The 144179-nt window shown below is 42.0% G+C and overlaps 1 protein-coding gene across 2 annotated transcripts; it reads left to right on the forward strand.

The window, feature by feature from the left end:
• Positions 1 to 6966: 6966 nt before the first annotated feature.
• On the forward strand, positions 6967 to 106430 carry ALDH1A2 (aldehyde dehydrogenase 1 family member A2). Of its 2 annotated transcripts, XM_032593631.1 has the most exons (14): positions 6967 to 7218; positions 43632 to 43736; positions 43919 to 44059; positions 47018 to 47147; positions 59357 to 59418; positions 61433 to 61561; positions 61688 to 61801; positions 92818 to 92920; positions 94630 to 94814; positions 96176 to 96340; positions 97025 to 97182; positions 97527 to 97601; positions 104328 to 104495; positions 104589 to 106430. In XM_032593631.1, the coding sequence occupies exons 1-14, from the start codon at positions 7102 to 7104 to the stop codon at positions 104659 to 104661; spliced, it is 1725 nt and encodes a 574-aa protein (XP_032449522.1). In that variant the 5' UTR covers positions 6967 to 7101; the 3' UTR covers positions 104662 to 106430. The 2 variants fall into 2 exon arrangements, with proteins under 2 accessions (XP_032449522.1, XP_032449523.1); XM_032593632.1 differs by lacking the exon at positions 104328 to 104495 and having other exon boundaries at positions 6971 to 7218.
• The last annotated feature ends 37749 nt before the right edge of the window (positions 106431 to 144179 follow it).

Genomic DNA, 144179 nt, shown 5'->3' on the forward strand with positions numbered 1-144179 from the left:
TAAGGGCAGAAAGACTTGGGGAAGGAGCTTATGTTTAAGAATGGGAGAGCCCTAGGAAGGGCTAGGAAGTCATAGCAGTTAAGAGTTATGCATAGATGTGAGGAATTTTTTTTATATATATGAAATTTATTGACAAATTGGTTTCCATACAACACCCAGTGCTCATCCCAAAAGGTGCCCTCCTCAATACCCATCACCCACCCTCCCCTCCCTCCCACCCCCCATCAACCCTCAGTTTGTTCTCAGTTTTTAACAGTCTCTTATGCTTTGGCTCTCTCCCACTCTAACGTCCTTTTTTTTTTTTTTTCCTTCCCCTCCCCCATGGGTTCCTGTTAAGTTTCTCAGGATCCACATAAGAGTGAAACCATATGGTATCTGTCTTTCTCTGTATGGCTTATTTCACTTAGCATCACACTCTCCAGTTCCATCCACGTTGCTACAAAAGGCCATATTTCATTTTTTCTCATTGCCACGTAGTATTCCATTGTGTATATAAACCACAATTTCTTTATCCATTCATCAGTTGATGGACATTTAGGCTCTTTCCATAATTTAGCTATTGTTGAGAGTGCTGCTATGAACAATGGGGTACAAGTGCCCCTATGCATCAGTACTCCTGTATCCCTTGGATAAATTCCTAGCAGTGCTATTGCTGGGTCATAGGGTAGGTCTATTTTTAATTTTCTGAGGAACCTCCACACTGCTTTCCAGAGCGGCTGCACCAATTTGCATTCCCACCAACAGTGCAAGAGGGTTCCCGTTTCTCCACGTAGATGTGAGGAATTTTAAAAGTAAAAGCAAAACCGCAAATTACGGAACATGAAAGGAAAACAGAAAAGCCAACTTAACTTAATTACAAAGTAAGCACTTAATGTGGGCAAGAAAAAAAATTCTGGAGCGTGCAACCCTGAGCAACCCTTTCTCACTCCTCATGATAAAATAGCTGCTTCCAATCTGAGACACACCCATATGACTTGCTGTGGTATACTGCATGCTCTGGACTACTCCGTGAGCAGGACGGTAGGGGTCTAAGTACTTCACTTTCTGTGGTAAACTTGGTTAATAAACACTACCATTCTTTTCCTAAAAGTCAAAAGCTTTTTTAATGAAAGTCCCTCTCCTAAATTAACTGCAGCTTGAAATTTTTCTGCATTCTGAGATTCATCCCCCTCCAACCTAATTCAAATTAAAACTGTAACATCTCCAAACATATCTCATCAGTAGCAGATAAAATACACTAAAGCCAAACTATTGCTTTTTGACATTTCACATTCATTTGCACATACATGCCATCAACTGCAGAGGGCGCTAATGCCCTTTTCCTCCGGCCCTGCAGAGAAGGCTGCATAGCTGGGATTTTAATTTCTCCCTGTGCCTGTTAAGTTTGATTATTGATAAAGTGCTGAGCTCATCCCTGCCCCTAGATTGAAGTCTCTAAAACATATATGAGGTAGAACTGGGCTTTACAACAAAGACGAATCTAGTTTCCACTTTTAAAATAGTCTCTCGAGGCTCCCAAAAGGTGGAGGATATATTTTAAAGGGAAAGAAGTGTGTTTTGTATCAAAATATTATTTTTGGAGTCATAATCAATTAGGAATCTAATCCCTGCAACCATAAATACCCCTTTTCATAGAATACAGTGACCAGAGGCCACACTGGGGTATGAAGGACTTAATATGTAGAGAATTTTTATGGTTAATAAATGCCACAATCTCAGCCTCTTTTCTTCTAAATGTTGGAAGGAACAGGATAATTAAATGAGTGTTTAGATCCTAAATAAAAAGTTAATATTCATGTTAAATAAAAATATAAGTGAATTTGTTTTACAGAAGTATTTATAATGGGTCTAAAATACTTCATTAAGCATTTCTGGATAAAAACATGTAAAGTTCTTTAGAAGATTTTTTTAAATAAATTAAATACCATTTCTCTATAAATATACTTTGCATTAAGCTTTCCTGTTAGAGTTTTCAGGAAACATTTTAAATAAAGTAGCTGAGCATATATCCCGTTTGAGATGAATGAGATCATTAGGAAACACTTATATCTGAAATAAGCACTGAGATCATTCTGCATACAACCCAAGGCCCCTAATTTTTAAAATATTTCAAACAATGTGCTCCTTTTAAATCATTAGACTTAGAGACATTTAAGGAACTGATTCAATTAACCCGGAAGAGAGAAATGCTATAATGTGTGATTTATTTTTGCAGATAAATTAAAATGCGAGTATATCTGTTAGAAAAGGTAGGCTGTCATCATGGTTAGTAATGGGAACAGGAAGGCAATTAAGCAAGGCCACCTGAGGCTGCGATAGCCCCTGAATGTGGAAGCTCGAAGTTCAAGCTGGACATTGTTATTGTCAAAACCAAAAGTGTTCCTTGGTTGGGAGGAATCTTTGTGTTCCATTTGGTTTCCTTCACTGATTTTCTAAAGCATGTTTTTCAATTTGTTCCTGCATAACTGCAAAAAAAAAAAAAAAAAATCCTAAATTGCTCTGGTTTCATACCTTAAAAAAAAAAAATCAAAGCTCACATAAGGCAAATACCTTAAAATTACAACTTTGCATTCTATTATTTAGGTGAGGAAATATGAGGCAAGAATTTATTTTTCTCCTCTACAACTCCAGGATATTGGCTCCACCAGGCCTAATAAATTGTTTTCACAAGGAAATAGATCATGCTGTAGCCTGTGTTCCGTTGTGCAAGGGGTTTTATAAACAACATGTATCCTAAACAATAAATAATTACAGATGGGAGCGGGTGGGAGAAGGAAACATTATAAGGGTGGGAAAAAATGTTTCTTAACCAAATCATGGAAAAGACTGAAATTCAAAATGCTAGATATCAAAAGGTAGTGGTGGGGAAGATCGCCACTTTAACCATTGTGAAATCCAAAGAGAAAATGAGAAAATAAGAAGATAGTGAAGGAAAGAGAAGAAAAGGGAAGACTTAGAATGTGAGAAGAGAGGTTAAAGCAGCCTTACAAGGGAGTTAAAGCAGAGTAAGTCCTACGAACAGGAACAAAGAAAACGTATGCTGAAAAAGTAATTATAATTCACTGTTCTTTTCTGCTGAATCTTGTCCCCCATCTTGAATTGGATAAAAATGCACTAGACCTTTTGGAACTGTTTATGAGGAAAAGCTTAAAGATCCCTTTCCTGCCTGGAGAAGAGGGATCTCTTTTTTATTTTTTTAAATTTATTTTTTAAAATTTACATCCAAATTGGTGCAACAGTGATTTCAGGAGTAGATTCCTTAATGCCCCTTGCCCATTTAGCCCTTCCACCCTCCCACACCCCCTCCAGTAACCCTCTGTTTGTTCCCCATATTTAAGAGTCTCTTCTGTTTTGTCCCCCTCCCTGTTTTTATATTATTTTTGTTTCCCTTCCTTTAGGTTCATCTGTTTTGTCTCTTAAAGTCCTCATATGAGTGAAGTCATATGATATTTGTCTTTCTTTGACTAATTTCACTAAGCATAATACCCTCCAGTTCCAGCCACACAGTTGCAAATGGCAAGATTTCATTCTTTTTGATTCCCAAGTAATACTCCATTGTATATATATATACCACATCTTCTTTATCCACTCATCCACCGATGGACATTTGGGTTCTTTCCATATTTTAGCTATTGTTGCTAGTGCTGCTATAAACATGGGGGTGCATGTGTCCCTTCAAAACAGCACACCTGTATCCCGTGGCTAAATGCCTAGTAGTGCAATTGCTGGGTCATAGGATAGTTTTATTTTTAGTTTTTTTTTTTTTTTAATTTTTTTTTTCAATGTTTATTTATTTTTGGGACAGAGAGAGACAGAGCATGAACGGGGGAGGGGCAGAGAGAGGGAGACACAGAATCGGAAACAGGCTCCAGGCTCCGAGCCATCAGCCCGGAGCCCGACGCGGGGCTCGAACTCACGGACCGCGAGATCGTGACCTGGCTGAAGTCGGACGCTTAACCGACTGCGCCACCCAGGCGCCCCTATTTTTAGTTTTTTGAGGAGCCTCCATACTGTTTTCCAGAGTGGCTGCACCAGCTTGCATTCCCACCAACAACGCAAAAGAGATCCTCTTTCTCTGCATCCTCACCAACATCTGTTGTTGTTTCCTGAGTTGTTAATGTTAGCCATTCTGACAGTTGTAAGGTGATATCTCATTGTGGTTTTGATATGTATTTCCAGGAAGAGGGATCTATTTACTTGCTCTACCTCACTGTGTAATTAATGCTAATACTTCCATCATACTGTTTCTTCCCTGGGAGAGCTTTTCCAGCCACAGTGCTAGAACTAGAGTCCACAAGCAAGAGATGCCTCAGGGATGAACAAGTCTGTCTCATGCTTTGAGAAGAATATACCTCAACTATTTCTACTTTGTGAGTCTTTCCTGACAGTATTCATTTATCTGTTTAAATTATACAGATTCCCCTTTTCTCATGCTCAACATCTTTTGAGGTTTTTTTAAATGTGTATTTGTTTTTGAGAGAGAGAGAGAGAGAGAGAGAGCGAGAGAGCGCTCGAGCAGGTGAGAGGCAGAGAGAGAGGGAGACACAGTATCCAAAGTAGGCTCCAGGCTCTGAGCTGTCAGCACAGAGCCTGATGCAGGGCTCGAACCCACGAACCTCAAGATCATGACCTGAGCCAAAGACGGACACTTAACTGACTGAGCCACCCACGTGCCCCTCTTTTGATGGTTTCTTAGCATCTCAAGAATTAAGGTCCTTACAACCTTGAGTCAACTGCCTTGCCAGCCTCATCTGCTGCTGCTCCAGCCACATTGATGCCTCTCTCTCCACCTCCCATCAAAGCATTCTCCAATTTTTATGCCTTTGCTCTTGTGGACCCTCCTACCTATTCTGTACTCTCCTCCCCTGTGGAAGGAAGCTCCACCTTATTTATTTATTTATTTATTTATTTATTTATTTATTTATTTATTTATGAGAGAGAGAGAGAGAGAGCATGAGTAGGGGAGGGACAGACAGAGAAGGAGAGAGAGAATCCCAAGCAGGCTCCGTGCTGTCAGCACAGAGCCCGAAGTGGGCCTTGAACTTTCAAACAGTGACATCATGACCTGAACCGAAATCAAGAGTGGGATGCTCAACTGACTGAGCCAGCCAGGCGCTCTCCACCTCTTCCTTTAAGGCCCAGCTCCAAGGTCAGCATTCCCAGAGAGCTGACCTCTTCCTTAGTAGAGTCCCAGATCATACGGTTGTAACTTTTTCCCACAGTCCCTCATAGTGATCTACCTCCCTGTGGGGAAGGGTTCCTGCTCACTGATGGCAAAGGCTATCCATTTTGTTTGTAACCCAAACTCTAGTAAGGCACCTTGCAAAACATGTTTGCAGAATTGTTCCACAAGCACCATTGATTCCCCTTGCTAGTATCTTCTCCCCCTCTCTCCAACTAACTCCTGGACTTCGTTTATTTATTTATGTATTTATTTATTTCCTCAATTGTATCTCCAACTCTCCAAGCCTAAAAAAAAAAAAAAAAACTATAGCTCACGAAGATATACTGTCAACTAAAATACAATTTTTGGCCATAGCGATCCTCTGTGAATTGAGATCTACCTATTGCTTAGGCTGAGGTAATTCACTCACGTAAACTTGGGTAGATACTTTGGGTTCTGAGAGGCTGGAATTTATTTCTATAGACCTAATACTAAAGTGAAATATTTTTGTCTATTTTCTACTGTTGGTTAGCATTCAGGCACTGAGTGTTAGGCACTTTTAATTAGGAAAAGTATCCAAGGGGAAATTTCTTCAGGCTGACCCTTAACAGCCAAAGAAATGAGGTTCTAAGGGCTTTGAAAATGGCATTTAAGATAAGAATCAGTAGGCCCCTGTCAAGCTTGCACTGGGAGCGAGGAGCAGACATGACCTATAAAGGTCTTTTTATCTGAAGCCCAGATTTGGCCCACGTAGCCCAAAGCCCATTCTGGGATGGAATCTCTGGATTCTTGACGTACACCTATATGCTGACCTCTAGGATCCCACAAACTAAAAGAAGGCCTGTTGGAGCTAGGTAAACATCTACATTAAAGGGGTATAAATACAGAAGCTCAAACCCAAAGGGGCAGTAGAGCGAGGAACCCAATGTCTGGAGGGACATTCACCTGTTGGCGTGAAAAACAACAGAAAAACAAAACAAGTATATCCTTGAGTTATTTGGGGGCGAGGAGAACGAGGGCTAGAAGGGGGCATCCCAGAAGAAAGACAGAGGGGCCAAGGAAACACGCCAACTCCCTCAGAGGACCGACACCCTCATCCTGGGGCGCAGCGCGGACCGCCCGGGGCCGTCCCGGCCGGCAGAGGGCAGCAGCTGGGCGGAAAAAGCTGGGCGAGGGCCGCGCGGAGTCGACTGCCTGGCGGGGATACTTAATTTTAAGTGTGGGGCGAGGAACTCGCACTCATCACTGCCTGACCAGGACCCTGCGGCCGCGGTGCACCTCCGGCTCCGTTGAGGGGAGTGGGTGTGTGCTAGGCCACCTGCCCGAAGAAAGAGAGCGGAGGGCGCCCCCGGGGTCTCCGGGAGAGAAGGGCCCCGGGACGCGAGAGGGAGGGGCCCCTGACGCACCCCCTCCTCTGCCGAGCCCGCTTGGCGCCCCAAGAGCCGCCCTTTGAGCTCCGAGAGCTAACTCCAACGCACCGCGTCAGCCCCCGCCGGTGCGGCTCCTGGGGTTACGACCCACGCCCGACATCCGCTAAGGTGCGCCCCCCACCGCCGCCGCCCGGACCGGAGCGAGGCCGGTCCCGCTCTCGGAGCCCCGAGCGGCCGCAGCGCGGTTCGGGCTCTGGCCGTCGAGGCCGGCGGTGGCGGCGGCTTGGGCCTGTCCCCGCGGCCGAGGTAGTCGCCAGGCGCACTTGACCGTGGGCGCGGAGCGAACGGATCGCGCAACGCGGGCGGCGGGCTTTATGTAAATCGGGGCTGCGCCCGGGCGTCCTAGGTAGGATGGACCAGCCCCCCGCGCCTCGGCCCTCACGTCCAATAAGAAGAGCCCCAGCTTGACACCTGCCTATATACAGGCGAGCGCGCCCCCGGCCCGCCGACCGCGCGCACAGCCCGCACAGCCCACGCCGCGGGCGAGCGAGACCTCGGCCCGCCACCATGACTTCCAGTAAGATCGAGATGCCCGGCGAGGTGAAGGCCGACCCCGCCGCCCTCATGGCGTCCCTGCACCTCTTGCCGTCGCCCACGCCCAACCTCGAAATCAAGTACACCAAGGTAAGCGCCCGGCGAGGACCTGCCGTCCACCGAGGCTTTCTAGAACCTTCCTTCCTGTCCCTGATCTGTTAGGGGAGTAGGGCGGCGTGACGGGGTCAGGGGCCGGGGCGTCCGGGGCCAGCCTCTCATCCCCGCGCAGCAGAGGGACGCCCCGTCCTCGGGATTAGGGCTTCCGAAAGCCTGTCGGGGACTCGGGAAGCCTCGGGGACTCAACCCCAACCTGAACGCGGCGCTGGGGGTCGCGGTCAACGGCTCTTCACCCACGCCGCGTCTGCCGCTGCCTCCTGATCCGATTCTCGGGGTCCGGACTGTCGCGGGGGAGGCGTCGGCACCGCTTCGACTCATGGGGGTTAGAAGGGTTCCCGCCAGGTGGGCCACGCAACCCGGCCGCTTTTCCCAGAGGCCCTGCGCCTTCAGGGGCCGCTGGGCTGCTAGTCCCCGCTCGGTCCTCGGAAGCCCGCGGTGCGGAGCGGCTTTTCGGGAGGGGCCGACAGGGCGCGCGAAGCTCGGGCCGCCCTTAACGCATCGCGCGGAAACCTGGACGCTGCCTCCCGGCGCCTCCGGCTTGGGCATTTCGTTCGGCATTTGTAGGCAGTGGCAGTTCTGGACAACGCAGAAACTCTCGAAATTGGTGTGCATTAACGGGCTCGCTCTCGGACTGAAAAGAAATCATTTTTTATAACGAACCCTGACATTTTGGGTTTGCCAAGCAGGTTTTGTTGCTGGGCCATATAAAAAAGGATACGCATGCGCTACCTTCATTAATGGGAATTGAATTCACTTTCTACGAATTCCACATGGAAAAAAATATATTGATTAGATACACGGGGTGATTATAAAGTTATAACATGGTGGGGGGAGAAAGATGGGATTTAATGTCATGTTCCTTGGAGCTCATTTTACAGTTCTCTTGTTTTTCTATTACTTTCAATTGATTTCTACCCCAAATTGTTCCCGATAAACCAAAGCGCGTTTCCCAGACACACAATACGGTTAAAGTTGTTTTCCATCATTCTTACTACAGGATAAACTAAATTTGTTGAGAAGTGTATTGTTTGGTTCTGGCGTAATGGTTGAAAGAGAAATTTTTTAAATATCCGAATTTTGAAATTTTACTTGCATTGAGTTTTAGGATGCAAATCAAGGTGATTCGTGTTCTAAGTGCCCGATTCATGATGGATTTGATGTACCTGTTAGCTTTTTTAGATGGTGTGACAAATTTTTGAAAGCCATTTTAATGGGAGGTCGTTAGTGGTTACAGCCATTTAGGCATTGTTTGCATAACAATAGTGCCAGTGCGTGGCACATCTCTGGGTTTGGGAACGAGCAGGGAAATACAAAGCATAAACGCTTTGTTTTATGAGGGTCGCTAACCTCTCCAGCCCCTCTTTAAAGATCTTAAGATTCAGGATCTCCCTGTGAGACAGGACCCTACTCTCATACTTTGGAAGGTTCGATTTTAGTCTTAGCTTTTCATTGGGATTTTCCTCACAGCCCCGGAAAGGAGTTTTAGGTATGCAGTAGGTATTTCGGAATTTAATTTGGAAGCTCTTCCAGTTCTCTTTTTTCTCCAGCTACCCCCGCTCCCTTTTTCTCTTGTTCTCCCCCAGTAGGAAAGACAACTGATTTATAGCTAAATGAAGCCTTTAATGTGGAGTCTTTTAGCTCAGAGGAGACTTTTATCCAGTATCCACTTTCCCACTTATTGCAAAGAAAAACAATCAGAAATGAAATAATGGATCGAAACTTGACTCTTTTAATTTGTGGGGAGGAGGCGCCTTATTTTTGGCTTGACAAACAACCCTCATAAACACTGAGTAATGCTAATCTAAAGGCAAGCTCTTTTCACAAAACCTTGTTAAATCAGGTATCTGTGAAGATTCCCAGCAGCTTACTCCCCACCCCCCAGCTTTTTAGTGAGACTTCTAAATTTTCTGACACAAGCGTCTTTGGTGAGCAGCTTTTTTAATGTGAAGAGCAGAATCTGTTCTTTTGGTAGCTGAGGCTAATGGTTTTTTTACTTAAAAGGAAAAATAAGATCCATGGAAAGGTTTTTAAAAACTCACTTATGATCAGAAGTGAGGGATATTATCTTGGTAATTTCAAGCAGAAGAATGAACAAGGTAGAATGACAGTTCGTCCTTTAGAACAGTAGTACCACATTCATGAGAGGGATTTTTGAAAGAGTAATGGTTAAAGAACTACTATGCTGGAGGGCTTGTTGAAGAACACATAGGAAACAAATCCCATGTTTGTGTCACAAAGCCGTGCAGGATAAACAAGATGGATCCTTCATCATTTTTGCCTTGTTGAACGAATGCATCTTTAAGGGTATCACGATAAGATTTGTAAATGTGATTTGGGGACCAACATAAAGCCACTGCCTACGTGTAAATGTCAGATTATGAGAATTTCAAGTTGCATGCATTTAGAAAACTTCGCATTTATGATCTTGCATTTAAGATCTATGATCTTATGTATTTTTCATTTTTTATGAAGGGGGAAGTGGGGGAGATTATTAGAAATAAAACTTACATCTTTGTCTGTCAAAGGTCCAGTGAAAATACTCCAGAATTACAGTTCAGTCCCCATAGATACTGAAAGGGCTTAACTTGTGCTCTTGTAGTGATTTTACATTTAGTTCTTAAAATAAGCCTACTTGTCTGAAGTTCCAGTACCCGATTTAGACTAATGATCAGTGGCAATACCATCATTGGTATAGATCTAGTTTTATTTCCTTAATGCAGCAATCTAGATCCCAGGTTTTAAAAATGATTCCTTATTAAGGAATATGGGGGGGGTGTTGTTGTTGTTGTTGTTGTTGTTGTTGTTGTTGTTGTTTTAAAGAAAAGACTGCATTAGTCAAGAAAGCGTTAAGTTTACCAACAAGAAGTAGCGAGGTGACCACTTTAAGGCCAAGACAGCGTATACTCTCCTGCTCGGATCCTCAGAAGACTGCTTACCAGCTATTGCAGGAATCTGATTGGTTTTAGGTGTGTTTCTATGAATTAAAACTTTTCTGAGTTGTTTCTGTTTCATCAGTCTGGTTTTTCAAACTTTGTATGGCTGAATATATTATCAGAGTTCACACGTTGTAAAATTAAGGCTAGCACTACCGACTGCCCTTAACTGCAGGGGAGATTTCTTCCAGATTCCCAGAAGGTCTTTGGAATCTTTCTGTCTTTATCCCACCCCTACCTTGTCTGTTGTCTCTGTCGTCTCTTCTGTCTTTACTAGTTTCTTTCTACTGCCACATCCCCATTATACACACGTGCACACACGCAGAGGCATTGTGCTGTCTCTGTGTTGAGCGTTTTTTCAGTGACAGTTTATGCCTATAATTGACAGTAACATAAAGGGTTGTGTTTTCTTCCAGCATCTGATTCTGTGAGGAGCTAGAACAGAGGGAAGAAAGGAACATTAATGGAGTACTAACCTACTAAACTACTAAACTAGAAGAGAAAAAATAAAAGACAACTGAAAATCAGAGCAAATGTGCATTGGGTAACTTCTACTTATTTATTTGTTTATTTAAAATCTTATTATTGAACATTTTCTATTTTCTGCTGTCAATTTCAATTCTGTCCAAAGGATGTTTGGGTGACCACTGAGTGTTGTTAGTATTCCTAACAACAGTGTTCCCTGTTAAGCTAATTGGGCATCTCCCTTCCAGGAGCTTAGGATCTTATTAGAAAGATTGATCGCCAAAAATTGTCAGCATGGCAGTAGTTCGGTTGATCAATGTAGTAACAAATAATGATAAAAAATACATAATGCCACTTACATTGGTTATAGGGTCTAATAGTTTACCTAGCACTTTAACGTGTACCATATCTGATCCTTGCAAAACCTTTTGAAGGAGAGCGAATAGGAAGAAGTAGAAATACTTGATAAGAAAGACCTTGGCCTTGACTTTTAAAAAACTGATGGATCTTTCCTGACCATAATACACTTCGCTTTTCCTAACAGTAACATACTTTTTTTTTTTTTTTGAGAGAGAGAGAGAGAGTTTACATCTTTATTTTTTTGTGTTCTTTCTGTTGCAAACATGGGGAGAATATGTGCTGGTCTACTCTTCTTAGGAAGAAGCTACATCATGTGGCTTTTGATTCCCTGACTTTAAATTAACTACTTTTTATGTTCTACTTTTTTTTTTTTTAATTTTTTTTTTCAACGTTTATTTATTTTTGGGACAGAGAGAGAGACAGAGCATGAACGGGCGAGGGGCAGAGAGAGAGGGAGACACAGAATCGGAAACAGGCTCCAGGCTCTGAGCCATCAGCCCAGAGCCTTGACGTGGGGCTCGAACTCACGGAACGCGAGATCGTGACCTGGCTGAAGTCGGACGCTTAACCGACTGCGCCACCCAGGCGCCCCATATGTTCTACTTTTTTTTAAAATCAGATTCTTGCCTATTTCAGAGATTTTTTTTTTTTTTTTTTTTAAATGAGAGAGAGCACGCAAGCACTCAAGCGGGGCAGGGGCAGAGAGAAACTGGGAGACAGAATCTGAAGCAGGCTCCAGGCTCTGAGCTGACAGCTCAGACTTGAGGCTCGAACCTATGAACTGTGAGATCGTGACCTGAGCCATTGGATGCTTAACAACTGATCCACCCAGGTGCCTTGCAGAGATTATTTCTTAAAACACGGTGTGGGTCTAATTGTTTCCAAATCTCTAATCAAGATTGTTTTTATCATAAATTATGAATAACACCTCATGTTTATAGGAACCTCAGATTTGCAAAAGAACTGTATTGCTAAACAACTTTATTGTAGGGCTTGAAATAGATAATTCTCTTGGAGTCCTGCCCTGATGCCTTCTGTACAGGATTCTGCTACCATATGGAATCATCATTTGCTGAGGCAATTCTGTCGTCTATTTCTATAAAATGAGGAATAATAGATTTTCTATTTGAGGGTAGAAGATACTCTGAGAAGCCTGTTCTGTGTGTGAGGTCTGATTTCCTTGCAGCAAGGCTTAAGAGAAGCCAGGCATGCATAATATAAGTTCTCTGTTGCATTACACAAGCACAGTGATCAAATACATCTCAAATATGAGCAGACCAAAAACATCTCAAATACCAACATATGCACTTCTGTCTCTAGTCTTTCGCAGTAGGATAATGAAATAGAAATACTGGTGTATATTTTTGTCTGCTTTAATTATCTCAGTGACAGCTTGTGGTAGTCCACAAACTACAGACTATCTGTGTGATGTTGTAAATAAAACTTTATTGGAACACAGACACACCCATTCAGTTATATATTGTCTGGAGCTACTTTTAGACTGCAATGCTAGAGTCTAGCAGTTGCAACCGAGACTATATGGCCTATATTTTACAAAAAGTTTGTAAGTTCTTGATTTGGAAAAAGAAAGGCTCTGAGTTAAAGTAGGTCTTTGTTCAAACCTTGGTCATATATGTACTTACTAGGGGTTGTTGTGAGGGCTAAATGAAAAACTGTGTGAAAGTACATATAACGATAGTTAGCCAAGAGCTAATTCCATTTCATTTTTACATTTGTAGTTACGAATAAATGCAGGCCCATTTTAAGAAAGATCAGAATTGTATGGTCAGTAAGGTTTTTACAAGACAGGCCATTGTTTACTATTTTAATTAGCCATGAGAGTTTAATATTCTGGGTAGCTGTGGGTCCCTTATATGTTTTCCCTACATTTCCATCAAATGAGATCCCTGGGCGGTTTCTCTACTAAGGTCTTCTCTTTACTAAAAGTCACTAAATCAAACAATTTCCCAGCCGGTTTTTAAAGAATCAAATTAGATATCTGACACTGTGGCGAAATCTGGCATTAATATGCCTCAGTACACCCAGGTGGCTTGCCCTAATTGTCAGATGGCAGACAACCGTTTCTGGCATTTTAAGTAGTTTGGGCAAAGGTGTTGCCAAGTCTTTGGCACATAAATCTGGGAGGTATGGCAGCATTTGAGTACATTCTCAGATAGTATATATACCTTTTAGAAATGGGAAGGTATCTTTGTTCCTATAATTTAAAGCTAAAGAGACTTTTCATTGGTTCTGACTGCCCAGTTTGGCAGCTTCCAGAAAGTGAAATGCAGTGACTATTTTGAAAGCCCTTCTAGCATTTCATTAATTTCTTTATTTGCTGCAACAAATCATTTCAAAACCAGTCATTTCCCCTCAAACACCAAATCTGATGCATATAGAAGTGATTGCCATAATGTCACTTTGGATAATTTTTTAAAAAAATTTTTTTTAACGTTTATTTATTTTTGAGACACAGAGAGACAGAGCATGAACAGGGGAGGGTCAGAGAGAGGGAGACAGAGAATCTGAAACAGGCTCCAGGCTCCGAGCTGTCAGCACAGAGCCCGACGCGGGGCTCGAACTCACGGACCGCGAGATCATGACCTGAGTCGAAGTCGGCCGCTTAACCGACTGAGCCACCCAGGCGCCCCGACTTTGGATAATTTTTAATTGCTTTTTCAGATCTATCTTTGAGCTCCATTCCATTTTACCTTTCAGATATATGAGATTATCCAAATTAGGGATTTCTTACCTCTGGCATTTCTCCATTGCTTGTTTGTTGGCCTTTAAGATGAAGCTATGTTTGGGGCACCTGAGTGACCCAGTGGGTTAAGTGTCCATCTTCAGCTCTGGTCATGATCTCATGGTTCGTGGGTTTGAGCCCTGAGTCAGGCTCTGTGCTGACAGCTCAGAGCCTGGAGCCTGCTTCAGACTCTGTGTCCCCCTCTTTCTCTGCCCCCCCCCCCATGCACACACGTGCGCTCACTCTCTCCCTCTCTATCTCTCTCTCTCTCAAAATAAACATTAAAAAAAATTAAAGGGGCACCTAGGTGGCTCAGTTGAGTAGGGGTCTGACTTCAGCTCAGGTCATGATCTCATAGTTTGTGAATTCTAACCCCACGTCAGGCTCTGTGCTGACAGCTCAGAACCTGGAGCCTGCTTCAGATTCTGTGTCTCCCTCTCTCTCTGCCCCTCCCCCACTTGCACTCTGTCTCTGTCTCTCTCTCAAAAATAAACATTAAAAAAATAAAAAAGATGAAGCCAGGTTTACATTGTTTCCCTTCAAAATCTTAACTCTCAGTGAGTTTATTTACAGCACAGCTCTGTTGTGTCACATGATTTGGAAATACTTCCAGCCTTTGAAAATTCCAGTTGGAATAATAATTGGATGCTTCACCACCTAGACTTTTGCTAGGCTCTCAACAAAATTTCCCTGGGGCTAAACACGGGGGGTTATTGACCTCTGTAGAATGTGGTTAAAAATTAGAATGTCTGTGAGTGAACATTTTAATTTTTATTGTAGAAAGAACTTTTCTTCTCACTTCAGCTCAGCCTTGGTACCTCCAGAAGCAGTTATCTGCTCTGTTTCCTTTCCTCATCACAATCTGACCTTTGGAGAGCCGGAGTCACAGTTGCTTTACTCCTAGATCTCTGGAAAGATGAAACCTCTTGTCCAGTTAAAAACTAGACATACCTGTCTCTTATTTACAAAGAATTTAGGATATCATGAGTACCCAAACACTTTCCAATCTTCATTGATTATAAAATATAAGGAGGAAATTTCCAAATAATTAAAGATTATATTTTTATACATTTTCTTGTACATACTTTTCATTCCTCTAGCCTATGTCTTCTGATTTCAAGTCCACTGACTCTTAGGGATTGTTTTTTTGCCCCAGGTCATTTTTAGGGACTTCTTAAACTTAGTCAAACAAAAAGTGGTATAAGTGGGTGGCTCTTCCCACACGTATGATGGAATCTACCTCCGGGTAAGTGGATCTTGCAAAATATTGTGGTTTTAAGTAAACCTAGTAACAGGCAGATGTAACCTGGTTCCCTCTTTCCCCAGTGCCCACAAACAATACACACACCAGATCTCTGGGCTGATGTGTGTGTATTGATGGAGTGTTGAGGGTGGGAAGGGAAAGGGGAAATAAGAACTTGCCTGATAAGATAAAATTAGGAAATATCTATAGAAATCTACAGAGGATAACTTAAAGTCTTACTTCCCTAGGTGTAGAAATTGACTTTTACACTGAATCCTTTTTTGGGAGATCAGGAATCAGTATGACTGGTTAAATTCCCTAGCAAAACCTGAAACTAGTGACTTGCAATGCTCATCTATATTTTACAGTCTGATCCCCAACATACCAATGTAACTTGATTTTCACAGGGAAGGGTATCTAACTCTGTTATTTCGAGGTCATTTTTAACTATAGCCAGAGCTACCCTTTTGCTTGTCTGAATTTATTAATTTGTTTATTCATTTGACATTTATTTAGGACTGCTTGTGTACAAAGCATTGTTAGTCACTGTCTGGCATGAAACACCACATAGATCGTGGGGCCTGCCCTGAAGAGGCTGGAGAGGATTCCCACTTGGGTATGGGGTGAGAACATACACACATGGTGCATAATAGAAGGTGCAAATGCTTGAGATGAATGTCCTGAAGGCACCATGAGTATTCAGAAGGTAAAGAGATGTTTCAGGTTCTGCAGACCAATAGCTCTGTTTCGTAGGACATACTTGACAATGAAATGTTTCAGCCTGTAGAAAATTACAGACAATAATATCACAAACATGTATAACTATACCCAGATTTGTTAGCTCTTAACATTTGGCAGTATTTGCTTCTGTTCTTTTTGAAAGAAATACTGCATTGAAACTCCACCTGTGGCTTTCCTCCATTCCCTTCTTTACTTCCCCCTTCCTTCCTCAGAGGCATGTATCTTCCTCATAGGTGTTCGTAGGTGTTCGTATCTATGCACCTGCATGTACTCATAAACAATATGTACTGTTGTTTTGCATGCTAAATTTTTTTACACAAAGGGTACTGTGCTGCAGTTTGCTTTGTTTTCATAGCATGCTATTTTCAAGATTCCTCCGTGTTACTGGATGTACTTGCAATGCTTACATTGTCATTCGTTCATTGTTAGAGTATTCCATTCCTTGAATATATTACAATTTTTCATTCATTCTTCTAATTGACATTTAAGATACTTCCAGCATTTTGCTATTACAGTGATGTTGCACTAAATGTTCCTAAGCATATCTCCTTACTTGCCTGGGTGAGAGACGTTTCTAGGATGTATGCTTAGAAGTGATATTATTGCTGGCTTAAGGGGTATGTGGATCTGCATCTTAATTAGGGATTGCCAAATTTCTGTCCAACACAGTTACACTAGTTGCCACTACCCCCAGCAGGTATCAAAGTACCTGCTACTCTCTATCGTCACCTCACTTCCATTCAGAAATACGGAGTTCTCATACTTCTGAAATTTTGCCAGTCTGTGTGAAATGGTATCTCATTGCTATTTGAATTTGCATTGCATTGATTTCTTGTGAGGTTGAGTATCTTTTCATATGTGTATTGGCCATTTGGCTGTCCTCCTTTGTGAGTTGGCTAGTATATCATTTGCTCATTTCTGTTTGCATATGTATGTTTTTTTTAATGATTTGTAGCCTTTTATTATGTACTTGGGATTATAATTCTTTGACAGTTATATACAGTGTGAAAAATTTCTGCCCCCTTGTGCTTTTTCTTTCTCTTATTTAGTGTAATTGTCATGTAGTTTTAAATGCAAATAGGAATATTTCTTTTTTTTTTTTTAGTTTATTTCTTTAACTTGAGAGAGCACACACCTACACACACACACACACACACACACACACACACACACACACACAGGGGAGGGGCAGAGAGAGAGAGAGAGAGAGAATCCCAAGCAGGCTCTGCACTGTTAGTGCAGCCCCAACAGGAGGCTCGAACTCACGAACTGTGAGATCATGACCTGAGCCGAAGTCGGACACGTAACCGACTGAGGCACCCAGGAACTCTGAGGAATATTTGTATCTTTTCTTTATGGTTAGTGCTTTTGGTGTCTTTTTTAAAGAAATCCATTCTTATTCCAAGTTTTTCAAGGTATTCTTTTACATAGTCTTCTGAAGTTTACTTTTATTATTAAAAAATTTACCTTTCTCATTTGTGCCTTAATCTACCTGTAATTAATCCCATTTGTATTTGTTTATGTATAAGGACACAGGTAAATCTTAAGGACAAATGATGTAACATATAAGAAAAGCAAATGATATTAATGTGTAAAGAATTTTTCAGAATTATATTCTGTGCAATTCTGGAATAATATTAGGAGGTTCAGAATGTGTGGTTTTTCTCTAAGCCTGATCTTCTCTGTAATGGGAAAATATCAGAAATTAGTCCTACTTTGGTGGATGATTTTAGTACTTGTTGGTTTCCCTAAACTAACAACAGTAGGGCATTCTGTAAACCTACCTTTAAGGAGTCATTGTATAAAATGAGATATGATCATTGTAAGTTTTCCATGTCAAGAGTTACTTCCCTACCTTTCTTATACTCCCTAGAACAGAAGAAGTGCTCAAATGTTGGTTATTGTTGTTCCCCTCCCCTCACACACACACTTACACACACACCACTCATTTTTTGAAGGGGCATTACCAGGTTCACTGTGTGCTATTTGTTTATAGGACTGGAGAAAACTGGAGGGATGACAGCTAACATAATGTGAGAAAGAATTTCTGATGGACCTTTCCCTTGAATGACTAATTCCATACTGTGCTTCATTGTGTTAGCTTAGAGAATTTCAGTCATTCCTTAGCACCAGGCTTGAAAATAACATTGCTTTATATTTCGTTAATGTTTTAACTCATTGTGTTTTAAACTCAAAGCTGGTGTTACACATTCACTTTTGTGTTTGGATTTCTAAGTTATTGATCTCTAACTCTAAAGAAGCTACCTGAGGAGGAATGAAATTCTCCAATCTTAAAACTGGAGCTAGCCCTCTTGTGCCTTTTGGTTACATAGTACCTGACATTGTCGGTCCCACACTTACTTTGAGGGGATGAGCCTACATTCTCTGAATGCCCATATTACTTGTTTACACTACTCCTGAATGGTACAGTTTTAGCCTTGTATGCTTATATTTTTTGGTGTAACTCCCTGCTCCTACACTGTATTAGATTATAAACTCTTATTCATCTTAGTATTTCTGAAGCATCTAGCTCAATGCCTTATAGTGAAATGCTTAGGAAATGTTTGTTGAATGAATACTTGTTAGATTTTATTATCATTACTGGCTACTGATAGTTCCTTTTATTATTAATAGTATAATTTCCAGAGTGCTTTTCCCATATGATTACATTTAATAATTGCAACAACCTATGATACCGATACTATATTAATATTCCCACTATGTAAGTGAGAAAGTCAAGCATATTAAAGTTAAACAAATTTTTCAGGCTCAAGAGTTAGTAGGTTTCAATTCCAAGACTTGGCTCTCTTCCTTCTCTGTTCATAACAACAGTAACAAGCTTAAGAACCACGACGACAAAGACAGTAAAATTTGAACTCAGCCTAATGCTCTGCTGAGTGTTGTATAGGATAATCCCAAGCCCAGTTCTATGACTGTGGATCCCCAACTTAGTCACAGTAGGTATGGGAGCTACCATTAGTAACAATTTCAACTTGACATAAAAGTGAAAGTGTTCATTAAAAAAAAAGAAAAACAGAGAATTGATATAATCAATACTTAGGTGTGATTCTTCAGGCTGTGGTAAAGAACTGTGTTTTTGGATTCCCACTGGTTGGGCAGTTATATACTGCCCTTAATAACACTTGCTTATTTGTATTTTTTTTTTCAGTTCAAAAAGTGCTTTTCTTTGTTATGGTTCTTCAGATTTACTTGGCAGTGAGTACGGATGAGACTGTTGAAAACGAATATATTTCATATGCTTTCTAATGCTTCCTCTTTATTTATTTTATTTTTTTAATGTTTATTTATTTTTTGAGAGAGAGCGGTATGCAAGTGGGGGAGGGGCAGACACAGACAGAGATACAGAATTTGAAGCCAGGCTCCAGGCTCTGAGCTGTCAGCACAGAGCCCGACGTGGGGCTCAAACGCATGAACCGTGAGATCATGACCTGAGCCGAAGTTGGATGCTTTATCCGACTAAGCCACTCAGGCGCTCCAAATGCTTTTTGTCTTTCCATGGGCCATCATTTTGTGTAACTTGACTATAACCTATGTGGTAGAGACACTTGCCAGAACGACTTAGGTGGATGTGTTCCACCTTGCCTTTTATGGGCAATCATTTCCACTTAAAGCTTCCAACTTGAATCTTACTCCGATTAGATTTGTCAATTGTATGTAGCCTCAGCGGGGATGCAGAATAGAGAAATAGACAGTAGACCCCAGAAATTCATGCAGTGTTTATACTGTAACAGAACTTCAGTGCCCAGAGGGTGGTGGTTGGAATGCACGATTAATGTTTTATCGTAAATGGCTCAAAAATCCCATCTAAAGAATCTCCTGACAGGTTGTCTCCTTTAAGCCAAACCCAGTAGTCTTCCGATTTCTCTGTCTTCACTTTTAGAGAGAACGCGTTTCCCTTTCTCCTCTACTTCTCAGAGTTACCCCTTCTCACCTTTTCCATCTTTTTCTCTTTTCTTCTGCTTGTCTTCTGCCTCCCTAAGTATTTCTGTCAGGCAAGCCTTTGATGACCCTCATTCCTTGGTCAGATTCATTTACCTGTTTTCGTAAAATGTCTAGTTATGCCTGGGAACCTTTGTAGTCAGCTCTTCCAGCTGTTGGCCCGAATGGTCCTCGGGGACACCAGAAGCAATGAACCTGGAATAACCACATTTGACTTCTGTGAGCCCTCCTGAGAATTTAGTAATTACTTAATGGATTGAATTGGTGACACACACTATTCCAGATAACAGCCTGGGTTGCATTAAATTAACCTTCACAAATGGGTATTTATTGGTGTACTCTTAAAAGACTACATGTGTTGGCCGTAATTGCTCTTCCGTGTTCCTCCGTGCCGATAGGTATTTGTACTGAGTGAAAAATTTCTCAGATTAGAGCCTGGGTGGTAGTTGGAGCCATTTAGTGATGTGTGTCCTTGTGTTCAGCACATTGAGCATAAATCCTGTCTTGTAAACAGCAGGGAGACTAATGAGGTTTGCCCACATTCTGGTATCGTTACCAGGAATTCCAACAGAGAAAAAGAGAAGGCTTGGAAAAGAAGTACACTAAACAGTGATTTTTGGAACTCTTGATGATCTGACTTAAGGAGAGAGATTACTGCTCAACACTTAGTAACAGACGTGCACGTACAAACACGGGTACATAAACTACATTTAGCTAAAAAATAAACCAAACATTCTGCTTTGAATGAACACTTGCAGAGTCACCAACTTCGTTCTCCAGAGAGCTAATGAGGGGCTTATTTATGAGTGTCTCTAATTGTGAGTGGTGTAAAGGGGGCGGCTATTGAGATAATGCAGCTGTTAAAGTGATAGCGCACTGCTTTCTCAGCGTTCTTCATCACTTCAGCCAACTAAAGTTTTATACTAATTTTAGTCTTACCATTCTTGGAATGAGTGTGTAGTTATTTTTACAATAACAAATAGCTTCTGAACTTGTTGCAAGAAGTCTTTCAAATGTGGTTTTTTAAGGCTTGTTTCAGATCTTCATTTTTATTATTACTGTTAAATAACTTGTGTATTTGACAATGCCAAAGTAAGGGATCCAGTTTTTGCTTGATGTGTAGACTAGTTTCCTTCCTGGATTTGAATCTTCATAAAAGCTGGTTATCATGGTGGTCTTGACACAAAGTGTGGTTCACATATTTTTGTGTTTGAGTGAATTAATAAGTGAATGAGTACTAGAAAATAAAATTGTGATTTCATTTGCATGGTGACTAATAGACAAAATACCACAGCTAGAAAGTGAATTCCAGGTAAAGTGTTTTGAAATGAATAACTTTCTAGTGAGAGCAACATACATATATATACACACGCGCGCGCATGTACACACACACACATACTTTAGGTTGAAAAACTTCCCTCCTTCAGTCCCACTCACCTACCCCTTTCTTTGAAACAGAAGATCTTTAGGGTGCATTGTGGAGTAATGAACAAGGAAGCAGAATGAGCCCAATTCTGCCACTAATGTATGCTTTTTAACAGTTCCTTGTATACGTAGGCACATGATAAAGATTCATGGAATTAACAAATAACAGATTACTGGATAGCTTATTGAGTACTCTCTTCTATATTAGGCTCTGGGAATAGGAAAATGCTTTGTGATACTGGGTTAGTTACTTAAATTCCTTGGACATCAGTTTTATTACTTATAAAATCATAGGGTAGAATGAGATGTGTATTATTAATCCACCTACTTATGAAAAGAACTGGAGGAAAAGAGCTGTAAGAGTTCCTTACCCCACCCTGACCCTTCAGAATTCTTTCATTTCCTGGGCCCGGACCTGGGATTATGAGGATCAGAAGGAAAATACTGAACTTGTTTGTACGTCTATTTGCAAACCCCTATTCTTGGACCCCAAATTTTCACTCGAAGCAATGTTTAAAATATTTTCCCAAGGATTTCCTTATAATTACCGGAAAGCAGTCCACAGAAATCTGTTCATGATTCTTCATATATGAATGATTTCACAGTGTCATAAAGAGCCACCGGAAATTAAAAAAAACATTGTGTTCGTTAAAGACTTAGAGTACTAGAAATCAGACCAGTGACTCCCAAGAGAATTCCTTCTTCAAATCTTAGAGAAGATTGATTTTAATACTAGGTAATAGTGGTAGAAAGAAAAGGTTTGTTGGCATTTCCTCCCAGCCATCTCGGCAGCTCTTCTGTCAGGCTGAGCTCTTGAAAACCACGGTGGGTCGAGTAAAGTCTGTGGCGAGGGAGCTTGTCAGAAGCCTATGGCTTTTCACTTGAGTCTAATAGAGACTTAGCACTTTGCAGGTCAGTGCCACTGCTATTTGTCTCTGACCTAAGAGATCTGGAGTTCTTCACATCAAAACCACATCTTGCTGAGCAGAGATCAAACGTAGGAAGGTAAGGATTCTGCCAGTGATTTATCATGCCAGGGAGAGCGATCAGGCCATATGGGGCCACTGCAAATGAAGTTGACATTCTGGCAGTTTCTCATACAAGGTCCCACATGTAGTTATGGCTAGTTTTTCTTGGAGAGGAATTCTGGGTCAAGTGGCGGCTTTTGGTGGCATTTCTTAGCAATTTCAAGTGTTAGCAAGACTTACCTCCAACGCGAGCTGATTTCAAAATTAAGTCCTAGCAAGATTTTTCTAATATCTTGTTTAAGTGGCAAATAGGGATTTCTTGATTAGATATTTGAAGGTTAATTTGAGCTTTTCATTTGACATCTCCTTTCCTTTTTTCCTTTGTCAAGAAGGTGCCTATTTTAAAAAGAAAGACAAAAAGGAAAGAAAAATTAAGGCGATTTGAGGTCTGCAAAAAAAAAATCTTTCTTCCTAAATATTAGATGTGGCTTTAGGGTAATGAAATTGACTCTATAAGCTATGCACAGTTAGGTTTATTAGTTCATTATCACATTTTATTAACTCGGGTTTTAGGAATTAATTACTGTAAATATTACAATAAATTCCTGGGGTAGAGGAAGGTGTCACACAGATCTTTTCGCATATTTGTAAGGGTGGAGAGCAATAAGGAAGAATTTAATCATATACAACATAGATGTAATTATATTTGAGAGTATTTGCTAAGATTTGAGTCAAGGGCAATAATTATAATTTTAATTGAAAGAAAAAATTCAGTAATTGCTCTCTTCTTTTAACTGCATCAACAGATACACGAAAATGATTGTGCTATATAAAATTCAGCTTGCTTTTTGTTTACTGTCACAAGCAAATGTTTAGTGTGGAGAAATCACTCATTTATTGTTTCAAAGGCCTCTTCAACTTTAGGATGGGCGCTGGGGTGTTTCAGCCTCTCTCTGCTTAGGATGTTTGCTTTGTAACATGAATGAAAGATGACATTGGCATTTAAATGTAGTAGTTCATGACATTAAGTTCTAATTTAGCTAAAGATACCAGTTGTCCCTTTTGTGGTTCACTTTTTCACAATGAGAAAATTACCATAAATGAATGGCCTTTGGTGGTTAGAACTCAGTCCCATCCTGTAGTCACAATTCACTTGATTTCCCAAGGTATCCGTTTATTTGTTCGCATACTGGGGAGTATTATTCTGACTGATGAAGTTGAGCTCTGCAAGAAGCGAGTTTAAGTATAATAATAAAGTAATGAAATGGAGTTTCTCCTAGTTTCCACTTGGCATTTGTGGAGCTTGTACAATTTCCATGAAAACCTGGTAGGGTTGCCAGATAAAATATACAGCGTCTAGTTAAATTTGAATTTTAGGTAAATAACAAATACTTTTTAAATATAAGAATGCACCATGATTTCCCTGTGATTTGGGGACATACTTATACTGAAATTTAATGGTTTTTCTGAAATTGATATTTTACTGGGCATCCTGTATTTAATTTGCTAAAACTGTCAATCCTAAACTGTTATTATACATATGGTTTGTGATTTTTATTGGCGACCAGCAATGAACATCATTTTAATGTAAAATTAATTGGCATTAAAAATCAAAGACTCAAGGAATCTTTAAAAATTGTTGCACTAATGAAGAGCGTAGTAGAAAACCTTTTTTAAAAACCGTAAGGATACTAGTGAATAAATAGGGCCGCTAGGCTCATTGTAAAGACAGCTTAATCTCCTAAATGAATTGCTCCAACCTTTTAATTCAAAATCATACAAACAAAAACATTGAGATAAGCTGGGTGCTTTTTCAAATGGGGACCCCTGTGGCTTTGAAAATAAACACTTCAGCCTCCTTCCCCCCCAACACCTACACTCATAGTCACTAGCCTTTCTGATGTCTGCCATTTGCAAATGAACAGGCTGATTTCTGAGAAAGACAGAAGACTAATTAAACCTAGAGAAGATAGGCAAAGGAACATTTGTTTCCAAGCACAAGACAAAAGAAATCATGTTACATTCCTGCTTTCTCAAGACTGACAGGACGGCATGAAAGCCCTTTGCTGAGTTTCCTCTTCTGAAAGAACATTCCCACACCACCGTTCAGACCCTCTCCCGCCCAGGAAACCCTGGGATGTGTGAACCAGCCTGCACTGACCTGTCTTTATGGTAGTCAGAAGAGAGACCAGTTAATACGTCGGATGGCCTTCACCATCATTACCTTCTTCCACCTATCCTTTCGCCCTGTTTGTTTCTGATGGTTTCTCGAAGAGGTCTTAGTTACTAGCAATGGAGAGAAGAGTAAATGAATGAGTAAACACAGAACAATCAGTGACTAGCTTTTTAAGAGCACTAATAAATTGTCTTGAATTGGTTGTTTACATTCAGAATCTGAATCAGTTAGAAGTTCTGAGTACACACTATTCCAGACTTTTCAGTAATCTAGTTAATTCTTACATCCACTGGATGAGGAGGTTTTATTTTATTTTATTTTATTTTATTTTATTTTATTTTATTTTATTTTTTTATTTTTTTTATTTTAATATTTTGAGTAGGCTCCACGCCTAATGTGGAATTTGAACTCACAACCCAGAGATCAAGAGTAGCATGCTCTACCCACTGAACCAGCCAGGTATCCCAAGGTGGTTTTATGATCTTATTTTACAGATGAGAAAATTGAGCCACAGAAAATTTAAATGCCATACCCAAGTCACGCCATCTAGGAATCTTTATACACATGGGAATTATACCCATTATGAAATGGCAGGAGAGAAATGAGGAGGCAGAACGTGATTTTAGGATACCTTTGCCCATTTTTGTGATTAAAGAAGACTAAAAAGGACCTTCATGAGATTCAACCTGGGTGCTAGTCAAACCAGTCATATGATAACAGTTTGTTATCTGCCACAATTTAGTCTGTGGTAGAAATATCCTGCCCTTGGAATATGACCCTTGGAATCCTGAGTCAAATGGAACCCTATGCCTTCCCTAATCTGTATCACAGGTAACCCCAGAGCTCTTTAATCTGAATGATCCAATCAGCCTCCTTTGGAGAAAGAGGCCAGCCTCCTTCCCCACCTCTTCCCTCACGTTTCAGTTCATTCAGATCTAGCCTTGTTCCTGGAAGGCTGCCCCATACTGAACTGTCCTCTGGGGAACATGACTAATGAATGACCTTTTGTCTCTGGGCTCTCATCAGTGTCCTTTCACTTTCAGAAACAGACCTTGAGATTAGATGGATATTTGAAAAGCTAGGTGGATCTCTGCTACCTCACTGCTCATGTTATAATTTATTTGTTTCCAGGATTAACACAATTCATGTAATTATTGCACATTAGTGTAATGTGTTGGGCATACAACCTTCATTTTAAAATACTCTGGTACAATCGCTTTAGATTAATATTTTAAAGCTGTTTTAAAATGTTGCCTCTCATTTCTCATTTCTTTTGACCTTGTGCTGTCTGCATACTTTGAAAGTCAAGATTGCAGTCTTTCCTAGTGAAGACTTTTCCTTTTTCCTGCCTTTCAGCCTGGGACTCAGGGTAAGTGGGGTTCAGAGAATACAAATTGGGTCAGTTATTAAAAAACAGTTAATTACTTTAAAATTAGAACTGGTAAGTTAGTCCTTGTCAAAGCTTTATGAAACCATGCTTTTGCCTGTAAGAGATTACACCTATTGAACCAAGGCCATGTCTCTATAATATCAAAACACTGACTTTAAAGTGCAAAATGCAATCAGTCATCTAGGTGTTTTCCTATACAATGCCATTTGGGTGTTTTTTCACTTTTTAGCCAGATGTTTTGGCGTGAAGCAGAGCAAAAAATGGAAGTCAACAGAACCACTTTTGCTCTACCTACCTAAATGTTTCAACAGGAAGGTTCTGAATATTTGCTTCATTATTTTACTTTATATAGGTAGCCTCTTAATTAGAAGTAAAAGAAGATGGGGATGTTTTTCATTGAAGTTAAAAATAACCTTTTTTACCTTTGATTATAATGTTCAAAAGCCTACTAGCTTTGTAGAGTAGCATACTGAAGTGGTCATCAGTACAGTTTTTCATTACAACAGAAATTTAATTTTGTACAGTTAAATGATCATGCTGTGTGTTCTTTGTTGTACACAAATCTCTTTGAAATACAGTATATCCGTAGAAACAATGGAATAGTCGTGTAAAAGGAGATAACCAACATATGACAAGTCCTTAAACTACTTCCTTATGCTGCTCAATTAAAAGTAATTGAACTTTTTTCTATAGATACATCATTCTGGTTATTGATTTGTTATCTGGTACTCTCCTTTGATGAACCAAAAGCAGTTTAGTGGCAAGCCGAGTAAAATTCAACTCTCCAAGGCACCATCTACTGCAGGGTTTAAATACAAATCATTTGAAGCATTTACTATTAAAAAAACAAAACATTTTATTACTGAAATAAAACATGACAGCTTTATGTCAAAGATTCATCGAGGATAGGAAATTATTTACACCTAACTCCTATTAAAGCCTGCTGCTTCAGAATTCCTCAGGGGGTCAGATTCCCCAATTAGAAAATTCATGGCAGCATCTCTGTGTTGTCACAGCCACTTTGCTGTGGGCTGCAAAGTGTGGCAAGCCTGATTTGTCTTCTGTTATCTTCCTGGTGCAAAAGTGGCCAAGTGATGTGGTTTGGCTTGTGTTGTTAAGTTCCCTGTTTTGGGTCTTTCTCCACGTAACTACTGAGATTTAGAAAACCACGTAAAGCCACTGTTAGATGGGTCGGATCCCTGTAGACAGCCAATCCGAAGTCCGTCTTCACTTCTGTCCCAGGAGTATGATCCATTATGTCTTTTGAACACTGACTGCATGTTAAGTGCTCTATTAGAGTACGGAGAAAACCAAATGAAGCCAAGAGAGCTCTTTTCAAGGATCTTCGAGAGGGAAGAAAGTTCATCCTAGCCAGTTAAGCCTCAAGCATAGTCACATTTTATCTCACTTAATTGTACAACAGCCCTGCAAGGTGGACGAGCCTTATTTCTGTTTCTACAGAGAAGGAAACAAAGCTCAAAGAGTTTGAGAGTCTATTTAAAGATGGCTCAGGATTGCATAAGTGGTAAAAGGCAGAGTGGTATTTACATGGAGATCTTTTGGCTCTTAGCACCTCCGCTCTGGTTGTTCTATAAGGCAAATAAAGGAATATGTGCAAAATTAATCACCTCAGTCCTCAGTGAATTTCCTCATATCTCTATTTCATTTTGCATATAGACACAACCTTCATGACATTTAATCATTATGATTGAATACGTTAAGCAACTTCAGTCTCTATACCTGTCTTGAGGAGAGAACAGACTTGCATGTTGCTATCCTGATGGTCTTATTTGGAAAACAACAACAACAACAAACAAACAACAACGAAAAGTATAAACCAGCCCAGTCATATTGAATTGGCTTTCAGAAAGCCTGTCGTTATGGTCCTTACTGTCTTAATCCAGAGACACAACCATATACTCCACTCATATTTCAGACCTCCCTTCTAGGACACTGAGATACCTGTTCCTTTCAGATTTGGGAAAGAACACTTTTTTTTTTTTTTAACGTTTATTTCTTTTGAGAGAGTGTGCATGCGCTGGGGACGGGCAGAGAGAGAGGGGTGGGAGAGAGAATCTCAAGCAGGCTCAGTACTGTCAGTGCAGAACCAGATGCAGGGTTTGAACTCACAAACCATGAGATCATGACCTGAGCAGAAATCAAGAGTCAGAAGCTTAACCGAGCCACCCAGGTGCCCTGGAAAAGGACACTAATGTTTGGCAGAAGACTTTGTTGTAGTACTGTACTTGTTAGAGTTTTTAAATACATTCCTTCAGGAAGGGGATAAAATTTCTGAGGTGGGGAAATAAATGACATTTCTTGCCCAGAATCTAGGATGTTATGAAATATTTACAGGAGGGAATTACACTTAGAGATTCTTTTTCCCCAAATGCTTGTGTGTAGTGTCCCTAACAAAGTGCCATCATGAATTTTTACTTTAATTCCCTTAGCTAGGAGAAGTGACTGTGAATCAAACAGCTGTGACCATTTTATGAAGATTTTGACATTTGATGCCCTTTTCTTATTCAGCCGTGGATACCTAGATTCTATGGAGAAAGGAAAGTATGAAAAAGGAATCACTTTGATGCAGTGAAATTGTAACCAGCTCCTAAATCAGTCAAGGCTGGCCATTCCCTTTCTTTTCTTATCCAAGACCTACTGGCCTGTGGGAAGTCATTAGGATGATTTTGAAGTATCCTTCCTGCACCCTCAAATATAGCCCTGTTGTTGTAAGAGCACAAAGCTGTTCTTTAATAAGCCCAAGAAATAATTTATTATCTGAAGATCACAATAGTCAGGTTGCTGTCTGTTCTCTGCCAGAAGTTCCTGCTTCTGCACCTCAGGAGGCTGCAGAAAATATCCCAGGACCTCATCTCTAAGCAGAATCACATTAGGAATGTAAATCACCCCTGTTTCCCTAACATGTTTTGCTTTCAAGAAAGGAAATTAAAAATTATTTCGCTATCATCTGCATTGATTGTATTGAAGAAAAAAGGGACTTGAGCAAAATTCCTTGTGCAGAGTAATGTTTAAGAGACCTTGTGGAAGAAATGCAGTGAGGGTTGCTCTGATTCTCTGGTCAACCATCAAATTTGCTTTCCAAAGAAACATTAGCAAAGATTATATTTAGAAAAAGCACTAGAATGGGAATCAGGACATGGGGGTTCCAGTCCCTATTATTCTACCACTAGTGGGGTATGTGGCCTTGTGCAAGTCATTGGCTGCTTTTGAGAAATTTATTTAGTAACATTTTTCATTTGCATACATTATATCTAGGGCCCCTTCCAGCATTGTGAATCTCTCTCTTCCTAACCCAAGCAGCCTCCACTAACTATATTTAGAGCAAGAAAAAGATACTCACTTGTTAGTTCTTTTTTTTTTTTTTTTTTTAAAATTAATGTTTATTTTTGAGAGAGAGAGAGAGCGCGCAGGCTGGGGAGGGACAGAGAGAGAGGGGGACACAGAATCTGAAGCAGGCTGTGTGCTGTCAGCACAGAGCCTGATGCGGGGCTCAGACTCACAAACCGCGATCTTGACCTGAACTGAAACCAAGAATGGGATGCTTAACCAACTGAGCCACCCAGGTGCCCCCCATTAGTGTCTTTTAAAGTGATCCTTTAGTAAGATTTGGCTGGTAAAGTATGATCGTGTCGAACCTCATAGTTTCATAACAAGCATTAAGACTGTTTGGGGGGTAGGTGGGCAGTTACCAATTGTGCTTGGTGATGAGCTTGCCTAAGTTTTAAAATGTTTGTTGCAGGATTTTTTTCCACCCAAATCGTGCTTTTTCAAAATGGTATCTTTCTAGTTCATCAGTTACATGTTCAAGTGCTAGACATAATTGGAAAAGGAGACCGCCACTTTTGAACCCAGAGGATGGACTCTGCCCTGGACATAGAGAGGTGTTGTTGAAATGGTTATAGAAATGTCAACATGCACTTGGAGAAGCAAGACAAACCTACGGTGTCCCAGAACTTCTGATAAACTTTCCTATTGAGCGCCCACTGGTGGCCATATGTGTTCTGTAGCCAGTACGTCAGATTCACAGAGTTAGAACTTTTACATCCTCAGGGACATCTTCCATTCAGTTGGCAGTAGCTTTCTAAAATGCCATGTTGAAAAGTTTTCAGAAATTCAGCTGGAAGATATTGTGATTGATTATCAATATCTGTCAAGGGGCTGGACAGAAGTTTTATCACAAGTGCCATAGATTAGCCTATCTTCAGTTACCAAGTTTCACTTATTATAGATAAATCATCATTCTTTATCATAGATAAAGAAACTGAGGGTTGGGGAGGCTAGGAGACTAGCTGAACATTTAGTTTGAAACCAAGAACAGAACGCAAGCACTCTTCCTCCCCCTCCTCCTTTTGCTGTAATAGAAAATAAGACCACGAAAGTGATGTCCCTTTATAAACAAGCCCCTAAGGATAGTTAAATAATGAACCACACTACTGGCAGTGGTGAGATGAAGGGACTGCAGTTCTGGGTTTCAGATTCCTCCCGAGAACTCCGGTGTCATTATCTAGTGCTCCCAGAGAAAAAGGGTTCCTTTTGAACCACCTTTATCCTAAAGAGTTTTAGCAAGGTGCATGGTTCTGCAATCTTCTTAGGTAAGTAAATAACTCCATTATCTTGGTGTCACAGTGTCTATCCAAAGCCATGTTCTAGAGGAAAACTGATTGTTGCGTAGCCTCAATCCAGACAAGAAAAAGTAGGAAGCATCCAGTATTAGGTAGTATTCAGTGATGACTGGGGACCTGCTTCTCTGGATAGATAGAAACGGTTCTAGGATTCCAAGGATCTGATTCGTGGAATTAAAACATACATTGTTTTGGTTTTTGTTGACAAAAAGAATTTGCTTCTTGGGTAATACAAATGCATATAAATATTTACTGAGCATCTACCATTTCACTATTCTTTTTCTAGGTCCTGGAGATCAAAAAACAATGATGACATAGTGACATGGTGTTTATCCTTAAGGAGCCCGCAATCTAAGTGGGGGACATATGTAAAGTATTACAGATCGATGTGATACACAGGCAGAAGTCAGAGAATGATCAGACAACTCTGAAGAGTTTGGGACAGCTTTATCAAGTATTTGAACTGAGGGTTTTTTTGTGATTTTTAAAATATTTATTTATTTTTGAGAGAGAGAGGGAGAGAGAGCACGAGTCGGGGAAGGGGCGGAGAGAAAGGGAGAGACAGAATCCGAAGCAGGCTCTAGGCTCTGAGCTGTCAGCACAGAGCCCAACACAGGGCTCGAACCCATGAACTGTGAGATCATGACCTGAGCCCAAGTCGGGCACTTAACCAACTGAGCCACCCAGGCGCCCCTTGAACTGAGTTTTGAAAGATGACTAAAATTCTAATGTTGTGTCAGGTAAAGAAGGGAGGAAACAGCAGGCTCAGAGATCCTCATTCATAACAATTCGTAGCATTTTTGGTGTGATTTAAGTATAGGGGGGCAAAGGGAGGAACTTAGATCCACAGATTTTGAATGCTTGTGCTCCTCAGTTTATGGTGCACTATAAGACACTGGTCTATGCAAGACCAGTCTGGTTTTCTCCACAGGCACACACTCCATTCTATATTTAGATAGGGACATATCCTTGATGGGAAACATGGTGTTATTTTGTCACTGCTTGTTTCTCATGAATGATACTGTCCTATAGATGTTATTCCTGCTTAGATACATGGTGAGGGATGGCCGGAGAGGAGACCAGAAGTGTTGGTTGGGACCAGATTATGAAGAAACCTACCCCTTGGGGAAGAAGCATGTTTATTTCTTTTGGAGCAGTGCAGATGGCCACTTGAAGGTTATGTAGCAATGCAGGAAGTGACATCAGAGTGCCAGTCTGTTATAGATACCAGTGTCCAGGGCTGAGGGTGAAGGTGCCAGACTGTGTGGGTTTTGAGTCCCAGTTCTGCCACATGCCTGGCTGTGGGTGAGCTCCTCTATATCTCTGAGCTTCAGCTTTGTCATCTGTAAAACAGGGATAATAATAGTATTGACTTCAGATGATAATTTTGAGTATTAAATGAGTTAATATATGTAAAGTGTCTAGAACAGTGCTGGGAACATAGTAAGCCTTATATGTTAACTTTTGTTATTATTCGCTTGATTGGTTGGGTTTTCAATTCTGACTTTACAGGAAAAGTCCTAATTATATTCTTTTGCTGCTTTTGGCCTAACTGAACATAGATCTTTCACTTAAAGTTGTAGTCTAGTAGAGTTGGGGACAGTGGGAGGTGGGAACCGGTAATGTTACGAGGAATGGAAAAGCTCTGTACTTAGCATTTAGAGACCTACGTTCAAGTTTTTGCCTTGTACATTATTTGCAGTATAAACTTGCATTTGTAACATGAGCCTTCATTTACACATCTAGAAGGAAAATACCTACATCACAGGTATGTTACACAGATTAAATGAAATAGTAAAAATGCTTGGTATACAGTGGTCATCTAATAATGTTATTAAATCTGAATTACTCATCGAATATGTGTTATCCATGTACTTTGGGTTAAAACAAATTCCTCTCCCAGGCTCACTCTCTGTACGTGGTTTTCATATTTACTGTGTGGGGAGGCATGTGTAGATGGGCTGTGTTAGCACAGCTCTTGAAGGACTTACTCATCAGACAATCCTGTCTTTTCAGCTGTGGGTTCACAGAGCCATTGCTTTGTTTCTTCTGCTTTTTTTTTTTTTTTTTATGAAGCCCAAGTCCTGTTCTCAGAAGGATGTTCTCCTGGCTTCTGTCAGGCAGGTGTAGCTCTTTGGTTGGGTTTCCTGGAGGCACACAGATTACCGGGCTAGTGTTTTATAAAGTTGGAACATAAAGTATAGTATCTTTGAAGCATATTCCTAGTGGGTGTTCCATAAATCCTTTTGAATGTTGTTGTCATGTCCTATTATTAGAGCCGTTGCTGTGACAGTCCTGCCCTCTGCCATGCCGAACGCTCACTTGAAGGGCGGGCGCTGGTTCTTACCTATTTCTGTCACCCCCAGTGCCTAGCGCAGAGCCTGATGAATGGTAGGTGGGTAATGGATGATTGTGACTAGAGGGAGAGCCCACGACTTCAAGGGAGGTAAAGATGCCAGCTGCCCTGCACCATGCAGCTCTCCTTCCTGTTCTTCTCTTCTCTCTCTCTTTCCAGCGCCTCCTCCCAATAACCAGTGTCATGAGTCACTTACCAGCCTTATTCACCATTTTAGAAGATAATACAGTATTTCTTTCATGCTCTCCCCTTACGAAAATGAAAGGTGACGTGTTTTTATTATAAAGAAATGGCCCCAGCCACTTCTGGAAAAACTCTAGTGGTTAATCAGTTACTTTTAATTTAAATATATATGCTTAATGCTGAATTACATTGTAAAACTCCCAGGCTGATTTATGGTCTCAGTCCGCCTTAATTAACATCGATTCTAGGAGAATAGTAAATGGGAACGGCCTTCACAATTGAGGCTGAACAATGAACTCTCTGGGTGTTGTCCAATTTGTAACATGATTTACATGGAACAAGCCCTTCCTTTCCCAGGGTTATCCCTTTTTCATCTGGTGTGTAGGACGGGTTATATATAATCCATAGATAGGAGCATTTGCTGTCAAATACTTTTGCTGATTTAGAGCCGGGCCACAAAATGGTCACTATTAATAAAGAAGGAGAAAAAACCCTAATCTGAGGCTTTGCAGGGATTCCAGGTTCTTGCTATGTGTCATCGCTTGTCCAGTCTGTGGCATTTTTACGAAGTGGCCATAATGTAAGTCAGATTAAATGCACAGGATATATACATTTAATCAACAGCCATTGGAGTCTATGGTGCTGGAAGAGTTATAAGAGCCCTGTGAATGCAAATTTATTGCAAAAGAATTCAAGGGGTGGGGGAATGAACGTCTGCTGAATGGTACTACCTGACACGGGACACCAAAAAACTTTCCAGAGTGAGTGATTTAAGTGTAAGGTTTGGCTTGTAAAGCTGCCAGCTGCTTGGTTTCAAAACTTGAAACATTTCCAAAACATTGGATGAGGCACTTTATATGTGCACTAGAGTAAATAGTCTGGTTTTACTGCCAATTTAAATGTGCTCAGTTTACAGTAATGAGCTTGTATAGGCATTACCTTGTTTATAGAAAGTGGAACAGGAAGAAATGAACATTAACCATTACCAGTAGCAATTCCCATTGCCTTCTACCACAACACTGATGGCAAGTATAGTTTCTTCCGATTTGGGAATATGTCACAACTGACATTGGTGTGTACTTGCCTTTAATGCCATGTTGCTTCAACAGAGTAACAAATGCTGTAATTCAATGTGACTCTGATAAGGCGGCTCAGACCAGTTGGCTGTTTCTTACTCTTTTCTTAAAACAGATGTCAAGAGCATTCTCAGATATGGGGATCATGGGGCAGTGGGGTAGGTAGGATTGATGGTATATAGTTGAGTTTGTTTTAGCCAGGTCTGTTCTCTACAAGTGAGTCAGTCATTGGAATGATTTATTTTCTCTTTAAAGAATTATTTGGTGGTTGACGTGCTACATGGAAGCAGTGGCCTTTGTCTTTTGGGATGTCTGGCGCAAGTACCCCTTTAGCCCTCTTGTACTCTTGGGATCATATACTGGAGATAGACAGGTATATTTAACCTGAAAGATGTAATTTGCTCATCCTGGAAAAGAAAGAAAATCGGGAAATCTAAGGAGACACTAGCAGGCACTAAGCACCTACTTAGTACAAACTTTTGAGGAAGATAAGGGAAGGGAAGATGGGATGGGAGGGTGTTAACAGGAAGAGTCCATGGAAACCTGCATCTTAAGAGACTCATCCTCTTGAGTTCAGCTGTGTTTAGACTAGACTTTTTATAACAAAATTGTCCTTACTGATTGCCTGGGACTCCTTGTCTTTATCTCTGCAATCGTTTGCTTGGCTTTTGAGAACCTTTTGGCCCAAGTACACATACTTAGGATTCCGGATTATGCTACCCAAGAATACCACGATTCCCCTACAGTGTAATCCCTTCTCCACTCCGTGGGCTACTAGCGAAATTCAGGTATTGACCAAAACCACGAACACAAGACGTGTCTGCAAATAGCAGGATTGTGATGACACAAGTCCATGGCTGGGTCTCAAATTGTTCTCCGCCACGGGCTCTGTATGTGTTCTGGCTGGTCTTGCTTTAATGCTTTTTTCTAACTGTATTTTCATGTGAAAAAAGGAAAGAAATCTAGTTATCCAGTCTTGAACAGTTCAAAATATTGAACACCTGAATGTTCATAGGAGATGAGTTCCAGCTCTTTCTATTTTCCCTATCTCAACGTTTTCTTTTCCCACTACCCCCACTTCTCTTCATCATGGTTCCCTTTTCGATTCATTGTTTCTCAGTGGGAAATCTGTAAGGCTTATTTTTCTCAGACTCTTCAATTCTAACAACTACATTTTTTAAAAATATTTGTTTTCTAACACTACTTTTTTCAGTATTTATTTTCCATATCTTTTCAAAGTTTCTTCTTCCTGTATCCTCTGCCATATTTTTCACTCCTTTTAGGCACAGCTCTCTCTAAATGTATCAATTCACAACATTGGAAAGAATCTTTTCTCATGTCTCCCTTCTTTCTGTGAGTGTGACCGGCTTTCTGACCTATGTCCTCTCTGGATTTTCGTGGTTTGGAGGACCTGCGTGCTGGAAGGCACCCTGCTTACTCTGAAGCCAGTGCCGCGGTAGAGGCTGGGGCTAGGTTTCCAGGGCGCTCAACCCCTGGAGCTGCTTCTAGGGTCTGGGGACTCCTGGAGGGAAGGAGAGCAGCTAAACTTGGATTTCTTCCTTCTCTGTCACACTTCCTAAACCAGTGTATCAGATAATCTTCAGAGAGGAGCTGAAGTCGAGGAGGAGGGGTAGATCGGGCCAGCTGAATCATCTTATTAGGGATAGAATTTCTTTCCTTTACCTTATCCTTTCCCTACCCTGGGTCATACTCCCTCATTATTTCTTGTTTTCCTGAAGTGTTCTTCTAACATGTCAGCCCACACCGCTATCTCCCTTCTCTGAGGTACACTCCTGCAGTGGTTATCTCTACCATTCATCTTGGCACTAAATCATAGAATGCCTTACATTATTTAACTTTCCTGAAAGTAATCTTGTCTCTGAAACATAATTATAAGTTCCAGGACAGCAGAGAGCAGAGTACATGTCTTCTGTGGGTTTTCAGTAGAATCTAAAACAACTCGGTGTTTAGAGTAGGCCTTTTGTTTTTTTTTGTTTTTTTTTTGTTTTTTTGTTTTTCTGTTTTGTTTTGTTTTGTTTTGTTTTTTATATTTTATTTTTAAGCAATCTCCATACCCAGTATGGGGCTTGAACCCACAACCCTGAGATCAAGAATCACATGTCTCACCAACTGAGCCAGTGAGGTGCCCTTAAAATAGGCTTTCAATGAACATTTGGCAGTTTTTTTCCTGCAAAATCAAATTTCTGCTCAGCTCTTCCTTTTTCTGTTAGTTCCACCTTTTTTGTTTTGTTTTGTTTTGTTTTGTTTTGTTTTGTTTTGTTTTCTATTGAATCTTTTTCTACAGGGGAGGATTGGGAGAGAGTTTTGCGGGTCCCTCAATTTTGTGAAGAGGTTACATTGCAACTAAGAGCCATAACTCTTCTTGAGACTCTTTCTTAGAGTATAATTTTTAAAGTCACATAATTTAACGGGTTAATAGTTGCTGCCAAAAGTTGCTGCCCAGGATTTCCACTTCTGGATGTAAGGTAAGCAATATACTGTAAAGGACCCTTCTGTCGCAGTGCAACCAGATCTTGCATGAACTAATGTGTGTGTATAAATATATGCGTTTAAATTTCATTTCCCAATGATTTATTGATAGTATATTGATCTCGTACCCTGGGACTTTGCTAAATTATACTTTCAGCGTTCTTTTGTAGATTTCTTAGGAATTTCCAGACAGGCAATCATGTCTGAAGAAAAAAAGACAATATCACTTTATTTTCAACCTTTTTGCCTTTCATTTTTTCTGCTTTATTATACAGTGTGGCCTGAAATATTATTACAATATGTAATTGAAACAGCTATCCATGCATACATTAATTTTAATATATTGATTAATTGAAAGAACAGTGATATTAAAATGAGTTGGGAACGGAAGGAAAATGCAAAAGCTGGGTTTTCTATAAAAGCAAATGCTGCTATTAGTTCTAAGACTAGTAAAGTAAGCCTCCATCAAACAGCAGCAGAATACACATTCTTCTCAAGTTCATATGGAGCATTCACTAAGATAGACCACATTCTAGACCATAAAACACACTTCAACAAATTTAAAAGAGTAGAAATCATATAAAAAATACTCCCAGACCACAATAGAGTAAAACTATAAATTAATAGCAGAAAACTGGAAAATCCCAAAATATTTGGAGATGAAAGAACATATTTCTAAATAACACATGAATCAAAGCATAAGTCTCAAGAGAAATTTAAAATGTTTTAAACTAAATGAAAATACAACTTACCAAAATTTGTGGGATGCAGTGAAAATGGTAGAGGAAAATTTACAGCATTGAGTTGCATATTTTAGAAAATAAGAAATAATCCAAGTTTCTACCTTAGAAAACTAGAAGAAGAAGAGCTATATAAATCTAAAGCAAGCAGAAGAAAAATAATAAAAAATTATAGCAGAAATCAGTGAAATTGAAAACAGAAAACAATAGAGAATATCACTAAAACCATGGACTGGTTCTTTGAAAAGGTCAATAAAATTGATAAATATCTAGCTTGTCTAACAAAGAGAAAAAGCGAGAAGACATAAATTTTGAATACCAGAAATGAAAGAGGGACCATCAATGGACATTATAAGGATGATAAAGGAATTTTGTGAGCAAATCTGTGCCCACAAATTTGATAACTAATGGGCAAATTATCTATCTATCTATCTATCTGTCTTTTTTTTTATTTTAAAAAGAGAGCATAGGGGAGAGGGAGAGGGAGAGAATCTTAAGCAGGCTCCATGCTCAGCATGGAGCCCAGTGCTGGGCTGGATCTCATGACCAGGAGATTATGACCTGAGCCAAAATCAAGAGTCAAACCCTTAACCAACTGAGCCACCCAGATGCTCCAATGGGTCAATTTCTTGAAAGACAGATTTTACCAAAAGTCACACAAGGAGAAATAGATAAATAGCCCTGTATTTATTGAAGAAATTGAACACATAGCTAAAAAACCTTTTTGACAGAGAAAACTCCAAGCCCAGATACTTTTACCGGCAAATTCTATCAAATATTTAAGGACAAAATAATGCCACTTCTACGAAAACTCTTCCAGAAAATTGAAGAGAGGAGAAGAATACTTTCCATCTTACTCTTTGAGACCAGAATTACCCAGATACCAATACCAAAGACATTTTAAAAATACAGAAATTCTTAAAATCTTAACACCTACCAACTTGGCACCCACTCCTGAGATATTCATCACTTGTTGCCCGCCTCTCCATGGTTCTTTTGAAAAGAAATGATCTTGACCCAAACTTGGCCCTTTAATGGCTTCAAACATACGTGGCTTTCTTCTTTATGGTTACATATATTTGGACCCAAGGGTAGTTATTTCATTTACATCTGGAGGTGCTTCAAAAAATGTCCTGAAACCAACCAAGTGCTCAGGAGGTTGACCTAAGAGATGCACAAAAAAGGAATAGTTGGTGGTGGGAACCAAGGATGGAAACTCATATTGGCTAACCCTAAATGGGCCCATATAAATTTAAGAAGTCGAATTAGTAATTAGTAACCTTCCAAAAATAAAAGAGGACTGGTCCAGATTTTTTTAAATGTTTATTATTGAGAGAGAGAGCAAGCAGGGGAGGGGCAAGTAGAGAGGGGGACAGAGGATCTGACGTGGACTCTGCACTGACAGCAGCGAGCCCAGTGTGGGGCTTGAATTCATGAACCTTGAGATCATGACCTGAGTTGAAGTTGGATGTTCACCCAACTGAGCCACCCAGATGCCCCTGGTCCAGATGGTTTTAGTGGTGATTTCTAGCAAACATACCAATTCTGTGTAGTATTTTCCAGAAAATAGAAGCAAAAGGATCACTCCCTAACTCATCTAATATGGCCAGCATTACTGTAATACTAAAACCAGATAAAGACATACAGGAAAGGAAAACTACAGACCAATACCTCTTATTAACATAAATGCAAATACTGTAAAAAATGTTGACACATAAAATCCAACAGTATATTATACACCACAACAAAGTGGGATTTATTCCAGGTATACAAGACTGGTTCAGAATTCAAAAATCATTTATTATGATCTGTTACATCAACAGGCTAATGAAAAAAACTCATACGATAGCATCTGTACATTTAGAATTAGCATTTGACAAAATCCAACACCCATTCATGGTAAAAAAAAAAACAAAAAAAAAAACTCTCCACAAACTAAAAATAAAGGAATTTCCTCAACTGGATGATAAATACCTACATAAAACCTCTTGATGACATCATGCTTAATGACAAGAAATTATATAGATGCTTTCTATGAATAGGAACAAGAAACCCCTTTTTGCCACTCCTGTTGAACATTGTGCTGAAAGTCCTACCTAATATAGTAAAACCAGAAAAGGAAATAACATGTATATAGACTGGGAAGGAAGAAACAAAACTGTCTCTGTTCATAAATAACATGATTGTCTAGGTAGAAAATCCCTAAGAATTCAAACACACAAAAAAGAGAAAAAAACCCTTCTGGAACTAATAAACAATTATAGGATATAAGGATAATGTACAGAAATCATTTTATATTCACTAATAAAATAACCTAAAATTTATAAAGATATAAATGAAGACTGTAAGAGATATACTGACAAATCCACAACCAAAGCAAGAGATTTCAACACAGCTTTTTAATTATTGGTAGGACATGCAGATAAAATGTTAATAACAATTCATTTGTTGCATTACTGGTGAGGTTAACCTTGATTGCTTGATTAAGGTGCTGTCTGTCAAGTTTCTCTAATAAAGTTTCTATTTTTCCCTTTGTAATTAGGAAGTATCTTGTGGGAAACTACTTTGAGACTACATTAACATCCAATTTTTCATTATACTTTTACCCACCAATTTTATCATCCACTGATGATTTTGCCTCCAGCAATTACTACTATGATGTTTGACAAATGGTGATTATCTAATTCCACCATTCCTTCACAACTGTTAGTTAGAATTCTCCTATGAAGCAGAACTTCATCTTATCCCCCCATTTATATATTTATTAAAATAATTTGTATCATTATGGGCTCCTGGGTGCCTTTTTCATTCTGTGAGTAATCATTGCTATCATTATTTATTTTGTTGCTTAAATTATGTCAGTATTGGCCATTGGGAGCCTGGTTAGGGAAGAACTATTGATATAGTATTCAAAATTTTTGAAATAGCCTAGAGAAGCTGAAAATCTTCAAGTATTAGAGGTATTTGCTAGTCGGTGTACCAACAAAGTTATCAGTACAAGTTTTTTAAGTGTCATAAGGCTAGGTCTACAAAAAGAATAACCTAGTAAAAATCAAATATTTTAACCTTCAGCATACCAGGAAAAATAGTCATCACATTTACCATCTGGGTCTGTTGGATCCTTTGTATGCTTAAAATTTTAAGTTATTTTATGAAAAATGTACAGCAGTAGTAATAGTGAAACCCACAAAATTAGAACTTAAACATAGCAAACCAAATTATTCTTCCATATTTTCCTGGATATTTAGAGGTATTGGCCAGGAATGGGTAAAGGGCCTTTGAATCTAACTATCTGCTTATCAGCCATCATGTATGAAACAGGAAATATTCATGTCATAAATACTGATTCCAGATTTTAAACATATCTCTAATAGGTTACAGCTTATTGTTACTTCTGGTTCTTGTATGTGCATTTTCACAATGTAATGCTACTGAAAAGTTTGAGTGCTTATAATTTTGTATTAAAGAGGATGGCTATCTTTGTGTTCCATAATTACAGGATGTTTCCATTTTTAGGTTTTTTTTTAAAGTTTGTTTATTTTGAGAGAGAGTACATGGGGTAGGGGCAGAGAGAGAGGGGGAGAGAATCTGAAGCATGCTCTGTGCTGAATGTACAGAGCCCAACACAGGTCTCAATCCCATGAACCCGTGAGTTCATGACCTGAGCCAAAATCGAGAGTCAGATGCTCAATCGACGCCCCTGTTTTTAATATCTAATTTAAATTTCTAATTTAAACGTAGATTAGATTGATCAATGAAAAATTTTATTTCTACATAATATGTGTCCTCTAGTCACCTTTGTGTATACACCTACCTCCAGTATTTGTCCACTTATGAATCATATCAAGTAAATTTTTACACACAGATACCATAAAAGATAAAAGAATTATCACATATCCTTTTAGCAAAACAAGGTGGTCCAGGTTCTTGTTGCAAAATACTAAATAATTAACTCTGTCCTATTAAATGACTGAGTTAGAATATCATGTTTTCTTGGTGTATTCATAAATATCTTGTTTGCTCTTTAATTCCTGAGTTTGAGAAAATAGCCCAAACTTTTGCTTCGTCAACTTCACCCTCATCAGTAGAGTCTCCAGTGTTTTTCTCTCTCTTTGCCTTCATCTTCTGACTCATTTACGGTTGTGAAATATCTTTCTCTGTAATCTTCTCTTACTCATGATGGACTGAAATGAAAAATTCTGAGTTCCTAAATGCATTCAATGAAATCTAAAAAGAATATGACAAAGATGGTGTCTCCAGACTTCTCTTATGTGCTTTCAAAAGATGATGCATTAGTTTGGACAACACAATATGAAAACTGAAGGATGATGAAATAGTTGTAATTATTTCTTCATTCTATGGCAGTTCCACAATTTTTTGTTTTGTTCTTTTTTTGCATGGTTGGAAATAATTGAGTGATGATGAAGTAATTCCTAGGATGACAAAATAGCAAAAGATCACTAAGGTCCTGTAGTGTATCTTAAATTTATAAGATGATCCATGCACCTAAATGAAAACAGTAAGAGAATGAATGAGTTTTATCCTGTTAAAAAATAAGTAATTTTTCTCTTTGATCTTTGGAAGACCTCTAAGAATCAATAAAGGTCATGAAATCTCAATTCTTACAGATAGTTAGAACTGCTCAGTAAAGAAACTTAAAAACTAAAATTGGATTAAAAAGGTTAAGAAGTCTCTGTCAAATTGTGAATAAAGAGAATAAGGCATATTGGCAAGACCCCTCTTCCTTAAACCTGATAATGCTTTAGAAGTGAAACTAACCTCTCAATTTTTGTCCTTTGTTACCTTGGAGGTCATACTGTGTTTCAAAGGAGTGTGCAGATATGATCAACTGTGAACTGTTAGGAAGTTTGTTACATGGACTGGGAAGAGAACTAGACCAGGAGTCCAAGAACTATAGATCTAATTTAGGCTTGGACACGAACTCATTTCTTTGGACTGAGCAATCCCGCAGACTCTGATAACACTGGAAGGAGCAGTAGACTAGTCAGAGCCACAACGAGAACCTGCTTCATCAGACTCTTAACCTCCCATCCTCACAACTTTCTCATCTTTGGTAGTGGTAATAAAATTCTGCCGTTAAGGTTGTGAATATTTAGTGAGTTACTAGAGACTGTAAGACCCTGGAGGGCTGGGACTGCTGGTCCTCTTTGCCTGTCCTAGGTCTAGGAGTATCTAAGTACTTATTGAATAAATGAATACATTACATTTAGAAATTGTTTATAAATTGTTGTAAATTATAAAGCATGTTTATAAATCGTACACTTAAAATTTCTACAATTACAAGGCCATTGTGTTTATGCTTGTTACTTTGGAATTAAGTGCTTATGCAGATTTAAGGTCTTTTTTCTCTTTTGTCTTAAAAAGGGGAAACATAGGCTTCATTGTTTTATCAAATCAAGGCAAAATAAAGCTTTGGAATAATCTAGAACTTAGTATTTAAAATTGTAGATCTGTCTTCATTTAGCCTCATCTGTGATTTACTAAAATGGCAGACAATAACAAATCAATTTATCCTTGTGTTTGTTCTAAATTGACTGATGGCTTCTGACTTCAGAAATTTTCATGGTAATGCTATAAATTTTATAGAGTAAAATATCTTTGTGTATTCTTTGAGCTGTCATAGTCCAAACGTTTTGTTTGGGTTTCTCTCTTTAATATCAATAAAAATTTTTACATTTCTTTGCCTATATTTTCTCCTTTTCTTCAACTCAGTCCTTACAAATCTTCTGAGATACTAACTTGAATATTTTTTTAACTATAAGTCTCTTTGCCATTTTAATATAATCTCCATTTCCTTTATAAGGAAACCAAGACTCTTAAGAAATTCTTGAGAGACCAGTTTGAAAGACAGGCCTTTTCCCTTTGCTGAGTCGTGTAGCCTACCCAGCAAAGGAGAAGAAATCTAACTTGGATTTACACACGTAACTTGTTTAACTCACCAGTTAGAGTCATTGCACAGTTCAGGATCTGACTATAAATTAAGTGAATGCTTACTTATTTCAGCACCCTTCAAGTTCCCTGTGAAGTTACTTATGCCTCTGAGAGAGAAACTAGGATCTAAAGCGTGGTGACTCTCAGTTTGTTCCATGGTATTTACTCCTTTTGGATATTGGCCAGAGTTCGGACAGTCAGTAAATATTTTCTCAGCTTTGTGTATTGTTTGTATGTATGTGAGACTCTGTGCTTCCATCTTTGTTTGACTCCCTCACTGGTTGGCAGGTTCACTAAAGGTAAGAACTATGTTTAATCTTTGGATAAACTTGAGATAAAAATATCAGAGGAAATTTCTGAATTTGGGGAGAGGCTGGACTGCATACTGTTAAGGGTCTCTTGTAATGCTTCAAATTCTATACTTACGTGTCAACAAACATATAGAACAGATATCACTACCATGGCACTTCCATAATCCTTCACCATTGGTTGGCTTCCTATCACGTGTCTCACCGATCCCCTTCTGTTGTCTACTTCCGTAGATTTTTATTAACAACGAGTGGCAGAACTCAGAGAGCGGGAGAGTGTTCCCTGTCTATAATCCAGCCACAGGAGAGCAGGTGTGTGAAGTTCAAGAAGCAGACAAGGTATGTCCTTCTTAGAAAAAGATTCCCTATGAAATAACTGCCTTCAGACAACAGAGCACTAAGCTTATCCTCCCCAGACACCAGCACTGACGTTCGTTCATCACCTTTTTCATCGAAGCAGGTGGTTCTTCCTTTATTTGGAGTGTTCTCTCTCTTCAGTTGTGCCTCTTCCTCTCTAACAGGCAGATATAGACAAAGCAGTGCAGGCAGCCCGCCTGGCTTTCTCTCTTGGTTCAGTGTGGAGAAGGATGGATGCTTCAGAAAGAGGCCGTCTGTTGGATAAGCTTGCAGACTTGGTGGAGCGAGACAGGGCAGTTCTTGCAGTAAGTAGCCTAAAAAAACATTAAGTCTTTACCCTAAATTTACTACTCCACTGAAATGTAGATTCCTCAGCCTTTCTGAAAATGTGGTGTGAAGTCAACTTGGGGGACAAGCTGAAGAGAACATAATACACATGAAAAATGAGAGGTGTTTGGCTTTTGGGATCAGATGGGGAGGTGCAAGACTAGCTGAGGGTCTCTTCTTAGTAAATTTTGAAGAACAAAACCATAGCTTCCCATGACTAGAAAGGACGTTCTTGCCATCCTTTCCAACCTTAGCCCACCCTCAATCGACAAATCAAAACAAAAACAGTTAAGCAGCAGGAGAGTCACCATGAAGCTTAGGGAAAACCAACACCAAATGATTCATTTGAGGATCAAATAGGACTGTTTTTTTACCTCCCCAGAGTTAACCTCTCTTGAGTAAAGAGAATCCTTCAGAAGCAGAGGGCCTCTGAGGCACTTCTGCCCCCTTTGTTCTTCTGCCACTTTCTAGAACCAGGGGATAGGAGAGAGAGCAGGAGACAGCAACTGTCTTTCGCTAAATCATTTTCTCACATAAGGAGCATCCTCTCTCCTAGTGGTTTTTGTATTTGTTTGTTTTTGCTATTTATAAAATAAAAGTCCGTTTCTTAGGGAATACGAACTGCCTGAAACTGGAACCATTTGGGAATGTCTGTGTTGTGCACCAGGGATCTCCTCCTGGATAACCCACTGTTGATCAGTTAACGTTTAGGGCGTCCTTGTTCAGTCAGGCGTTCAAACTGTGAACACTGTATCCTACCCTTCACACGGGAAAACAGAGCACAATTGGGTTTGCTCTGGGAGGGGGAAGCCTTATGTCCTTCCTCAGTGTCACTGCTGCCATCATTCTTCCAGCCATCCCCTTCCAGGATCTGTTCATAGTATGGGAACAAAAATGAATCCTTTATGGAGATTATTTGGAACTCTGGCCCCTGTAACATTTACTTCTCTATAAAAACATTATCTAATCTGGTACTTCAAGGATGACTGTTCCAGTGAGGTGTTTATACGTTTTGCAATAAAGGTGTTTGTTCCGGGTAAAGTAGCTCCTTCTCAGATGTTCACAAGACACTGACCTATTAGAGACTCGGAAAAGCCCTAGTCACTATTTCTCAGATTTGTTTAAGCCTCAACACTATTTTTCTGGCTAATCTATCAGTATCGTGCAAAACTGAATTCTTTGGAACACTTGCGGGGAAATGGTGGTCTGCAGGCTTATGTCTTCACTGGATTATGATTTCTTCAAGCGTGAGGACTATATTTTACTTCTTTTGTGTTCCTGGGACATAAATGGTCAGGTAGAGAGGGCATATAGATTGTAAGTGTCTGTTTAATTGAGTGAAATCTATACAATATTTACAATATTAGACTAGAGTGTGTGTGTGTATATATATGTGTACACACATATATATACACACACACATATATATATACATACACACATACTGCAGTTATATTTTCATGTCATAAAATTCACATGGCATTCTTTTTCGGACATATGCCTCACCGTGATCAGTTCCCTTTTGCCGTTACACTTAAATGAGATTTCTGTTTTTAAACACTCCTCAGGCCATAGGAGGAGTGATTTTTAATAAGAGATAGCCTCTGGAATAGACGGGAGCTTCTGACCAGAAAATGAAGTTAACACCTCATCCAAGTAAATATAATTAATTGAAAATAAACATAGGGCTGGCAACCCTCAGGTGAAATTGGCTGTTGTCAACAGCTCATTGGGACCATGTAGGTGGCTCAGATTCTGGTGACTGACTGCACTTCACTCTATACTGTGTGGAGCTTGGCTCTGTGCTGGCTGCCTGGAGAACATAATGCCCATCTCCTGAACATATACATGTTCTCAAAAGTACTGGGAAATAATTGGATTCCCGTTGGTAAAGGTGAGCCAATGTACAGTGATAAGTGATGGGATCTTTTAAAATGAGTCCTATCTTATATGCACGTGAGTCCCATCAGATCCTTACCCACGTGAGTGGGTATGTTGCCCTGTAAGTGATTGTATTTTTATGTCATCGAATGGAGAATATTTCCATCTTAGTTTTGTCAGCGCTCACATCATTTTCACACCAGTATGAGTAATAAAGTGTCCTCACAGAGAAGGACATGAGATTATAAACATATGTTTTTGCTTATTTTTAATTCATTAAACTTGTAACACCTTCAATATTTCTCAAGTCTAAATACTCCTTTCTCATTTCCGTGTGTCCATGTAGCTTTTTATGGTTGTTGCTACAATTCAAGCAGTTTAGGAACACCTCGTTCAAATAGAAACATTTGTAATCTACAACTGCTCAATATGTCTATTTTTATTCAATGGAACAGATACTTCACTTTTAATAGGTAATGGTTGTTAACATAAATATTTACCAAAAAGCAGCCCTGAAGTTGTTAAAGTGTGCGCTTCCCTAGAGGAGCTCTTGTTTATTTGATGGTAATAAATAAAGTCACTGTGCACGGTGGATATTCCGTTTCTCAGCAGGGGTCTTGGCAGCGGTGGAAAACGCTTTATATTCTCATCAGTTGCATAAAGGCCCATGTCCCTGCTCCTCTTTATGGATTCAGATTACTGGTCTAGACTCCAACACATCCCCACGCAGCTCTGATCATTAATATAACAGAAGCCGGTTTGACAGGCAGAACATTTCTTTATCGTTAGTTGAAGAAACATTGTGTTTATGCATTTGGATAGTGGTTACTGGAGACGCACAGGCACAAAAACATGTGCATCCATATTCATTGTGGTTTTTACTAGAGACTTACCTAAACTGGCAGTACTAAAAAATCTTTTCATTTGAGAAATCAGAACTGACCAGGTATGAGTCACTATTCGTATTCATTCACATTCTCGCTCTTCCATTTTCCTCTGCTGTAGAGATTATTTTGTGTGTCACTGGAAAGTTCTCTCCATTTCTTTTCGCACAGACCATGGAATCCCTAAATGGTGGCAAACCGTTCTTGCAAGCTTTTTACGTGGATTTGCAGGGGGTCATCAAAACTCTTCGGTACTACGCAGGCTGGGCTGATAAAATTCACGGGATGACCATTCCTGTAGGTAAGTGAAATCTGAGCACATCGAAAGGGAAACCAGAAACACACTCACCATCCAACACAAACAGTAGCCCCATAGAATGCAGATAGGAGCAACTCGTGTCAGACACATTACGTATGAACCAAACATATTACATCACTAACTCTGACAGCATCCCTGTTTCTGTATGTAGACAGTGTACATATAAGTGCAGGGACGAGCCACTTACGTCACTACAGCAGTCGGCTGAGGCACACGTATGGGTTTGTCTGCTGTTAAGTACTCAGCACTATGCTACGTTAGGTGCTGGGAGTGTGGAGAGGTATTGGACGTGGGGAAGTCGGGGAAGTTATCAAGGACATTAAGACTTGGTCCTTTCCTTCCTGACTGTGAGATCTACTTATTTGGAAGAGGACACTCTAAATGTTAACAATTGTCTCTTAGAGGAGAGATTGTGGATAAGTTATTTCTCTTTTTTATATTTTTCTGTATTTTCTGTAATAAGCATGAATTACTTTTTCAATCTGTAAACACAACAGCCATCCTTTCTTTTAAGATCCAGGTTAGGAGAGAAAACCAGCGGCACAGAGGTCTCTATGGGAGAGTTACAGTTAGGTGCTGAGTTGTGTGGCCTTGCCTGTCAGTGGTGTAGTCCTTTAAAGGAGAGGGCGAATGTGCAGACTAAGTCAGTGGACAGGTCCCAATCTGCACATGAGGTGCCAGCCATCCAAATGCCAGATTGAGAGCTTTCACAGCAAGCCCAAGGGGAAGGCACTATTATAGCATCCTCACTGACAGAGGAAGTAACTGAGGGCTAGTGAAGTTAAGTAGTTTTCCTAATTCACCAGCAAGCAAGCTGTAGAGCCAAAATTCTGACATTAGAGCCTGGTGAATCACTTCACTAGCTGGTCCGTTTTCAATACTGGGAGGAAGAGGTAGGACAGGAAAGGGAATGACTGCAGGAGATGTGAGGGTGTTGGTAGTGGTGAGCAGACATAAGGACAGGAAATACATCTTCACCAGTGGCTCCTGGTGGCTGCTAAGTACCGTGCCCAGGCCTCTACCTAGGTTCTCTGGAAAACAGCCTGCTTTCCGTGTGCATCCTAGGAAGTGTGGAAAGCAGGGCTGGGCACTTTGGAGTGCCCCCTGAGGCTCTTCCCAGGCCAAGGGGTTGGTTTACCTGGAACAGGGGTGGCCGGCAGATAGTGCGGTGAGCTTAGAGCAGTTCTTCTCAAACTTCGATACACATACGTATCACTTGGGGTCTTTGTCAAATGCAGTTTCTGATGGACTAGGTCTGGGGTGAGACCTGAGGTTCTGCATTCCTAACCAGCTGCCAGGTGATGCCTGTGCGGCTGGTTCTCTGCCTCGAGCAGCGAGGAGAGGGTACAGAGACCGGCACCAGCCAGTGGCTGTTGGGATGCTTCATTTAGGCATGGGGCAAGAGGAGAAGTCACAGTAAGAGTGGAGAAGGGACAGAGATGAGACTTCAAAGGTCTATTTTAAAATTACCTCCATGATATACAGCAACATGTGGAATGTTAGCCTTTAGAAAATGGGTTTGCAGTTACAGACACTCTTCCTTGCCACCCATAGGTTTTCCTTGTTCAGTATGGAGAAGATTGCTCTTAGGGAATGTCAGACTCTTGGTTCAGTTTTGTCTTGGAAGATTTTACAGAATTCCTGTTCTCTAGCATCGCTGGCAGGATTTGGGAATGGCCTGAGTGGAGCAGGGTTACTAGGTAGTGTGAGCGTATCTGTTGGAGGGCCTGAGAATTACAATTTTTGTTAAAAACAGGACATGTGTCTTCCTTTTTAAACTGGCCTTTCCTGTTTCAAGGCAGAAATGTAAATTAACAAGACCAAAGGCCCTGGTGTTTTTTTGCATGCCCTCCCCTCGCCGTTTCACTATTAAAACAAAATGTGTTTGGGGCATTTAAATATCTTTTTTAATGACTTATAAATAATCTTAGAAATGAGGTGAAACAGAAGGCTGTACACATAAATCTCTATTTGGCCTAACAATGTCTTGGTTGTCTTTTTCTTTCTTAGGAGAGAAGACCTTGATAAGATAGAGATTTATCGAGTCTCTGATGTTTGATGCCTTATTTTACTCTATCTGGCAAGAGGTGGTGTGTGTATAAGCCTCACTGTTTTCATGTGATGCTCTTTGGAGTTCCTGAGGATGTTGACCTAGGAGTTAGGAATACAGGGCTCAGAAAAGGCTTTCACAGAAGTCCCTCTCACTTTTACTCACACACTGGTGTTCAGCCTGTGAAGGAAAAAAGTGAGGAATTTTCTTATATGCTAAGTAGTTTTTAGTTTCCCTGTGTTTTCTTAAAGTGTGTTTAGAGGTGACGTGACTCTCAAGGGAGTCAGGAGAAGGCAGTACCCCTAGGAGGCTGGGGATCTGAGATGTAAGAGCTCTGGCTGTGGTGCTCCAAGCAGATGAGGGAAGGACGGAGGCAAACATGAACTTGGCAGCTTTCCTCTCTGTTCCAGGTTTAGGTACATTTGAGCTTGCCTGTTGTAGGCTACTGAGAATTCTGCTCATAGGCCCCTCTGGCTAGTTTAGTACTTAGGGATTCTAGCTGGACTGAACCCGGGGTGGGAGAGCATAGGGGAAAATCAGGAAAAGGGGGAGGGGTCATTATTATTCACTTATTTATTCTCAGATATGTTCAGTCAGTCCTTCAGTCCTTTTGTGGTTGTCATTTGTAACTCCATAATTTATCATCAGCTTGGTTTTGTCCCTTCTCAGGCTTTTCCACTGAAATCTAGAACATAAGGTTATTAGTCTCTAACCATGAGGTCTTCATTGTGTTACATACATTTCTCTGTGAAATACCTTAATTTTATATTTGGAATTACAACATAAAGGAATAATACATATTTGCACAGTACTTGATTGTGTAAACTATTTCACCCCCAGGACCTATGTGATTCTGTGTATGATCCCTGTGAAACAGTTTGGGTTTTAAAAGGTACTCCATTTTACAGATAAGAAAATGAGACAGCAAGGATTTAGTGTCTTGAACAAGGTTACGTGGCTAGTAAGTGGCAGGCCTGAGATTCAAACCCAGGTCTCTACTGGAGGCCCTCTTCTTATGGAGACTGGTTCAGTAGGACAGGATGATGAAGAGGCCAGTCACCCTGGTGAAGTCTTTAACCCTCTGAAGGTTTTTAGATCAATATGCTTTTTATTCTCGTTATTCATGGTAGTTATGTAACGTCGGCTTGCACACTGAATCAGCAAATACCAAATCGTTGCTTCTAGAGGACATATGGGAATGAAAAGCACAGTTTAATGAAAAGCACAGTTCTTTCTGGTCACCTGTAAGAAGTAAACTGGAAAACTGTTCTGTTTTGTTTTAGTTTTTGAGAAAGTGCTTGCACAGGTGAGAGAGACCATGAGTGGAGGAGGGGCAGAGAGTGGGAGAGAGAGAATCCAAAGCAGGCTCTGTGCCCAGCGTGGAGCCCGGTGCGGGGTTCCATCTCACAACCCTGAGGTCATGACCTGAGCCAAAATCAAGACACGGACACTTAACCAACTGAGCCACCAAGGCGCCCCAGAAAGTGTTTTTTTAATCTCAAAAATATAAGATTACTTAGTTTCATTGAAGGATATTCTGTGGTTCATCCAGTTTAGTATCTCTGACACTAAAGCATGAGAACCAAAAAGAGCAGGAGGAATTACACTATTGTCTCTTTCACTCCTTCCCGTTTAGGAAGGCAGGACAGTCTGCCAGCTAATGGGAAGAGCTCTTCCTTCATCTCCTGTATCAGATAACAACTTCAGCCTCTCAGTCATTCACTCTTTGCTTCATACAGTCATTCATTTTTTTGTTTTGTTGTGTTTCATTTGTTTGGGAGCATCTGCTTGTTTCATGTCTTGTATAAAGCACTGGAGATACAAAGGTGAGTAAGTAAGATGTTCAAAGAATAGTAAAGAAAACAAGCCAATGGACAAACAGATGCGATACAGTGTAGCTCATTCAGCTATGGAGGCATGAAGTTCTCCACTGGAGAGGCAATTCAGCCGGTAGTAAGGCTTCCTGGAGAGGGAAGCGGGACGTACGAGATGAGTGGGCACGTAAGTGAAAATGGAGGATGCCATCACAGGTGGTGGTAATAGCCTGTACAGAGCATGGAGGGAGGAGAGTACGGTGCGGTAGTGGATCTGAAAGCGTAGCCGGGTTGAGAAGACCCTGGGGCTCTGGGGCCTGGTAAACCATGCTGCAAGTTTTATCACAGCAATGGTGAGTCACTGAATCATTTGAAATAGACAAATGCCTTGAACCAAATTGTGTTTTACAAGGAGCACTTTGATTATATAATGGGTACTTAGAACAAGGACCTGCTTTTTCCCCTCCCCCTGAAGGGTAACTTAGAATATTTGGGAAGAGGAGAAGTGGGTTATGGCATTAGCACTTTGAACTCTCCACTGGACAGCTCTTTCTCCCTCTGAATTGAGAGATTCTCCCATCCCTCTCTCTTCCCTCTCATGCAAGGCCCACGGTCGGTCATTACCACAGAATTGTGCGGTGTCAGTGTGATTGACAAGGGTCTCAGTGTTGTTCACTTGACAGCACTGGCTTTTATTTCCTGCCATGGTATTCAACGGAGTTCTTCTTTCTGACCATAAATCCTGTGCTTTGACCCTTTTACTATGGCAGCTCCTAATTATGCTGATAAATAATAATCATTACTGTGATTTATTGATCACTTTGTGCCCATTATATCATCTCTAATCTCATAGCAGCCCTGCAGGGGAAATGTTATTTTCCCCATTTTGGTTATTTTTAACCTAAATCAAAATCCTCTGCTTCTTCTCATGTCCACAGACTCCTTGTGATGGAGGAATGATCCAAGCATGTTTCCAGTTTACTGGGGGAGACTAATTGATCTGCACTACGTACGATTTTTCTCTGTTTAACAATTGTTGGTTTTATTGATTTTGTGATATGTAAGCAGGGAAAATGTAGTCCGTGCTTCAAGCTGAATCCTGACATCAAAATGGCCTTAATGATACATTAGAACAAGCTAAAAACTCCACCCAGATCATATGTAATTATTTGTCCACTACACGCCCCCATCAGTTTTACCTTTTAAACTAAAGAAAAGGCTACAGATGTGCAAGGCACTGACTCAAATCGTAAGGTGTTGCCTTCAACAGCTGACTCTAGTGTGCACATACAAAGCATGCATATGGTGAGATCTTTTGTTCACTCACTGAGCTTGAGGAGAAGCGGGGTCCTCAGTGGTACCTGAATTGCTGGCGACAGGAGGTTATGAAGTCTGCCTCATACGTAGCCTCTTTGAGGAGGTTTGACTACAAAAGACCTCCTGGGCCCCAAGGCCAGTCCACTCATTTCTCAGACAAAGAAACTGAGGTCCAGAGAAATCATCTTTTTTTCAAGACTGCATAATAGTGTCGTGGTGGAGTTAAGATATCTTCACGACAGACTCAGGAACGCTTCATCTGACTCCTGAGAAGCTACCAGCAGACTCCCAGAAGAATAGCGTTAACACTGCTGTGTACTAGCATGAAGTCTCAGTGATTGTGTAGACATTTATAGAGCTTATCATGATAGTTGTAAATGTTCAGTGAGGTCTTTTCAGTGTCAGAATACATAGGTATCTGCTAGGGCACATGATGGAATAGCTCATTGTTCCTGCTCTAATCGTTTAATACTGGCATCATCAGAGGGGTTACCAGCTCTTCAAAAGGTAACTGTGCACCCAGATTAGAGATTGGAAGATGACCTACCGTTCACTGAATTGTGTTACATATTTTTATGCTATTAAATAAACTCACTTTTAGTGTTAACAGGTATATAAAATTTGCTGCAGTTCTTGAAATACTCTTAGTATTGTAATTGGGATCTAGTTCTTGAGGTCTCTATTAGATAAATTTCTCCTCAATTTCTGGCACATTTTAGATTTTTATGATTTTATTGACAATACAGATTTTCTAAACATACTGTAGTTCATGTAGAGACTGCCAGTGGCAGATATTCCTATGAGAATAAACATTCTGTAAAACAAAAACAAAAACAAACAAACAAAAAGATTATTTGAAGCAATGATAAAATCTGCCCTAAGAAGTAGTGATAGGGGCACTTGGGTGGCTTAGTTGGGCATCTGACTTCACCTCAGGTCATGATCCCACTGCTTGTGGGTTTGAGCCCCACATCGGTTCTGTGCTGACACTCGCAGCTCAGAGCTTGGAGCCTGCTTCAGATTCTGTTTCCTTCTCTCTGCCCCTCCCCCGCTCAAGCTCTATCTCTCTCTCAAATATAAATAAAAACATTATAAATTTTTTTTAAAATAAAAACATAGGTAATGATAACTCTGAAGGAATAATACAAATAATAAAGTTATTCTAAGTAACTGAATAATTGCTGTCTCTTCTGTGTAATTAGACAAGTTCCCATCAAAGAACATAGAACAGTGGCATGATATTTTCCCAAATACAGAAGAGGCTGATTCTGTTCCTCATTTCTAAGGTCAAAGACTTTTCTTAATACAGTTCTAGAAATGGCTCAGTCTAAACATTGTCAATAAAATGTGATCCATAGTTCACCCAGATTAATGGTATAATAAAGTATTTAATTGTAAGATTTTTATATTCTTCATGAGGTGTAAACATTCAAATATAAAAACACATCAGAGAAGTTGCCTCTTGGTGTGTTTTAAAATAAACTTTTAAAAAACATTTTTTTAATGTTTTATTTATTTTTAAGATCGAGAGAGACAGAGCATGAGAGGGAGACACAGGCTCAAGGCTCTGAGCTGTCAGCACAGAGCTCAACGTAGGGCTTGAACTCATGAACTGTGAGATCATGACCTGAGCTGAAGTTGGACGCTTAACCAACTGAGCCACCCAGGCGCCCCTAAAATAAACTTCTAAGAGAAGTACCTGTTACTCTGTCTTTTTTTTTTTACTTTTTTGAGTGCAATAGAAAAGAGGCTGAGAGATAAAATTCCTATACATGTGATTTTGTGTTTCTATTTTGGTATCTCATCTCTTCTTTAGTTTTCTGCACCATAGTTATGTTCTAACTTGTTGGCTCAGAACGTTTTTCTGGTATTCTCATCAAATACAGCCCTTTCTCGCTGAGTCTGAGCTCTCTCTGTAATACCCCATATAGGTAAGAAGACCTAAGATCATCGTAGCCTTAAAACGGAGTATCTGAGTTTGGGTGGCGATTTTTTTTCTCTATCAAGCTGAAGCACTTTATAGCACAAAGCTAAAGAAGTGAAGGGAACAGCTTTTTAAGTCATCTTGCCAGATTTAGAGGACATTATTAACATAAAAGGTGGGAAAATGGGCTGTTTCTTTCTCTTAGGCAGGGAAGAGTTCTCGGTGTGTACCCTCTTAGGAATATGAGAGACAGAGAGAAGTAACACTGTGACCCCTTTGAGTTGACTCTGCTTCTATGAAGAGGAGAGAGGCACTCAGTCCTGGGCTGCCCCATCTCAGGGGACGTGGTGTTGCACTGCAGTGTTCCCTTTAGATCTTAGCTCTTGGAGTTTATGTGAGTTCTCTGTGTCCACATACCAAATCCCCACAGAATCTTCTTCACTCTTCACAAAAGCATTGTCTTTTCCCCCTCATTTGCACTCCATGACATCACATCAAACTCTTGATTTTGTGGTTTGTGATACCCGTCTAAATCCAACACTCTGTTCACAGGAAAGTCTTACAATGTTTCTAAGGGCAATGAACTGCAAGTCTGATGACCCAGATTCAAGTCCAGAAGCCACAGTTTAGCCAGTTAAATCACTATAGACCTTACCACTGTGTGCCATTTTTTTTCTCGACTTAGAAAATATAGATAATAACTGTTGCCCTATCTTTTCCATAGAGTTGTTTTGAGCACGAAATGAGATAAGAATGTGAAAATAGTTTGTAAAGCTTTATAGAAATACATGTGTTTTGTTCTTATTTTAGTATTTTTTAAATATTAAAAAGATGGATCAGATTCTCCTCCACTTAAACTCCTTGCAAGCAAATGAGGAGAGTTACCAGAGCTAAGCAAACAGCAAGTAAATAGAAATGAACTCAGCAACTATAAAGCAGCTACAAGTCATCATGATACACTTGGAACCTGGGCTGTAGATCAGAAGCACCATAATCACCTGGGAGCTTGTGGAAATGCAGACTCTCAGGTCCTGCCCCAGACTTACTGATTCAAAATCTGCATTTTAACAAGCTCTCCAGGTTCTTCATGTACACATGTATATTTGAGAAGCACGATGGGCTATACCACCTGGCACTGGAGCATGCAAGGTGATTCCACACAGTAAAGTAGTGAACATTTTTTATCTGAATTATTTGGTTTGAAGTAAATATTGCTAGCTCACGAAACCTGTTGCGTCATACATGTTTTTAAGATGAGTCTAACAAGTAGCTATTTACATATTTTTAAAAGCTGATTTAACAAACCTTTAAGTAATAGAGTAAGTGATACTTGGATGCGACAGAAATTATGAGGGTGTCTCGCAAGTGATTGGCCTTTGGGTAACATCAGTGTAGAAGCTTGGTGGGATTCAGGGCAGGGCCATAGTGCTGGAAGGACCTGTGGTGCCACTAGCCCTAGCCAAGGGCCCACGTAGAAGGCATAGCTCTCACGATTGCCAGGCATCCTAGGTCAGACTAGGGGTGTCCAGAATTATCTTCTACTAACCAGATGAGAACACAGACTGAGCTCAAGGCCAGGGCCCCTTTATGTCTTTCACTCAGGATTTTTTGAGGAAGAGTTCAAGCACTGAAATACCCTTTATTTCTTTATTTCCTGCTTAGAGGAGCTGTGGGGATAGAAGATTCTCTAGCCCATTCTTTGTGCCAGCCTTTAGCTAAATGTCAAGTCTGTGGACAGTTCATCCCAGAAGTGTTCACTCCCCGTAACTCATTTTCTCCTGGGACACACTTACAGAGTCAAGTTCAATTCCTTATGAGCCCAGCTTTGTAAGATTTTGCCTACTTTTTTTCTCTTCTTTCGTTTTTTCAGTAACTTTCAAGATTATGTAAGGAATACAACTAAATTCTCCAGTCATTAGAATATAGAGGGGGACACGCTCCATCTGAACCGCTCCAGTTTCCCACATGTGCTGCCCCCGGAAACGCCTGTGTTGTCCTTTAGTTCAGGTTCCCATCTTCTCAGCCCATTCGCATGCCTTCTTGACCTGACACTGATTCTGTCATCTGTGATTATCCATCCGAAGCCATCACCTTGGCCAAATTACAGTTGGGAAGGATTTCCATGCGAATGAATCCCTCTAGCCTCTTGATAAGGGTTATTGCTCCTCATGAAAAAGCTTCCAGGAGGAAGAGCCTGGCATCATATTTATATCTTCCATACACACAGAGAAGTGAAGCAGTAAAAGGTATTGATATTAAAAAAAAAAGAGAACCTTTTCAGAGATCTTAAGTTGAAGAAGGGTAGTAACTTGCACTTTTGTAAAGAATGATGTCTATGAGGGGGTGCCTGGGTGGCTCGACTTCAGCTCAGGTCATTATCTCACAGTTTGTGAGTTTGAGCCCCATGTCGGCCTCTGTACTGACAGCTCAGAGCCTGGAGCCTGCTTCTGATTCTGTGTCTTCCTCTCTCTCTGCCCCTCCCTCCCTCTCAAAAATAAATAAACATTGAAAAATTAAAAAAAAAAAGAATGATATCTGAAACTTCTTGAGTTGTCTGCATGCAAAGCTTGATTTTTAAAGTATCACTCAGACTTATTGTCATCCAATGGCAGTTTCCACCTTTGGGCTATTGTTTGTTTTAATGGAGATATGTTCTAAAGTAATTTCTATAGTTGTTGAATGCTTGCATATTTCCTAATTTCTTCCATTTGAATCAAGATATGTAACGCAAAATTCAGGGACAAGCAGCAGATTAGGAAAAAACCTCACATATACATGTGACAGAGACCTGATTTCCTTAATATACATATGTAGAGTCCTTCAAATAACCAAAAGGTTGAATGACCCAATAGAAAAAATGGCAAAAGATATCAATCTGAAGGAAAAAAATTGAAAATGGCCAGTAAACATGAAAAGCTTTTCAAGCCAAATATCTACCATTCGTCACAGATCAACACAGGTCGCCAGTTTGCACCTGTCAGGTTGACTGAAATTAAAATGTTTGAAAAATCACAATGTTGAAGGATAGGGAAACATACCATGTTGTTGGAGTTACAAATTGTGTGACTTTTAGGGGCACCTGGGTGGCTCAGTCAGTTAAGCGTCCAACTTCGGCTCAGGTCATGATCTTGTGGTTAGTGAGTTCGAGCCCCACGTTAGGCTCTCTGCTGACAGCTCAGAGCCTGGAGCCTGTTTCGGATTCTGTGTCTCTCTCTTTCTCTGCCCCTCCCCTGCTCGTGTGTTCTCTCTCTCTAAGAATAAGCATTTAAAGATTTTCTTAAAAAATTGTGTGACTTTTCTGAAGGGTGATTTGGCAGTATTTATCAAAATGTAAAATGCATATTCACTTTAATCATGCAATTCTCCAGATATGCAAAGATCATATACAATGAGCCTGTTTAAAGCATTATTTATATTAGCCTAAAGGGAAAGCAATTTCTGTGCCCCTCAGGACAGTTCACAGCAGTACGGTTATGCAGTGTGCCAATGGAATAGCATTCAGCAGTTGAAAAGATGTGTAAGCTGTATATGAAAACACGTGAGAAAAAATACAGAAGATTGTGAGTAATATGATCACATTTATATTTTTTAAAAAGGCGGGGCAGAAATAAAAGGATGCTATATATACTTGTATGTGAAAAAAAGTTCTGTGAAAAGACCCAGAAGCAACAGATTGCTGCAGATTCTGGGAAACGAGGTTCAGGGGAGAGAGACCTTCAATTATTTTTAAATGCATAATTTTGTATTTAATTAAAACAATTCTGTGTGAAAACTATGAGTGGCTTAGTTGTGTTGAGAGACAATGATAAACCATCACGTTCTTTCTCTTCCCCCAACCCACACACTCCTGTCCCCACTTCATCCTTAATAGGAGTGTTCGTCACGAGTAGTTAACTGAGGGTCTTCGCTTTACTGGGAACAACTCTTGAGACAGAAAACAAATATGAGGGAAGTGGCCACAGGGTTGGCAGGTGAGGGAAAAACAAAGACATTGTCCAGTACCAGCAGTGAAGAGCCATATGCTAAAAGCAAGCCATTCTTTGGTTATTTCAATTAACCATTTAAAATAATTCAGATAAATATAATGGCATTTCTCTAAAGAAAAATTTGGTTTGGATTTCCTGGGTAATTATTCCAATTGCCTATTGCTCCTATAGGGAAAATAAGGTTATTAAATTGTCCTCATTTCCATGGCTAATTTGAGGGCAGAGTCTTTGGGTTTTTGATGGAATCTTCTTTGAAGAGGACTTTTGACTTCTTGAAAGATGCCTTAAGATGTCTGGCTTCCCCAGTGCCCAGAAAATCTGTTTTGACACCTGGATTGAGTTACAAAAAAGACCTTACTTTTACTACTCACCTTTTCTAGTTGCCTGCCATTTTAAACTTACCCAGTAACATGTTACTTAGTTTTGTTTTTGTTTTTTTAATAGTGCAGAAAGTTATTTAAAATGTTAAGGTACCTCAGCTTTTAAAGAACTGTTTTACATTTAAGTATCATTTTAATTTTTTTTAATTGTTTAGAAAGTTTTATTTATTTATTTTGAGAGAGAGACAGTACAAGCAAGGGAGGGGCAGAGAGAGAGAATCCCAAGTACGCTCTGTGCTGCCAGTGCAGAGCCAGACGCAGGGCTCAAATCCATGAAACTGTGAGGTCATGACCTGAGCCGATTCCAACAGTTGGACAGACGCTCAACCATCTGAACCACCCAGGCACCCCCATTTAAGTATCATTTTAATACTTAACATAAAATTTAGAACTTACTGTTTTCTACTTCCCAGCCCCCCTCTTCCCATCTTCTCTCCCCTCCCCCCACCTCCTCAGGAGACTGCTTCTAGTGTCATAAACTTGTCTTTCATTTCGCCTTTAAGGTTCCCTCATCAGTACCCTGGGTGTCCAGGAGCCATATCTGGAGCTACCCCAGGCCAAGTGATAAGCTCTTCTACCAGCTTTCCTATATGGTTGAGTAGGATGTTTTCTCAACTTTATTTCTGGTTTTGTGGTTGCCACCCAAATTCTCCCTCTGCGGTTTTTTTTTTTTTTTCCTAATCCAAATTCTCTTGTCGTGATCCTGCTCATTTCTTTCAGATGGAGATTATTTTACTTTTACAAGACACGAACCCATAGGAGTGTGTGGACAGATCATCCCGGTGAGTGTATCTCCTCACGCCTCATATTTATTTTCATTTGAACCAGTTCTCTTAGAGATACATAAAACATGGACCTCAGGAGGTGTGCTTTCCATTACTGGGGGAAAAAAACTGAGCTCATGTTGTTGACATATCTTTAACAGCCTCCCTGCAAATGCTTATTTGAACAGGTTAATAGGGTTTCGGCTCCGTTACCAGGAGTTGAGTTCTCAAGCCGTGGAATTCTCATGATTAAAATAAGCAAAGCAAAGCCCAGTGTATTAATAACCTGCCCTTGGTTATGGATGTCCATTCTGCTTATGGAAAATTAATGCTTTGTTATATTTGCTTGTTTATTTTTTAGAACTATGACTCACCATCTTTCCAGGCATATTGTTTTATATGGTCTTTTAATCCCATTCTTTCCCACTGTTTCTTTTCACAAGAATCTAGATAGAAGACTGTACAGAAGACACAGCAGTACAATTAACGTCACGGTCATAATTGAAACCATGCCGGGCTGTTGTATGTCTTGTAAAGGGAAATAGATGTAGTGCTTAGTGTTTGGATTGGAACATTAAACATTGTCTTTTTTTCCCCCTTTCTCTCATACACAGCCTTGGCACTGTACAAAACATCACCGAATCTTCCAGCAGTACTAGTAATCATTCTGGCAAGGATTTCAGGGGAGGCTCAAATTAAACTCTTAAAGCATAGACAAGAAATTTTCTCTTTTCAAAATATAGGAGAAGGTAATCTTTGGCTTTGGGGGCCAAAGATCTTTGAGAGGTATTAGTACTTTTTTCACTGATCTGCAAGCTGTGGGTTTCTGTGAAATTTATTAGAGAATGGAACAGAAAATGAGAGGTTGGTGTAAGTTCTGCTGCTCCTGTACCACCCAGGGTAATCCCATTTGGATCAGAACAGGGGTGAGGTCTGTCACCTCAACTGCGGGAACTCAAACCTGCTCGCCTTGCCCTTCCCCACACTCTTGGGGCTCCAGCTTTCACTGCCAGGACAAGAGCCACTTGTCAGCCAGCTCAGGCTCAATTACCGCACTCCAAGATTTATATACTGTAGATGGAATTAAAACATCACTGTGGACTCCCAAGTTTATAAACAACCAAGGGGAAAAGAAATTGGGTGTTTGGTGAAGGCAAGACACTTGTATATTTTTGCAAGCTTGCCAGGGCCAGTGGGAATCTCTCAAGGGTGGCAGCTGAGATGCTTCAGGCAGAAACACACTGTGGTCAAGGGCTGCAGCAGGGGACCAGGATTTCTGTCTTCTTTCTTAATGAAACTATCAATGACACCTGATAGTACTGAGGTTCATCCCTGTGCTTATGACAATACAAGCTTAATATGCTTTTAAAATCCCTTTAAACCATTTTAGGCCCCCAATTCAGATACTCAACATATATTTTTCAGTGTCTGTTAGTTTTATTTTGCAATAGAAGGGAGACAAGTGAAAATTGTTGCATCCTCATCAGTAGGTGTGCTTTCTTTTGTGTATGTTTTGTGACACCACATGTCTATAAAGAAAAGGCACTACCTTGAAATACGCGTTAACTTAAATATAATTCACAGCTGGACTTTTCTCATCTCACTCTTCCACACTGAAGAGCTCTGAAGCCAGTCTGAAATTCCTGGTGTAAAAAAATCACAAATGCAAGAGAGAGTTTTCATAGACAAGTACTTAACTGGAACCAAAATCCGATTTTAAAAACATAAAATGACAGCAATGAACAGCCAAAACAAAGCAAAGAAAAAATTCAGACTCCCTTTTCGCCAGGAGATTTCTTTTGGTAGTTGGGCAGTTGGGATATAATAATTTGCCCAATAGAAAAGGAGAGCTTTTCCAGGTCGGTCCTATTCTCTTCTTAATGAAGTAATTAAAATATCCGAACATCGATACTTGGTGGTGGGACAAGATTTATGTTGAGGCCTCGTCTGAGAAATCTGAGCAGTCACAGCTTGAAAACAAACAGTAGAGGAATATTTTTTCATTTATCAACCTTGAGTTTCTTCCTTTCAGTGGAACTTCCCCCTGCTGATGTTTGCTTGGAAAATTGCTCCAGCTCTTTGCTGTGGCAATACAGTAGTTATTAAACCAGCAGAACAAACACCACTCAGTGCGCTCTACATGGGAGCCCTCATCAAGGAGGTAAGAGAAACCAACCTTGGGAGTGGCTCCCACTCCCCTTGTAGTTGGGGCCTACTGGAGCATAGCCGATTTAATGTGCTTCATCAGCTTTCACAAGCCACGTTTCCTCCAATTCTGTTTTGTTAGGCTGGCTTTCCGCCGGGAGTCATCAATATTTTGCCAGGATACGGGCCAACGGCTGGGGCGGCAATAGCTTCTCACATTGGCATAGACAAGATTGCATTCACAGGGTCAACTGAGGTAGGTACCTGAGAAACCATGGGTCAAGGAACAGTCCTGCAAAGGAGTAGAGGGTTTGAAAGAAAACCGGGTATGTTATCTACAGGCTGGACACCAAAAGAGCAGCGAGTACCCAAGCCCTCAAAGGGGCACCATTGGTATCATAGCTAGAATGCTCGCGAATGTCAAAGTAAAGTTGTGTGTTGATCTTTTGATGTTGCAGGTTGTTGAGTGTTTTTTTGTGTGATGCCATCTTTATAAACCTGTCCCGGGAGGGGTGGGGAACCCTATTATATTTTGAAATAAAAGGAACACTTACCAGAGGCAAAAAGAAACAAACAAAATCTGTCCCAGAAGCTGGGGTTCTAAACACTTTTTGGAGTCAAGAGCATTAATGGCAGAAGCAGGTTAAGAAGCTGGAAATCTAGTCTCCAGTTGAGATTAAAATGGAAACACAGTTCTCTCTCCTCATTATTTCACCACATCCTGTAGGTGCCATTGGCAACTGTAACTATGTCCACGAGCCATAGGGATGGTAAAGAGCAGGGGGTCAGACAACGTCTCTTGGAAAAGGCCAGCTAGTAAATGTTGTAGACCTTGTAGGTGGTACCGTTTCTGTTGCGACTACTCCACTCTGCCCTTGTAAAGCATGAAGCAGCTGTAGGAAATGTAGAAGCTGAGCATGGTGACGGGCTCATAAAACTTTATTTATAGATGTGAAATTTGAATTTCATATAATTTTTACACATCCCAAAATATTAATCTTCTTTTGATTCCTGCTCCCAACCATTTAAAAACACAAAAACTGTTTTTAGTTTGCAGGCTTTACTAAAGTAGGCAGGAGGCCAAGTTGGGCTCATGGGCCATAGTTTATTGACCCCTGATACAGAGTCATAAGTCTGCTTAGAAAAATTTTTGTATAAAATGTTACTACCAGTGTCTTAGATTCAAGTAATAGAGATAATAAAAAAGAGAGTCTGATTCATTGTTTCAAGTAGAACTTCACAGATGACATCACCTTTGAATAAAGCATGTTTGTAGATCTCGAGGAACAGTGTGCCACCCAACAGAAATACAGTGAGAGCAACATTTGTAATGAAAAATTTGCTATTAGCCACATTTAAAAATTTTTGAAACAAGTGAAATTAATTTTAATAATTATTTTATTTAACCCAGTGTATCTAAAATACTCGTTTCAATTTATGGTTAATATAAAAACATCATTGTCACAGTATTTTGCATGCTCTTTTCAGTTCAAAGTCCTTGACATCTGGCATGTATTTTACATTTACAGCACATCTCAATTCAGTCTAGCCACTGTGTGAGTGCCCTGTAGCCACATGTGGCTAGTGACTACCACGCTGGATGGCACAGGCCTAGGGGCCTGATTATATCATTGCATTTAATGATACTTGGTTAAATTGACTCATGTCAAAAAATGTCCATAAGAGATTGGTTAATAAACCTGAGTATTAACTTATAGTTAGAGAATCTTGAGTTTTCTGTTTGTAAAGAGTTAATCTTGTTTCCAAACCTTTTATTCTAGTTGTACTCATTATAGTAATTCGCAATTTTAATGAAATATGTAAACCAAAATGTGAGTGTGAAAGGAAAATATAGTTCCTATTTAAACTAAGTCTAGTGTCTTGAAAAGATTTGCTAAGAGCTAGATGCCTTAGAAACTGCAGTCAGTTAAGACTGGGCAAGGCAATAATAAAAAAATTGGGGGAAAATATAATGCTAGATAGAATGTGCACCTAGATCGTTTTGCAAATATTTTTAAGTCTTTGCTCAAATTTCTTTTTTAATTTTTTAATGTTACTCATTTTTGAGAGAGACAGAGACAGAGCATGAGCGAGGGAGGGAGAATCTGAAACCGGCTCTAGGCTCGGAGCTGTCAGCACAGAGCTCTACACGGGGCTCGAACCTGCAAACTGTGAGGTCGTGACCTGAGCCCAACTCAGACGCTTAACTGACTGAGCCACCCAGGCACCCCAGTCTTCATTCCACTTTAAGGAAACTGAAACCAGAAACCTTAAACAGTATTTTAGGAGTATGGTTTCATCAGAAAGGACAGGTGAACCTATAATTAAAGTTCTTAATTCTATATCAAAAACTAGAGAATGAATTAAAATGAAATACTTAAGGATCTTTCCCTGCTTCAACCTCTTTATATTAACCAATCGGCGGTCCTGATTGAGTCAGTTAAGGGCTTTCTAGTATAATGTATTTTTGTAAGTTTATTTATTTTGAGATGGGGTAGGGGCAGAGGGAGACTCTGCGCCATCAGGGCTTGAACTCACAAACCCTGAGATCATGACCTGAGCCGAAATCCAGAGTTGGATACTTAACTGACTGAGCCACTCAGGCACCCCTGTAATATATTTTTTTTAATAAAAATGAGATCGTAATATATAAAATGAGATATGGCACCTTGTCAGTACTCATAGATCTCTTTTATTCATTTTAATAGCTGAGTAGAATACTCCTGCATCAGTTTATCATAGTTTAATTAATCCTTGCTAATGTACATTTCAGTTTTTAGGATTTTTTTTTCACTTTTTTTTCTCTATTATACAGACCACTGAAATGAAAATCTTTGGAGATCTAAGTGAAATTTTGTTCATATACATATTAGACATTCTACTAGATACAGTTTAAAAGTGAAATTATAGGGGCGCCTGGGTGGCGCAGTCGGTTAAGCGTCCGACTTCAGCCAGGTCACGATCTCGCGGTCCATGAGTTCGAGCCCCGCGTCAGGCTCCGGGCTGATGGCTCGGAGCCTGGAGCCTGTTTCCGATTCTGTGTCTCCCTCTCACTCTGCCCCTCCCCCGTTCATGCTCTGTCTCTCTCTGTCCCAAAAATAAATAAACATTGAAAAAAAAAAAGTGAAATTATAAAATAAAAGGATGTTTATGCTTTAATTTGCTTATTACCAAAAATGCATTAGAGTGATGTTTCATTTATAAGATCTCATATATTAAGTATGTTAATCTTTTGCTCCTTGTAGGATTTGCAAATACTCTGCGAATATTCTCAAATAGTCTCATGTATTCACTTTGATTTTATTTTCTTTTTAAATAGAAGTGTTTGCTCTGCACAAGTTTTTAATTTGTCTCTAGTCATATCTTTCATTCTTTTCATGGCTTCTGGGTTTCCGGCTGTCTTTAAAGAAACCCTTTTAAGATTATACAAATGATCCTTAATATTTTCTTTTATAGTTTTGTTTTTGTTTAAATCTTTAACTTGGTTGGAATTTATTTGCACGTGTAATGAAAGATGAGACCTAAGTTTGTTTATTTTTTATTTTTTGAAGTATTTATTTAAATTCCAGTTCGTTAACATACAGTGTAGTATTAGTTTAAGCTCTACAATTTAGTGATTCAACACTTCCATCCAATGCCCGGCTCATTACAGCAAGTGCCCTCTTTAATCCCCATCCCTTATTTAACCCATCCCTCTACCCATCCCCTTTGTTTGTTCTCTATAAGAATCCATTTCTTTTTGTCATTTGTTTTTTTAGAGAGAAGGAACATGAGCAGGGGAGGGGCAGAGACAAAGGGAGGGAGAGAATCTCAGGCAGACTCCACATTCAGCACAGAGCCTGAGGTGGGGCTTGATCTCCTAACCCTGAGATCCCTACCTAAGCTGAAACCAGGAGTTGGACACTTAACCAGCTGCCCCTCAGGAGGCTCCAAGAGTCTCTTTCTTGATTTGCCTCTCCCTCTCTTTTTTCTTCCCCTTTGCTCCTTTGTTTTGTTTCTTAAATTCCATATATGAGTGAAATCATATGGTATTTGTCTTTCTCTGACTGACTCAATTTGCTTAGTATAATACTCTCTAGCTCCATCTATGCTGTTGCTAATGGCAAGATTTCATTCTTTTTTATGCCTGAGTAACACTCCATTATATATACATACCTATACATACATACATACATACATACACATCCCCTACTCTTCTTTATCTGTTCGTCAGTGGATGGATACTTGGGCTGTTTCCATAATTTAGCTATTGTAGATAATACTGCTATTTTATAAACATAGGAGTGCAGTATTGAATTAGTATTTTTGTATTCTTTGGGTAAATACCTACTAGTGTGATTGCTGGATCCTAGGGTAGTTCTATTTTTAACTCTTTTAGGAAGCTCCATACTGTTTTCCCGAATGGCTGTACCAGTTTGCATTTCCACCAACAGTGCAAGAAGGTTCCCCTTTCTCCACATTCTCACCAATACTTGTTTCTTGTGTTGTTTATTTTAGCTATTTTACAGGAGTGAGATGATACCTCATTGTACTTTTAATTTGTATTTCCATGATGACCAGTGATGTTGACTATTTTTTTTTATAAATGAGTGTTTGTTACTTCAACACCGCTTATTAAATACTCTATCCCTTTGCAGCTAATTTGAATACAACATTAACATTATATGATAAATTTCCTTATATACATGCTTCTGTTTTAGGACTCAAAATGTTGTCTATTTTTTCACTAGTACCAGATTCTCTTAATTACAGGGTTTTGAAAGATGTTGCAGTATGGTAGGCAAGATACCCTCTGATTTGGTTTTTCAAAACCTTTTAGCTATTCTTCCCATTCTTTCAGGTAAAATTTCAAATTGATTTTCTTTTTATTAAATTTTTTATTGTTTTTTATTTATTTTTTGAGAAAGAGACAGAGAGCAAGCTGGGGAGGGGCAGAGAGAGAGAGAGAGAGAGAGAGAGAGAGAGAGAGAGAGAGATACAGAATCTGAAGCAGGCTCCAGCTCTGAGCTGTCAGCACAGAGCCTGACGTGGGGCTCAAACTCACAAACTATGAAATCATGACCTGAGCCGAAGTCAGAGTCTTAGCTGACTGAGCCACCCAGGCGCCCTCAAATCGATTTTCTAAACACTTTGCCTTCCTCCCAAAAACTCTCATTGAAATTTTGACTGACATTGCATTATCTGTGTGTAATATTGAGGGCATGTGCTTTCTGTGCGAGACTGACTTCTCATCTGGGACATCAGGCAAATCTCTTCATTTATCTGTCAGTCATGCAGGGTTTTTAAAGTCACAACATCATGTATCAGAAAGTTAAATTGACGCATGACCTAATCCTTCAGACTGGACAAGAAGTGGCCTAGTGATATCAGCAAGAACGTAAGCACTTGTTTCTGGGCCGCTTGAGTTCAAATCTCCGTATTGCCATTTAAGATTTTTTTCAACTTTTTAAAAAACTTCACTGAAGTATAATGTACACACAATAAAATATACCCATTTAAGTACCAGATGCACACAAAATTCATCATAATCATCGCCCAAATCAAAATACAGAACATTTCCATACTCTAAAAAGATTTTGCATGTCTCTTTGTGGTTATCACCCTTGGCCCCAGGCAACCCACTGATCCTTTTTATATTTCTCTAGAATTTTATATAAATGGAGTAATACAATATGTACTCTCCTGTGTTGGGGTTTTTTTGTTGTTGTTGTTGTTGTTTAATATGAAAGATTTATTATTGCTTCTCGGCCTTTTGGCTAAGATCAAGTGTGAAAGATTTATTGATGTGGTTTGGTGTAAGTCTCCGATCCTGATTTTTGTTTTCTACTTGTCCCAGCTGTTTTTTTGTTCCTTTGGTCCTCCTTTTTTTGCCTTCTATTGGATGAAATGAATACTCCATTTTATCTTCTATTGGATTATTAGCTATACCTCTTTTTAAAGTGATTGCTTTAGTAAGTACAATATGTGTCTTAATCATAGCCTGTCATTAAATAGCATTGTTACTTCATACATAATATAATGACTGTAAAACAGAATTCTTCCACTTCTTATACCATCCTTTTATGCTGTTTTCCTATAATTTACTACTACATATGTTATATACTTTTTGATAACACAGCTGTCTTTAAAAAAATATTCAAAGCAAGAAAACAGAATTATTTTGTATTTACTCACAAACTTGCCATTTCTGGCCCTCTTCTTTTTTTGGTGTAGGCCCAGGTTTCTTTCCAATACCATTTTCCTTCCGTGTTACCATCTTCCTTTAAACATTTCTTAGAGTGCAGCTCTGTCAGTGACAAATTATCTTGGCTTTTGTCTGCAAATGTCTTCATTTTTTTAATGACTTTTCCTGAATCTAGAATTCTTATTTGACAATTTTATTTTGTTTTATGACTATCAATGCTTTAAAGGTGTCATTCTCATTTTTTTCTGACATCGTTTTCTGATGAGAAGTTAGCAGTCATGATCTTAGTTTTACTGTACATAATGTTTTTCTCTGGATGCTTTTAAGATATTCTCTTTTCATTAGTTTTCAATAATTGGATTATTATGTGTAGTTTTGTCTCTTTTTCCTGGTTGAGGCTCATTGAAAAATTTTGGACCTATGAGTTTATAGATTGCTTTGTAAGTTTATAGTTTACATCAAATTTGGAAATTTTCAACCATTATTTTTTTAAATATATATTTATTTTCTTTAAATGTGTGTATATATATATATATACACATATACATATATATATATTTTTTTCTCATGAGTGTTAATTTTTTTTTAATGTTTATTTATCTTTGAGAGATACAGATAGAGACAGAGTACAAGTCGGGGAGAGGTAGAAGAGAGAGGGACACAGAATCCAAAGCAGGCTCTAGGCTTTGAGCTGTCAGCGCAGAGCCTGATGCAGGGCTCGAACTTTAAAACTGTGAGATCATGACCTGAACTGAATTCAGACGCTTAACCTCCTGAGCCACCCAGGCGCCCCATGAGTGTTAATTTTTTTAATATTTAAACATGTGATCCCTTCAGTTATTTATTGCCATAACATTTTATTTATTATTTTTTAATTTAAATTTCAGTTAGTTAGCATCCAGTGCAATATGGGTTTCAGGGGTAGAATTCAGTGATTCATCACTTACTTACAACTCCCAGTGCTCATCACAACAAGTGCCTTCCTTGATAACCATCACCCATCTAGCTTGTCTCCCACCCACCTCCCTCCATCAACCCTTAGTTTGTTCTCTATTATTGAGAGTCTCTTGTGGTTTGTTTCCTTCTTTCCTCTTTTTTTCCACCCCCCTTTCCTATATGTTCATCTGTTTCTTAAATTCCCTGTATGAGGGAAATCATATGGTATTTGTCTTTCCCCAACTGACTTACTTCACTTAGCATGATACCTTCTAGCTCCATCCACATTGTTGCAAATGGTAAGATTTCATTCTTTTTGATGGCTGAGTAATATTCCATTATATATATATACCACATCTGCTTTATCCATTCATCAATTGATAGAAATTTGGGCTCTCTCCATAGCTTGGCTATTGTTGGTAATGCTGTTGTAAACATTGAAGTGCATGTACCCCTTTGAATCTGTATTTTTGTATATCCTTTGGGTATATAGATAATAATGCAATTGCTGGGTAGTAGGGTAGTTTTATTTTTAGTTTTTTGAGAAACCTCCATACTCTTTTCCAGAGTGGCTGCATCAGTTTGCATTTCTACCAATAACGCAAGAGGGTTCCTTTTTCTCTACTTCCTTGCCAACACTTAATGTTTCTTGTGTTAATTTTAGCCTGTCTGACAGGTGTGAGATGGTATCTCATCATGGTTTTGATTTGTATTTCCCTGATGATAAGTGATGTTGAACATCTTTTCATGTGTCTGTTAGCCATCTAGATATCTTCTTTGGAAAAGTGTCTGTTCATGACTTCTGCCCATTTCTTCTTAACGTTTTGTTTTTTGTTTTTTGTTTTTTTTTTTGAGACAGAGAGAGACAGAGCATGAGCAGGGAAGGGGCAGAGAGAGAGGGAGACACAGAATCGGAAGCAGGCTCCAGGCTCTGAGCCATCAGCACAGAGCCTGATGCAGGGCTCAAACTCACAGACTGTGAGATAATGACCTGAGCCAAAGTCGGACACTCAACCGACTGAGCCACCCAGGCGCCCGACTTCTGCCCATTTCTTAACTGGTTTATTTGTTTTTTGGATGTTGAGTTTGATAAGTTCTTTATAGACTTTGGATACTAAATCTTTATCAGATATGTCATTTGCAAATATCTTCTCCCATTCTGGAGGCTGCCTTTTTGTTTTGTTGATTGTTTCCTTCACTGTGCAGAAGATTTTTATCTTGATCAAATCCCAGTAATTCATGTTTGCTTTTGTTTCCCTTGCCCTCCAGTGACGTGTCTAGTAAGAAGTTGCTCCAGCCGAGGTCAAAGAGGTTGCTGCCTGTGTTCTCCTCTAGGATTTTGATGGTTTCCTGTCTCACATTTAGGTCTTTCATCCATTTTGAATTTATTTTTCTGTAAGGTGTAAGAGAGTGGTCCAGTTTCCTTCTCCTGCATGGCCAGTTTCCCCAATACCATTTGTTGAGCATGTCTGTTAATTTTTGAAAGGATTGTTACCATGTGAAGTTTGTTGTCTTTCTTTAAAGAATGTTGGGGGTTTTTGTTTGTTTTTTGACAAACAGTTAAGTCACTTGCTGGACAGCTTGACCTTTTTGACACTTAATTTTAAGCTGTTTTGGGACTACTTTATCTTTTACTAACTACTAAAATTTACTAAGATTACTAAATGGAGATCTTTCTGGAGCTTCTGCTGAATGCTCCTGGTGTTCAGCAAGGTCTTTCCACTCTAGCTGGTCTGAACTCCAATGTCTCCCAGCCCTGTATGAACTCTGGGAATTATTCAGCATACAGACGACCTGGTCTTCCTTCTTTATTCAGTCTAATGGAGTCTCACCCTATGTATTCCCAGCTTAGCATTCAGCCAGAACTCAAGGGACCCCCCTGTTCAGATTTCTGGACCTCATTCTCTCCCTCTGGTACTAAGCCCCTCACATTTTAGGGGCTGTATACTCTGATATTTATCATCAACTTAGTGAGACCACCACGTTCTCCTTTGGTCTCCCCACATTCTGCTGCAGTTGAGAAAGTCTTGGCAGAGAGGTTTTCCCTTACGTGTTTCTCTTATCTCTAGGATCATAGTCCCATACTGCCTCATGTCCTCTTTGGAGAAAGCAGTGTCACATACTTTTCTAGTTGTTTTCAGTAGCAGGACAAGTCCAGTGCCAGTTACTCCATTACGACCAAAAGCAGAAGCATCTGTCACATCTTTTGATTAATTTGATACCATTATTTGATTTCTTTTAGATTTCAGGCAGATCACTTATTCTCATAGTTTATCTTCATCCTCATTGCCTCAAATTAAATATATTATAATCAGTGAGGTTATCAATTTCTTTACTTCAGCTGATACAATTATAAAGTCTAAAGAATACAATCCTAAAGATGTTTGGATTCAGGAAAAGCCCTTGGTGTGTTTGGTATAGAGTATTTGTATATTATTTTTGTCCCATAGGTAACTCATTTTTAATCTTTTGGGGTGAACTCAAATATTTGCTTATCACTTTTGTGTTGACTTTTTTTTAGCTTTAGTTTCAGATGACACTTTCTGGCCATAGATGCAGATTTTGGGGTGGAGGTCTCTTTAGAGTCGATCTTAGGCATTCTTCTCACTTCCTCAAGTAGTATCTGATGTGTAGTCAACATGCATTATAAATATTTGTTAGCCCCAAAAATAAAGACTGAATTTGAGGGGAGAAAAAAGCTTACTCTCCAAGCCAGAAGGTGATGATTATGATTATGCTGTGCTCAAAAGTGTAGCCAGCATCTTTTACCATTCAACACCATCACAATATCATTAGTTCAAGATATTTAAGTTCAAATGAAAAGCAGCTTCATTCAAAGGTAACAATAATTGATTGATAATAATTTAAGAAAAGGATAATGCTACATCTTAATTCCAGAGCTGTTAGTATTCACAGCCCAGAGAAATGTAGGTCTGTCTTCCTTTTCTCTTTGAAGAAAATGAAATGATAGTCATACGGGGACCAATGTACAAGAAGGACTTGGAGGAAAGTAGCCCCAGCTGCGGGGACCCTTGTGAGTAATGTGTCATTTGCTATTGGCAGATAATCAACAAATACTGGTATCCATTCAATTCTCAGGGTCATTTCCCAAGCCTGATACTAAGGACCAGCACTTTGAAAAAGCTCGCTCCACGTTTTGCTGGCATGGTGTAAAATGGGAGATTAGGTTTCACTGTTTCCCTCAAAAGCAAATGTAGTTTTCATTTTTCTGTCATTTCAGACAGCTTGACTTTTAACAGGCATTTAAACTCCAGAGCTGTAGATTTTATACTAATTCAGTATGTATCCTTAACAGTCTCTTCTGGAAGTGAAAAGCTTTCTAGAGATGGGGGTAAAAAAAACAGTCCTAAGAACCTACATCATGGCAGATGGGACACATTGAGAAGTGGTGTGTGTTTGATTTCCTAGTGCCCCAAACACTTGGTAGAGTGAGCCAACACTGGACACCAGATGTTCAGTGACTGCTAAACCCATAATCCCAGTGTCCTAGTGGAAGTATTTAATATTTAAGGGACACAAAAGTGTGCAAAAGCTAGGTAAAATATTAGGTTTCCCCCTATACCTATTTCTCATAAATCATCTTTCTACTGCTTAGATTGTGTTACTCTCACCTGTATTCAGGCCAGGTTAATTTCCGTCTGCAAAGCTATCCAGTGGCTTATCAAAAGCAAAGTTAATAACTAAGCCAAACAGTTAGTAATCAATCCAATCAGTCTAATGATAACAAAGACCTCCTTCCAGAATCTTACATTAGTTTAGAAACTTTAGTTCAGCTTGAATGTATGTAGTTCAGCTTGAGTTAATTTCTTTCAGTCCTTTATTTAGAACCTCTTAAAGGAAAATAAAGTACTCCTTTTTTGCTAAATGAAAGCTTGAAAGAACACTGCATCATAACACCATACTTGGCCTCTTAAAAATAAAACAGAGGAAATCCCTTTTACAACAAGAAATTCCAAGCACGGTCTTCAAGTCATACTAAAAGTAATCAAGATTAAATAAGATCTGTCAGATCCATATCAGAACACTGGACATAATTTAAACCTCTATAATGATGGTGTGGATTTGTTCACAGTATGTGTTAGTATTTTATCCTTCCAGCCCTCACATTCATGTCTGAAGATAAGGGATGATGGTATCTAATTCATGGACCGTGAGGATGGAATAAGCGAGTATATGTAAAGTGTTTAGGACAAGGCGTAGTTCTTAGTAAAGGATCAGTAAATATTAGCTGTCATTGTTTTCTATTATTTTTAAATGAAATTTATAGAACAGTTTATTCTTGGGAAAGTGGGGTAGAAGAGAAGGGGGCTGGATTCAACCAACCTTGGATCCAATCCCACATCTCCTGCTGTGTGACCTTCAGCAAGTTATTTAGTCTTTCTGACCTCTCATTTCTTCATCTCTTAAGAAGGGCTATGAATAATAACTCCTTACGTATTTATTTGTGGACCAATTGAGATAACGCATTTGAAAGTTCCAGTCCTGTCGCTTGGCACATTGTAAGAACTCAGTAAATATTAGCTGAATCCGAAACTTCCATTTGCAAAGAATACATCTGTCAAAAACTAATTCCTACTGTCCTCTGGCAGTTTTACTTTCCTTTTGTTTGTTTTATAGCTTTTATAGTTTATGAATATTTTTGTCTTCTAATAAATGTGAGGTTTTTGTTTGTTTTTGCTGTTCTATTTTACTTTTTGGAAAGATCACTCAAGTGCTTGCTTGGATAAACTGATTTTGAATCCTGTTTTCTTTTTAAGTGGAACAGCGTAGTTGATTTAGAGAGCAGTGCCGGGAAAGGACACTTAGTACCTGTTAAGGAACTCCCGATTCTGCTAACTGGTCTAGAGCACGGGCCACTCCCACAGCCTGTGTTGGCCAGAACAAAAATCTGGTGCAGGGAGAATTTCTTCGCAGTGAAGTGTAATGTGGTTACCATTGCTTTCCAGTAGCTCTTCAAGGACTACCTCACCTACAGGGATGCAGAGGGGGCATTGGGGGAGGGCCGAGAGGCTTGTTTAAATGTAGATTCCTGGGCACCACCCAAGAGCTTCTAAGTTAGATTATTTGGAAATGAGGTCTAGGTATTCTTATTTTGATAAGCTTTTCTAGTGGTTCTTATGTTCATTAGCTTTCAGGAATCACTATGATTCATACATAATTTGACTAGTTGGGTCATACTCCAAAACATGTTCCTAGATGCGTTTAAGAAAACAACTACAGCCCTGAGTTTGTTAACCTGTGCAAGGGAAGACTTTGTGTGAACTGACAGCCGCCACTCCCAGTGTCTGCTCTGTCTGTAATTTCATTCCAACGATGATAGCTCTTCTAAGCACCTGAAGGGGGAAAACAAATGAATTCAAAATCAGTTTAGCACAGCAAAGACATCGAAAGCATTCCCTTCACCCATAAACTTCTCAAAAGATAAACAACAAAAGTGCCTCTATTTTATTTAGAAGTTTACAAAACTTCCCAAGAGCTCATACTATACCACACAACTATGCAGTATTGGTAATTGGGGAAAACACTCACTGAACGCAGGGGTACTGTTACCATGGGGACCAGAGTTATGCTTTGATTATATTTCTTAGAAGAATATGTCACTTCTATAGTCCGCCCGTGAAGTGCTGAGACTCTTCCTGTCGCCTTAAGCTATATCTCATGGACAAGAACCGTAGAGACTTCTTTGCCACTTCTTTCTTTAAATTTGCATCCAAGTTAGTTAGCATATAGTGTAACAATGATTTCAGGAGTAGATTTCCTGATGCCTCTTACCCATTTAACCCATCCCTCCTCCCACAACCCCTCCAATAACCCTGTGTTTGTTCTCCATATTTAAGAGTCTCTTCTGTTTTGTCCTGCTCCCTGTTTTTATATTATTTTTTGCCTCCCTTCCCTTATTTTCATCTGTTTTGTCTCTTAAAGTCCTCATATGAATGAAGTTACATGATATTTGTCTTTCTCTGACTGACTAATTTCGCTTAGCATAATACCTGCGAGTTCCATCCACGTACTTGCAAATGGCAAGATTGCATTCTTTTTGATTGCCAAGTAATACTCCATTGTGTGTGTGTATATGTATGTATGTATGTATGTGTGTGTGTGTGTGTGTGTGTGTGTATATATATATATATATAATACACACCACATTTTCTTTATCCATTCATCCATCGATGGATATTTGGGCTCTTTCCATACTTTGGCTATTGTTGATAGTGCTGCTATAAACATTGGGGTGCATGTGCCCCTTCAAAACAGCACACTTGTATCCCTTGGATAAATACTAGTGCAATTGCTGGGTCGTAGGGTAGTTCTATTTTTAATCTTTTGAGTAACCTTCATACTGTTTTCCGGAGTGGCTGCACCAGTTTGCATTCCCACCAGGAGTGCAACAGAGATCCTCTTCCTTCGCATCTTTGCCAAGGATGTTGTTGCCTGAGTTGTTAATGTTAGCCATTCTGACAGGTATGAGGTGGTATCTCTTGTGGTACTTCCCTGATGATGAGTGATGTGGAGCCTTTTTTCATGTGTCGGTTGGCCATCTGGATGTCTTCTTTGGAGAAGTGTCTGTTCATGTCTTTTGCCCATTTCTTCACTGGATTATTTGTTTTTTGAGTGTTGAGTTTGATAAGTTCTTTATAGATATTGGATACTAGCCCTTTATCTGATATGTTGTTTGCAAATATCTTCTCCCATTCTGTCGGTTGCCTTTTAGTTTTGCTGAGTGTTTCCTTTGCTGTGCAGAAGCTTTTTATTTTGATGAGGTCCCAGTAGTTCACTTTTGCTTTTGTTTCCCTCGCCTCTGTAGACGTGTTGAGTAAGAAGTTGCTGTGGCCAAGGTCAAAAAGGTTTTTGCCTGCTTTCTCCTCGAGGAGTTTGATGGCTTCCCGTCTTACATTGAGGTCTTTCATCCATTTTGAGTTTATTTTTGTGTATGGTGTAAGAAAGTGATCCAGGTTCATTCTTCTACATGTCACTGTCCAGTTTTCCAGCACCACTTACTGAAGAGACTGTCTTTATTCCATTGTATATTCTTTCCTGCTTTGTCAAAGATTAGGTGGCCATACGTTTATGGGTCCATTTCTGTGTTCTCTATTCTGTTCCACTGATCTGAATGTCTGTTCTTGTGCCAGTACCATATTGTCTTGATGATTACACTTTGTGGTATAGCTTGAAGTCTGGGATTGTGATGCCTCCTGCTTTGGTTTTCTTTTTCAAGATTATTTGACTATTCAGGGTCTTTTCTGGTTCCATACAAAGTTTAGAATTGTTTGTTCTAGCTCTGTGAAGAATGCTTGTTTTACTTTGATAGGGATTGCATTGAATATGTAGATTACTTTGGGTAGTTTTGACATTTTAACAGTTTTTGTTCTTCCTATCCAGGAGCATGGAATCTTTTTCCATTTTTTTGTGTCTTCTTCAATTTCTTTGATAAGCTTTCTATAGTTTTCTGTGTATAGATTTTTCACCTCTTTGGTTAGATATTCCTAGGTATTTTGTGGTTTTTGGTGCTATTGTAAATGGGATCTATTCTTTGATTTCTTTTTCTGTTGCTTCATTATTTGTGTATAGGAATGCAACCGATTCTGTGCATTGGTTTTATATCCTGCCACTTTGCTGAATTCATGAATCAGTTCTAGCAGTTTTTTTGGTGGAATCTTTTGGGTTTTCCATATAGAGTATCATGTCATCTGCGAAGAGTGAAAGTTTGATCTCCTCCTGGCTGGTTTGGATGCCTTTTATTCCTTTGCATTGTCTGACTGCTGAGGCTAAGACTTCCAATATTATGTTGAACAACAGTGGCAAGAGTGGACATCCCTGTCGTGTTCCTGACCTTAGGGGGAAAGCTTTCAGTTTTTCCCCATTGAGGATGATATTAGTGTTGGGTCTTTCATACATGGCTCTTATGATCTTGAGGTAGATGCTTCTATCCCTACTTTCTTGAGGGTTTTTATCAAGAAAGGAGGCTGTATTTTTGTCAAATGCTGTCTCTGCATCTGTTGAGAGGATTGTGTAATTCTTTTTTTTTTTTTAATGTTTTTGTTTTTGAAGGAGAGAGACAGAGACAGCATGAGTGGGGGAGGAACAGAGAGAGAGGGAGACACAGAATTTGAAGCAGGCTTCAGGCTTCGAAGCTGTCAGCACAGAGCCTGATGCGGGGCTTGAACTCACGAACTGTGAAATCATGACCTGAGCTGAAGTCAGACATTTAACCAACTGAGCCACTCAGGGGTCCCGAGGATCGTGTGGTTCTTTTCCTTTCTTTTATTGATGTGATGAATCACACTGATTGTTTTGCAGATATTGAACCGGCCCTGCCTCCCAGGTATAAATCCCACTTGGTCGTGGTGAATAATTTTATTAATGTTTTGTTGGACCCGGTTGGCTAATATCTTGTTGAAGATTTTTGCATCCATGTTAATCAGGGAAATTGGTCTATAGTTCTCCTTTTTAGTGGGGTCTATGTCTGGTTTTGGAATCAAGGTAATGCTGGCTTCATAGAAAGAGTTTGGAAGTTTTCCTTACATTTCTACTTTTTGGAACAGCTTCAAGAGAATAGGTGTTAACTCTTCCTTAAATGTTTGGTAGAATTCCCCTGGAAAGCCATCTGGCCCTGGACTCTTGTTTTTTGGCAGATTTTTGATTACTAATTTGATTTCTTTACTGGTTATGGTCTGTTCAAATTTTCTATTTCTTCCTGTTTCAGTGTTGGTAGTGTATATGTTTCTAGGAATTTGTCCATTTCTTCCAGATTGCCCATTTTAGTGGCATATAATTGTTCATAATATTTTCTTATTGTTGTTTTTATTTCTGCTGTGTTGGTTGTGGTCTCTCCTCTTTTGTTCTTGATTTTATTTATTTGGGTCCTTTCCTCTTTCTTTTTGATCAAACTGGCTAGTGGTTTTATCAGTTTTGTTAATTATTTCAAAGAAGTAGCTTCTGGTTTCAATGATCTGTTCTCCTTTTATTTTGGTTTCTGTAGCATTGATATCTGTTCTAATCTTTATTATTTCCTGTCTTTTTCTGGTTTTGGGTTTTATTTGCTGTTCTTTTTCCAGCTCTTTAGGTGTAGGGTTAGGTTGTGTATCTGAGACCTTTCTTCCTTCTTTAGGAGGGCCTGGATTGCTATATACTTCCCTCTTATGACCACCTTTGCTGTGTCCCAGAGGTTTGGGGCTGTGGTGTTATCATTTTCATTGGCTTCCGTGTACTTTTTTAATTTCCTCTTCAACTTCTTGGTTAGCCCATTCGTTCTTTGGTAGGATGTTCTTTAGTCTCCAAGTATTTGTTACCTTTCCAATTTTTTTCTGGTGGTTGTTTTCGAGTTACACAGCATCGTGGTCTGAAAATATGCACGGTATGATCTCAGTCTTTTTGTACTTGTTGAGGGCTGATTTGTGTCCCAGTATGTGATCTATTCTGAAGAACATCCCACGTGCACTGGAGAAGAATATGTATTCTGCTGCTTTAGGATGAAATGTTCTAATATACCTGTTAAGTCCATCCGGTCCAGTGTGTCATCCAAAGCCATTGTTTCCTTGTTGATTTTCTGATTAGATGATCTGTCCATTGTTGTAAGTGGGGTGTTGAAGTCCCCTACTATTATGGTAAAATTATCAATGAGTTTGTGTTTGTGATCAATTGATTTATATATTTGGTTGTTTCATGTTGGGGGCATAAATGTTTATAATAGTTAGATCTTCTTGGTGGGTAGGCCCATTAATTATGATACAATGCCCTTCTTCATCTCTTATTACCGTCTTTATTTTAAAGTCTAGATTGTATGACATAAGTATGGCCACTCTGGCTTTCTTTTGGCGACCATTAGCATGACAGATGGTTCTCCATCCCCTTACTTTCAATCTGACAGAGTCTTTAGGTCTAAAGTGATCTCTTGTAAACAGCATATAGATGAATCTTGTTTTCTTATGTTATCCTATGTCTTTTGATTGGAGCATTTAGTCCATTGACGTTTAGAGTGAGTACTGAAAGATAGGAATTTATTGCCTTGTGTTGCCTGTAGAGTTGGAGTTTCTGGTGGTGTTCTCTGGTCCTTTGTAGTCTTTGTTGCTTTTCTTGTTGTTTTTTATTTGATGTTTTGTGTTGTTTTTAATTTTTTAATTTTAATTTTTTATTTTATTAGTTCTTTTAATCTTCCAAAATGACAAAATGAAGGAATTCACCCCAAAAGAAAGAGCAGGAAGAAATGAAAGCCAGGGGGTGCCTGAGTGGCTCAGTCAGTTAAGTGTCTGACTTCAGCTCAGGTCATGATCTTGCGGTTCACAAGTTCTCGCCTCGCATCGGGCTCTATGCTGACAGCTCACAACCAGGAGCCTGCTTCAGATTCTGTGTGTCCCTCTGTCTCTGTCCCTCCCCAGCTCACACTCTGTCTCTCTTACTCTTAGATGTTTAAAAACATTTTAAAAAATTAAAATAAAGAATTAGAGAACTCAGTGACTCATTAAAAAGGAAAAGCATCTGAATCATAAAAATCACAGAAGATGAAGAGAGAGAAAAAAGGGGTAGAAGGCTAGTGTGACCAAATCATACTGGAGAACCATCTGTCATGCTAACGGTCGCCAAAAGGAAGCCAGAGTGGCCATACTTATGTCATACAATCTAGACTTTAAAATAAAGACGGTAATAAGAGATGAAGAAGGGCATTGTATCATAATTAATGGGCCTACCCACCAAGAAGATCTAACTATTATAAACATTTATGCCCCCAACATGAAACAACCAAATATATAAATCAATTGATCACAAACACAAACTCATTGATAATTTTACCATAATAGTAGGGGACTTCAACACCCCACTTACAACAATGGACAGATCATCTAATCAGAAAATCAACAAGGAAACAATGGCTTTGGATGACACACTGGACCGGATGGACTTAACAGGTATATTAGAACATTTCATCCTAAAGCAGCAGAATACATATTCTTCTCCAGTGCACGTGGGATGTTCTTCAGAATAGATCACATACTGGGACACAAATCAGCCCTCAACAAGTACAAAAAGACTGAGATCATACCGTGCATATTTTCAGACCACGATGCTGTGTAACTCGAAAACAACCACCAGAAAAAAATTGGAAAGGTAACAAATACTTGGAGACTAAAGAACATCCTACCAAAGAACGAATGGGCTAACCAAGAAGTTGAAGAGGAAATTAAAAAAGTACACGGAAGCCAATGAAAATGATAACACCACAGCCCAAAACCTCTGGGACACAGCAAAGGTGGTCCTAAGAGGAATGTATGTAGCAATCCAGGCCCTCCTCTGCCACTTCTCAATCTGTGTGTAGCAACATTTCTCTCTTTCTTGCTCCCCATGTGCTGGAGCAGCCCTGGAGCCCAGAAGGGTGCAAATGGGCTTGCTAGCTACCAGAAAGAGAGGACTTTGATAATCTTAGAACTCCAAGTCCTCTTACATCGGTAAATATTTTGATCCTCTACTGTGTTCCTTGCAGGAGTAAAGATGCCCTTAAGTCACTCCTTATTTTACAAATGACCTTGGGGTTTCCCTGGCACACAGGGTATAGAACTGACAATCGGCAAGATTGCTTACTCCTCCCTCTTTTTGCTAGTTCTTCTATGCTCCAGGCTTGTTCCCCAGAGGGTTTTCTAGGTTCAGCCCAGCTCCAAGGCCATGGCATCATCATGTGCCCCTTGCAGTGGCTGTTCAAGAGAACCCAGAGAATCAGCTGATGAATTCATAGAAAATTTGACACTGCAGGCTTAGCTGGTCACATTTTCCTCTTATATGCAATTTTTGTTGACTGAGCTTTTACTGCATAAAAGCACTATTCCTGGTGCACCTGGGTGGCTCAGTCGGTTGAGCATTCAACTTCGACTTCAGCTCAGGTCATGATTTTGCAGTTCGTGAGTTCTAGCCTCACGTCAGGCTCGCTGCTGTCAGCATGGAGCCCTCTTTGGATCCTCTGTCCCCTTCTCTCTGCCTCTCCCCCACTTTTGCACACACTCTCTCTTTCTTTCTCTCTCTCAAAAATAAACATTAAAAGAAAAGCACTATTCCTAAGAGAAGGTGCAAGTTTCATTTCAGTCATAAATGTTGGTTTCTGAACTTGGAATTTAACCACCATTTCCCACTCTAATTCTTCCTTCCCCATAAGACCATCGGTACAAAAGGTTTTTCATTTGTACTAACTTTAATTGGTCCATTTAATTTTTTATTTGTCAATATGAAATAATCCTATGAGTGAACACAGTATGTCAGAATATGTCCTTGAAATAGCTCACTGTAATTATTAACTGCTTTTTTGAGCTTGAGACTTCTGTTTCTATCTGTAGAGTAGACATCTCTACCTGGGTATCCAAAATTCTTTCAGGTAACAGACAAGTTGGTTCATGACCTGGCCCCACAACTTCCCCTTTCTCTAGCCTTCCCAGACTGCTTGCAGACACCTAGATGGGCCGTGCCTTTCAGTTCTGTGACTGAGTATGTGCTGTTTCTGCTGCCTGAGTGCCCACCCCTCCCTTATCTGGCCAGTGAGTCCTTAGCATCATGATTGTTTCCTTCCTTCTGTGCAGATAAATGAGAACTGGTCAACCTCTGTAGTGAGTATGGTGGCTTCATTCTTATTGAGACTTATTATCTCAAGTGTTGCCTCTTTTTCTTTTCTTTTTTTTTAAGTTTTATTTTTGAGAGGGAGGGAGAGAGTGGGTGCACAGGGGATAAGGACAGAGAAAGAGAGAGGGACAGAAGATCTAAAGCAGAGAGCCTGATACAGGGCTTGAACTCACGAACTGTGAGATCATGAACTGAGCCAAAGTTGGATGCTTAACTGACTGAGCCACCCAAGTGCCCCGCCTCTTTTTAGTTCTAATTGTAATCTCTTCTTTTGTCCTCTGATCTGTTCTTTATTTTCACCACCTTTTGCTTTCCTTTAAGTTTCTTTTTTTCTCTTCACTTCTCTTTCCCTGTCAAGCTCCAATTATTTTAAAATGTAATTAATTTATTCCTAAGGCATTTGACTTTAATTAAAACCATTAAATCATATTTTAAATAGTCAGGTAGATTCAATTTTCCCCCCAACAGTTCCCAAATGACAACAAATAGATGTATGACATAATTGCTCTAATAAAATAACACTTTCATTGTTTAATGTATATTTATTGACAACTTTATTGGGGTATAATTGATACATAATAAATTGCACATAATGCACAACTTGATACGTTTTGACATATGTATCTACCTGTGTGACCACCACCACAGTTTAGATAGCAAACACGTCCATCTCCCTCAGAAGTTTCCTGCTGGCCCTTTGTGATCTCCTCTTTTTGCCCTCCACCCCCTGCCCATTCTCAGGCATGGATCTGCTTTTTGCCATGGTAGATTGTTTGCACTTTTTGCAATTTCATATAAATAGTAACACACTGTATATACTCTTCTGTCTGGCTGTTCTTATTCACACAGTAATTTTGAAATCCATCCATTTTGTTGTGTATCTCAGTAATTCATCCCTTCTTGTTCCTGAGTCATACTCCATTTTGTGGATATACCAGAATTTGTTCGTCATTCACCTGTTGGTGGACATTTAGGTTATTTCTGGTTTGGGACTGCTACAAATAAGAGTTCCTGTGAACATTTCATGTACGACTCTTTGTGCATCTGTATGGTGTGTGTATTTCCTTAACTCTTGGATAAATACCTAGGAATGGAATAGCTGGATTGTATGGTAGGTTAAGAAATTGTTAACTATTTTCCAAAGTGGTGGTACCACCTTACATTCCTCCCAGCAATGTCTAAGACTTCCAGCTCCCCTACCTCTTCTCCAGCATTGGGTACGGTCAGTATTTTTATTTTTAGCCATCCTAATAAATGTAATAGTGTTATCTCAACATAGTGGTTTTTTTTAAATATATGTATATCTTGGGAACTTTTGACTACGCACCACATTTATTTAAAGGTTTTTAAAATTATAGAAGCCCATTTGAAAATTTTGCTACAAATTTATTTCACAGATATGTAATTAATGCCAGTTCCACCTGATTATTCATTAGCTTTCTGAGTCTGTTTTCTAGAAAAAGGGGGGAGTGACACCTACTTTGCCAAGCAGTTATGAGCATTAAACTAGATAATATCTGTGTAAGAGCCTGTTATACAGTTACCCTGTTGCTGGCTAATAAATGATTCTTCTGGGCTGGGGATGAAATCAGACATTGTATATATTAATTATCCTTAACAGTATTTGAAATTAGGTAATTATCAGCCCATACCTTATCATGAGGTAGATCGACATAACATACCATGTGGCACAATTGAAATTGAATTCACTCGGATTTTATAGGTGATCTTGGTGCATCTGTTGGGGAGCTTTTCTCATTCCCAGGATCACATCACTTGTGCATATGTGTGCTTGTATATAGAGTTAGTTGGTTTTATGTGGTGTTTCCATTGCACATTTAAAATTTTTGGATTCTGGCCCTCCTCACTGTAATGTTAGTTTCTAAAGCACAGTAGCTAAAACACTGAGTGCATACATACTGACAGTTATGGTCCTGGAAGAGTCCACACACACACACACACACACACACACACACACACACACACATACATACATATAAATATATAATATGTTTATTTTAGATTGCATATATAAGAGAGTTCCTACAGTATTTGTCTTTCTCTGTCTGATTTATCTCACTTAACAATGTCCTTGAGGTTCATCTATGTTGTCACAGATGGCAAGATTTTAGTCCTTTTTATGGCTGAATATATATTCCAGTGTTAATATATACCAGTTTCTTTAATCATCCATTGGTGGACTCAGGTTGTTTCCATATCTTGGCTATTGTAAATGATGTTGCAGTGAACATGGAGGTGCAGATCCCTTTTCTAGTTTGTGTTTTTGTTTTCTTCAGAAGGATACCCAGAAGTGGGATTGTGTTGGATCATATGGTAGTTCTATCTTTAAGTTTTTCAGGAACCTCCGTACTATTTTTCATAATGGTTGCAGCGATTTATATTCCCACCAGTAGTGCCGAAGGGTTCTCTTTTTCTCCACATCCTTGCCATCACTTGTTATTTCCAGTATTTTTTATAGTAGCCATCCTAATAGAGGTGAGGTAATATCTCGTTGTGGTTTTGATTTGCATTTCCTTGGTGATGAGTGATGGTGAGCATCTCTTTGATGTGTGTGTTGGTCATCTGTGTGTCTTCTTTGTTGAAGTGTGTTTTAATCTTTGCCCACTTTTTTTTTTTTTTTTTACTGTTTTGTTGTTTGTTTCATTGTTGAATTTTAAAAATTCTTTGTGTATTCTGGATGCAAGTCCATTGTGCTCTGCAAATATTTTCTCCTAGTCTGTGGTTTATCCTTTCATTCTCTCAGCAGTGCCTTTTGCAGAGCAGAAGTTCTTAATTTTAATGGCATCCAGTTTATTGATTCATTATTTTTTTATTTTCTGGATCAGGCTTTTGGTGTCATGCCTAAGCAACTTTTGCCTAACTTAACATGACAGAGATTTTCTTTTATGTTTCCTTCTAGAAATTTTATAGTTTTGTGTTTAACACTTAGGTTTATGATGTATTTTTATTTAATTTTTGTGCATGTTGTAAAGTGAGGAACTAACTTCTTTGTAGATAATACTAGTTCCAGTACCGTTTCTTGAAAAGATGGTCTTTGTTTCTACTAAAATGACTTTGTGCCTTTCTCAGGCTGCAGTTGTGCATATTTGTATGGGGCTCTTTCTAGACTCTGTTCTGTTCCACTGATCTGTGTGTCTGTCCCTTCACCAATACCACACTATTTTTGGTCACTGTAGCTTTATATAATATAACATAGGAGATTCTCCATCTTAACAGGAAGAGCATTAAAAACTAAATATGTAATCTTCAAAGATGCCGATATTCAGTGGAGGGACCTGAGAGAGAGAGACACACACAGACAGACAGAAAAAGAAAAGTTCGGGAAAGAGAATGAGGTGGAAGGTGGCCATGTGAAGTGTTCTGTTCTTAGGAATACTCACAGCATGAGGTAGCCTATTGCAGTGTGCATAAAGCACATTTCACTAAGTTTTTCTGACAAAATCTATATTTAATATTTCTCTCTCTAGAAAGGCATTTGCATTCACTTAGAGGGGAACTACCGCTATGGCCTCTGGAGTATCTCCTAGTTTCTTTTCTGGAGTAGTATCTTTGACAGATAGATAATAGAAGACCTGAGAGAGAAGGATTTGTCTAGAATATGAAAGCCAACTTATAATTCCCCATATTAATGGTGGTGGGTAGAGAATTTTTACAGGCAAATCAAGTGATCACATAATTCCCCAAATCATTTTCAGCTTGCTTTCATCAGTTTTTACTTCTTTATCCATCTATTCTCTTTTAACTTTGTAGGCTCCTTGGGAAATTATATAGATTGTTCCAGAGGGAACATGTCACTTAAATATGAATTTGAACATGGCCCCTGGTATGATTACCCTAGGGAGAAGTGACTTACTGATGCATCACAGAATGTCTGCAACAGTAACAAGAAGCTTATTTGAGGTGGCTGCTTGCCATTTTACTTCAGCAAAAGGCCTTTGAAAAACAAACAGAGTTACTCAGATGGAAGATAGGATTAATTTCTCCTTATGCAGCTAAATACATAAGCAATGCATGTAAATATTTAATAAGTGAATATAAAAGGGCTCTTATAAACACAGAGTCAATAAACAACCTCAATAAAGTACAGGAAAGCAGTTTGCACTTTGCTTGGTGTGGTGTTTTCTTTGTTCAGTTAGATTAACAAACCATGATTTCATCATTAGTCAACAAGATAGTAGAGAGACCATCAAAGCAAACTACAGGAGAGTCCAGATTGATTCGTGCCAAACAAATGTTTGTGGCTAACAGCTGTATTATCACTGATTCTAATTTACGCAGCCGGGGTTCTCCTTCACTTCCTAAGTGAGATGAGTGTCATAATGCATGGTGTAGACACCCTCGCTGCGGCTTGAGTAATGAATTGGGTCAGCTCTTTCCACTTGTAGCCTCGCCCCTCTTTGTAGGTGGGGGAGTTGCCCTGCTATCGTTTTGTCTGTTTTTAAAAAAAAGCTCATGAGCTTCTTTCTAAGATTGTAGGGGTCCACTAGTAAACCATCCAGCATTTGAATCAAAAATACCAGTTGAATGTGTCAAAAAGCACCTGGATGTACAGGCTTTAAAGTATTTTCTTTTCCTCTCCTTAATTCTTAAATCAAAACTTGAGTACTGAAGAATAAGAAAAAGTATGCTGTGGCCTCTGCCTGCTCGCCGAGATTATTTATTCTGCAAGGGGTTTCTCTCCTTGGAGCTCTGGGTGATAATGAGCAGGTCCTATGATGCCCATCCCTTCATTCAGTTCACCTGGTTAGTGGGAAATGTAGTACCATTGACTTGAGTACTCCACGATTCTTCCTATCAAAGCAAACCAAAACAACCAGAATCTTGACTTTTTTAGTTATCTGAAATACAAAGGGAGAGTCCTATGTAGTTAACAGAAGGATGGCTAAGTATCCCAGACAGTTGATCTGGAATATCTGTTAGCTGTGGATAGAGTGTTTAGCTGTCAGAATTCTACTCTGAGCAAAGGGGGCCTAATCCCCAGGAGAGCATCGGAGAAGAGAAGAACCACAGAGAGAAGCCGTAGTGGAGCAGAAAGAACCCTAGGCTTGGTACGGGCACTCTATGAGTCCAGTCCTGGCTCCGCCTCTCAGTGGATGCCTGTCAGCAAGTCATTTCTTGACCTCTCTGAGTCACATTTTTTTTTCCCCGGCTATAAAATGGGGGGGGGGGGGGTAATTTTGCCTCACAGAAATGGATGAAGATTAAGTAAAGTAATGTTTGTGAGAACAAGCAGTACAGAGTATGTGTTCAATAAACAGTAATGTTGAACAATTGCAAAATAGAACCAATGATGCAAGGTTAGAGACAAGTATGGGAGCAGTGCCCTTAAAGGTTCTTTCATCTCATAGTTCTTTTTTTTTTTTTTTTTTAATTTTTTTTTTCAACGTTTATTTATTTTTGGGACAGAGAGAGACAGAGCATGAACGGGGGAGGGGCAGAGAGAGAGGGAGACACAGAATCGGAAACAGGCTCCAGGGTCTGAGCCATCAGCCCAGAGCCCGACGCGGGGCTCGAACTCACGGACCGCGAGATCGTGACCTGGTCGAAGTCGGACGCTTAACCGACTGCGCCACCCAGGCGCCCCTCATCTCATAGTTCTTAACCCTAGCAGCAAATTAGAACGTTCTTGGGAACTTTTACAAATAATCCAGAGTAAAATAATCAGAATCTCTTGAGGTAGAGCCCAGACATAGAAAAAGTGTTTAAGTGCTCCAGGAGCGGTACAGCCAATGTTAGATGAAGTCATTCCCTTCATTAAAAATGAGGAAATTTAAGCCAAAGATAAGTGAAAGGGAAGCCCAAGATTATTCTGCTAGTTATGGCAAAGTACGACTACCTTGGACACAAGCATCCTGTATTCTCTCACTTGTTTCTCTAACATGGTCTCTGATTTCAAAAGACCTCCTAGAACAGGTGTCATATTCTGGTGCAGTGACCAAACAAATGAGGAAAATCTTCCATATGTATGTCCGGTAGGTAGGTAGGAAGGTAGAGTCTCTCTGTTCACGAATTCAGGCTAGAAGACAACTATTAAGAACAGTGTGAGAGTTTTGTTGGATCAGAGACCAGACCTGTGGGGAGGGTGGGTCTGGAAAGCTAGCTTCACAGAGGAAGTGGCAGAAATAGGTCAGGAAAAATGATTTTATCAGGTAAGCAAGGGGAGGAAAGGCATTTTAAGCAGATGAAACCGCCTGGACAAACACATAGAGGCATGTTCCAGGAAGGGCATATGGTTTCATGTGACTGGAGGGACAGGTGCGATGGGACTGGTTGTTAGTGGCCATGTTGGTTTTCATAATTGGAATTTGACAGTTTTGAAATTGCTGTTATCACTGAAATTAAAGGAACTGCTTAACTGTTTTGGTCTTTTTACTTTCAGGTAGAAATCTGAACAGACTGATTTGGCCTATTCTTTCTAGGTATTTCAGAAAGGCAAGAAATATCCAATGACATATATTTTTGTCATTCCTGTCTCCATCATAGTTAGCCAGTAAACACAACAGTGAAAAATAAGGGGGGGGAGGGAAAAAGCCATAGAGTCAATCTGTTAGAGGTTTAAGAAATGAAGATATATTCCAAAAAGCAGGCATCTTCAACCAGCTTACTGAACTCTGTACTAGAGATTTTTGTTTTTTTTTTTTTTTAAGGAGGCATGTCTCTGAGAAAGAATCCACCCTTATTAATAGATGTAATTCACTAATTAATGAAAAGTTTACTCAGCTTCAGGAACACTGTTCAGGGAGCAGCTGCATTAAATAAAGAGGGCATGGAAAGGCCTTTTGTGTTCTTTTTTGTCCTGTATGAGGAATCCTTTCCCTTGCAAAGCACCAAATTGCATTTCCCTACCCTGCCACATTGCCGTGAACGTGTTCTGGTACATTGTGGCTCTTCCAGGGATACTCCTCATATCAATCCTGAAGCCTTTCCAAACATGGATGGGAGTCAGAGTCGATCTGTGCCAACATTCCTGCTGAGAATGAGCCCAGTTCCAATATGTGTGGGGGAGCCCCCACTTCCCGCTCTTGCCTGTTTGGGCTACACAGATACAGCTGACTACAGGGAATGCAAAGTTAAGAAACCACGTGGCTGGAACACTATCACTTACTCTTTCATAATGACCTCTGTCCAGGAAACTTAAAAAAAAGAAATCAGGTTTTTCTATCATTCTGTGCAGCTGCATGCTTTGATGAAAAGCTACTTCTGCTCCATAAGCAAGAAAAATGCAGAAGAACGGTGGACAGATTCTAAATACAGACAGGGGCTCCGGGAGCCCTATGTGTCTTTTAAAACCCTTCCAGCCAACTCGAGTACTAAGAATAGAGTAACTGCTTGGCTTGTGCCTTCATTCTGCACATGAAGAAACTGAGGTTTCAGGAGCCAAAGTGTCACTCCCAAATTGAAGGAGGAGTTGGGCACCACGCCAGTGTGTAGTACCTGGGTCTCTTGACACCTGTGGGTAATCCATAAAGCTAAATATGGTTGCAGTTAGCCAGCTTGTCAGTGATGGGGCGGGAGATGTTGCCTATTTGATCAGAATAGGACTTGGTGTTATAAATCTATCCCTACTGACTTGACTTTTAACCACTCACAAGACCTGTGTGTCTTGCGGACCCATTTACCTCTCCGTGCACTTCTGCCTTCTGATCCTGCATACAGGGGTTCGCCGTGACCGGGGTCTCACATACTCCCAAGGAGTACTACTCACTGCCTCTCCCAGGCCCTTGTGTGGTGTCTGTATTTAGTTCTTTCTGACATTGTCTAACTCCGTAGATTCTAATTTTGGGAACCCTTGTATGGGCTTTGTACAGGTAGTATTTTTGGTCGGTTTGCACGGGACCTGTCAAATTTTATAAGCAGACATGGAGTCAATTCTCACTTGAACACTTGAGTTTTAAATATTACTTTTCCCTATTAAGAAAATCTTGCTAAAAAAAAATCCCTTGCTTTGGACTTGCATCTGTTTTCCTTTCCATCACTTCTTTCCCCTTCTTGGTAATGATAATGAGGAGTGCCTCCCATTTGTGGTCATTTAACCTGTGTCCACTCACGGAGAGAATTCATGAGTAATATTGTGTTCTCCAAAGCCCTAATCTGTGGATAAAGACCGGAGGGAGAGCTCTGACTCTGGCTTATAACAAAGTGCCTCAGAGCCATAATTCTGTCCACTCTTATCTAATATTAAATCTGACCCAGATTTTTGTCCCAGTGGACTGTAAAGCTACACTTAGTGAGCACCTGCTAGGTTTGTGTGGGAGTCCTCTTAGCTGTGAGGTCCTTCCTGGTACAGCATTGCACCCGGCACGAAGTTGGAGAACCAGGAATATGTGTGTTGAATGAAGGGGATCAGTGAAAACTGCATTTCCTCAGTGTCTTGTCCTGAGGCCCCTCCAGATGGGAATGGTTCTCCCGTGGCCTAACACATTCAGTTGTTTCTTGACTCTGAGCTGCAACTTGACTTTCTTCCAAAGATGAAGAGGAAAGGCATTATTCATCTGAGATTTGCCTCACAATGTTTAGCACAAATTTGGTTTCTAAGGAAAGGCTGGCAAAGCATTGACACAGGAAAAATTATTCTTAGGTATTCTCTGATGACCATAGACTGAGCAAGGTTTTTGTATAGTTACCGTAGCCATGAAAATAATCACTGGACAACATTCCTAGTGGCAAAAAATACCAGCCCCTAGAACTTTTTGATTAATGTCAGGAGTAGGGCTAACAGAAATGCAATGCCAGCTGGGCCCGCACTCCCTTTACCAACCCCAAACATTTATTCAGCATCTTACTGTGTGTGAAACCCATGATTTCCCCTTGCTTTTGCTTGTTTTTTAATGTCATTCTGAAGGCAAAAATGTAAGTTTTGCAACTGATGGTTTGTGATCATCATTTGTATCTATAAAAGGTGATATTCCTACTCACCTGGATACAATTAGGAGTTCAGGGACAAGGTTTTGGTGGTGAGTGGCACACATTAGGTGCTCAGGAAATACAGAAAGGAAGGCGGAAAGTTGAGAGGGAGGCACATAGAGGGAGTGATTCGCGCTCGTGCCCTGGCATCAGTCTACCTGGGGTCTGACAGGCTCTGCCAGCCCACCTGCTGGGTAACATGGTACCATCCATTGACTTCCAGCTCGTAAGTTTGGTCATCTTTAAAATGAGATAGTATCTACTATGTAGGGTTTTTGAGCGACTTAAATGAGCTAATTACATGTAAATGTCTGACATAGATCAGCTCAGTAAACGTTCATTTTCTAATATAATTAATAATAAGTTCGGGAATTCCAGTGATTGCCTTCTTTGAGAAAGCACTCGTCTGTTTATCTTCCTGGACTTAAAGATGAGTCATCATCAATATGGATTCCTCAGGGCAGAGAGAGCCAAGAACCCTAGAATTCCTCAGGAGAATCATCAGTCACAGAGGACAGCCATCAGGGACTCCCCATGGTGCTCTTGTCCCAGCTGTCCTCCTCTGAAGGCTTCCCCTCTCAAGCTAGGGATCTCAGGCTTCAGTCACAGTTTTCACCTGACCGCTGTCCTCTTGCCAGAACAGAGGGCCAGATTCTCCTTTCCATTGTGTACATACATTTTCTTCCTGAAGGAGAGGAAGCATGTTTTCCTGAGAACAGGGCCTTTATTAGCCTGTCTTCTAGGGAGTTTGCCTTGAGGTAGAAGACAGACAAACTGGCACGGCAGGAGAGGCACCATCTGGCTGGTGGGCTGATGCCTGCCCGTTAATCTTAGGGCCGGATGTCAGTATTTCTTAACCTCTTGGAAACTAGCATTGTCCTGTAAATTAAGAAACACCAATTCTAGCTCTTCCAGAGACATCACTATTTTTCCCCCGTGGTTAGGTTTCCTCGGAGTGAAAGTACATTTTCTAAATTTTTTGCCATAAGGTAGAGTAATAATAAAAACATAAAAGCATTTAATCCAGTGAATGAGTAATACTGGCAACTGAAGGAAGTCCGAGAGTTTCCCCAGTATTTTCCTGAAGCAACTGATAAGCCTTAGCAGTTTGGGGGAAGTGGGGGCAGGGAGGGGGGAGCCCTGCTTTGGAAAGTCTTAGCAGTAGCTCCTCTTACGATCACCTCCATTGCTCTGCACTGAACATGGAAAGAGAGTGGCCTGGCTTCTCCCGCCTTCACGTAGCTACCATGAGTGGGCACACTGTGTACGAGGAGGGTTTTAAGGACGAAATATCTTCACTTAATCCTCAGGACAACTGAATTCTGAGGTAGATACTATGTTTAGCCCCAGGTACAGAGGAGGAAACCGAGGCTCCAAGAAGTAAAATAAATTTTCCAAGGTCAAACATTTGGTAAGCAATAAAATCAGTAGAAAACTTCCAGGTTCCAGAACATTTTCTCCTAACCATGACTACCCTGCCTGAGGAATTGTTAGTCCTACTTGAAGATCTCAACAAGAGGCTGGAGGGACTCAAATTTAGCATTTCTTTTCTCCAGGCTTTTAAAATATTTTGTTTTCAGTAGAAGTCAGTAGCATTTTTGATCCCAACGAGAGCAAACTGCCCATATGGGCAATTCGGGGACTTGGTATTTCCCATATGTGACCTCTACCCTGATAGTAGAGTAGCACCCTGTTATGAGTCAGGTTCTCCGGAAGCAGCTGCTGAGATGGAGTTTGCCAGGCAGGTTATGTATTAGGGATCGCTGCTGAAGGGGAGTGGCCACAGGGGAAGCTGAACTGCAGTGCAGGCCTGACAACGTCCGCCAACCACATGCAGCATGGCGGAGCATCCATGGTCCTGCAGAGCTGTCCTGTGGTGAGCTGAGAGCAAGGGCCTCTACACCCCTGCTGCCATCGGTGGATAGGCCACCCACGGGAGGGTATTCCCTTGGGCAAGGAAACACTGTTCAGCTGAGGCAGACTCTGAAAAGTGGACAGCATTTCTATCACTGAGGCAGTGTGTTCTTCTGTTTCCATCTTGACACTTTCAGTTTCATTGGAAGGGTGAGTTTACACCATGGTAAATGCTATCTCTAACTCAGCCTATTGTTTGCTTGGCTTCTAGGTAAATAGGCATTGCACAGTATAGACAGTTCTTCAGCCATCGGGAATCCTTCTACTCTAGACCTAGGCAGAGGCAAAGGTGTAACATCTATATTTTCTTTGAGCCCTGTGATTAAAGTCACATGTGGCATTTTTTTAAATACATGAAGATTTTGTTTTACATTCATCATGTATCATGTCTTTCATGTGAAGCCAGTTGGCTTTTTCGGAGACCAGTGATTAAGATTCCAGATTAAACCCTCTTTCCATGCTCCTTCCATCATGAAACTAAAGCAGTCTTCCAACTCACTTCATCACAGACATTAAACTGCATCCCAGCTGACTTGTATCTCGTCCACCCAACCCGACCACAGGAGTTATTCCTGCCGCCTCCACTGGGTTAGTTTGCCTCGCAGGATCAATTACTGTTGCCCAGAATTGGCTTGGCCACTGACTGTCTCAGCCGCAAGGTGTGCAAAACCTTCCTCCATTTCCTTTCCTTTCAGGTTGGAAAGCTTATCCAAGAAGCAGCTGGAAGAAGTAACTTGAAGAGAGTAACTCTGGAACTTGGAGGGAAAAGCCCCAATATTATTTTTGCCGATGCTGATTGTAAGTCACCCACAGATCTCATACATGTGCGAGCACACTGCCTTCCGGTGCCCTCTTTGTATCTCCACTTTGACAGGACACTAAGAAGATCTGGGAGACTAAGGGGCACTTAAGTAGAATAATGTGGACCTTTCCTTCTAAGGAGCAGATAGACTAATGTTGGGAAAGAATGCTTGTCAGTTGACAGCTGAACAGAGTTTGTTTTCTGGACACTAATGAGCTTCTTTGACTCTGTGATGCTGTAGAGCAGGGTAGAAGAGATGAAGGCTTGCTCAGGGCTGCGCAGTGCAAAGGGGAGTGGCCTAAACCTCCGAACGGCTGAAATACCCTCTCTCTGCCGAGATGCAAGAAATCTGAAACTTCTCAACTGTGCCTGGTGGCTTTGTAGATCATTAAAAACATACTAGTTCACTAGGCCTGCCAACATTTCCCCAAACCCCCAACCCCTTCTCTGTTTAGTGCCCCCATCCTCTGCTGCTTCCATGACTTTCAGCCAGAATGACAACCTACTTTGGTAAGTCCCGTATGAATGGACCTCAATCAGGTGATTACGCCTTGGAGGTAGGACTCTGTGGCAGCATGGAGCAGCAAACCTAGGAAACCCCATGTCTCCAGGCAGGATGCCATGCAGTCCATCCTGCCTAGGTGTGGCCTTTCTGTTTAGAAAAGCTTTCCAGGGAATGCAATTCCGAAGTCTCTTTCATTCTTTCTTTTTCTTCTTCCCATCCTGCCAGGCGCAGCTGCTTTCCCTTTCATCACTGGAGAGATCAGAAAGCAGAAAGCAGTTTGTCTGACTCTCAGCCCCAGCTTGGAGTCCGCAGAGAGTTCAGCATCGGCTTCATGCTGGCTGTCCGAGGGATCAGAACTCTCCCACCTAAATTTCTCTTGGGGAGTAGGCCCTCCACTCACACCACTGGTTGACTGATGGGAGTCAGTCATTTAGCAACTAACACACCATACTTACTAGTCCTATCTTGAAGGATACGCTACGATATGGAAAAGTTTTATGCCATTACACCATCCCATGTAAATATAGAGGAAACTTGGTGATTTTCAAGAAGATCAGTTTCTGTTCTAGCTTATTAATTCGACAAAATACAAATTGAGCATACAGCTACAAGGTTCTGTAGGGTAAGGTTGCACATTGGCAGTCCATAGACAAGATGCAGGCATACATATGTTTACCTGTCTAAATGTCACACAGCACTTGAAAAAAGAAAAACTGCACATTAAAAATACTGACTTCTGTTTTTTCTTACAATTGGCCATCTGGCAGCCAGTGGCTTATATTCACGCAGAGCAACAGCCAAATGTAGTATCTTTCCTTCTGAGCCTCCATCAGATTGTTTCAGTAGCTGGCAGATTCCTACCGTTACATTATCTGCCTAGCCCCTTGGCATCCTGGAGTTTGAGACCCCTGTTCTAGATGATGTGGTCCAGTCCTCCTTTTTACAGAAGAAGAAAGAGGCTCAAAGAAGTGAAGTCGTCCACGTTCACATAGCAAGTAACATCAGGGTCTAGTTAGAACTTCCACCTAAGCTGCGTTCTCAATCCAGTGCTCTCCCCGGTGCTGCCTACTCACCATACGCTCTGCGGTGAGCGTGGCATTTATACCTAGGGCTCTGGGGAGAGGGATGGGAGGTGACTCTGTAGACACACCCCTCCGCAGGAGAACTAGTGCTGAGGACGTGGCTGTTTTCCTCTTGCAGTGGACTATGCTGTGGAGCAGGCTCACCAGGGGGTGTTCTTCAACCAAGGCCAGTGCTGCACCGCGGGGTCTCGCATCTTTGTGGAGGAGTCCATCTATGAGGAGTTTGTGAGAAGAAGTGTGGAGCGGGCCAAGAGGCGCATAGTGGGGAGTCCCTTTGATCCCACCACTGAGCAGGGACCCCAGGTAGAGAAATAATAAACATCCGCTTTCTTAATCCTTGGCGAACACTGGACACTCTAGTGGGACCCCAGAAACAACTTCTTTTTTCTGCTTCCTCCTTACTCTTCCACCTTGTCTTCATGGCTAGAAATGTAGCTGGTGAGGCATTCTTATTTCTCATACTTCTCTCTTCCTTTCTAAATTTTATCTCTGAAACACTAAGGGATTAGGGTTGCCTTAAGGATACTTTGAACTTTGGGGGTAAATTGGAGTGTCTCAGCTCTAAAAAAGACCTGTGCATGACAAGATGGATGTTGACCTTGAGAACTGAGACCCAGTGGTAATCACTGGCCTTCAAGACCCCTCTACAAATGCCTTTGTCAGGGAGAGTGGACATCTCTTTTTCCCCGAAGCCACTTATCCTTCTTCAGTGGCTGAGGAATCTCTCCACCAACCTGACCTACTTTGGGGAGGTCCCATGTGGCTTGTAAATGTGTAGGAAATGAGGGCTATCTCCTTCCCACTCTGCTCTATGTTTCTCTCTTACCCTGAATGCTTCATGTGGTGGGATGGGGTGGGGAGGGCCACAAAAGTCCCTGCAGTCCACACTATTTGGCTCTGCAGGTTCTCCACAATCATGAAGGCATATTTCCAGATAGAATTCGGGTTATAAACTGTAGATAGAGCCCGAGAATTTGTAAAGGCTATTTGGACCAGATTGCATCTAGATCTCTAGCGTGTGGGTCTTCCCGATAAGCAACAACATCACCTAGGTTGGGGGACCGTTTGAAAGATGACTGATGAGCAGTTAAACCCAAGTGAATTTAGGTTTTTAACCATAGTAATTGAATGATACTTATGACTTCTGGGGAGCAAGGTTGACTTTATTTTATGGAATAGAAAGTTAGTCCTCATTCTTCGGACTTGATCTTTTCCTCTACGGGTGTAATAGGAGGTCCAATTAAAAATATTTCCCAATAGGATTTGATGTGTGGCGCCATATAGCTCACCTATTGTTTTCATCTTTTTAGTATCAGTACAACTTGCTGAACTGTTCATTTGGATGTAGAGGTCAGTTTTCCCCCATTTGTAAACAATGACTAATCAATTAGCCAAGTTCTCTATCATCTGAAAACATGGCCTATGTCTGATAGTTCTGATTTGGCACTCTCACACTGTCATCAGTGCAGTAATTTACTGAAGTTCCCAACATGCTGGGTGGAACCATAAAAAAACCACATGTTTTGTTGGTGAAGAATGGGTAAGTGACAGCAGTTCCATGTGATATGACTAGATATCATGGAGCTTTGAAACAAAATCGCAGATGAGAGATTCTTGAGAACCCACTTACTTTACACGGAGTCATTAGGAAATTTCTTTTGTAGATTGACAAGAAACAGTACAACAAGATCCTGGAACTCATCCAGAGTGGTGTGGCAGAGGGTGCCAAGCTGGAATGTGGAGGCAAAGGACTGGGCCGAAAGGGATTCTTCATAGAGCCCACGGTGTTTTCCAATGTCACCGATGATATGCGGATTGCCAAGGAGGAGGTATCCAATGTGGGGTTCTAACAAAAGCCACATCTTTCTGGAATGGTTTCCAGAGCACTTCTACTACATGATATTCTAGCTTTAGCTCTTTATATTTTATATATATTCTGTAACAGCTATAAACGTCACTATGAAAAATCTCACTTTCAAGAAAATGTTAAATCAAAAGGCAAGCAAGCTAGATGGAGGCCAGGTGACCTGCTAAATGACTGCAGTTATTATTAGCCCAGAGGACAGTCACCATAGCCAATCATTGGCCTTAGTAATACACTTGCAACAGGTCTGTTCCTTCAGATGTAGGTTACTAAGCTGTTCCCCAGGAAGGAGAAGGCACCCAAGCATCCTCACGTTCGTGTGAGAGAGGAACCAGGAGCACATCAGCCAACAGTCCAGACCAGCAGTTCTGAGATCTGGAGCAGTGTCTGAAGAATCATGGAGAAGGCAGCTTTAACAGTAGGATCGAGTGATGCCAGGGAGGGTGGAGGAGTCAGGGTCCTGAACAAACTCTAAGGTTAGACACGTGTACAATCCTATTCTGCCAAAGGTTATTTTACAGTTCTGTGCTGCTAAGCTGAAACGAAGTTTAAATAATGAAAGCAGAGCAAACGTGTTTTGCAATGTGGAAAGCAGTTGTAAAGGTGCTGGCAAAGCAGCCCTGTGTTGGGTCAAATGATTTTGTTGCAGATCTTTGGCCCCGTTCAGGAGATTCTGAGGTTTAAGACAATGGATGAAGTGATCGAAAGAGCCAATAACTCAGACTTTGGACTTGTGGCAGCTGTCTTCACTAATGACATCAACAAGGCCCTCACGGTGTCTTCTGCAATGCAGGCGGGGACTGTTTGGTAAGATCAGAGTCAGCGTCGTTGTTCTAGCCATAACGCATGCCAGTGGCTGTGTGGGGACCTCATAATCTCCAGAACCTGAGTGAAGTAAGCACATTCTCTGGGGGGATGGGAATACCAAAGGCAAGGAAACCCCCCCGAGAATGGATATACACCCATTCCTGGCCAGATCGGGAAATCAAAGCAAATTTTAGATTAAAGATGTTCCGTATGTAAAAAAAAAAAAAAAAAAAAAAAAAAAGGAATTAAAAAAAATAAAACTTTTAAAGGAAATACTATGCCAGTGGTACCATTTCTGTGCAAGTGGAATTCAGCACTAACGGTACTATGTTTTCTTCCCTTAGGATCAATTGTTACAATGCCTTAAATGCCCAGAGCCCCTTTGGGGGATTCAAGATGTCTGGAAATGGGAGAGAAATGTAAGTGTCCAAAGTTGCTGGTGCCTGCAGAGAAATAGGGATTGCAGATCCCAGCATAGAGGAGTAGTCACACAATTGTTGATTTCTCTTACCCTCATCCATTCATTAAACAAACATTTTGTTGAGCACATACTTCTATAGGCTAAGCATTGTACTACATGCTACAAAGATGACTAGAACACAGCTCCCTTACCTTAAGTGGGAATGGAGAAAAATTAATGCACCATCTATTTCATATGATAAGGGCTATTTTATTAATAGAAGCATGTCACACATCTTGCAAGTACTGAGGAAAGAATCCATTAATTTTTTCACAGAACAAAAAACATTTCAGTTTTGGAGGGTGGGGGGCAGTCCTCCCATGCAGAGGGAGTAGCAGGAACACAGGCATGAAGACACAGCAAATTCAGAGCGTCCCAGAGTTTGGTGTGTTTGAAACAAAGGTCACCAACTGGCAGCCCAAGGGCAAATCTGGCCTGCAGAAATGTTTTGTTTTGCCTCACAACATTTTAAAATCTTTAACTGGCATTCAAAAATGAAGAGGCTCTCCATAAAATCTAGATTTCTTGCTTATTTTCATTCCCCCATAGCAAAATCACTACAGCTGTGAGCTCTGGAATCTGTTTCTTTCCCCACCACTCCTGTGGCTTCTGGGGGCTGAATATTGGTGGTCAGTCATTTTACACATACCCAGTCCACTGGCTCATGTCACCTGCTTGGCCTCTGTAGATTCTCTGAGTCTGGGACCACAGGTTTGGACATAAGATGACAAGAAGGGGCTTGCTGAAGACACAAATGGGAAGGGTGGCTGGAACCCAGTCACAGAGGGCTTAAGTGTTCTATGGGAGCTGAGGAGATATCAAAGGACTTCAGGCCAAAATTTCTGGCATATAGAGGATGTTCTGGCAAAGACTAGAGGAGGAAGACCGGTTACAAGTATTTTACAATAACTGTGGTAGATATCATTAATTAAATGCCTGCTCTGTATTTGGTTTTATGTTAGCTTCTTTCCTAACATTGTCTCATTCGACTTTCACGATGATGAAATGGAAGTGATACACTTAACCCCGCACATCCACATGGTTTGGACGGGGAACTGAGGCTTACAGTAGTTAAGCAGCTTGTCCAGGTCACCCAGCCAGTAAGTGGCAGATGTGAGGTTTGAACGTAGGTTTCAAGTGGCTCCCATGATATCCAGCCAAGGAAGCAGGCAGGCCAGGTACAGACAGTCTTCAGGGATCAGATCAGAGTGGGGAAGAGTCCTCCTGAAAAGCAAAGGACCTGAAAAATGGGACTGTAACAAAGAAAACCTACCTACCTACCTACCTACCTACCTACTTACCTACTCAAGGGGATTTTGTTTGCAGCCTTCATATATAAATGGATTTTCTTAAGATTTATTTATTTTTGAGAGAGTGAGCAGGGGAGGGACAGAGTGGGAAGGGGACAGAGGATCCCCAAAGCAGGCTCTGTGTTGACAGCAGTGAGCCTGATGTGGAGCTCGAACTCACGAGCTCTGAGATGGTGACCTGATCTGAAGTCGGACCCTCAACCGACTAAACCACCCAGGTGCCCTTATAAATGGATTTTTTGAGCAGCATTCCAAGGGTAAATGATAGCCAGGGTTGTTCTAAGCTGATGCACCCCCTCACCCCATCCAAAAAAATTTTTTCCCTCCTTTTGAAAGCAGCTGGTTCCATGTTTTTAAAATCCTGTGATTCACAAGAGGAGACATCTTCCATGTCCGTTCCCCTCTGCCACTCTTAAATGCATCCTTTTGTGAGTAAATGCTTAGTCCATAATCAGTCTACTAAAAGTATTGAGCCATATACCATGTGCAAAGCGTTGTGCTTGACCTGTGGGGGAAGATGTGGCTCATTAAGGCACTAGAAATTTTGCTGGATAAATTTAATCTACAACATTGAAAGAATCCAAAGAATTCCAGAAAAGACTGTAAAGTTATAGTGGAGTTTAGGGATGGGGGGAGATCCTTGTGAACTGTAGAAGTCTGGAAAACCTTTAGATACGATCAAATATGAAGACTTGAATTGACCTATAAAGGAGAGGAACATTTGACTAGACAGAGAGAGGGAAGTATGTTTGCAGGGTTAAGGGGCAAAGCAAGGTACAGTGGGGAAAGAGTGAGTAGAGGCATTGGGGGAGAAAGAAGTGTGGTTTTTGCGACCAAGTACAGTGAACCCGTAAGACCAGTGCAGAGGATTTACATGCTTCACATACTTTAGCTGGTCATTTCTAGCCCTTGGCCATTCCACTGTAAGTCAGGCATAGCTTTGAGACGAAGAGTAGAGTTTCTGGTACCACAATGCTTCAGAGATGGATGCTGGCTCTACCACTTAACACCTGTGCAACCTTGGACAAATCACTTAATCTCACTAAACCTCTGTTTCCTCATCTATAAAATGGGAGTAATCACCGCACCTACCCCAAAAGGTTTCTGTGAGGATTAAATGGTAGGACTGAGTATCCCAGACATCCAGACCTTCTGAAATGTTAGCTGCTGTCATCACTGTTGGTCAAGTAGATGAGTGCTATGGAGGCGATCCTTCTTTTTCTTAATACATGTCTTAGCTCGGAAGTGTGGCAGAACTTTTCCTGAGTTCCAGCTAGTATCATCAGCTTACGCTCTATCTCTGGAAACGCCAGGGAGAGGTGGCTCCTGCCTGAACCTTGCTTCTGGCCTTCAGTACTTCCCCCTTGCTTTACAGCCAGAACCAGAATTGTTTGCTCAGTTATTAGTATTTTTTCAGCTTTTATAAAGTCTTCATGTGCTCCAGGTATCTCTTCTTAACTTGCTTATGGCCTTAACGTTCTGCTTCCACTTCTCAAGATGTATTCAGCCTGTCCTTTCATGTACTGCTTCTGTGTTTGTGCTTTCCACGCCTCCGAAATGTTGGGGCAGTCACTGGCTCTGGGAATGCTGCTCACGCTGTTTTGCTACAGATCATCGAGAGAGTGAATCATGAGCATAAAGTATAATAAATAATCACTGGTTGATGGAGCCTGTCCCACGCTAGCCCTTGCCCTCAGCATGGGCAGGATGAAGGCTTGTGACATTGTCCAGGTCTAGTCTGTCCCCATTAGAAACCTTCCCCTCCCCTGGAAAGATGGTCCAGAGAATGGTTTGGCTGTGTCAGAACCACACAGAGGACAGTGGCCCAGGAGACTGAAAAGCAGCCTTTCTCAACTTGTCTTCCCGGTGCTATAATGATTTGGCCTTCCCAGTGCAGTTAAAAAATAATTAGGAAACAGTGCCCTTTGATGAGACTCCCTTCATCTTGTCTAAATTATATGATTCTTTGTCCCTACTTGCTCCCAAAACATGGGGTTTTTTTTCCTTCTTTAAATGACGTAGAGTGGTCACAAAGGTTTCAAGTCAACGAACCCGGCCTCTCGTGGTCCCCCATTCTTCCTTCTCACTTAAAACTCCACTTACCTTCTTCTGGACAGTAGTGTTTATCTCATGGCCTTGCAAACTTCATGTGGCTCTGGTTCCTGGCCCCTCCTTGCCCACTTGTAAGAGACACAGAGAAGAGAAGTAGCACCTTCTAGAGACAAACTCCAAGGAGAGCTGTGGGAACCCCTGAGGTGTCCCCCACATCACCCACCACCCCCCACACAGAGAGCTGTGGAGGACTGCCCTCTACAGGTTACCTGATAGGCTGGCCACTGATTCCCAGGGCCGGAGAGAGGGCCGAGCTCACCTCAATTCTGGCCTGCAGCTACCCCTCCCCCCGCTTTCATTCTTCCTGTCCTCTCCCTTACTCCTCATTTAAGCTTCCCTGAGACAAGCTATAAAATACATGTCACAAACTAAGGGGGTGGAAGGAAAGCTGTGAGCCTCAACATTTTAAAAACTAAGGACACAGCTTTGAAGATGAGAAGCATTATTAGGGTATTCTAAATCGGGGCTTCCCAAGTTTGCATCACAGCATGCATGTGCACCAAAAGTCACCTGCAGTCAGAGAAGGGGCTTGCTGGGCATGCCTATATGGGAACCCCCTCTCTAGTAATTCTGGGCGAGGGCTGAGGGGCTGCAGGGTTAACAGGCTTCTGGAATGATTCTGATGCAGGCGATCTGGAGACCCTGCTCTGAACGATGCTGCTGTAGGAGGGAAAAGAGCAGGGAAAGATACATCCTAAACAGAAATCCCTTTTTGTTTTAGGAGTGATTTTCTAAAATGTCTGGCTGAGAGACCCCAAAATGTAACATCTTAACCTTACCTGTAGGTAGGCCAAGTTTGGTTCATGTTAGGGAATATAGCCTAGTCTGGCTCAGAAGTAGGGATACAGGCATCTCAGTGTGCCTGAGCCCCAACACACTGTGGAGCCATGAAGGTGACCACACAGAGAGATCAATGACAATGTGTCTGCCTTTGCCCTGTTGTGTGGTTGAAGCTTCCTTCACCGTGGAACCCTGTGTGCCACAGAATTTAACTGGATTAAGCAAATTTGAGAGAAAAACCCTGGAATGAGGTGGTCAAATAGCTCTGAGAAGCTTGGGGGCTCTCAGAGACTTTACAGCAGTGTTTCTCAAAGGGTGGCTCAAATAATAACCTGCAGCATAATCTCTTGGGTTCCTCCCCAGACCTACTGAGACAGAAGCTTTGGTGGGATGGTCAGGAATCTACAACGAAGCAAGCTCCAAAGGTGATCCTTATGTTTGCTGGGGTTCGGGAACTGCTGCCCGTGAGGTGACAGGGCACCAGAAGGGTGGGAGTGGTGGCTCGCCTGGAGTCATACAGCCACTTAATGGCAGAGCTGAGCTGGCATTCCCCAGCTCCAGGTGTTCTGGCAGATTCGAGCCCACTCCTCATTCTCAGAGTGGGCTGTGTGTGGTCCATGGTGGCAGACGGCTGCCCCAGGACCCAGGGGAAGAGCTCCTCCAGTCCGGGACGGTTTTCCATGGCATCACGCACCCAAAGATTATGGGACCCAACAGCCACACTCGAAGGCGACCATACCAGCACGCTTCTGACTCTAGACTTTCTTACATTTGTCACAACCTACTTAGAGGTCTGAGGGGGAGGACAGTGGTTCAGGGTCTGCCCCATGTGCGTGCACAAGTCAGAAAACAAGAAGGGAGTAACCTCACTTCAAACAGGAGGCAGATGATGTCTGTGATGAAGAGACACTTTCGGAATTGCCCAAGGGCAGGAAAAAGTCCAGAAAGAGCCAGAGCTGAGCTGGTAATAAAGACTCAGGGCCTGAAAAGAGCTAATGAGGGAATCTTATACTGAATGGCACGGGACAGTCCCAAATTTATTCTCATTCCTGTAAGCAAGATGGCCAATGCAGATAAGAGAATAGCGCACATGTCCTGGTCTCTCCTTGGCTGCCTCTGATGTCCTGGTGGGGAGGGGGTGGCCGTAACAACTCAGGTGACCTTGGTGCTGGGAGTTGCTGCTGGCAAAGCGATTGGAGCCTTGTGAGGGCATGGGAATTCCTGGAAGGAAGCAGAATGAATCGTTTCTTGGTTGTTAAGCCCAGTTACTATAATGTATCTTGTACACATGACTGTTCCTTAAAGACAGCCTTTATTAATATTTTCTTATTCAAATGCATCTCTAAGTGTTCTTTTATTTTTTCCTGGCAGAGACGATATATCCACCCGGGTAGAGGGGATGGGGAGAAGCCTTCCTCCCTTCCTCCCTTCCTCTCTTCCTTCCTTCCACAAGTACTGTATTTGAGCCTGAGCTGTAGGCTGTACTCTAGGCTTGGCAGTGGGGGGGTGGGGGGTGGGGGGGGAGCAGAAAGCAGGATCAGTAAGATACAGCTCCATGGGAGAGGACAGATACTCAGGCAGCCCCGTTGCAGGTGACAGGGCTGTGGTAGAGGCTGTGAACACGGAGGAGGGAGGAGCTCTTATGAGAGAGCCAGGAGAAGCATCACAGAGAAGTGACTTTAAGAAGAATAGAAGAAAAAAAGTTGAACTTTTTTTACGGAAAAAAAATAGAATGTGCTTGATTTTACAATGAGATTTAAAAAAAAGGGGGGGAAAGGGCAGTGACAATGAAGTGAAATGAGAAGGGAATACAGACAGGTGAAGAAAAGGAACATTGTGGCCAGGAGACGTGGCCACACCCCAGCATCCTGAAGACAGTGGTTGGAGACCCAAGCTGAGTGACTGGAGGGCTGGGAAGGGCTGTATCGCCTGTCCCCACTGAGGCAGGTGACCCAGCTCCCAGTCAGTAAACGTTTCCCCGGAGTCTTGGGGGACCAGCTGAACTACCACTTCCTTTTCTGTCAGTTATTTCAATTTCCTGCCTTTTTGCCCTTACTCTGTGGGCATGTGGGCAGCTTGTATCAGGATTGTTTTTAAGCGTTGCAGGTGATCCGTGCTCTTCCCTGGTGAGCCTTTAGGTCTTCCTTTCCATTTGTTAAGTCTAAGGTCCAGTGAAAAGGAATTTAGAACATCAGAGGGGATCCCAGCCCGGAAATCTCATGCTTTTCTTTCAGCTAAAGTAGACTAGGTCTCTAGGGGAGCAACTGGAAAACACACATGAGGGGGTGTCCACTGGCAGGAGCAGGTTTTAGAGGAGGAAGGCACACCATCGTCCCCAGGAGCCATTGCTGCCTGCGGTAGAGACGCGGCGGCAGAGACCTGGGCCTGGTCCGCTGCTGTCCACGGTGCCCACCCAGGGGCACAGTTCAGGGCCTGTGTGACCGCTGGCCCAGGCTAATCCACATGCCTGTTTCTCTGAGTAGGTGGCAGTGCTGCACCCTTCTGTGCAATGTTGTGGAGACAATCAGTCTTTGCCGTCAAGAAACGGTTACTGCTCGGGATATGACAGCTCTCTGTGCTCCTCAGAGGAGAGCTGGGCTGTCCACTCATCAGACATTTCTACATGGAAACCCAGGGCCTGCTGTTAGCAGGTGATAACCCTCCCCTTCTCGGGACTCTTGCCGTCCCTCAGGCCGGGCCGCCCAGCCCTCTGGTGTCTGATACTGCCTATTTCTGCCTTTTAGGGGGGAGTTTGGCTTGCGAGAGTACTCGGAGGTGAAGACGGTGACAGTAAAGATCCCTCAGAAGAACTCCTAAGAAGGCCAAGGGGGAAGGTGGAGGCCATCCCGCAGGACTCTCCCTCTCTGCTCTCCCTGGGGGGCCCAGCTCTCAGGAATCCAAAGTCCGTACTTGGTCCTTATTTAAAGTGAAATAATGACACGTAGGCCAGACCAGTCAGTGGGTAATGAAAGCAGACCATGTGGGCACCATTTCCTGGCACTCTGTAAGGGTTCACCTGAATAATACCAAATACTGGGGAAAGGGGACGGAGAGCAGAGGAGTAGCTGTCAGGGACTTCGATCTCTCCAGAGGGATGGGCTGGCGCCTTTTGTCACAAAGAACTTTCCTCCTGAGGGAAGGTTGTCCTTCCATTGTCTTCATTTTCCCCTTTCCAGCCTCTCTGCTCACCCATCCCTCCCACTCCTCCAAGGAGATCTCAGCTGAGCTCATTTGGGGCAGATGTTTGGGCCGGGAACAATTTTCCAAGGTTTTGCAGCCAAATTACCATTTCATGTTATCCACTTCTTCAAAGCAAAACATGAAATGGTTTTAGTTAGAGCCAGACCAGACTGAAAATGCCAGGAGCTGGTACACTGCAGATGTACCAAGAAGCAAGAACTGGGGACGTTCCTGACCCAGTCTGGCTTTCTTACATCCATAAATAACACGAGCAAAAGAGCAGGAAGATGGAGATCTGGAGATCATCCTATGTAGTTCACAACTTCTGATCTGGCTGCTTGGCTTTGGGGCGTGTGGGTGCGCGTGTGTTTACTTCCTTCTGGGTGATTCTGGAATAAGGTGGGGGCAGGGGGGGTTGTTTTTCATAGATTGATAAGATCTTTTTCCAAAGCTTATCTTAACAACCCAGAAACGAATGGCTGGGCTCAAGAATTTGGTAAAAGGTAATGCTGGGGGCCTTGCAGAAATAATTTCATTTTCAGTACTGGCTGACAATTCTTACTAAGTGAATTATCTCTGCAGTTGGACTCTTCAGCCTCTGTCCCCCGCCCCCCATTGCCCCAGCACTGCTACTCCCAGTGCTCTGGCTGTCACTTTGGCCTATCGTGCCCTAAATCCACTGGCAGTAACCCTGGAGAACCTGAGCAAGCCTGCAGATTCCGTGTCACTCGCAGACTTGCAGCGTGCCACGATTGCCACGCTCCACCAGACCTCCGCCGACTCGTCCAGCGGCTCGTCCACGTCCACGCGGCATTTTCCCTCCCAGCCTCCCCAGGAGCCTCCCGAGGGGGAGACACCAAGCGGTGCCCCTCCCTCCCCTCCAGTCACACCCTCCTCTCCTGCTTTCCAACGCATCCACCACATCCACCGGTTGATGGACAGCATCACCTTCCTTTCCTCCTTCCGCTTTCCTGGCTGCCGAAGTCAGTCCGGTCTGTAACGTAGATGGAGATCATTTATTTAAAAGTACCAAACATAGCCTAGAGTACATGGAATATGGCCAACACATATATAGCCTTCTGTATTTAATGGGTTTCTGCTTTCTAACCATCCCGGGTTTCTATTTATAAGTCTTGTCTATTCATGATGTTTAAAAGAAATCCCTCCTCGCTGTTATTTACGAACGGCAGTGCATTCAGTGGCCCGATACCTTGAGAGACGCCACATATCTGAGCCCTTCCATGTGACTGTCATGCTCTCCTTATAGCTTGTGTCCAAGTGAACATATCCATTAACCAGCTAGTTACCTTTCAACTGCAGTATAGAATGTGAAAATGAAGATTTATTTCTTTTAATTTACTTAAAAAGAAACCTCTGTGCTAGCAATAAAGCATTTATATTGTGTACTCCTTGGGGTTATTTGGCTGTGTTTATAAATCTTTGTGTCATACTGAGTACACTTGGGTCCTTCTCTCAGTGGCTGGGGCTTTCAGCTGGGCTGTTTTCTCTGGTTACTGACCAGAAGTCTGGGCGAGTATTTTTTACAGAATGCAGTAAAGTGAACAAGACCCTTGTTTTCTGACACAATTCAGAATTGGTGTATACATACGGTTTTGTGTGGCAAACAAGTATAATCATTTATGAAGCCTGGGAAATGACTTCATTCAAAACGCAAAGGAGCCTCGGGGCCTCGTCCTCGCCGTCACGGCTACATGACAGAGCTCGCGTTGCTGATGGTATTTGGCAGTGGTTTTATTTTTATTTACTGTGGTGCAATGAAGTCAAAAGCTGACAACCTGACGCAGTATTTTGGCAGCTGTAAGAAGGAAGCTGTGAATGGTGACTGTATTACCGGCTAGAGTTTGTTTGCTCTGAATTCTCAGAGTTGAGCTTTGGGGGAGTGCTTTCCACTCTTCAGACCTGCACGTCCCCTCCTTCCAACGCTTGGAATCTTCACCTGAGCCCTAGTCATGTGAGACAAGACAAAAACTGATGACTTGGCCACAGAGGGGATCAGACTGGGTGGAGAGTCGTGCTGCTCTCTGACTGCTGAGATCTTGTCCCTCAGAGGAGGAAACTGAACCTGGGGAGCGCAGTCCCCAGGGCACTGGGGTGTATTCTGAAATATAAGATGCAGGCTCCCTATGAATCTACTTCATGTTCATTACTTTCAGTCACCAGGAAGAAAATGAGAACCAGATGGGCATAGAGTCATCATTGAAAAGTCCTTTGGAAGCTGGCACTGTAGAGCTTCTAGATAATGGGAATCTAGAATAAGATAGACATAATTTGATGGTTCTTCAAAGCATAAAGATCCTCAAACCTCATCCCTGTATGGTATCAATATAAAGGCAAATAAAGACAGCATTACAAATGTCAGTAATGAAACTAATACAGAGACACTCGATTTGTCATCACCACTGTATGTTTTTTTACTGTTAATCCCTGAGCTTTCCATTATACCTTTTCCTCCAAAACATTCTCAGTGCCTTCGTATTGATGATCTCATTCTTTTTCATGACATTTTAGACCCTAAAGGGCAAGAAAATCATAAGGTAGGGACTAAAGAACAGAAAGAGTAAGTACACTAGACTACAGTAAAACAAGAAGATGCCCAAGAAAAGAGGACACTCCGGGAGAAGCTAGCGGAAGAGGTGGGCTTGCATCTGGGCTTGAGGAAGGAGTGCAATTTCAGTAGGCAGGGGAGCGAGAAGAAGGAGTCCTTGGTAAAAGCAGTAATCTGCACAGGCGCAGAGGTATGCTCTTGTGATTGTGAGGAGATGGGAGTCATTGAGATTGTGGAGGGCCCTGAGGGTCAGCCAGAGCTCCGGGTACTGTAGTAGAAAATGGGGTCCCTGGTGGTATGGGGGCTGGAGAATGACGGAGCGGTGGTTAGAGCATGCTGGTCTGGAGCAGAGAGGATGGCAGAGAAGCAGACTGGTTACAGGATGAGTGTGGTGTTATCCCAGCTTGGTCAGGGGATGGAAAGGGAGGAAACAAATCAGTGGGGAAGTCACAAGAACTCAGTGAATGAATAGGAAAGAAGGAAAAGTAAATGAGTACATCCTCAAGCCCAGATGACAAGGAAACGGCAGTGCCATCAGTGCAGAAGTTGAAACATGGAACAAAGTTTTAGGGAAAGATCTTGACATCAGGCTTTGGACATGTAATTTTGAAGGTGATGAAGGAATATCCGGCCAGAGGAGCAGGCAGGTGGAGATAAGAGATTGGAACCTGGCCCGGGAGACTGAACTGGGGCATGACTATGAAAGCGATGGTTCTGAGAATGCAAGAACAGAAACAACCAGGGCCAAGGAGGAGCCGAGCGAAAAAAATGGAGGCAGCAGTCAGAGAACTGGGAGGAAACCATGTCGTCCCCAGAAACCCAGGGGAGAGAGAGTTCAAGGAGGGCAGGCAGCCAAAAGCTTGAGAGCCTGATGGTTTGAGGAGCCCCACGTTAAGGGATTCTGAATTTATTTCTTCATTTACAAAGTGGAGGCTGGTGGTGGCCGTCAGTTGAGAGAGGTGATAAGCAGCCACTGCCACGCACACGCTTCATGCCGTGAGCCGGGAGGCCTCTCAGAGTTCCACGGTGCTCAGCAGCCAGCAGAGCCCCCGCCTCTCCTGAGCCGTGGTGCGGGCTCGTAACCAAGCAGCCAGTGTCTGTCTACGTCTGCCCTGCCCTGCTCTGCTCCATCCTGCTCCGCGCTCTTGTCCGCCCTAGAGCCCCCTGGAAACAGAGGATGTGAGCTCCCATTCGATACTTGCCGCCTTTGATTAGAAGAAACTAGAGCTGGATTAGCTGGCTGAGGTCAGGACGGGGAGAATGGCCTCGGAACAAGTGTCCAAAAGTGGGTAGAGCTGGGGAAGGCCTAGAGAGGAGGCATAGCAGGACTGTCGGGGAAAGTCTCCTCACAGTTTTAGTGCCATCCTGGCTGCATTCTCTGCAGCTGAGGGCAGAACAAATGTCCATTCCCAGTTACGTGTATTTATGTTGTAATTATTAGTTTTTCAAGGGTATTTTTTGGGAGAGGGCTGTTGACAAATATCCCCAAGATATTTAAAGTCAATCACAGTGCTTGAAATACACTAGGAATAATAGAAACAATTATAAAATCACATGAATTAAAAATGGGATGAAAAGAAAACAGTGGGAAACAAGTGCAGCCAGAATGAGGCTGGAAAATAACACATTCTGCAAGGTGCTCTCACTGTTTGTGGGGGTCGCTGTTAATCCGATCAGGAAAGAGCTAACACTGCAGACCACTGACCCTAAGAAACCACCCCCCTGTCTTCCATCACCTTCCCTCCACAAATGTTTATGACGCCAGGCGTTGGCATGGATGCTGGGGCGCAAAGCCAGCCAGGCACAGCTCCTACGTTGTGAAGCTTCCAGTCTAACAGGATAACCATAACTGTGGGACGTCTGCTTTGCTCTCTCACTGTAACTCCTTGCCGGGCACATACATCCAGTTTATGGAAGGATCACACAGACCCTTTCTCACATCGTCTTGTTGGTAATCCAGAGTGACAGCCAACTAGCAACATGGTGTGGGGAAAAGCACGTTGCATGAGAGGGTCAGAAAAGTGATCAGCAGCCCTCTCTTGTAGTCCCTTTACAGGAAGTTGTGTGTGTCTTTGGGGAAGTCCCTTCACTTAGGTGGGCCTCGCACCATGCCGTGCGGGGATGAAACATCATGAAGGTCAGTTTCTTCGCTTGCTCCGAAGCGTCATGCACACACACAGCTCTAAGCTACAAAAAGTAATAAAAAGTGACCCTGTTGCTTTGCTGATCAATCCGTAGGACACCAGAATTTGTCATTTCTCACTCAGCTTTAAGGCCACCACCCAGACCCTGACTCTCTAGAGTGGGATTCCTCAGGTCTCCGGGGAGGCCGCCTTGCCTGGAGTTGGGCCACACGTGCAGCCCTCAAGCCAGCTAGGACCGAGGGGGATGCACGTAGCTCCGGCCGTTCCCCAGATTTCGGGTTGTGTATTCGACACATTGTTCAGACGCCGCGTGGGGTGATGAGGCCTGCAGGCTCTGGCCGGACTGCCGGTGCCTCCCCGAATGTCTCACACAACAACTGCTCCTCAGTGGTGCTGGCTGGGAATGAGAGCATGGGAAAGTCCAGTCCAGAACGGCATGAGCCCTCTTCCTAAACACGTACATGGTCTAATTCTCACTTGGTTATTGGCCAGATTAACAGGAAGATCGGCTTGCCATGTAGCCTTTGATGTGAAACTGCTTAGATAATGTTTCCTTTGGCCATTTATCTATGTAGCAAGGAGGAACCTGAAACCAGCCCAGCCTGGGCCCCCTTCCTGCTGGAGCATGAGCGCCTCTTCATGGTTTCAGGGTCTTTGAGCCTTGCTTTTTTGGTTTGTTTCTCAAGAGCAGGTCCCTGTCCCTCCTCTCCTCCTCCCCAAATAGATGTTATTATCAAGTGGGCTCGAGTTGCCGAATTTATTTTATGAAGCGGTTTCCCCAGTCTGCTTCAGAGATGTGCCATAGGCTTCCTATTTTATGTTATGAGCAGGATAAAAAGTACTCTAAGCCCAAGCACTCGTGAGCTGCAAAGAATAGACTCCTCCAGGCGCCATCCCATCTGGAGCCAAACGCAGTGATTCCAGGGCTCTGGGAAGACCTCTTCTAATTCCAAGCAGATACATCCAATTTATGGAAGGATAATGTAGAACGTTTCCCAGTTCCTCTTGGTTGGTGACCTAGAGGGAGAACTTTCAGAGATTCCCATGAGAGCCAGGCAGCAATGAACAAGCACCCATCGTGCTTCTTAAGTTTGCCAGAGTTTGGCAAACCCAAGGGAAGTTTTGTTGGTGAAACAGCTGAGATCTCAGTCTCCATTTCCCAAGTTAGGTTCATTCATAAACAACACAGAATTCAAGTAAAATTGGATAAATTCCAGATGCCACTTGTGAATACAATTAGCTCATGTTCCCTAGTGGCCCTGAGGGAGGTGTGATGGCCACAAACACTCTCGGAGGCTGCTGCAATGTCCACTCCCAGCCCTTAATTGTGTGTGCCTTGCCAAAGAGAGGTGGGGACAGGAGCTTGTCAGACAAAGGCTGGGGACCACGGGTGTGTGTGTGTGTACATGATATGCACCCACCACATGACTACTCTTTTAAGTTCAGATCTGACACACTCTGATTCCAGGAATTGGAGTTAGTAACTGTTAGTAACAGTTATGCTAGTAACATAAAGAGATTCCCAGCAGGCAAAGCAGCAAAATTCTAGAATGTTCCACCGCTCACTAGCTGTGTGCTTTGGAAAATTTGTTAACTATCCAAGCTCTCAGTTTCCTCACCTGGAAAATGGGGGTAATAAAATTACCTACCTCACACAGTTATCATGAGAGTGGAATAAGAGATGTGTGTAAAATGCTTACTGAGGTCCACTGTAAGGGCTCAAAAAAATGGCAGCGATGAATAAACAAATCCATAGTCAGGAGAGCTCTAGTCCCGTAGAGGTCATAAATTTCACAGTCCCTTAGGTTCAGTCTAGCACATCCATGGCTTTGGGCTCCCATGCAGAAGCCAGGCAGGAGGACACACCTGCACTCTGGTGGCCTTAAATAGTGGCATTGGAACCAGGAACTCTGGTGAATGCTGGAAGGATGGCAGGATAGAATCATTTAAAATCACATGTCTGTGACCAGCCAGTTCTATTCTGCATGCCCTGTCACCAAGATCTAGAGATTGTGTCCCACAGAAGATGTGGTTCCAGTTCCCCTTTGTTTAAAAGAACAGGTAGCAAGTGGGGCCATGTTGGTGAAGGAGGCAATTACTAACTCAGAAGAGGCTTTTGCTGCCTTGTGCTAAGTGTTTGCTATGTTGAGGTTATTATTACAACATTATTGTTGTTGTTATCTTTGCTTCCGATAACATTGGGGTAGGGGTTTTGCCTAGGTGTGCTAGAGGGAGTCACCTGCCTGTTTGAACATTTAAACTGAAGCCCAGGTTCTCAGGAAGGCGATGGTAACACCTCTGGAAGGGCAGTAACTGTGGGAAGGCCTCACCTCTCCCCAGAGCTACAAAATGTGACTCTGAAATTCTAGGCCCTTTCAGAGGAGCGGGGGCTGCTTTGGCCCAGATGTTGAAAACAAGAACGCTCTCCCAAGCAGAGGCCTTGGTACAATCAGCTAAGCCTAAAGGACCGCAGAAAACAAAACTGAAAACTGCCCAGAACACTTTCTTCTGTTTGTCTGTTTCATTCCCACAAGAAACTGTTATTCTTCCAAACTAGTTACAAGGCTTGCCCACAAGAAGAATAGATAACCTTAAAAAACTTAAGGAAAATAAAACCACCCTGGAAATTCACTCAATCCCAAGGGCCATGGTGACCCAGGATTCTGATTTGACTTTTTTTTTCTTTTTTTTCATTTCTCGCTCAAAGATAACAAATAAACTAATGCGCAAAGCCACATACATATTGGAAACACTTGTCCTTTATGTTTTTCCACTTACCCTAAGCGATATCAAGGACTTTGTAACAAATTAGCTTGTCAGGAATTCTTTTCAGGAAACTAAACCACAGTTTTAGTCTTGTCTATTCAACACATTGTTCAGAAATGTTTTGGTAACCTTTAAAGCCCTACTCTAGGAGAGAAGTTCCCATACCCTCCAATTAAATTCTTTCCTATTTTGAAGGTCGTTAAGACTTTGGAAGATGTGCTTATACGTGAGTTTGAGTCACACATCCATGTCCTCAGCTGAGGAAGACAGGAAGGTCCCCACAGCCACCAAACTGTGCAGGGCCAGGGCTCTCCATGGTCAGGAAGGAGAGCCCGGGGGTGTTGGACACAGCTACTCACTAGGGAAGGTTCACTGGTGGGTGGATGCCAAGGTGTGAACAGATCTGAAGGGCTGAGGGCAGAGGATTCATCCAAGGAAAGCCTGTGAAAAAACCTGAAGTATGCAGTTGGTCCTCAATGCCCCAACCTGCCAGATATGGTCCTCCCACCCTCATTAAAATCTGGTCACCGGCAACTGTTTTCCAAAGGGGAAGTTGTATTTTCTAGTGTCTATCATTGAAGATACAGATTTAGCCAGAAAGGGAAGATTTAGACAGGGTTATGTAATGGGATTTTAAGAGTTAAAGGGGACCTTTGAGATTATCCAGTCTCATACCTTCATTTGACAGATGTAGAAAATGAGCCAAAGAGAGAAATGACTTCCACACGGTAAATAAACCTTTCTGCCCAGAACTTCAGTCCGATGCTTTTTCTCCTCTACCACCTGGGATAGAATTTTTGGAAACTTGTTATACTGAATCCCCAATCTTACTTTACAGAAGTAAAACATAGCCATTAATTGCAAATGTTTCCAGAAGGGTTCAAGCAGAGTCTTTTAATAGAACACATTAGCCTATTAGTACCCACTAAACACATCATCACTCAGTTTCCCAGATCAGCTTAAAGAAAGCAGGGTTTGAAGGGCGAGGGAGCTGAGATGAGGAAAGTCTTTCTTGCGTAGAGAAGTAGAATGAAGAGGGAAACACGCCGGGGGCCGCAGCAGGGTGAGGGTGAGGGTGTCATGGTGTGGAGATCTGATTTTCTTGCTGTTTCTGCTTCTGAGCAGCAGTATGACTTGCCCCATCCTGGCCCCACTCAGAGCTTGGTTTTCTATCTGTAAATTACGGGTCATGGGTGGGGAGAGGCAGGGGTCCTTGAACCTGGCATCAGACTCACTTTGGAGAATTGGTTAAAAACACTGCTCCATTTCCTCTGTGGCTATTTTGATTCAGTGGGACTGAGGTTTGGCCTGGAAATCTGTATGTGTGGTTTGTCTTGCTTTAAACGTGAATCACTTCAGGTTATTACTGAACAGCTGTTTGCATGTGTTTGGTTTAAAGCTCAAACGTTAATCACACACGAAAAAGAAAGAAGATTTGTGTACGGGAAGCTTTCCTTCCAAAGCCTTGTCCTGGTAGTCCCCAGCCCTCTTTCCAGAAGCACACCCCTTATCGGTTTCTTGGTATCTTTCCCGAGATGCCATGGACATTGTTAACATGTGGCCCAAGTGACTGTGGCGCAGCTCATCTCGAGACAGGCGTTGGGGGGATGGGGGTCTGCTCCAGAGCCTCCTTACCCTGCAGATGAGGGAACTGAGGCTTAGACACAGTAAAACATCACGCCTCACGGAGCAGTAGGGCAATGACAGGCTCTCGTACGCGGTGCTCTTACTTCCATGCTTGGCCTTTGCTGGTGTCCTTGTCTTGCTCACGGCCACTGCTGTCAGGGACGGGAGGGCTCTGGTGCGTCTTGGGTGGACAGGAGAGCTGAGTTCTCCCCAAGCATGGAGCCAGGCCAGGAAGGGCTTCTCCTGCACTAGAGGCCCAACTCCCGGCCATGGCTTCAGGGGTGCTGGGAGAAGACTGTGGGGATCCCAGCGCTGCCCCGGAGGGAAACTTGACAAGTGAAACCTGCCTCTCCCCAACACCCAGGAAGACTCGAGCTCTGCTGTGGGTCCTGCCTCTTTCCCTCCTCTTCCCATCCTTTGTGGCACCCCAAATTTACGCATAGGGATTGTTTTTCCCAAAGCTGACTGATTTCAGGTCTGAAAAACCGTCCCAGAAAAGGAGCTGGAAATTCTAGAGACGAAAGCGTCTTCGTTCCTGATACTTGAGTCAGTAATGGCCTTAAAGATCTCCCAGTAATAGTCCCAGCAACCGTCACTTCCACAGCCTTCTGCCCTTAGCTAATAAATAACACAGGGAAGCTTCACCAGGGGTCTGTTTCTGGACAAATTATCTTTTCAACACTCGGATCAGCTTACTTCATGGCTTGGTTGTTTCCTGTTTCTCAGCATCCAATTCAGTTGGCCTGCCTCGTAGCTGGCCGTGAGTCTGGCTTTGTGTGCGAGCATATGCGTGGAATCTTCTGAGGTCCTGAGGTCGTGGTTCCTGCTCTGGAGCCCGAGGGGCAGCCCCCTGAGGCCGGAGGGCCCTGACTCGCAAGCCAGGCACCCGGGCTCTGGTCTCGGCCGTGTGCTGGCGCCCTGCCCTCAGCCGGCCGGCCTCCTCATCGGCAACGCTCCACTTCAGTCCCAGCACTACCCGCTATGAGGGGCTTGGCCAATCCTGTTTCGTTGATGGCGTTGAGATTGGAGAAGAAATCACAAGTGGCAGCACAGGATCCCGGGACCAGTCTCCTTCCAGGCGAGCAGGTAGAGGGTCTGTCGGGGCCCTCACCTGCCAGCCTCTGCCCAGCCACACATCTCCATCACCGCTGTCCTCCCTCCACTGCCTCCTCCACTAGCCCTGGCTGACCCGACGGCTATTGTTCCTAGCTCCTCTGGCACCTGCCCCCTCTGCCTGAACTCAGCCCCGCTTCCCCGACTTCCCTTTTCCTTCTGTCCTTCCTTGATACTTTCAGCAGGATGACCGCTCCTTGCCTGTGAGCTAGGCGCTGTACTAGGTTCTGGGAACACCTAGAGGGTGGGAGGAGCTGGTCCTCTGAAGCCCACCTTCTAAGGTGGAAGACAGAGAAATAAATCAGTCACACTAATGTCATAGGATAAGTGCTGTACCAGGAAGAAGAAAAACTGCAGTGAGAAGGCAGAGGAGGGAAGTGGTCAATTTTGATAGGTGAGCAGGAGCTAGACTGAGTTTGGGGGGAGGGCGGTGGGGAGAATTTTATAGAGAAGGTGACATTGGAGTTTTTTAAATACGTCCCTGCTTCCACAGAGGATTTTAGAAGGGTGAATAAAGGGCAGGGACCAGAGAGTGAGAACATTCCTGATTTTATTATGTAGCCATCTACATATCAGGCATTTTTTTTTTTTTTTTTTTTTTTTACTTGCTACATGGCTCACAGTTAGAGGATTCAGAGGTATGTCCAGAGCCCAGAATCTTAGCCTCATACAGACTCCTTCTAGCACAGTAGCTTCTAGGGGGAAAAAAAACAAAACAAAAAAACAAAAAAAAAACAAAGTGCAGATATAAGCAAGAAGAGAAAACCCAGAGTACCCGGGATCAGCCTCAAGAGGAAAACATCTGTGCATCAGGCAAGGGTAGATCCTAAGTGTATATAAGCAAAGCAGAACGTGCCTGTAGAGCCTCGAAGACTGATTTGGAAAAGCAGGGAAAGGTGGCCAGGCATCGAGGACAGCCAATAAAAATGATGGCTACCCTACTCTCCTCTGAAATGCTAATGGACCTTGTGAGGAGGAAGGTGGGGCATGTTTTGGGAGAGAGGCTCTTGAAGAGAAACTCAGTACAACAGTCTACTTGTCCTTTGCTCTGTGACCCTGATACACTGGTTTTGATCAAGGCTTCTCAAGGGTGCCGGGCTGGCGAGTGGACTGAAAGCCACAAGCTGCTCTTCTGGAATGCAGGAGGAGCAGCGAGTGGAACAGAAGAGGAAGCTCCCTGCAGGTGGATCTCCACCCACAGATCTCAGCCCAGGATCCAGGGTGGAAACACGTTCCCAGGGACACAGAAGAACACAAGTCTCTCCACGGCGGCAACACCAGGCAGGCAGAATTCTGCCTGCTGTGGTCAGAACCTTTGATTTCATCGAGAGCCCCCGCAAGCCAGGCACTGCAGCAATAGCACCGTATGAGTAAGACTTGGCTTCAACCCGCAAAGCTTTCGTGGTTGCACTTATACTTCCGGGGCCCTGCTTGCATATTGCCACACCAAATGACCTTAACGGAAAATAGGGGAACTTACTAGTTGAATTTAAAAGTTTAAATTCGTTGTGTTCTAAGAATGACCTGATATTTAAAAAATGATCCTTGGGGCACCTGGGTGGCTCAGTCGGTTAAGCGGCCGACTTCGGCTCAGGTCATGATCTCGTGGTCCGTGAGTTCGAGCCCTGCGTCGGGCTCTGTGCTGACAGCTCAGAGCCTGGAGCCTGTTTCGGATTCTGTGTCTCCCTCTCTCTGACCCTCCGCCATTCATGCTCTGTCTCTATCTCAAAAAAATAAACATTAAAAAAAATTTTTTTAAATGATCCTTGTGTTTGGCCACATGAAACTGTTTGAATAGATAAAATCAAGAGTGGTAGTAAGACTGGGTCTGGACTCAGACAGGCAGGCCTCAAATACTGGTGTTGCCATTTATGTGTGACTTGTGGCAAGATGCTTATCTTTCGCAGCTCATGTTGTTCTCGGAACCTGCGGGAGAGTAACAAATAATCTGCAGCATTACAAGGATTATGGTCAATGCACGTCAAAGCCTAGAACATGGTAAGCGTTTTAATAGATGGGATTTAAAAAATATATTCATCCGGAAGACTAGGAGACAATATTTGCAATATATGTGACAAGGCATCAGCATCCAGAATATAGAGAGAGCTCCTAGAACTCAGTAAGAAAAAAGCAAGCCAATAGAAAACTGGACAAATAATATGAATAGTAATTCGCAGAAGAATAAATACAAAAGGCCAGTTCAGTCTGTATACGAAAAGATCCCCATTCTCACTAGTAATCATGACAGTGCAGACTCACAATGACATGATGCCATCAATACTAGTTAAACATACTTTTGTGTAGTTCTGCGGAGAGTAAACCGCACCTACTGGCTCCTTTCCATGTACCAGGAGGAGGGGAAACAATATGTTCTTAAACATAATGTTAAGTGAAGAAAGCTATTCAAAAACAATACATGAAGCACGATGCCATGTAGATTAAGGCACACACACCAACATGCCATATATGTGCATAGTGCACACGCATTGTGTTAAACGTATAGAAAAAGATGTAGACTCACGCCAAATGTCTATCACTGGTTACCTATGGAGAAGAGGTTGGCATAGGCGTGGGGTTTTCAAATGGCACTCAAGCTTTATCAGGAAAGTTTTCATTTCTTTTAAGAACGTGTCCATATATTTGTTTAAATGGGTAAGTTAAATGAATACAAATTTAACATAGATAAAATTTATCTCAGCATAGGGTGTGGTTGAGACTCCTGGTGAAAACGCACACAGCCTGGGTACATACCCCGGCTCCACGGCTTTCTCGGTGTGGATTGAGCCAAGTCATATAACCTGTCTTGCCTTAGTTTCCTTATCCTTGATACAAACGTAATAGTAGTTATTGTGAGAATGTTGTGCGGATAGATGAGCCGACAGAATGGCATGCGGAAAGGGTCAGTAATGTAGCTTTTACTGTTATTACCCTCCTTCCTATAACGGGTCAGCAAAAGTCAACCTATAGCGGAGTTGGGAAGGTCCACATTTAGCCCAAAGTCTTTCTACAGGTAAGGAAACTAAGACCAGAGAGAGTCAATGGCTTGTCCAAGCAACACAGTTAGTGAGCTTTCCATTGGTTCCCAAGACTTAGTGCTCTAAGAATACAAAATCAAATTCTCCAAGGCATAAAAACAGTCAGACGCAGCCTTGTTTCTGTGCCTGTAAAATGTGAATGTCTCTTTCTTTACATACGTATCACCAGACTTCCTTAGGAAAAGTACAACTCCAGTAAAAGCTTGACTCATGGCATGAATATTTTGCTTGTGGGCAGAGGCAAATGGTGATTATGGGGATCTTCTTGCTCCCAGTGAAAGGAAATAAATCACTCACAACCAACATTTGCATTTCAGAGCACTTTCACTTATTATCTTAGTCCCCAAGACTCTGTGAGGCAGGTGTCATCATTATCCCCAAATTACAGAGGGAGAAGCTGAGACTCAGAGTTTAAGTAGTATGCCTGAGAGTTTTAGAGAGGACTTAACTTTCTACTAAATTAAATGGCAACTTTAAAATTAACTTAAAAAAAAAAGAAAAATTTTTTTTGAGTTTATTTATTTTGAGAGAGACAGAGATAGGGTGAGCAGGAGAGGGGCAGAGAAAGACGGAGACAGAGAATCCCAAGCAGGCTCTGTGCTATTAGAGCAGAGCCCAGTGTGGGGCTCAAACTCACAAAACCATGAGATCATGACCTGAGCCAAAACAAATAGCCAGACACTTAACCAAGTGGGCCATCCAGGCATCCCCAAAACAATGAAAAAGTTTGGAATGCTGTTTTTGTTTTTGTGGAGTTGGGACAGAGACAGGTTAAAATATCTGTTGTGAGAACATACATTTGTGTGGTAACTGTACACACCTCAGATATTCTCTGGCAGAACCATTTTCAAGTACCTTGACTAATTGACAGAGTATGCGTCCTGATGCTTTTCAAAAAATAGTTACCATTCCTTTTTTCTAATGTTTTTTTATTTTTGAGAGAGAATGAAGGAGAGACAGAGAGAGCACAAGTGGGGGAGGGGCAGAGAGAGAGGGAGACACAGAATCAGAAGCAGGTTCTAGGCTCTGAGCTGTCGGCACAGAACCCACGAACCGTAAGATCATGACCTGAGACAAAGTTGGACGCTCAACCGATTGAGCCACCCAGGCACCCCAGTTACCATTCCTATAGAAAAATGTTTCCACTCAAGATATATTAAAGGTCCAAAGTATCATTATGAAACAGTGATCATTGTTTCTAACTGTTACACCTTTATACTAGCTTGGGGTGGCAGATAGATATAACTTGATACAGACCACCAAGTAAACTTTTAAGAAAAGTTTCAAAAGCTCATCCAGACACAGGGTGAACTATGTGAGGGGCTCTCCTTCACAGGGTGTCATCTGTAGATAGGTCCAGAAGCATCTGGAGAGGACACAGAAGAAAGTACTCCTCTCTGTGGGAGTTAGTGTGCATTGCCTCCAGGTAGAAGTCTCTGGAAACAAAGATGCTCAGCTTTCAAATGTAGAGATGTGTTGGCTGTGCATCCAGTCAGACCCACTGTCCATCCAAGAGTTTATATGAATAAAGCCAAGAGCTTAACTCTAATCCACAAAGTTTATCAAGGGAGGCTTCTCAGAGTGGGGATAGGCATGTCCAGGGAGACATAAACTACTGATATAAATGAGAAGAAGGAGAAGGGGCTCAGAAAACAAAGGAGAAGCTTCTGAGTGGAAAGTTCTGTTTTCTGGAAGAAAAAGAGCTGCCTGGGCTTCCCTGAAGTAAGGACTGAGCCCGGGGGGAGATTCCTGTGGGAAAAGGGAAACCCTATCTCCTGGGAAGGAGGACTGCGCAGGCTGGAGGACATTTTAATGAACTTCTACCTTTAGGTAGACAGGTGGTAAAGTGCAAAATGCAAACAGCGCAACAAAGAAATGCAAATGGGATGCCTGTTTGCCCAGCGGAGCCCACCCCCCACCCGGGAAGCACCCCAGCTCAGGATGCGGCCGTGAAGGTGATAGATGGAGCCCTGACCTCTCCGCGCAGCCAGCTCTCAGAAGCCCACTGCCTCCTGGAGGACTTTGGGCGACCAGATTCTCACAATAGCATCTGAGCATTTTTGTGTTTCTGGGTCAGGTCTACCATATTTCAAACGCGGATGGGAGAGTGTGGTTGGACATATATTCCTCTTGCAGCGTCTGAGCGTCTCCAGCAGTGGTTGAGCACACGCATCGCATCGGTACACGGGATTTACTTTCAGCATCTCTCCCCTAACTCGGGGCTTGTTGGTGAGGCCAGTGGATGTCAGGGAATAGCTCTTTGTATGCAAAAAGTTTTTTGAAATTCTCCACCCTAAAAAAGAACTCAGACACATTTGTAACAATAACCAGTGAGTGCCACCGACAAGAACTCCTGTTTCGAAAGCTTGTTCCTGAAGTGAATTCCCTTTGGGGATGGGGTGGTTGTCTCGGCTTGGACGCCGGAGCCATGGCATCGGCCCATCAGAGCAACCGTCACAGAAAAACTGCTCAGGAGGAAAAGGAAAGAAGATAGTACCACAGCCTTGAGGAAAATTGTACTAATGCAGCCACCGAAAGAGACTAAGTTCTTTAAAAAACAGGAAATGCGCTGTTAGCAGAATTCATACCAAATTAGCAGCGAAAGGAAACTCAGATGGCAAGAGCTACCCGTTGGTGGCAGGCTGTACTGCAAATGTCCCCAATATGAGGTGAAGTGGGGAGAAGTGTGAGGGGAGCCTCCAGCCGCCCACACATGGTGTGGGATTCACTCAATGCACCTTAGGCTGCAGATATCTGGCCCAGGGGGTGGGGGTGGGGCAAACTCTCAGAAAGAAAGAGGGAAAGAGTAGGAAGGAAGAGAGAGGGAAACAAGAAAGACAGTGACTGCCTACACTCCATGACAGCTGCTCGGGGCGGGAGCCCATGGGGTCTCCTCAGAGTGAAAAGATAGTACTCTGAGCTGCTCTCCGATCTGAAGGACAAGCGGAGAACAAGGTGGTGACCAGATAAAGGGGGTGAATCCTCGCAGGCACTGTTCTTGACATCTACCGAACAGAAAGATGGAGCATGTGCTGGCCGTTCAGATACTTCCTTTGCCTTAAACATGGTACAGGAAAAGGGCTTCTTTTAAAAATTGCCGATTTCTCGAGACTGGGCAGAAACAGGAGATCCTGAAACTAGACTATACAACGACAGAGTTAATTGTCAGCATTAAGGAAACACATGTAAGCAGCACAATTGTTTCCTTTGGTAGAAGGGTCTTAAGCTGTCACTGCAGGGTTAACTGTTCACGGTTGAAAAGGAAGGGCCATGCAATGAGCGCGTTATCATGATCCCAGACTTCAGAGCCAGACGGCCACCAGCACCTCTGTGGCGTGAGACGGGACACAGCCACTCGGGGCTCTGGTACCTCGTCTGAGGTTCAGTCTGGATAAGGGCCTTGCTGAGGTTCATTTCACCTTGAAGACCAATGCTTCTCAGATTTGTCTCCAAACAACTCTAGATATAATAAATACCTGGGTCAAGGGTGAAGCTTGTAAAATTTGTTGAGGTTTTGAAATGGTCTCTGCTACTAGAGGAAGTCTGCTGAACACTTGGATTCGTGCTACTTCAAGTTCTATAATTGTCTTTCCTCCGGAGAAATGCATTTCATAATAAGAAATCAAGGGGCTATTAAAAAGTAGTAATAGGGGCCCCTGGGGGGCTCAGTCACTCAAGCCTCTGACTTCAGCTCAGGTCATGATCTCCAAATATGTGAGTTCGAGCCCCGCATCGGGCTCTGCGCTGGAAGCTTGGAGCCTGGAGCCTGCTTCGGATTCTGTGTCTCCCACCCTCTCTGCCCCTTCCTCCACTCATGCTCCTTTCTCTCTCAAATAGAAAGAAACATTTAAAAAAATTTCATAGCAAAAACACAAATCTCTGTCTACCCATTCCAACTTATCTCTAAAAGAAAGATGAAGATAAAGATTAAGCTATCTTTTTCCAAAATTAGATTACTTTCTCTGCCTAGATGGGAATAGTACATTCAGTCAGAATGATTTTTTTAAAACCATTTTTTTCTCCATTTTTTTGTGTGGATAATTTAAATATTTAAAGTATTCTTTAAAATCTGTTATGCATATCTGATGACAAAGAAGTACTTCTAAAATGCTCCATGATTCATAGTGAAGGACATGATTTGATGTCCAGTGGTCACCTGCTGCCCTGGAGCCATCCTCCAGTAACTTGCTATGTTTCTGCTTCATCCAGCTTTCAGTATAAAAGGCTCCAGCCCTTACTGGGTGTTCTACAGTTACTGTACCCCCATTCACCCCTGAGGAGCTTCCCAAGTGAGTTTATCCATCAGGCAGGCTCTGTCCTGCAGCATGGAGAATGGGCTGAGGTCTCTGGTTTCTGCTGGCCTTGTAGAATAGGCCCTTGCATTTAGATGCATGGACCAGATCTGTACCAGGTGAAGAGAAGAGTCTAGCTTGAAAGCCTCGATCCTTCCCGCTCTGATCTGAGAAAAACTTCAGGATTCGTGAGAGCAGAGGCTGCTGAGGAGTGGTTTTACTTTGGCCATTCCAGTTCTCTTGCACAACAGAATAACTCCAGAGTAATCTGTGACAAATCACTTACATATGAAGAGGCTGTTGACTGAACCATGAACACCAAACTCCAGCTCTCTGAATGGCAAACACATTTTCATTGAGTCTGTGGCTCTTGCTATGGAACCCCAACATGCAGGGTATTGCCACACACATTCTGGGTCAATGACACAGCTGCCACTTAAAGAATTATGAAGGTGCGACCTTAAATTATATCTGTGCAAGGTAAGGGAGGGGTGAGGGTGGAACCCAGACCCAGCGTTGCATCAAAATCAGTTGGGGCTTTGCAAAATACAGGTTTCCAGACTCTCCCCAGATACATCAAATCAGTATGGATCTGGGTGGGGTCTGGGAATTTGTGAAAATCTCCTTTTGAGATTCAAACGTCCACTACCCTGTGCTAATCCTGGATTTAGGGTTTGGGAATCACTGAACCAGATAACTATTCTTAGTATAGTAACTTCCCAGAAAATAAATTGGTTTTACCTAGAATTCTGGATAAGCCCAAGAAATATTTCTAAGGAGAAGCTTTCTGTGGAAGTTATTCGTTTTAACTTGGCTCAAGTTGTCACTGTTGCTTTTAACCACACACGACTTAATTCCCATTTGTAGTCAGACTAGTAAAAATTAGAAGTTAAATCTATTTCTATTTTCAGATGATTATATATGCTGGTTGGTGGAGAAAATTCAGGTACATATATAGATATGTATACGTGTGTGTATATATCTATATATATATATAGATATATATATCAATGAATATCAACTAGAACAATTAAAATATTAAAACGTCTATGACATTTTGGCTTGGGGCTGTGCACTTAATGCAGCGTATCTCCAAAATAGCTGTGGTTAACCCACTGAACTGGAATAGGTTTTCATGAAAAAATAACAGAAATATGCTTCAGCTTGCAGAGTTTATATTGTTTCTTTTTGATGGAAAGAATAGCTCTGAATCTCCCTCCTTGGGATAACACAGTGTTGTCAACGACATTCCATTCCTTTTTGTTAAACCAATGAGAAGGGCAGAATAAGGGAGGTGTGGGGGTTCATTTCCCCGGATTAATTTGCTGGCAGAGATTTTGTTCAAACCTTGCGCTGAACCAAACTCTTTTCCAAGACTCTTCAGAGTTCAATAAAAGTGTTTGTTTGGGCATAAACATCACATTTTGAAAAAGCATTTTTTGCTTGCATGCTTTAAGATATTTTACATACCACCCACCTCCCCAACTCAGGAAGAATCAGAAATAGCCATACCACATCATGAGGCATGAATACATTCTCTACAGTCATTGGAAAAATCATAAAATTTGTAGGAGAACACGGCCAGTGAACTGAGTAAAGACAAGAGGAAGAACCAACCATCTTGCACAAACCCAACCCCAATATTTGAGGTTCATTCACCTTTCAGACAGCTTCTACCAAGTACCTTCTATCTCTAAGACAGGGGATTGATAGATACTAATAAATAGCTCCCACAGCTAAGAAACCCTCAGGAAGAATGACAAGTGTTAAATAATTACGATACTATTGGATAATTCAAACACAGTGCCATCAGAATACACAGAAGGACAATTCATGAGTTGGAATTTGCAAGATGCATAGGAGTTTGCTGGATAAGGAAGGGAAGGACATCCTTCCCACTTTCTGAATCTTAAAAGCATAGAGTAAATGTCATGCACGGGCAGTGGCCAGTGGTTCAGTGTGGCTGGAATACGGGACTAAGGTGTCATTTGCCTGAGTCTGCAGGTCCTAGCATGGTCTGTGTCATAAGGGCATTAAGGGTAGGGACTCATGCTCAGAATTTAGATTTTATTTTTTAAGGAAATAGATAGTGTGGCCCTTGAAGGGTAAGATTTCTGATGGCAGAATGGAGGAAGAAAATAAGATTGGATGCATGGAGAGCAGGTAAAAAGGTAAGAAAAGTCAAGGTGAGTAGTGATGGGCACCAGAACCAAAACAGTGACAGAAAGGAAGGAGAAAAATCAGATCTAAGAGAGCTCTTTGGAGAATGCACTTGACAGAATTTGATTGGATGTGGATGACCAAATGGACTTCAAGCTAGGAGGTGAGAGGGAAAATAACTGATCAAGGGTTGATTCTTAAACATCTTGTCTCCTCTCTCCTGGCCACCATGCGGCCCTTGTTTTCTTAGATCCCTTTTCTGTTTTCTTGTTCCTACTTTTTTACACTCATCCATTAAGAATTAAAATATCACCACCACCATCACATGGGCCCCCATCACCAAAAACTATCCTGCAAATTATAAAAGCTCAGACCACAAACAGAAGCTTGTGAGGCAGTGGGTCCCTGGTGCTCATCATTTCTCAGCCATAAAAATAAAAGCAAAAACATTTGCATGCTGCTTCACAGTGCTGTTCTTTTCTCTGCTGTGCCTCACTCCAGTCTTATAAGCACCCTTGTAGGACGGACAAATGTTACTGTTCCCATTTCAGGGAGAAAGAAACTGAGGCTCAGTGCACAGACCACTCTTGGGGAAGTTGTGTGGAGCAGCCTAGAAGCCTGTCCCAGCGATCCCAGACTGGTCTCCTACTGCCTCTGTGATGTTAGACCCATGACACAAGCTCTAAGTCTCAGTTTCCTTCTCTGAAGATGGGGACCATAAAAGGACCTGCCTCCTGGGATCACTGCACAGGCTCCAGGAAGCAATGCACAGAAAGCACTTGGCCCAGACCTAGTGAAGTCCTAATAAGTGTTAGCTATTGCTTTTACAGTTCTTCTAGCACCAGAGACTCTCTGCCTCAGCTCTCCTCTACCACAGTGTCCCTACTCCTGGAAGAGAAGACACTTTTTCAGAAAGCTGAAGTCTGCCACTGGATGGATTTCTGCTTGCCAGCTAAAGAAAAATACCAAAAAGAAACAGGACTATTGCCCTGGGCCTGGCATATCACTCAATAGCCACAACTCCTGCCGGGAAGTGTCTCCAAGCACAAAACAGATAGTGTCAATGGAGAGATGTTAATTTTTCAAGACCCACCCTCAGGCCCCAAGAGAGCTTCCTGTAACTGCAGGAAGAGTAAGTTTGATAGAATGAAAGTCAACAAGTCTATGTGTCTTACAAGAAGATCAACTACCAGGCTTGGGTGGGGTGTTTGACCTGCCCTGCGTGGCAGCTTCAGAAGGAGCTACAATCAGAGTCATCAGGGTGTTTCTGAGATCCCGGCAAAACTGGGTGTCTGCACAAGTGATGAGGCCAAGGGGCAAGCAGGGGATCCTCCTCACATCCACTTAATGGCTTGAAGCCTTTCTTAAGGAAAAGCTTATTTCCAGTTCTGACGTCAGGATCTGTTTCCACCTGGTCTGACTTTTCTAACACAGTTTACCCCAGTGCTAATGACCCATAATGCGCAAAAAGAAGATGGTGGGGAAGGGGAGGGGCATGAGAATGTTGCCGTATTACTTGGGGGCACTATGGGGGAGGGATATCTAAGGAAAACAATTCAGGGAGAAAGGAAGAGAACTTCCATTCTGCTGGGTGGAATAAATGTTTGACTGAGCAGCATTCTGTCCAGCTGGGGAAAGGCCAAGACTAATTTAACCTTTGGTCAAATGGTTGGGAGTTAGCTAGTTTCCTTTTTCCTCTTACATCACTCCTAGAGATTCAGACAAAAATAACATGGTCCCGATTACATGACATTATGGGCTCTGAAAATACACCAGGGAGGATAGTGTTGAAACCCCTCAGAGACAAATTAATCCTAGCAAAGCAACAGCTGTAAGATTGATACAAACAGAAGAAACAACAGTATATTGGTTCCAGGCTTGTTTAAGATTTGATCTTAATCCAAGCAATTTTTTAAAAAGGGTTAAAAGCACTAATTTGGGAGCGTTTCTGTTACTTTAAGATGGTGCTGTATGAAAAACTCATCAATCCTCTGCATGCTATAGTCTGCTGTTTGGCACACTTTTGAACTTAACTCCTGAATTTGCTCCTTTTTTATCCTTGTTTTTAAAAATTGAAATACATGCACTGAGAAAGAGGTGACCTCGGCTGCAGCACACCTTCAGCATCAGGCCTTCTGTCAGAGAAGCCACGGTGTGGGAGCCACAGCTGCCCAGGCCCAAACCGGGCATTCGGGGGCTGGGCACCTGCCCCTCCTTCCTGGGCTGACTGCATCCAGAGCGGACACTTGAGTCTTTCCTGAAAGCACAGCCTGTCACCCCTGGAGGACAATCTGCAGAACTTGTATGCACCATTGACACCCAGAAATCAAAATATTTCCTCTCCCTGGGACACAGCAGCCCTCTCCACACCCGCTCACTGTGCAATCGGGCATTACTTAGAGACCCAATATGAACCCTAGAATAGAAATCTCACAGCTGGAGCCCAACTCAACTGAAAGGAACACACTTTTAGGACAAGAAGAAATCTATTTTAATGGGTAAGGGAGTGGAGTCTATACCGAGACTGCCTGGATCCAAATTTAGCTCAGCCCATTGCTCTCTGCGTGACCTGGGCAAGTTCCCCTCAGTGCTCTCACATACGGGAAACGAAGGCAAGAATGGCATCTACATCACAGGGTGGCTTGGGAGAATGGATGGCAATGCTCAGCACGGGCCTGACACCTAAGAACGCAAACAATGGGCCCGCTGTCACTGTCAGAACCACAGTCTCGGAGGTCTTGACAAACTTCTGGCGAACAAGAAATCGGGGGCCAGCCGGTCCCCCTGAAATAATCTTCAGGATTGGCCTAATTTCTAACCCTCTAATAATAAAAGCAAAGACTGTCAGGATGGCGGCCACATATTCAGTAAAAAGAGTCTGGTTGCCAAGTCTGGTTGCCAAGTCTGGGAAGCAAGCTGAGGAGCTCTGAGTCTTTCTCCCTCAGGGAGGGAGAGCAGTTTTGGGGGAAGAGGGAGTCAACTCATCAAGAAGGAGAAGGCAGATGTCCCAGCACAATAGGGCATGCTGAGGCTTGGGAACTGTTTCCATGCTCACTTATCCATCCATCCATCCATCCACCCACCCACCCAACAGACCTCCACTTAATCCATGCCTGGCAGGCCCTGTGCTAAAGTCTGTTCATATAGAACAGGCATTTCATAAAACTTATACCCTGTTTAAAACATAAGAGACATGTTTAAAACATAATCAAACAAATAATACTTCATTTAAAATTGTGTAATTTTTATGGTTTATTCCTAAAGTAGGGCACTATGACAAGAAATAATGGGGGACCTACTTTACACTGGTTCAGGGGGCATCTTCTGGATGAGCTAACAGGCAACTGGAAATTTGAACGGATGCCTCCTAATGTCTCAGGTCAACAGCCTCATCCCACCTTGACTTTGATCTTGTAAACTACCATCTCTTCTTGCTTCTGCGACAACGCCCTCAAATACAGCTTCACCCTGGGAATGAGCATTAAAATACTGCAAATTCTTCATTCTCTATGTGCAGAAACTCAGGCCCTGCTGGGACAGGGGTTGCATGTCCTTAGTCATAGGGCAGGTCGGGTCTGCAGCCAGAACTCCTGAGGCTGGGTCAATGCTCCTCCCCTCCCCCCATGACTCAACGCTCACACCCTGAACCTTCTGACATCTGACTTCTTCCCAAAGAAAGAATGATGAGACGTAAATGTCTCTTGGGGAAATGTCTCCTAGAGAAATTCCTTCTGGGGCAGCCCCACTACTGAGGGAAAACTTAGCCCCTTCTGGGAGATCCCTGATCCATTCCCAGCTTCCTCTAGGATCCCACAATTGAAAAGTAATAAAGGATGAAATGAAATAAAATGAGCCCTTGAAGGACGTGTTAGAGCTAACACCTTCAGAACAATAATCTTTGCTTCTTGGTTCACCGTGTTTATACTCTGACTGGCCTGGCTTCCAGGTTCCTCTACCCCAGAGGAAACATATTTCTGAATATTTCTGAGTTGTCTATAGACCTTTTGCTAGCACAGCACATAACTAGTGAGACTCCAACCCAGATCTTTTGACTCTCAGCCCAGTGCTTTTCAACTCCAACATGTGAAGTTAGTAACAAACTCTGTTTGGGATGCATGGAGGCTACAGAAATGGTGAATGTTTCAAACGGTGATTTCCCATGGGCAGATAGAGTGAGGCAGATGGTCACTAATTTATTCAGCAAACATTTGCTTAATGCCAGCAAGTCAGGCCTTGTGGATTTCCTGGTGAATAAGACCAATTCAAGTCCCACCCTCATGGAGATAATAATTTCCAGAAAATTCATACAATGAACACATCACTACCCAGATAATGATTAATTACAACAGTGCTAAGTGTCGGGTGGGTTTTACAGGAAGAACTTATGATCTGGCCTCCCACACCAGGTCCTGTTGGGGTCCTACCCATCTCAGAGAGCACCCCCACCCACCGTGTGGGAGCCAATAACCCAGGAGTCATCCTCAAATCCCACACTCCCCATGACCAATCCCTTGCCAGACCCTCTTGATTTTGTTCCCTATGTATCTCCACCTCCACCACCCTGGTCTCCAGCAGAATCATCACCTTTTGCAGGCACCATTGTAGTCCCGCCCACCAGATCTACCTTCCCACCACGGGGCCCCTGCTATCTACCCTACACAGGGTAGATAGTCTGAAAGGAAAACCTAATTATGCCACCCCATCCCTTACCTCTCATCCTCTACCCTTCTAATCCCACCCCCATCCCACAAGTACAACCCCAATGTGTCTTTGCTCTTAGAATCAAAACAAGCTCCAAAGCATATTCCACAAAGCCCTGCATCTTCTGCCCTGCCCTCCCTCCCCAGACTCACCGAGCACACAGTCGCGCTCTCTGGCCCAGCCACCCCAGCCCTCGTTCAGGCTCTGGTATGTGCTGTGCCTCTTGACAAATGACCTTTCCATGGGTTGTTCCTCCGCCTGGAATGTCCATGTCTCTCCTGCTGTCTCCTGCTGTCTCATACAGCTTCCCTGACCTCTTTAACTAGGTCCAGTTCCCAAGTAATGCATTCATGGAGCTCATCACAGCTGCACTCCTATGTCCACCAACTTGACTAGCTGCTCCTATAAGACAGTGAGCCCCACAAGGGACATGCTTGTCTTGGCTCATTATTATATTTCCAATATCTGGCCCAGGAAATGGTATAGTGTAAGGAATGAATGAATGAATGAACTCCCTGGGGGAACTTTGAGCAGAGATGTAGAAGACAAACAGAAACCAGCTGGAGAAAGGAACTGGGGAAGAAGGAATATTCTAGTCTGAGGAAAAACCATGCCCATAGAGAAGAACTGAAATAGACCCTCCCTTACTTGCCAGAGAGAAACAGGGGGCATCACAGAGAAATGATAGGAAGACGGTGCCCACCACCCCGAATGGAGGCAGAGAAGTACAATTTTGGCTAATGTGGGGGTGGGAACTGAAGATGAACACAGTTCAGGAAGAAAACAAATGTGCATACAACATAAAAAGACCAGAGCTTTTTCACAAAATCAAATTTACGTAAATAGAAAAAAATAGGCTTTGTCATAGACCACGATGCGGCATCCTAGGAAAAAATACTCATTTGCACGGCAGCACAGACCCAGGTGATTCCAGGAGAAGCCAGGGATGAACGTCCCCCACGGATAAAGACCAAACTGCAAATGAAACGGTCACTGTCACTCTGTACCTCTGAGCAGGGAGAAGCCTGGGAAGAGGAATGGCCCATTAGCATCTGCCAGCACCGAGCCAGGGGCATGGTGGACAGGATGGGGCTCTGACTTCCCATGGGGAGTGTGAGAATCCTGAGGAATGCCGACTGGCTTTTTGTCTCAGCTTGGGCCACTGTGATAAAATGCCATAGACTGAGTGGCTTATATAGCAGACATTTATTGTTCACAGTTCTGGGGGCTAGAAGTCCAAAATCAAGGTGCTGGCAGATTCAGTGTCTGGTGAGGGCCCTCTTCCTGGGTTACAGACAGCCGCCTTCTCACATGGCCTGTCCACAGTGCGTGAACATGGGGAGGGAGCTCCAGTGTCTCTTCCTCTTCTGATAAGGGCACTAATCTCCTTATGAGGACCCCACCCTCACGACTGCATCTAGATCTAATCACCCCCAAACCCCACCTCCTACTGCCATCACATTAGAGGTTAGGATTTCAACATAGGAATTTGGGGGGTGACAAATATTCATAACAGCTTTGGATATGGGACTTTCAAGGAGCCCCCAAACAGGAACAAAGGTGTTTTAGGAGATAGCAGGAATGGAGGAGTGGGGGCAGGATCTACTACTCAAAGACTGGTGTGAGGCCAGCCCAAAAGACAAGTTAGCCTAAATCAGAACTTCCGGACTCCCACTGGGTATGGTTTGAGGATGCTCTCTTAAACCTTCAGGAAAACAATGGCTTGTAACTAGTCTGGAGTCAGCATGTGGTCTGTCAGTGGGAACAGATGTGGTGATGTTGGAGGTAAGGAGACATGGAAGCTACTGGAGGGTTTCCAAGAACACCCCATTGCCTGGTAGGACTTTGTGTCAGGATGTACCGCAAAGACTACAGACCAGCAGAGGACCCTGCAAGCCATGGAGATCATATGGCCCCCCCTCCTTTGATGTTTCCCTTTCCTCAGTAGGTTCTGAGTGTGAATCTGGTTCCACAGAAAGGAGACACCCTGATATGCCAGCTTCAGATGCTAAAGCCACACGGCAGGAAGGAATTTGGGGTGTTGATAGGATAGGAAGCAGGCCTGGCATCCAGTAGCCCTGGGTAGGAGAGCTGCAAGTTGGGGCTGGAGCAGGGGCCGATCCCAGCAGCTTTGTGGGCCATGCTCACTCCGTTGGACTTGATTTGAGGACAATGAGAAGCCATGGGCAGGCTCTCACCATAGGACAAATGCCATAGGAGTTCCATTTTTTTTTTAAGTTCATTTATTTATTTTGAGAGAGAGAGAATGAGATTGGAGGAGGGGCAGAGAAAGAGGGAGAATCTCAAGCAGGCTCTGCGCTGTCAGTGCAGAGCCCGACACAGGGCTGGAATTCACAAAACTGAGAGATCGTGACCTGAGCCGAGATCAAGAGTTGGAAGCTTAACTGACTGAGCCACCCAGGCACCTGAGAGTTACATTTTTAGATCCTCTGGCTATGGAGTGGGCAATGGATTAGGGGGAACAGGAGTGGCTGCAGGGAGGCCATCGGGAAACTACTACCAGAACATACCCCAGGTGAGAGGGGGTGGTGGCCTGAGCCAGGTGATCACAGAGGACGCGGAGGGAGGAAGTGCTCCCAGAACATGCCGATGAACCTGGAGGAAGAGGCCAAGTAGATTGTTCCAAGGTTTCTGACAGGAACAACCTGGGTTGTGGGTGACACGGTGGCCTGGGCTGGGGGACACCGGAGGAGGATCCCACACTCTTTGGAGGAAACCGTTTATGTGGCTATTTCCTCAAGACAGCTCCACAAGCAGCTTCCTGGTGGTGGCGGGGCCTGTTGTTCCAGGGACTTCCCTCCCCCGCACAGCTTTGTGTAGAAGTGGGTGCCTGTGGGGGTTTCCATTTGCTTTTTTGCCTTTGAAATGACTGGTTCTCATTTCCTCCTCCGCATGCTCTCTGAAGTGGTGTGTTTGGGAACGTTACATAACGGCCCTTCCCCGTCTCTCTCCTGTTTATCTTTGCCCGTGGACCTCCCTCCCTGACGTGATGGGTGACCACATCGGTTCCAACAAAATGGATTTGCCAAGCACCTGCCTAGGAGGCCATGGCTGGGCTTCATTCTCTGTGATTTCTTGAAAACCCACAAAAGCCTTTGGGATAAAAGTGTCCTCCTTTCCTACAAGGTAGAGATCTCTGTTACTCCCTTCCCTGTGGGGGGAGTTTACATTTTGGGGATGGGCCCTCCAGTGACCAGAATGAAGACTGTGATAAAGAATAATGAAGGGAGAATGATTAAGGACAATACAGGAAAGCTGGCTAACGAATGCCAAGTAGGTGCCAGCTCACTTATGTTAACACTTTTTTGACTTCTAGCCAAAGCTCTCTATCTTTTGGCTGTTTCTATTTTTCCATGTGCGGGTTCTGCCCTCTCGGGCCTCCCAGTCTACTTCAGCAGCTTGATCTGCCCCCCTTCCTCCATCTTTCTTCTGGCAGCTTCTCTTTCTGGCCCTGCATTTCCTGGCTCCTGGTCTCCGGGGCTCTCCCTTGCGGATTCCTGGCCCCTCACATGGTCGTTCCCCTCCCCCACCCCATCCCCTTCTCTCCCTCTCTCTTTCTTTCTCTCCTTGTCACCATTTGTTCCCTATCACCCTCCTTGCTGGCTGGCTGATGTTGGAAACATTTCAGGAATTTTTAATTGAACAATGCCATGAGAACTGTTATCACCTCTGTTTCACCAGGGAGAGAACCCGCGGCTCGGAGGATGGCCATGGGTGCCTCCCGGGGCGGGTGGAGTTTAATATCTCACCTAGGTTAACCAGGGCAGCCGGGCTCTGCTAACCTAGGCCCCAGGGTGGAATGTGAGAAATGAAATATGGTCTGACAGGAAAGAGGGTGTGTTGAATAACCAAAAATTCCTATAAAGTCTGAGGAGGTGGGAGAGAAGCCCAGGATGAGGAATTAGTGAAAAGAAACAAAACAACCCAGGAATTCTATCAGCCCTCCCTCGCTCTCCGACTGTCCACCACAAAAATGCCTGTGCTGCGGGAAAGCAGGTACCACCTGGAAGTCTGAGGAGGAGTGGGAGCCTCCTTCCTCCCGCCTGGAGCGCTGGGTGCCCTCCCTCTGTTCTCACAGCTGTCCCCGGCCCTGTGTCTGTGGCCTGGGTCAGATGAGCTCAGCCTCCTTTGATCTCCTCCCCTGTGAGGTCACCAGCTCCCCCCCCAACACTCCCCCAGGACTTCTCCCAGGTCCCAGGTCAGCCTTCACATCTGCAGGGCCTCAGAAACTGGGAGGCTGAGGAAGACAGCGACAGCAGGCCATGACGGGGGGCCGGCTGGCCGCTCTTACATAACGCCATACCGGAAACGGAGGGTCCTACTTTCCACCAGTTGCTTTGGAGTAGAGAAGGCAGGCAGGGATGCTGGGACCATAGGGCAAGAAGATGGTGCTCTGGTTCCCTCCTTTCCTGCATCCTCAATGTGGAGTCAGGGGCTATGGCTCCTGAATCATAGACTATGGGAGCTGGACGGGACCAGAGCAGGCATCCCCGTCACCACCATGCCCAGCCCGGGCCCTGGAGCCAGCGAGCAAGCCCTCCCACCCACCTTCAAGCAGGGTGGCTCCACCTTTATGTGTTTCCTGTCATGAGGTCCTGTGAAGGATTTTGAGAAAAGGATGCCACTGCTGAAAAAATTTAAGAAGTAAAATTTTGAAATCCACGGATTTAGTCCCAGCCTCTCTTCCTTATTTATGGATAAACTGGGGCCCAGAGGAGTTATGTGGTGAGCCAAGATAATATAGCTGTAACTGCGCAGCCGGTCCCACGTCGGGTCTCCCACCTTCAGCTAATTTCCCTCTTAAATGAACCTCAGAGGAGGAGGAGCAGGGCCACAGCAAGGGCGAGGCTGCTGGACACAGATTCGCCTATCTTCATCCTCCCAGAATCTTACAGCTGCAGGTACTTGACATGGGACCTGAGGCCCAGAAGGCCCCTCTGGTTTCCCAGAGGCATGAAAGTATGCCTTTCCAAGTCTAGAGCAGAGCAGTTTCTATGACTTTGGGGAAAAAGCATCATCAGTATTTCCCTCTGAGCTGCTGGGACTGCTTATGCCATCTCTGTAGCTACACGCTGAGCTCCCTTCTCCCCAGAGATAGCAATCCTGGAAATCATTGAGAGAGAGAGAGAGAGAGAGAGAGAGAGAGAAAGGAAGGAAAGAAGGAAGGGAGGGAGGGAGGAAGGAAAGAAGGAAGGAAGAAAGAAAGAAAGTAAGAAAGAAAGAAAAAGAAAGAAAAGCAAAAACATAAAAATATATTTGTCAAATAGGACTTACGACCCTCTTATTCCTGATGAATAGTCTGAAAAATGGAGAAGTAAAGAAGATAAATGCTTTTGGCCAGCTCCCACCATATGTCAGAACTAAATATTGAACCGTAATGGGACATTTTCATTTGATAATATTCTACAAGAAGACAAAAGCAGAGAAAACGAAAACCCGGGAAGAAAACATGAAGCTGAAAGTGTGCCATGGTAGGGGTGTCAGGAGAAGCCAAACATCTGGGCAGGGAGGTGGCAGGACCCAGGGTGTTGATGGAGATGCTGCCAGCCTGTGACCGGAAAGGGTGAAGCCTTCTCCCAGGACTGGGGCCGAACCAGGGCAGCCCTCACCCCCCTCCTCCCAGATGTCCTTCCCTCGGCCCAAGCATGAGCAACTTCTGCTAGCACATGGTGTTTTCTTTTTCCTGAAATAAAATATCATCACCTGATCTTAGCTAAGTAACTGTGAACTTGTAAAAGTCTGTTTGTTGTTCCCCAGAGACCCATTCAAATGGTTTTTCAGATGAATTTGTTCATTCAAACACTTTGCCATGTTTCTCTAATTATTTCTCACAGCCCTACCATGAGAGATCATTATTCCCTCTCCCTCACTCAACCCTGCTGCAGGTGAGTAAACTGAGGCTCATGGGAGGGGTGACATGCGAGGTAGAAACCAACCACTGATCCATCCTCCTGACCCTCAGACGCTTGTGGGCATTTTCCAAACCCAGAACTCTCACAGAACTGACAGATTGCATGCTTCCAGCTCACCCTGGACCATCAGACCAGGCGGCTGTTTGCTTTGGCCAGGACGCAGCGTCCTGTTGATAACCATTAAGTAATTTTACAGTGTGTCAGGAGCGTCAGTGAAGCTAGTACACTTCAATCTCAGAAAACTAGGAATTCAGGAGATGGAAACTAATGAGAACAGGGTTCTAACGAGTCTTTAAAGATACTGGAAACGCCTAAGAAAAGCATTTGGGGCAATATATTTGGGATTTGGTTCTCCTCCTTATAACTCGTGAACTACATGGCTCAGGAGCCTTCTCTGTCTCCATTGGGGTTTGGTCCTGCACAAGTATATGGGGATATAGTAATTATGAACTAATAAATTAACATTAATTATAATATTTTAAGTTACATATTATAATGTATTATATGTCATGTATCATCATGTATTATTATATGGGATAATGATAGTATATATTATATATACATTATTTTATATAGTATATATGTATAATAATGTCATTAAGTATATAGAATATGTAAATATATAAATAAATAGAACATAAATATTATAGTAAAAATAGTATGATAATATAATAGAATAACGTATCATAAATATTAAGCAAATATCTGGTGCAATGTGCAAAGCACCCGTTGCTGGTGATGTGTATATGTGTTGGGAACGCAAAGCTGAATGAGCCCCTCAGAAACAGGGTGGGTGGGGCTGGGAGTCATTCAAGTCTAAGGCGGGAGAAGAGCATGGACCCACCAAAACCCTCCCTTAACGGTTGAGCTGGAACTCCCCCATGGAGGCTGCTTCTCAGCCAGGTGTCGCAGTGTGGTGACATTAAGGGCTCTCAAGGAAGAAGTCATGAAAAGTTTTCCAGGATCAGGGAACTGCACAGAAGGACATTTCACCCCATCACCTCCAGCATTTCCACCCTGTACTAGATTGTGACCCTTTACCTCCTGGACACAGGGAATCTTAACTGTGTTGCCTGGAACCCAGCGCTAGGGCGGGGCTAGAGGGGGAGAACCGCTATTGTAAGAGCTGCTCGAGGAAAGGCGTGCGGACTCGTTCTGAGGGGCGGGCTGTCTGAGGCCAAGGGAGGAGGCGATTGGCTGTCAGGGGGGCAAGAGTCAGGAATTTCCGGAGGTGGGTAGTCAGGGGGAAGGCGACCTGGCCGGACAGTTCAAGGTGCAGGGGAAGGGGCAGGCTCCAGTGCGATGGAAGAGCCCTGCCCTGAAGACCTGGGAACGCCCAGGTTTATCCAGTTTCTGCCTCTAACTTACTGTGTGATATGGGAAAAGTCACTTCTTCCTGGCGTTGGTGCCCTCTTTGGTGAAGTGTAAAACCCTGTTCCTTGGACTAGGACTCATTTTCCTTCCTGCCCTCAATTTTGAGATTCTGCCTGGACCCTGGCAAGAAAGAACAGCGATGCCCGGAGTTACCCAGGAGTAAAGACACTGCTCGGTTCTGGCCCAGGACCATATTTTGCTTAAAGAAGAAAACTGGCCTGGAAGCAGGAAAAAATGGGTCTGGCCCCACCTTGGATGCTTATTCAGCATGAACTTGGACAAATCATTTCATTTCTTTACTCAACAGAAAAATGACGGTATTGATCCTCAGACATTTTGTGGCTATTTTAAACAATTTTATTTTTTAGCAGGAGAAATCTCTTATCAGTGTTGGGACAAAAACAAAAAAAACTTGCCCTGATTGAAGCAGCAGGAAAGGCTCTTGAGTCTATCCCTGTGACTTTGGGGAGTCATTTCATTTTGCTTGGGCCTCTATCTGTAACATGGGAATAAGAACTGCTCTTCTGATCTCATAGTTAATTGGGGAAAATGAGACAAGATATGTGGAAAGATTTTGCAAACTCTAAATTGAGGTACAAATGTACAAATTCATACTCAGGCCTGGTGTCAACCCCTTCATCACCTCTTCTGGTCCAGAAGTCAAGTCCTCCCAAAAGCATTCCCAAAGCTCATGGCCATGGAAGGAAAAGATGTCTGTTTCTCTCCAACCCAAAGCACGGTATGGGGCTGGTAGCCCCGGAAACCAGAGTCAGCATCTTCCAGGTATGTAGATGGGGCCCAGGGCTGCTACAGTTAGGGATACATGGGGACAGAAGGTGGAGCCCCTGCTGCCCCCACACATACCCATGCAAGGGTGAATGAACAGTGCAGAAAAGGAGACTGTCTGCAGGAGAAAGACGGTTCTCTGGGCTGGGACCAAAAGAAGGTAGAGTAGCAATGTCTGGCTATAACATGTTTCTGTGTACGTTTCATGAACACATTTGTCTGGGATTTCTGTGTGCCTCAACTCCTACACCCCCAGCTGGTTATCCTGGTGATCACCAGCATCTCTGCCCTAGGAACTAGTTCCCCAAAGAAGAGCTGTGATTTCCCCCCAAGTCAGCCACCTTGCCTTCCTGCCCAGGCCCCGTTTGCTGCTCCCCTGGTGCCCTCAGTGCTCCCTGTGTTGTCCCTCATTCATCCTGTGCTTTGGTTTTGACTGGGCTCCAGCCTCTGGGACTCCCCAGGTTGGGCTCTAGCAAGAGGAGGTGGGTTTGGTTTAGCCTGCTCTTTGCTGCCCTCACTCTTTTGCTCCTCTTGCTTCAAACAGGCCCCTGCTGGCTTTAATTAAGCTTGTGGAGCCTCCCCGAGGGCTGGCCCTCACGAAATGAGGTGACCCAGCTCACCAGGGCTGCTCCCCAGAGGCCCCTCAGCTCCGGGCTTATCACAACAATTTCTGCTTCACATTTTCCATAGAACATTGTAACCTGCACAGGAAAACATAGCCTGAGACTGCAGGAGCCAGCCAGGGCACTAGATTCCAAATAGGAAGGCTTTGGATACTCTTGGTGCCCAAAGGGCCTGGCCTTTGGAGAGATTGCCAGTGAGAGACTTAGCTTCTCAAAACCAAGGAAAATGGCTCCTGGGTAGAGCCAGAGGGAACTCAGTCCCAGAGTGTAGAGTTTTGCAACTGGGCCACTACCTCTCATAGTTCTTTCATAGATTGAATCCAGGATGTCCAGCTCTGTGGAAGTCCCAGTCACCTAGCCAGTGGCGTCTGTACTTCTAAGTCTGGGATTCAAGACCCTCAGCAGCTTTCTCTTCTTTGCTGTTCCAGGTTATAATCTGAAACTCTTACACAGATCCTCAGGTCTTGCAAAAGGAAGCTACTGGGGAGTGCAGCATAGTGGTTGCATCTATCAGTCAGAACAGGTTACATTACGCTATAGTAACAAACAGCCCCCAAACCTGTGGCTTAACATGCAGAAGTTTATATTTCACATAGTCATTCCCAGGCTGACAGAGTTTCCACTGTTTTGTGTTGGGATCTTGTGGCACCTCTGCCATAGTGGATAAGGACACAAGCTTTGGAGTCAGAGCTGAAATCACTTCCCAATATTACCACTCACTAATTCTGGATCTCAGTGAACTTTATCTCTGAATCTTATGTGTGTGTGTGTGTGTATGTGTGTGTGTGTGTGTGTGTTTTCATTAAAAAAAGTAAGATATAGTACACATACACATACAGTCAATTAACCATCTTTAATGTATAGTTCTGTAAGTTCTGATAGATACAGCAGGATAACTACCACCACAATATTGATCTAGAATAGTTCCATCGTCCCTTCCTCCAAAACTCCTGGCAACCACTAATCTGTTTCCTGTCCTTACAGTTAGCTTTTTTAAGAATGCCATTTAAGTGGATTCATAGAAGGTAGCATTTGACTCTGGCTTAGTTTAATACACCCAAGATTCATTCATGTCGTGCTGTGCATTAGTAGCATATTCCTTTTTCAATGCTGCATAGTGTTCCTTTGTATAAATATACTGCAGTTTGTTTACCCAAGTTTGGAAGACATTTGGTTCCAATTTTTGCCAGTTATGTGTAAGGCTACTGTAAACATTCATGTACAAGTACTGTGTGAATATTAGCTCTTATTTCACTTGGGTAGATATCTAGGTATATGTGTAGGAGAAGGATTGCTATGTAGCATAAGTATATGTTTAACATTAAGAAATTGTCCAACGGTTTTCAAAGTGGCTGTACCATTTTGCATTCCTACAAGAAATGTATAAGAATTTCATTCTTAATACTTAGGGGGTTTTGTTGGTGCTGTTGTTTTATTATCCTCTTTAAAAGGTGGGTAATGTTAACACATGGTGGTTTTAATGAACATGTCCCTAATGATTTACAATGTCAAGCATCTTTTCATGCTTTTTGTCACTTACGTTTCTTTGTTGGTGAAACATCTGTTTAAATATTTCCCCCAACTTTAAAATTTTGTTTCTTACTAACTTTTTAGGGTTCTTTATACATGTGGATTCAAGTCCTTTATCAAATATGTGATTTACAAATATTTTCTCCCAATTTTGACTTGTATTTTCATTTTCCTGACTGTCAAAAGCAAAGGTTCTTGATTTCGATGAAGTCCAGTTTACCAATGTTTTCTTAGGCAAATCATGCTTTTTAGTGGTGTTTCAAGGAAATGAAAGTTAGCAAAGGTTTTCTTCTAAGTTTTCTTCTGAAAGTTTTATAGTTTTAGGTGTTGTATTTATATCTCACCAATTTTGAATTAAGTTTTGTATATGTTACAGGTATGTATTTAACTTTATTTTTTTCCATATGGTCATCTGTTTGGTCCAATACCATTTATTGAAAACATTGAATTGGCTCTGCACCTTTGACAAAAATCAGTTGAGGTAAATGTATGGGTCTATATATGGTTTCTCTCTTCCATTACATTGGTTTATTACATGTCTATTCTTCCATCAATACCATACTGTACTGATTACTGAAGCTTATGGAAAGTCTTGAAATTGGGTGGTATGAGTATCCAATTTTATTCTTTTTTTTGATTTTTATTTATTTTTGAGGGGAGAGAAAGGGGCAGATAGAGAGGGAAACAAAGAATCCCAAGCACAGATAGCACAAAGCCTGGCACAGGGCTTGAATTCATGAACTGTGAGATAATGACCTGAGCTAAAACCAAGAGTTGGATGTTTAACTGACTGAGCCACCCATCCAGGGAAAAGTTGAGTTCCCCGTCCAACTTTTTTTTTAATTGCTTTGACTATTCTAGTTCCTTCAGCTTTCCATTAAAAAATTTTAATGAACTTGTAGATTTCCACAAGAAGATTTCGCTGAAATAGCTTTTGATTGGAATTGCAATGAACCTATAGATCTATTTGGAGTGAATTAACATCTTAATGATATTGAATTTTCTAATCCATGAACATGGTATTATCATTTCATCATTTATTTAGATCCTTTGATTTTCCCATCAGTGTTTTGTAGTTTTTTGTATGTTTGTCATACAGATATTACACATATTTTGTAAGATTTATACATAAATATTTCATGTATTTCAGTGATATTGTAAACTCATTTATTAGTTCTCGTGACTTAAAAAAATTTTCCTTAGCATCTTGTAAATAAATGATCATGTCTTCTTAAAATAAAGATCGTTTCCTATCTGGATGCCTTTTATTTATTTTTTTGCTTTATTGTACCTCCAGTACAATTTGAATAGGAGTGCTGAAAGCAGACGTACACACCTTGTTCCTAATCATAGGGGAAAGCATTCTGTCACTCACCATTAAGATATTAGCTGTTAGTTTTGCCATAAATGGCCTTTATCAAGTGGAGGAAGTTACTTTCTATTCCTACTGTGCTGGGAGTTGTTGTTGTTAATCAGAAATGGAGTAGCATCTTCTTTTCTTTTCTTTTTTGCATTGAGGTGATTATATAGTTTTTCTTTTTTACTCTGTTAATACGGTTAATTGCATTGATTTTTGAATTTTAGACCAAGTTGCATTCCTGGAATAAGCCCCATTTTTAATGATATATTATCTTTTTTTATGTATTCTTGGATTTGATCTGTTAGAATTTTATTATGGGTGTTACATCTATGTTCATGAGATTGGTTTATAATTTTGTAATGTTTCTTTCTAGTTTTCATATTAGAATAATGCTGGCCTCATAGACTGAATGGGAAAATGTTCCCTTTCCCTTCTCTTCAATTGTCTTGAAAAATTTATATAGAATTTATATTATTTCTGCCTTAAATGTTTCATAGAATCAGCAGTAAATCCATCTGGGCCTTGAGGTCTTTGTTTCTGCAATGGGAAGGTTCATAACTCTAGACTTTGTCTCTTTAGCATATATATAAGGATTTTCAGGTTCTCTATTTCTTCTTGAGTGAGTTTTGGTTGTTGGTGTTCTTCAAGGAATTTGTCCATTTCATCCAAGTTGTCAAATATATTGGCATAAATGTGTTCAGATTATCTTCCATTTGTTCATTTCAATGCCTTTAAGACCTGCAGCAATGATACCTCCTTCATTCCTGATATTCTTAATTTTTGTTATAATTTTTTTTAATCAATCAAGGCAGATATTTATTAACTTTATTGATTTTATTAAAGAATCAAGTTCTGTCTTTATTGATTTTCTCTATGGTTTTTCTCTTTTTTTGTTTCACTTATTTCTGCTCTTATCTTTATTATCATTGCTCCCTTTTTCCTAGTTTCTTCATATGGAAGTTTAGGTCATTTGTTCAAGATCTTCCTTCTGATATAGCATATTTATTAGCTTACAATATTGCCATATATATTTCCTTGTAAATATTGAGTTTGCAATATTTATATTGCTAAGTTTTATATGCTGTGCTTTCATTTTAATTTAGCTCAAAACACTTTCTAATTTCTAATTTCCCCCTTAATTTCTTCTTTGATCTGTGGACCCCATGGCTTATTCAGAAATGTGTTAGTTTCCAAATATGGGGTTTTCCAGATATATGTTATTTCTCATTAATTTCACTGTGGTCAGGCAGAGCACAAGCTTTGTAGGATGCTAATCCTTTTAAATTTATTGAAATTTGATTAATGACTTAGAATACAGTCTATCTTGGTAAATGTTCTATGTGCACTTAAAAATAACGTGTATTGTGCTGTTGTTGGGCTGTTTCAATGACATGCGAGCAGACAGAAAACGTGCAAATGAGCTTAAGCCTGGCGAACTATTAAGTAGCGCAGTCATGGAAGAATTTTCCAAACTATATTTGTAAGTTATGAACGTCAAGGTCTCTTATAATTCAGCAAAAGGACAAGGAATTTTGTTCTAAGCACTCATAGATATAATCTCATTCAATTCACATAACAGACTTTCAGGATAAAAACATCCATTCTGGTTTTATTGATTAAGTTACTTGGACTTGTAGCAACTGAATAAATTGTCTAAGTTCATAGAAAGGGACGGGGTGGAGCTTTGAGCTAGAAACTGAAAAGTCACTCTCCTAACTATAGTGCTGTTGTGCTTGAGGTATGGAGAAGGCCTAGAATTTGGAATCAAAAGTCAAGTGTGTCCTTGGGCAGGTCAACCTCTTTTTGATCTATGCAATGAGTAGAAGGTTCTTCCTAACTCTTAGGATTTCAGTGCGGCTCAAATAAGATGAGTTACGAGTGCTTTGAAAGCTCTGAGGTAAATCAAGAGGCATCACTACCTGATTAACAGCACTGTCAGGAGGGGCATGTGAAGGTAGTGGGACTGGATGTGAACAGACAAATTGACTAAAGCTCAACTCTACAGAGGTGAAGGCTGGGGAAAACCATCTCCAAAATTATAAAGTGTGTAAATCCAAAATTTTAAATTACACAGTATCTTTGAAAGATTGAAAGGGGCAAGTTCAGGACAAGTAAAAGAAAAAATTACCTTATAGATAAAGTGATAAAGTGATACCCCTGGGGTGTTGTACATGCTGAAAACACAAATGAATTAAAGAGAGTTTTGATAAACTTGCAGGTAATAGTTAAGGAATTATTAGGAGGTGCTATGATTCTTCAATACACACCCCTAAGCTCTCAAGATTGAAATCAAGAAGATTCCTTAAAGTCTCTCAGTGCTATCAAATTAAAAACAGAGCTGGTCAGTAAGTAGTTATAAAATGAATATATATATTCAGGACTATCACAGTGGTTGATAAGAGACCCTGGAACAGAACTGGGCTTAATTCTGAATTTGACATGGGCGAGTGGGAATTTATAGCCAAGGAGTGGGGTGGAAGTCAGTGGATAGAAAATTGCTGAGAAGAAACATCAGGGATAGAGAGATTCTGACTCAACTGATCTAACAGGATTCTTGCTGAAGACAGGCCAGGGTGAGCAGACCCCCTGGGGGGAGGGGGGAGGATGTGGAACCCCATCAGATATCCAGGGCAGGGGGTCCTGGTTAAGTGACTTTAGCAGTTCTTGCTAAAACTGGATTTTACAAGAAAGTGCACAGATAGGCCTAGGAGAAGGTTCAGGAGACTGACTAAAGTTTGGACAAGCATAGAATCTTTGTCAGTGCCTCTGTCAGAAAAGAGGGCTGGATGAGGCCTGGGTCAACCTCCCTGGACAGAGCTGATCTGAGAACAGAGCACCTGTGGCAGCTGTATCAACTGTCAGCTTCTTTCACAGGACCTTTGGGATAGCTTTAATGACAGAAATGTTGAGTTTGAATTATGGTCAGAAAAGAAGAATAAGGGGTAGGCCACTGTGCACCCCTCCATCACCAAGTGGGATCCTGGCAAGGGCCCTGGTTTCCCTACCCAAAGAGCAAGCTGTGGATATATTGTTAGTCTCATGTTACACTCTTCTTTAGCTACCCACTTTTGAGGCCACCGTGGAGACTGTGTTATCTCCCAGAACTGCTCCACTTCTAAGGTTTCAAATCCCAAGTGTCTCAGCGT

This window comes from Lynx canadensis, chromosome B3, assembly GCF_007474595.2.
Source record: "Lynx canadensis isolate LIC74 chromosome B3, mLynCan4.pri.v2, whole genome shotgun sequence".
In the NCBI taxonomy this organism is placed as follows: Eukaryota; Metazoa; Chordata; class Mammalia; order Carnivora; family Felidae; genus Lynx; species Lynx canadensis.

Coding starts and splice junctions, on each gene's coding strand:
- ALDH1A2 (XM_032593631.1), top strand. CDS start 7,102: ATGACTTCCAGTAAGATCGAGATGCCCGGCGAGGTGAAGGCCGACCCC. Junction 47,148..59,356: donor CGGGATGACCATTCCTGTAG/GTAAGTGAAATC, acceptor CATTTCTTTCAG/ATGGAGATTATTTTACTTTT. Junction 61,562..61,687: donor TGGGAGCCCTCATCAAGGAG/GTAAGAGAAACC, acceptor CTGTTTTGTTAG/GCTGGCTTTCCGCCGGGAGT.